The sequence below is a fragment of the Bos grunniens genome, chromosome 13 (assembly GCF_055505025.1).
Source record: "Bos grunniens cultivar Pamir isolate PY7600 chromosome 13, Bosgru_T2T1.0, whole genome shotgun sequence".
NCBI lineage: Eukaryota > Metazoa > Chordata > Mammalia > Artiodactyla > Bovidae > Bos > Bos grunniens.
In genome coordinates this window covers 52,495,007-52,633,300 of record NC_141177.1, presented here as the reverse complement: position 1 = coordinate 52,633,300, position 138,294 = coordinate 52,495,007, and the positions used below count along the sequence as shown (strand labels likewise).

At 40.3% G+C, this 138,294-nt stretch overlaps 2 protein-coding genes across 3 annotated transcripts; one reads left to right on the top strand and one right to left on the bottom strand.

Moving 5' to 3' along the window:
- The first annotated feature begins 17,025 nt into the window (after positions 1-17,025).
- PTER (phosphotriesterase related) lies at positions 17,026-93,727 on the top strand. 2 transcript variants are annotated; one of them, XM_086334182.1, is made up of 6 exons: positions 17,026-17,107; positions 24,764-24,990; positions 56,158-56,628; positions 59,309-59,574; positions 84,170-84,310; positions 92,893-93,727. In XM_086334182.1, exons 3-6 carry the CDS (start codon positions 56,197-56,199, stop codon positions 93,101-93,103), a joined length of 1,050 nt encoding a protein of 349 aa, XP_086190308.1. In that variant the 5' UTR covers positions 17,026-17,107; positions 24,764-24,990; positions 56,158-56,196; the 3' UTR covers positions 93,104-93,727. The 2 variants fall into 2 exon arrangements, with proteins under 2 accessions (XP_086190308.1, XP_086190307.1); XM_086334181.1 differs by lacking the exon at positions 24,764-24,990.
- Positions 93,728-93,841: 114 nt separating this feature from the next.
- On the bottom strand, positions 93,842-103,033 carry C1QL3 (complement C1q like 3). The gene is made up of 2 exons (XM_086334198.1): positions 102,315-103,033; positions 93,842-96,513 (listed from the first exon to the last, which is right to left on the bottom strand). Exons 1-2 carry the CDS (start codon positions 102,900-102,902, stop codon positions 96,334-96,336), a joined length of 768 nt encoding a protein of 255 aa, XP_086190324.1. The 5' UTR covers positions 102,903-103,033; the 3' UTR covers positions 93,842-96,333.
- Between the last annotated feature and the right edge of the window lie 35,261 nt (positions 103,034-138,294).

The window sequence follows — 138,294 nt, the reverse complement described above, 5'->3', positions numbered from 1 at the left end:
AAACTGCTCCAACCAAAAGTAAGCCATTTCATACCCACACAGACTTGGACAGTTTAACTTTGAAATGTAACTCGATTCCTTGAGAAGCTATCACCCCACCACTTACACAGATTCTCCAACAGACCCAATGCATTGCAAGGAAAATATATTACATACCTCAGTTTTCCATTTACAGCAATGATTGCTGGTTCTACAGAGTTTGATTGGGTGGGAGTTTTATGCTCAAAGCAAGGATTCTTGCTATCACAGATTCCTTTAACCAAACGAACAGAAACAGTCAGTGTTCAGCAGGGCGAGACTAGATGAAGCCTGTCTTTCTGGCTATACACTTGATCCATTCCATGTCTTGGATGAGCTGCTGCAGAGGGTTTTGAAGATCTGTGATGATATAAGGACATGTGAATGATTCATTTGAATAGACTTAAACCAGAATTGGCCAGTTATTAAACTCAACTGGATAAGAAAACCAACTACTACCTATGGGTGGAGAAGACAGAAATTCACAGTGTGACTTTAGAAATATTGAAAGACTCTAATTCCAAAACATTCATACAAGGTGCTGCCGTGGTATCTGAAATTTACACCATCAAATGAATCACTACTTTGGTTTAAGGAAGTGTATCTCTAAGTGGGCTTCCCTGGTGGCTCAGACGGCAAAGAATCTACCTGCAATGCAGGAGACCCAGGTTTGATCCCTGAGTCTAAGTGTGTTTTCCATGGAGCATTAAGAGGTGTTATAGTGAGGGAAAAAATGCACATAGACTTATATGTTCATTAATGTTCATAAGTGTAGGGAAAAAACCTCAGGTTTAAATACATAGCTCTTTACTATAGAACTTACCCATGCTGGGAGAAACTACAAACTTCTGAATCTCCAATGCTTCTAAGTCGCTTCAGTCGTGTCCAACTCTGTGCGACCCCATAGACAGCCTCCTACCAGGCTCCTCTGTCCCTGGGATTCTCCAGGCAAGAACACTGGAGTGGGTTACCATTTCCTTCTCCAATGCATGAAAGTGAAAAGTGAAAGGGAAGTCACTCAGTCGTGTCCAACTCTTAGTGACCTCATGGACTGCAGCCTACCAGGCTCCTCCGTCCATGGGATTTTCCAGGCAAGAATACTGGAGTGGGGTGCCATTGCCTTCTCCTGAATCTCCAATAATGGCACATAAATAATTAGTATTTTCCAACTCTACTGACCATGGGACACTTTTTTTTTTTTTTTTACAATATATCTTTATTAGATTGCTTTTTTCCCCCCTTAGACTAGAAAATGCATCTTCCCTAGCTGACTGCTAATAGCATGCGAATGCCCTAACTAGATGGACAACGTATGAACCCACACTATTCATGAATATCTGAGCCTGGATTTTTTTCCCATTAAATTAATTAGCTGATCTGCTAATCCAGGCTCAAATATTCATGAATGTTATGAGTTCATAAGTTGTCCATCTAGTTAGGACATTTGTTAATAGATATATGTAAAATCTAAAAAAATGGGACAGATGAATCTATTTGCAGGGCAGGAATAGAGATGCAGACATAGAGAATGGACTTGACACAGAGAGGCAGGGAAGAAGAGGGTGGGATGAATTCAGATATTGGGACTGACGTATATATACTACCATGTAAAAACAGCTACTGGGAACCTGTTGTATAGCACAGGGAGATCAGCTCGGGTCTCTGTGATGACCTAGAGAGGTGGGGGGAAGGCTCAAGAGGAAGGGGATGTATGTATACATATAGCTGATTCACACTGTTGTACAGCAGAAACTAACACAACATTGTAAAGCAACTATATCCCAATAAAATTAAAAAAAAATAAGAAGTGAGGATAATGTAAAACAATATTAATAATTGGATACAGAGAACAGTAACTTGCAGTAACAAGGAATTTACATTTTGAAGTGATTGAAAAAGCACAGGTAGCACCTAGAGGTGCTGGCGGCAGGGGAGGGGTCTTGCCGGGCAGGTAATCTCAGGTACAATAAGAATTATTCCAAATCCCAGAGTGAGCAACGAAAGCATAATGAGTCCAGAGAGCATAAGCAAGAATCACCAAACGGACTACAACAGAAGTGAACAGGGGAAACAGTGGGTGACATTAAAAGTGATTTTTGTTCAGGGAAATCTTTTGCCTAACTACCCTTGTTAGGAAACAAACATGTCACTATTTCTGATTTCTAGAGGCAGCCAGCTATGTGAGGTCCCCCTGCCTGTAAGCCCTTTGGATGTAATTCTTCCTGCCGTCATCGATCAATAATTATAATTACAGTGAGCAGAGGAGTGGAGACCTTCAGGAATACAAAGTTAATGCCTATCAGTCAATATGCTGAGACTCTCCAAGGCTCTGGAGTTTAACATCACCTACATCTGAACGCCCCACTTCTACGGAAAATGGGTTAACTTACTATTTTAAAATCATTCCTCAAAACCATATAATTTTAAATTCTGTATTTAGAATTTTCTCCTATCATGAGAGTTGAAGATTCACCTCATACCAGAAACATCTATCGTGGCTCCCAGTGAGATGTTAATTTCTACTGTAAAGTTCTGTTCAAGACTCTGAATTAACACATGAACACCATTCTAATTTTAAAATTAAATTTCTCAAATATTTGAAATGATGAAGACTTTGCTTGTGCCTAAAAACTCTTCTATGTCGCCCCTCCTTACAACTGAAAATAGTTCAAAAGTCAGTCGTGATGGAGGTTTTATTTGGGGAAATGAGTATATCATGTTAGCCCCACATTCAATGAAGACATGATATCTGTTGGGACTGTTACTTTGAACTGCAGACTTTTCCTACTGAAGGAAAACTGTGTCTTGCCATAGCAAGTATTTTTCTTCCACCCACCTAATGTCATGTTTTCCATCTTAATACATTCAATGAAATATTTTTATGTGAGGTTTCTACTGCCTGTCAAAAGGTACAATCTGCCTGTTACATGATGGGCTAAGATATTTGTGTCTTATCAACTGTTAATTAGTGTGACAGCCTGCAACTTTTTTTTTTAATTCAGTGCAGTTCTGGGGTGTCTAGGCTTAGGTTAAAAGAGCAGGCTGACATAACTGCTCTCCCTTTACACTTACTCTGTGTTCTCTGGAAACCGACAGAAATATTTTTTATACTGATAAGTCAGGCTGTCCTGTTATCTGAAAGAGGAAAGAAGGCAAGCAAAAAAGTTAGGGAAATGAACACTTCCATGATTTCACTCAGGCCAGAAGGAAAGTAATAATCTCATCTCTGAGAGGTCTAAGTGAAATCTCATTCCCATATGATTTATTTTATTTTATTTACTTTAAAATATTAAATTTGCCTGATGTTCTTTAAACAGTATGTTGTTTTGTTTTTTAATTTATTTTTAATTGGAGGATAATTGCTTTACATTGTTGTGTTGGTTTCTGCCACAGAACAACATGAGTCAGTCATAAGTATACATATATCACCTTCCTCATGAGCCTCCCTCCCTCCCCACCCCCCACCCCACCCCTCTAGGGCATCACAGAGCACCAAGCTGAGCTCCCTGTGTTTTCTATTACTACAATAAATGATGTGATGAAGAGCAGCTCGCCTGGGTTTCCCTGATGGTCTAGTGGTTAAGCATCTGCCTGCCAATGCAGGAGATACGGGTTCAATCCCTAACCCAGGAAGATCCTACATGCCGCAGGGTAACTAAGCCCGAGCGCCACAACTACTGAGCCTATGCTCTAGAGTCCAGGAGCCACACTACTGAAGCCCACGCACCCTAGAGCCCTTGCTCCACAACAAAAGAAGCCACCCCAGTGAGAAACCAGCACACTGCAAAGCAGAGTAGCCCCTGCTAACACAACTAGAGACAGCCCAGGCAGCAACAAAGACCTAACACAGCCAAAAAAAAAAAAAGAGAGAAAGAGAGAAGCTTGTCCTTTAAAGTAAGTCTCCGATTCCACCTTTTCCACTTTTTCCCTCTTTGCCTGTCTCTCTATCCCTCACTGATTAGAATAATCAAATAAGGCTGGTTTAGGATCATAAACCTCAGCAGAACCACAGGGCCGGTGCATCTGCAAGGTCACGTGTGATCAGTGAAGAGCCAGACTAGGTTCTCAAGCAATCTGCAGGCAAGAAACAACTGCAGAACACAGCAAAGGAGTTCTATGCAACCTGCTGACCAGGCAGAGGAACAGCACATTCTCAGTAGTGCTAGGCTACTTTTATGCAAAGCATGACTTCAACAACTATCTTAGAGCCAGTGCCTAGAAACCCCTGCATCTCCATTCTGAAAACTTCGCCAGTGTCATCACTGGAATATGATTTCCAGAGCACACGACTGAAATCACATAGAAATGTACAAATGTGTGCTACAAAATAAGATACAACCAACATTACCTTTTTAGGCTTCCCTGGTGGCTCAATAGTAAAGAACCCGCTTGCCAATGCAGGAGACACAGGTTTGATCCCTAGGTTGGGAAGATCCCCTGGAGAACGAAATGGCAGCCCACTCTAGTATTCTTGCCTGGCAAATCCTATGAACAGAGGAGCTTGGTGGGCTACAGTCCATGGGGTTGCAAAGAGTCAGACACAGTGCCTAAACAACAACAACATTACCTGTTAGAGCACTGATACCAAAATACTGCTCCAATCAAAATAATGAAACAAGCTCATCAACATTGTTGCCTTTTGTGTATGTGTGGTGACTTTATTTTAGAAAGTTCCTAGATACTGCCTTGTTTCCCAATCCTTTTTGTCCCTCTCATCACCTTTTTTTTGAACAAAATTCAAAGCCAGGAGCACTGTCTTACATGTCTTCTCACCTCTATTCCCACTCCATTCCTGACAAAGTCACAGCCTTCTCATCTCATATCATCATTGAGTCCAAATCTCTGGTTACAAACTCCTTTCTGTTGGATGACATAGTTTAGGACATTTAATCCGGACAGTCCAGGCAGCACGGAGATGGAGCACCTGCCATCTGTGTTATTCCTCGGGTACCACAGAATTAACTGGAGTCCAGCGTGACCTGTGGTGGATCTGAAGTCCTTCCTGGTTGCCCCTCCAGCCTCTCCAGAGCTGTCCCTGTCCTAATATCGGCAGAACTGCTCTTATCAACTTCTCATCCTCTCTGTCCAACTTCCCTGCCCCACACTGCACCTACAAAAAGGGAGTCTGTGAGAACAACCATGTACCCATCCGCCAGGAAAAGCTTGGGACCTCTGATTTAAAGAGCAGAAAAGTAAGCCAGTATGTCTTCACCCTCACCCAAAATCTGCCAAATACAAAACAGTCCTTCTTGCAAATACCTATTTTGTGACTCTGGTAAGCCTCTGTACACACTTGCTCTGAACATTAGAGAATTTTGAGTGTTAAGGAGAAGAGGGAAACAGAGGATGAGACAGTTGGATGGCATCTCTGACTCAATGGACGTGAGTTCAGGCTTCCCTGGTGGCTCAGACAGTAAAGAATCTGCCTGCAATGCAGGAGACCCAGGTTCGATCTCTGGGTCGGGAGATCCCCTGGTGAAGGAAATGGCAACCCACTCCAGTATTCTTGCCTGGGAAATCCCAAGGATAGAGGAGCCTGGCAGGCTACGGTCCATGGGGTCGCAAAGAGTCAGACATGACTTATTGACTGAACGACAACAACTGTGTTAAAACAGTCTTCTCAATATGTAACTATCTTGGACATTATTTCTTGGGGAATTCTAATCCCCCTAAGACTGAGACCAAGTCAAACTCATTAATGGGTAACAGAATTTGACTTGCAGACGGTGTGTTTAATTCTGCTGTTGGAGAGGATTTTTAAAGTCATTTCTGCCTGATTTTTTATGTCTGTGAGAAGCTAGTACCATTATTAACTAATTTTAGAAACAAGCTAAATTTGGGCAAAACTGTTAAGAAATGTGGCATTTGTTGTCACTTCACAACTCTGATTTTTAACAGTAATACTTTTCCTACTCTTTGGAATCCTATATCCAGGAAATGGTGATGGTGGAGGTGCCAGAAATGCTGGGCATCTCTGAGAATAGCAAGGGAGTAATTAACCTTAAATTCTGGAAAGTGGTTGTCCCTGGTTGGGGGTGGTGGGTAATAATACCAAAGAAGAGATTGCAAGGGACATCTATGGTATCAGTAATGCTGGATGGTAGGTCACAGATGTATATTTTATTATTATATTTTTTACTTTCTGTAATTTTTATTAAATATGTGAAGGGAAAGTTGCTTAGTCTCTTTGTGAACCCTTACAGTCCATGGGATTCTCCAGCCAGAATACTGGAGCAGGTAGCCCTTTCTTCTTCAGGGGTCTTCCCATAGCAGGGATCAAACCCAGGTCTCCTGCATTGCAGGCAGATACTTTACCAGCTGAGCTACCAGGGAAGTCCTTATTATATTCTGTGTCAATTAAAAATGCTGTGTGCCTAATATTCAAATAAGACTAGTACGTTAAAGCTTCCACGCAACAATGTTGTTGTTCAGTCGCCCAGTTATGTCCAACTTTTTGGGATCCCATGGACTGCAGCATGCCAAGCCTCCGTGTCCCTCACCATCTCCCGGAGTTTGCCCAAGTTCATGTTCATCACATTGGTGATGCCGTCCAGCCATCTCATCCTCTGACGTCCTCTTCTCCTTCTGCCCTCAATCTTTCCCAGTATCAGGGACTTTTCCAATGAGTCATCTGTTTGCATCAGATGACCAAAATATTGGAGCTTCAGCTTCAGCATCAGTCCTTCCAGTGAATATTCAGGGTTGATCTCCTGAATACTCTATGCAACTTTTGTTTAAAAATAGTTTTTTAATTTAAAATGACCACACCATCCTCATACCCTATTACCACCTACACATCAGAATAATGAAATGCTTGCCTGATGATTCAGCAGGTAAAGAACTCACCTGCAATACAGGAGACAAGAGGAAATGTGGGTTCAATCCTTGGGTTAGGAGGATGCCCTGCTGCTGCTGCTGCTAAGTCGCTTCAGTCATGTCCGACTCTGTGCGACCCCATGGACGGCGGCCCACCAGGCTCCCCTGTCCCTGGGATTCTCCAGGCAAGTACACTGGAGTGGGTTGCCATTTCCTTCTCCAATGCATGAAAGGGAAAAGTGAAAGTGAAGTCACTCAGTCGTGTCCGACTCTTCACAACCCCATGGTCTGCAGCCTACCAGGCTCCTCCGTCCATGGGATTTTCCAGGCAAGAATACTGGAGTGGGGTGCCATTGCCTTCTCCAGGATGCCCTAGAGAAGGAAATGGCAACCCACTCCAGTATCCTTGCCTGAAAAATCTCTTGGAGAGAGGAGACTGGAGGACTCTAGTCCAAAGGGTCACAAAGAGTTGGACACGACTGAGCAATTAAGCCCAGCACAGCAAGAATAAGGATGCTAGCACCAAAAATAGAAGTTTTCTGATGACATCTGTTACTATTAACCCATATTCTAACATTAATCTCACACATATGCTGTGATTACAGAGTGCTTTCTGAATTGCTCTGCTTCTCTCAAGTTAAAACCTTCCTCTGGGACTTCAGATTCTTGGAGTTAAAGGCTCTTTTGAGTTTGCTGAGTTTTCTCAGCAGTGGGTGATTAAAAAAAATCCCACTGAATGTCCCTTGCCTCCTTCCAAAAGAGAGGGGTAGATACTAGGCTTTAAAAATTTTTTTTAATTTATTTTTTGTTGAAGGATAATTGCTTTAGAGAATTTTGCTGTTTTCTGTCAAACCTCAACATGGATCAGCCATATGTATACATATATCCCCTCCCTTTTTTCTCTGGCTCTAAACATCTCTGATTCTGGGACAATCAAGGGAAGCATTAGCTTTTCATTTCCAGCTTCTCTGTTCTCGAAGAATCAGGTTCCTTTTCACATATGACTGAAGAAAAACAAGAGTGCTTGGAATTGGGAAGTACTTTGCTCCCTGACTTCTCACTTCGTTACCTTCTATGTGACTTATCTACGGAATACCCTATAGGTTGTCCCACCTCCCCAGTGCTCTCTCCTACACACACGTGTGCACACACACACACACACACACAGACACACACACACACACACACACACACATATGCAAACACACTGTATACAGGGCACCTAGGCTCACAGTCTCTCCAGCTCACATCTAATCCTGCTTCTACTGATCTGTGCCAAGTCTATACTCATTTCCTTGTCTGAATGATCACAACTAACATTTATTGATCCCTTTGCTAAGCCCTGTGCTAAGGATCTGACTTGGATGACCAGGTAGTTAATTCTTAGCCTTTGGATTTTGGAGCCAGCGAGTCCTAGATTTGAATCTCAGCATTGCCCTTCAATATTTATGAGACCTTGAGCAAAAAGACATCACATTAGTGAGCCTCAGTTTCCACATTTGTAAAATGGGGATTATGCAAATATAAAATCTTACAAATGGTTACCAAGGGCTACCAGAATAGAGACTGGCACACCAACTGTCAATAAAAGATGGCTATTTTTGTAACTATTATTAGCTTTATTCAGGGCCACTGTTTCTGTGTTCTTGCTCCTCAGCTTCTCACCCAAGGATCTGATGCTTGATTTTCCTGCCTTTAGCCTGAGTTCCAAATTTCCTCTCCTGACTCTGGTTCCTGAGCCTCTGTCTGATGCTCCTCACATGGTTGTTTCATAGAGGACTGTACCCTGAGGCCCCACCTACCCTCTTACCTGAAAACATACTATTAACTTCACTCTATTTACTGCTTTCCCCCCCCTGCTTTTTCCACTTTTATTGAGGTATAACTGAAATATAGCACGGAATACGTCTAAGATGTACAGCATAATGATTTGACTTACATATATCATGATGATCACAAGAAGTTTAGTGAACATCTATCATCTCATACAGATACAAAATTAAAGAAACAGGAAAACATATTTTTCCTTGTGAAGAGAACTCAAGATTTACTCTTTTAACAACATTCACATATAACGTGGAGAAGGAAATGGCAAGCCACTCCAGTATTCTTGCCTGGAGAATTCCATGGACAGAGGAGCCTGGCAGGCCACAGTCTATGGGGTCACAAAGAGTTGGACACAACTGAGCGACTATCATTCACTCATTCATATATAACATACAGCAATGTCCATTATGTTAATCATGTCATATATTCTACCCCTAGTACTTATCTATTTTATAACTGAAAGTTTGTACCTTTGACTGCCTTCATCTGATTCCTCCTCTCCCCAACTCCTTTCCTCTGGTAACTACAATTCTGACCTCTTTTTCTATGACTTTGTTTGTTCTTGAAGTATCATTGACCTACAACACTACTTCTCTATTCTTAAACCATAATTACCTCTCCTGTCTAGCAAACTTCCCAGTCTTGCTGTGAAGCCTCCAGAAAAGACAACTTCATATAGCGCAGCACTTAATTCACACAGCAACCTATGAAGACACAAGGTCTCTGCCATCCTCAACACAGAAATTCTATCTCTAGTCTCAAGACAGCTTCTTCAATTTCCATTTTTTCCCAGTGGGAGGGGTCACAAATCAAATCTGCTAAGTCACATGGCCAAGCTTAGTTGCAAAAGAGGCAGTTAACATCTTTAAAGATTTTAACTTTCATAAGTTACTTAAAAAGGTGTCCATGAATCCTGCTAAAATATTAGTGTGAAAGCAAAGGAGAAAGGATCTAGGGACAGCCACCAGGCTGCCAGGGGGAGGTGATCATGTTTCCATTTCATATGAGGACCGTGTGGCTCAGGGATATGAAGAGGTCCCAGGAACTGAAGTCAGGTTTATCAGACTCCAGAGCTGCTTCTGAAGATACTAGTTGGTTCTACCTGGTTTTCTGTGTTCACAGAGGATAGAGCTGCCTCCAGCACACTCTGTCTAGAGATTCGTTTTAAAAGAAGGCCTGACATCCCCCGCCCCTCTGATTTTATCTAGAAATGAAAGCAAACTCCTCTCTTCAGTTATTTTAGCTACAATATGACTTTTACATACCCCAGTATACCATTACTTCTCTTAACAATATTTACTAAGTCAGACACAATTTTGCCAACTACTCACAGGAAAGAGTTCTTTAGCGTAAGGTTGCACAGGCTGTGTTCCTTACATAGCACAAAATATTTAAAACCAGTACTTAAACAAGGTTTCAGAAAAGCAATTTAAATTAAATCCATGGTAAAACACACACACACACACATTTTCAAGCTCTTGAAATGAAAACAAAGAAATTATCCATATTACTTAAAAGGAAAAAATAGTCAAGTTATTTGAATTATACATTCAAGTCATCCTTTTAATGTTTGCTTCAAATCCACATTGTTTTGTTTTTCAACACTGAGAAAACTACCATTTGGCATTCTTAACAGACACACATGCTTGTACTTACAGTTAACAAATAATTTCCTTGCAGAGTTGTTTTTTTTTGGGGGGGGGGGGCGGTTCTTTAACATCATTCTGTTTCTCATTCTGTGTCTTTCAACACTGTATTTAATATTAGAGACCAATAATTATGTTATCATGTACTAACAGATGCCTCTAACACTTAAGTAATTTTCTCAAGAATTCAGAAGCCATCACAAAAGGCATTTAGTATTAGTTATTAACAACTGGCTAAAGAGGGTCATCTTCAATTTGCAAATGGAACCACCTCATTCTTCGACCAGGACAAATACTGTATTAATCAGGGTAGGCTCTCTGTGGTAACATATAATCCCATCTCAGTGGTTTAAGCTATTAAAAGTACATTTTCCACTCATTTTCTGGTAGTTAAGGTTGGTAGGAGGGCTTTCCTTCACATGGCCATTCAGACACAGCCTACTTCTCTCCTGTGGCTCCATGACCCACGTTTGAGGAATTGTCTCCCTCCTGTCAAAGAGTGGAGAAGAAGTGGAGGATGTTTGGGGGGTGGGGAGGCTTTTTGATAGGTCAGTTCACACAGGCACTTCTTCTACATCCTATTGGCTGGCACTCAGGGGCAGGACCATATTTAACTGCAAAGGAGCTTGGGAAATGCAGTGTCTTTATGTGCCCAGGAGGAGGAAGAGACGAACATAGGTTTAGTGAGCACCTAAGCTTCCCATGTGGCTAAGTGGTAAAGAATTCACTTGCCAATGCAAGAGACAAGAGACACGGGTTTGATGCTTAGGTCAGGTTGGGAAGATTCCATAGACAAGGAAATGGCAACCCACTTAGTACTCTTGCCTGGGAAATCCATGGACAGAGGAGCCTGGCAGACTACAGTCCATGGAATCATGAAAGTGTTGGACATGACTTAGTAATTAAATAAAAACAACAACAAACCACAAATATCATTGAGTCTCTGTTGCAAATACCAAAAGAAATTGCTAGGCCAGAAAAAAACAGAAACAAACAAACAAAACCCAACCACTCAAACAAAAAAAACAGACAATTCACTTTAAAAGTTGTTTCAAGTTAACGATGATGTAATTAAAAATTATGACCTTTTACTTATACTAGCAAATCTAGTGTAAATAATAGGTGTTCGAAATTCAAGTTAACTTTCATAAGTTATTTACAGTTACCTAAAGTCAAATAGGAGAAGGCAATGGCACGCCACTCCAGTATTTTGCCTAGAGAATCCCATGGACGGAGGAGCCTGGTAGGCTGCAGTCCATGGGGTTGCTAGAGTCGGACACGACTGAGCGACTTCACTTTCACTTTTCACTTTCATGCGTTGGAGAAGGAAATGGCAACCCACTCCAGTGTTCTTGCCTGGAGAATCCCAGGGATGGGAAGCCTGGTGGGCTGCCGTCTATGGGGTCGCACAGAGTCGGACACGACTAAAGTGACGCAGCAGCAGCAGCAGCAGCAAAGTCAAATAATTTTTATTGTGTTGAAATATTCAAAACATACAATTTATCATTTTAACTATTTTTAAGTGTCTAGTTCAGTGCATAAAGTATGCTCACTATCCACCTTTATAATTTTTTCATCTTCTCTAAGTTGAAAGCCAGCACTCATTAAACACTAACTCTCCATCCTCCTAACCCCAGTCTCTATTTTACTTCCTGTCTTTACGAATTAGACTATTCCCAGGCATCTTATGTAAGTGAAATTATACAATATTTGTCATTTTGTGTGTCTGGCTTATTTCACTTAGCATAATGCCTTCACGGTTCATCCAAGCTGTAGCATATCAGAATTTCATTCCTTTTTAATGCTAAATAATATTCCATTGTATATACAGACCATATTTTGTTTATCCATCCATCCATCAATGAACATGTGGGTTGTTTCCACCTTTTGGCTATTGTGAATAACACTGCTATCAACACAGGCTACAAATATCTGTTTGGTTCTTTGCTTTCACTTCTTGGATTTACACCCAGTAGTGGAATTGTTGGATCATTTGTTAACACTAGTTTTTGAGGAAATGCTCTACATCTCCAAAGTAGTTGTAAATCACAATAGTTTTTGAAAACAAATCTGTGACTGGCTTCTACAAATGGCTTAATTACTCCTTTGTAAAAGTATAGTCCCTATTAAAAAGTTTTCTGATGTAAGTTGGTGTAGCCCCTATGGAAAACAGTGTGGAGGTTCATCAGAAAACTAAAAATAGAATTACCACATGATCCAGCAATCCCAATACCACTCTTGGGCATATCTGAGATAATGTCACACCATGTTAAGTTGCTTTAGTTGTGTCTGACTCTGTGTGATCCCCGTGGACTGTAGCACACCAGGCTCCTCTGTCCAAGGGATTCTTCAGGCAAGAATACTGGAGAGGGTTGTCATTTCTCTAGGGGATCTTCCTGACTCAGGGATCAAATCTGCATCTCTTAAGTCTCCTGCATTGGCAGGTGGGTTCTTTACCAGTAGCACCACCTGGAAAGCTTCACTGAGATAATACTATGATTCAAATAGACATATGTACCCCTATGTTCAGAGTAGCACTATTCACAATAGCCAAGACATGGAAACAACCCAAATGTTCATCCATAGATGAATGGATAAAGAAGATGTGGTACATATACACAATGGAATACTACTCAGCCATAAAAAAGAACAAAACAATGTCATTGGCAGCAATATGGATTCAACTAGAGATTATCATACTACATGAAGTCAGAAAGACAAAGACCATACCGTACCACTTTTATATGTAATCTAAAATATGGCATAAATGAACCTAACTACAAAACAGAAACAGACTCACAGACATAGAGAACAGACTTGTGGTTGCCAAGGGTGAGGGAAGGACTGGAGCTTTGGGATTAGCAGATGTAAAGTATCATATATAGGATGGATAGACCCAAGGTCCTACTGTTTAGGACAGGGAACTATATTCAATGTCCTGTGGTAAACCATAATGGAAAAGAATATTTTTAAAAAAATGTAAAAATAATTCCCTGGATGGGGATGAGGGTGGGGTTATGTTACTCTAGTTCTTTAGGAACTAGAATAGTTCTACTTTCACTTTTTCTTTGCCTCTAAATAATAAAATACATTGAATAGTTAGTTGTATTCTCTGAGAGGTAAAAAGAAAGGGAGTTTGATGGAAAAATTGTGTGGAAAGCTCTGTCCTATCTCTCTTGTGACACTGGCATCTAACAGATTTCCTAGAAATGATGGGACTAGTTTATCACACCATGACCAAAAATTAAACTGAGAAAAATTTCTGTAGCAGTGTAAGTTTTAACTTCTAATTACCAGTTAAAACCTGACAGCAACACTCTTCAAGAATTGGTATCATTAACTGTGCTTTTTCCCTGCCACTCATGATAATTATCTGGATTACTTTTTATTTTGTCTTCTCCAGATTTTTTTCCTATAGTCTATTTCTGCATAAATGTTTAATATAGTTAACTAGGGTGATGAAAACCTGAGTGTCTTCTGGAAGTTGAACCCAAACAGCAAGGGGTACTGGATGTTTGGGTTGGATTTTATTCTCTTTGCCAATTTAGTGTTTCTGAGTATAGGTACTGTCAAAATTCAAAGATACTACGAAAATAAAAAGCAGGTACTGTGGAAATGAGACTGTATTTGAACTAAACCCTTAACAGAGAGATTGATTTGGGAAGCTTTGGTTCCTTAATAATATGATTTTTAACTCAACTATTTCATCACAGAGAGATGATAGTACAGTGATATTCTAGGTTTCAAAAAATATCTCCAAGTTAAGCTTTTCCAGGAAGAAAGGCTGGAAAAAATGACACTGGGTACAAGGCTTGATGGCAGATTACGATTTGTCACGGCAGGACATCAGAAAAGACCTATTTCATCCATTCTTGCCTACCAGTCATCAGGGCTGGTAGATCTGGGCTCCAGTTCTGGAGCACGTTTATTTTCATTAGTTTTAAATAGGACCACATTTGGTGTTTCACTAACAATAGTGCTTACATCACATGTGACATGAAATGGAATTAGAGTCTATAAACTCAAATGCTACACACTATGAAGGGTTTTCACTGCTGTACATTGAATTTGCATGATTTCGCTCCCCGTGTTCAAACACACGTGTTCACGATAGTTTGAGAAATTTCCTGAAATAAAACTCCTACCTATTAATTTGAAGTTTCTTTGAAGCTGCTTCTTTCAAAACAAAGAGAAATAAAATCTAGAGCAATTTCTCTTTAACACTATCTTTTTAAGGTGTTAAGTCCCAGAAGGAAGAGCCTGCATGTGAAATCCATCACAAATCTTCCACCATGGGTGTAATGTGGGCAGTGGAGAATTTAGTAACTTCCATAACTGGAGTCATTTTTTTAAACATGAATCTTGTGTATAATTTCATGTCTGGCAGTGTGGACTAGTGAAATACATAACATTATAAATAATGGACTTTTAGGCCTCTCCTTAACAACCACAGTCAGGTACACATTTATAGGGCGTCATGGCGATGATACAATCAGAGTGGTCGGCAGTACTGAAATCACTCCAGAGGCTTCCACTGATCCATCTATTCATCATATAATCTTCATATTATATGAGCCCCAGTCATTCCTGGTAATAGTCACCTCTTCAAGACTCATACCCCTGGAGTTCTTAACCTCAACATTTTTATTCTTTCTTCTGCCACCCCTGGGTGCTATTTTTACCCCCTTCTTGGTTCCTAGGATGTAAAAAGCCTGCTCTCCCAGTATTCTCTCTCTGCCTGGCCCTCACCAACCAACTTCTTATACTTTTTACCCTCTTGATAAAACAAAAACACCCCTCGCCAAAACCCTTATTTTTTTTCTCCTCTTTTTCTCATTATATATATTTTCAAAAAAATTTTTGGTTATTTATTTAGGATGCACCAGGTCTTACTTGAAGAAGGCAGGATCTTCATTGATCATGCAGGCAGCATGTGTCAGATCCAGTTCCCTGACCAGGGACTGAACTTGGGCCCCCTGCATTGGGAGCATGGAGTCTTAGCCACTGAACCACCAGAGAAGTTCTTTCTCACTTAAATATATTAATGTATTTCCTAATGGCAACCCACTCCAGTATTCTTGCCTGGAGAATCCCAGGGACAGGAGAGCCGGTGGGCTGCCGTCTATGGGGTTGCACAGAGTCAGACATGACTATAGCGACTTACCAGCAGCAGCAGCATATTGAAGTTCTCAGTCCTCTACTAAGAGGGCAGGTGCTAAGACATCACCAAACTGGGTTCTAGCCCTGACCTTGCACAAGGCACTTTTCTGTCTGCTTTCTTATCTGTAATCGGAGGAGAAATTGATCCTATCATGTAGACTGTTCTAAAAGTTAAGATAACAGACGGTCCTTAGGGTAGCAGAAGTGGCCTCAGGAAACATCTATTACTATGAATATTATTATCATTATTAATGTTTGCCTTCATTTCAAATGACACCTGGAGGTTCTTCCCATCTGAGTACTCATCCTTTTTTTTTTTCTCAGAATTCAGGATAAACATAAAGCAGTGCAAAGAGCAGTTACCACAGAGTAATACTGAAACTCTATCCAGTGGTAACTGCTCTCCGCACTGTTTCCTAGACTGACTCACAAGTATTCAGGAAGCCTGTTTGTCACATCAAGTGCCTGGCCAGAGCTCATGTGAGTCATTCAGTTGTGTCCCGTTCTTTGCCACTCCATGGACAGTAGCCTGCCAGGCAATAATACTGTTCTCCAGGCGAGAATACTGGAGTGGGTTCTCATTTCCTTTTCCAGGGAATCTTCCCCACCCAGGGATCGAAACTTGGTCTCCAGAACTGCAGGAAGATTCTTTTCCATCTGGGCCACGAGGGAAGCCTATCTGGTCACATCAAGTGCCTGGGCCAGTGCTCGCAGCATCACTCTCATTTTAAAGATGAGAAGCCTCAGGCCCAAGGACATGAAACAATGAAGGAATAAACTAATGTCAAACATCATGAATTTACTAAATGCCACCTAATTGTATGCTTTAAAGTAGTAAATGTTATGTATATTTTACCACAATTTAAAAAATCATTTGGGAGGGAAAAAGAAAAAAAGAAAGAAACTCAACGTTGTCCGTATTCAGGATGCTGATTCAAATTCTCTTCTTGCCATTAAACTGCCAGTGCACTCCCCCTAGCTTGCTGTCCTTGCAGGAAACTCAAAATAGCTTCTAGGGCCTCCACGTTCCAGACTTTGCCACGGAGAACTGGGATCTGGGGTAAATGCAACTGCTTCCTTTCTCCCTGAAGGCTCTAGTTCCTAATTCTTCAGACTCAGCCAAACTAGAAAGAGAAACCTCTCCTTCCAGAATATCTGGCAGGTACAACAGACTCACGCAGAGGAAGTGGGTTCTTAGCTCAGCAGTTGAGCTGATTCTCAGACTGTAAGGCTTCTGCCTGCTCAGGGGAAGGCCCAGCGTACAAAACTTGAGCTCAAATAGCCTGGAGGCGGGAGGGGCGGGGGCGGGGCCGAAGGCGGGAACCTTCGGGAGGAGGGGGCAGGAACCTGCTGGGCGTGGCCGAGTCAGGAGCGCGGCCCAACAGGAGCCCATTGCGAGTAGTCTAAGGTAGGGGGCGGGGCCGACGGACGCCCAGTGGGCGTGGCCGAGTGCAGGTGGGCGTGGTCATGGCCGGAGGGCGGGGAGAAGACTAGACCGGAGGGTGAAGTGGGCGGGGATTGGGGACTAGTCAAAGACCCGGAAAGTTGGCCCTGCAGAGGGTCCCCAGGGAGAAGGCGGCGCGCAGCGAGTGGAGGGAAGGCACCCAGGAACCGGAGCGGGCGCGGGAGCTGTGGGCCCGGTAGGAAGGGTGCGGTCGCTGCACAGCTGGGCGCGTGAACTCCTGCAGGGACCTTGGCGAAGGTCCCGCCTGGGGAAGGAGTTCCTAAGGCTTTGGCTTCTTTCTGCCTTTCTCCTATCGCTCTCGGGGAAGTTGCAAAGACAGGGATCTTGAGGCTGCGGGAGGCCTGGGAGACTGGTCTAGGCTTGCCGGTGGCTTGTTGCCCCGAAGTCTGGTGGTGGTGGTTTAGTCGCGAAGTCGTGTCCGACTCTTTGAATCCCATGGACTGTATATAGCCTGCCAGGCTTCTCTGTCCATCGGACTCTCCAGGCAAGAATACTGGAGTTTCCATTTCCTTCTTCAGTCCCGAAGTTTAAAGTCCTGCAGAGTCAAGCTTGAAACCCGAGATTCAGAGTCCTGCGCAGAACGAGGCCGAGGGCCCCTTGTGGCTCCAGCTCAGGGTTGGTGGGCAGAAGTGCTCTGGGGTCGTAGTTGGGCAGCTGTGCTGGCATCAGGGTCATCTATTCCACGCTTGTTCTCCTTATAAGCTTTGAAATCATACCTCTAAGCCTTGGGCCTCAGCTTGCTGATTTATTTTACTGTCGTGGTCCTTCCATTGTAAAGATACTCCAGATACAATATGATCATGGTATTTACAGCCGCGATGTGATATTTTGAAGACTCCTCAGGTGCAGGCACACCTGGGGTGGGGAGACGTATAGAGAACTTCCTCCATGTGTAGACACACGAGTCTATTCATCTTTAAATCACTTCTCCAGTGGAGAAAACTGACAAGCATTGACTCCTATCCTAAAGGATCTGTCACATTCACTGTCATATAGAATGAATATCAGTAAGAAAAAAGCCCTAAGAAGTAGGACTCCTCCTTGGCCAGTTACATTTTATTTTATATTGGCAGAAGGGGTGTACAGCTCTTATCCTGAAGGCCTGATGTAATTCCAGAAATAACCAAGCCCCTTCAAAAAGAAATCTCAGTGCAAGAGGCAAAGAAAAAGAGATCAGACAGCTGACTGACTGTTGATAGCAAGATAGCAACTTAATTTTTAAAAGGATAAGAGTTCTACTTTATGAAATGCTGTGTTCATTTGTGGAGGCTAGATGCTGCTTTATTATTATAAAAGTGACTAAACTATATGTAATGTAGATTTTTTAAAGTAAATATTCTGTTCTTGTTCAGTTGCTAAGTCGTGTCCAACTCTGCGACCCCATGGATTGCAGCATGCCAGGCTTCCCTGTCCTCCATTATCTCCTGGAGTTTGCTCAGATTCATGTCCATTGAGCTGGTGATGCTATCCAACCATCTCATCATCTGCTACCCTCTTCTTTTGCCTTCAGTCTTTCCCACCCCACCATCAGGGTCTTTTCCAGTGAGTTGGCTCTTTGCCTCAGATCGCCAAAGTATTAGAGCGTCCGCTTCAGTATCAGTCCTTCCAAGAATATTCAGGGTTGATTTCCTTTAGGATTGACTGGTTTGATCTCCTTATACACTTTGCAGTGCGCATAGTTAAATTTTGACCCAGACAGGAGCAAAGAACAACAGATCATTTACAGTCTTGAAAAGTCTATCCCTGTGTATTTAATGCCTTCTTAGTCTTGCGCTTGGCCCTAAGATCCCTGGTATTGTAGTAGGTAGTGGACCCCTATGTAAGGCTTGTGGAAGTTGTTCTCAGAAATAAGCCTGAAGACAAAATAATGAACTACAGAGAATGGGAGGAGCTTTCTGACCTTAGAAAATATCCATTCTTGTTACCATATGCTTTAAAGTGTTACTATATGAGGAATCTTTCTTCTACATATCTTAAATACCTGAGTGAACCAAACAGTAACACTGCTGAGAAGTCCTTAAGCTGTGTACTGCCTATGAACATCACTGTTAATAGGAAAACCTGAGATGGTTGTTGAATACGTTTTTCATATACTGAACACAGCATCGTTCTGTTTCTCAGTGGTTCGTGTTTTTCTAAAAATGTTTCATTTAAAAAAAGCCTTCTCATTCATAGACTTTCCTCCCTCACTTAAAAAAAAGGAAGACGAAAAATAAAATATCTGCTCCCACTTAGTCATCTGGCATAAACTGGCTCTGTGGTTCTGACGACCTGTTTCATGAAACCATTATCTCTCTGAGTACAACTGTCTCTGCCTGCTCAGCAGGGGAGTCCTAAGTGTTATCCATTTCTGTGTCCCCTTCCAATGAGGCATGGCCATGGAGTTGCTTTGGTTAATTAAATATAAGTGGAGTGATGTGTGTCACTCCCAGGTGGAAGCTTTAAAAGCCAGTGAGAGGCATACCCCACTCTCTTTCCCTCTGCCAGAGTGACCACCAGTTTTCTAGACAATGGCTGTTCTGTCAGCCTGGAACATAGAATGAAGACAACCAGCAGAATCCCCATCTCTCTGTGTTAGACACAGTGTGAGCCAGAAATGAGCTTCTGGTGGGTTTAGGCCCCAGGGTTTGGGGATTTGTTTGTTAAATCAACATAACCTAGCCTATCCTGACTAATACACTCAGGTAAGGTCTGAGCCACATGCCTCCAGGGATTACTGGTTTCCAGCTTATCAGATATCTTGGGAGCCTAAAAGAGGGAAGGTTCTGTAAGAAGTGTGCTACTGTGACCAGTGTTTCTTTAACTATCAGATGAGATAGCAGGTAGACTTATTTCCAGAACACTCAAGTCAACTTTGTGATTTTAATCAAAGGTGACGAAGATGGCATTTAGATGTTTAATCACATTCTCTAAGGGCAGCAGGTGTTAAAGTGTAAAGTACATAAAGGTTCAATGTCCGTGAGGGATAGGAATTAAGGCTGTCATTTTCATTTTGAAAAATGCGATTTATATATAAATATATAGGAAGCAACAGTTAGAACTGGACATGGAACAACAGACTGGTTCCAAATAGGAAAAGGAGTTCGTCAAGGCTGTATATTGTCACCCTGTTTATTTAACTTATATGCAGAGTACATCATGAGAAACACTGGGCTGGAAGAAACACAAACTGGAATCAAGATTGCCGGGAGAAATATCAATAACCTCAGATATGCAGATGATACCACCCTTAAGGCAGAAAGTGAAGAGGAACTCAAAAGCCTCTTGATGAAAGTGAAAGTGGAGAGTGAAAAAGTTGGCTTAAAGCTCAACATTCAGAAAACGAAGATCATGGCATCTGGTCCCATCACTTCATGGGAAATAGATGGGAAAACAGTGGAAACAGTGTCAGACTTTATTTTTCTGGGCTCCAAAATCACTGCAGATGGTGACTGCAGCCATAAAATTAAAAGACGCTTACTCCTTGGAAGGAAAGTTATGACCAACCTAGATAGCATGTTAAAAAGCAGAGACATTACTTTGCCAACAAAGGTCCATCTAGTCAAGGCTATGGTTTTTCCTGTGGTCATGTATGGATGTGAGAGTTGGACTGTGAAGAAGGCTGAGCACTGAAGAATTGATGCTTTTGAACTGTGGTGTTGGAGAAGACTGTTGAGGGTCCCTTGGACTGCAAGGAGATCCAACCAGTCCATTCTGAAGGAGATCAGCCCTGGGATTTCTTTGGAAGGAATGATGCTAAAGCTGAAACTCCAGTACTTTGGCCACCTCATGCAAAGAGTTGACTCATTGGAAAAGACTCTGATGCTGGGAGGGATTGGGGGCAGGAGGAGAAGGGGACGTCAGAGGATGAGATGGCTGGATGGCATCACTGACTCTATGGACGTGAATCTGAGTGAACTCCAGGAGTTGGTGATGGACAGGGAGGCCTGGCGTGCTGCGATTCATGGGGTCGCAAAGAGTCGGACACGACTGAGCAATTGATCTGATCTGATCTGATATCTATAGATACAGATATATTTATAAATACATAAAATATAAATATATTTTATATACTTAAAATATGTAATATAAAATGTATATTTATAATATATAAATATATCTTACATACTTATAAAATATAAATGTATTTTTCTATATAAATACATTATTTAAAATTTCAGCATTCTTCCCAAGTTTTCCGATACAGAGGAAGGTTCACAGATTCATTGTTAAGAGACAGTTCTTTCCAAATGTATTTGTATCAATAGATGCATTGCAGAAACTATTTTGTCACCAAGGGACACTTGAAATGAATCATCCTTACTTACCATTGACTACTTTCTAATTTTTTTTAAAGCAGCCTCAAACAAATACTTTAACTATCATTTCCTTGCTTCCTTATTTCAGATCCAAGAGGATCAGACCTAGACTTTGCTCTCCCCATGCAGGAAGCAATGTGTTCCCTCTTTTCCTCTGACTTAAACAGAAGCGAAGTAGGGAGCATTTTGCTTGGGGCAGAGCCATGCTGCCTTCTTAGGGATGTTGGCTATAAATCCAGTCTCCCTAGAGGTTAACAATCAAAGTTCTCCCCCTCTCTTACTCAGACAAATGATATGATGATGATAAATTGCTTGGACATGACTGCCCTGAGCACTGGTATGATGAATTATGTTGTTCAGGGCATGACCAAAGATCCTCCACTGTCAGTCAGCCATACTGAATATTGGCAGTTTTCATAAGTAGCTTTCTGCCAATTTTGGTCTCTGTTTTGCATATTAAATTCTCTGTTCTCACTGGTCATGGTTTTAAGTTCTTAATCGTCTCTGTCTTCCTCTGAATTCACTTAGCTAATCAACCTTTTGCTTTTTCTGTTCCCTGTTCACTAAAAGGCTGGTCTGTGTCTCACAGTTGTGTTCAGTAAACACTGAGTCTTTCTTCACAGAAACTGTTAAAATAAAAATTATTAGTCCTTTCCACTAAATCCAGAGTAATGACAGCTTATCTCGCAATGGCTTAATTGGATAATTATTTAGTGTTTGAAAAACACTTTGAAGACTCTATTGGTAAATATTATTATGAATTTAATGTTCTGTGTGCAATTGAAAGTCCATTGCAACCACAAAATCCTTCGTATTTTTGTGTACCAAAAAAGGGGTCTTTCTTAATATTGCTTACTATTTTCAAACTTGTATATTATTGATTTTTGAAATATTTAAAATATTTTATTTCATACAATCTCAAAGTTATCACGTTTATCCTGTCACATTTCTAGGTCTCATCTACTACATTCCTTATGTCTCTGAAAAGTTAGATGTCATATTGTTGGTCTGTGAAAGTTTGTAGGAAATATGAAGTGGATTCCCTGGTTCAGGGGTATTTCACATTATACAGCTGCCACAGCTGTTGTGTGTGGTATCTGCTTAACTTTTCAGCAAGCTTTTCTATTAAGCCCTGACAAATAACTGCAATAATGATTTATTTCCTCTCAGTCTATACACTGAGCTGTCACCTCATTGGCATCAACATTTGTCAAAAAGGATTAGATTATATTGCATATGCCTGGCCAGACTCTTGACAAATTTTCTACTCACTTGATAGACCCAGAGCCCCCTGGTGTAATTAAAGGCCACTTCCATGGCTTGGACTGCATGACCTCTATTACTGACTGTATTGGTTTGCTAGGGCTGCATAACAAAATATCACAGGCTGGGTGACTTAAACAAAAGAAATTGATTTTTTCATTTTTCTGGAGGCTAGAAGTCTGAGATCAAGGTTGTAGGTAGATTTGGTTTCTTTTGAAGTTTCTCTTTTTGGCTTGTTCATTACCCTGTCCTCCCTGTATCGTCACATGGTCTTCACTCTGTGTCTTACTCTTTTCTTCCAACTACAGGAAATAGTCTGTTAGATTAGGACCTACTGTAACAAACTCTTTTTAATATAGTTACCTTTTTTAAAGACCCTGTGTCCAAATACTGTCACATCCTGAGATAGTGGGGGTTAGGACTTGAACCTAAGAATGTTTAGAGGGGGTACAATTCAGCCCATCAGACTAGCCTACAGTAATAATGGTCTGTGTGTGTGCATGTGTGATTAATCGCTCAGTTGTGTCCAACTCTTTGTGACCCCATGGACTGTAGCCTGTGAGGCTCCTCTCTCTATGGAATTTTCCAGGTAAGAATACTGGAGTGGGTAGCCATTCCCTTCTCCAGGGGGTCTTCTTGACCCAGGGATCAAACTTGGGTCTCCTGCATTGCAGGTGGATTCTTTACTGTCTGAGCCTCCAGGGAAACCCAGTGGTCTCCAGAAACTACCATTTTTGGAGGGCTTAAAAAAAATTATCAAATTTGAACAATCAAGTGATAACTACAAATTTTTGGAGAGTCTACTCAGTTTAGGAACCTCTTAACATTACTTTGAGGAGAGCTTTATGTTTGTGACTTAAAAGATTGAACTGATGAAAATCAAAGCAACATGATTAGATAAATTCTACATAGTGTATTAAGCTGTTAACCATAAAATGCATGTAAGCAAGTATATCTTGCTGTCTGAACTATCACCATCCAGATATTTGTGATGAAAACTAGCACATATTTTTAACCTAAAATATCCTCTCTGAATCAAAAACATGCCTTGACTAGTCTGGCATCAAAAAGGGTAACAGGATATAAAATACACTTTGGTCCTATCGCACATCTTTTCCCTAGAGGGTGACATCTTGTGCTCCTGCTGTAAGATGTGTTCTGAATCTCTGCCTCCTTATTATCAGCTGAAAATGTCCATGAAAGCAGAAGAGTCTCTGAAGAAAGATGATGAACCAAGAGGAAGTTAGATAAGCTCTTATATTTGAAGAAATATTGGGAACATGAAAACCTCAAAGACGTCGACGTGCCCTGTCTGCATCAACCATGCATACTAGAGTTGATACTGGAGAACTTCACCATGTTCAGCTTCAGAACAGAATTATAGTTTTTTTTTTTTTTTTTAAAGCTCTTTTTAAAAATGCCTTTTGCAGTAAACGGATAGCCAGAAATCCTTAGAGGATTGTTATGTGGGTTTATAAGAGTATGTTAGTAATATTTGGGATAATTGGTTGAACGGTTTTGCATGAGCTGTGAAACATTATTTTTCCCTTCAAAAACTGTAGTTGGAATTACTGTTGAAGCTGCTACTGATGATACATAGGGGTTCATTACACTGCTCTTTCTACATTTGTAAACTTTTAAAATGTCCATATTAATAAGTTCAAATAAGAGAATTATATAATTATGATTATATAATTATAATTATATAATTATAATTACATATAATTATGTAATCACATAATATAATCATATGAATATATAATTCATTTCTTCTTTATATATAATTATATATACATAGATATATATATCTCTCTCCTGTAATGCAAAATTTGATACCATCACATTTAGAGGGACAGATTAAATTTGAATGGTAAGGTATGCACGTTTACATAAGAGAATACACACATGGGTAGAATGTGGTTTTCACTACCCGTCGTTCCATAGAAAAGTATTGTTGAAACCTTTACCCAGGAAAGGCTACAAGGACGTCTTCGCTAGTTTTAGCCTAGATTATTTGACACATGTTCTTATTTATCACTCCCTGGTCTATGGCACGTCTATCATTTCATGAGTCAGTGCTTTTCTACAAGTTATAGAGTTTCCCAGGCTGCAGTTTCTCCAAGTTCAGTTTTTAACTTCCGCGCCTTCATTTGCCACTGCACAAATTCACATAACACAGGAATTTCAGAAGGGGCCGCTGGCCTCCAGTGCAGATCTAAGGCCTAAAACTGATTCCGTTTGGCTTCTGTGTTCTTTTGAACTTGCCCCAGTATCAACCAGGAAAGAAAAGTTTCCAAGTATTCTTCTTTCTCCTGTGGAACTAAATATCTGGGAGCAGCGGAGTGCATAAGTAGTGAAGATTCTGCTGTTTTAAGTACAGACAGGACAGAGACTCTGACCTTACAGCCGCATCTGCCCTGCTACGTGTCCAGGGAGATAGAAGATTCCAGCAGATCCAGTCGCGGTGTTTCTTTCTGATCTTCTTCATTCCTCCCAGGTATTGCCTTTTTAACTTTTTGTCTATCAGAGTATTTCAGTGGAAAAATTAAAATATGTCAAGCAAAGAGATTCAAGTTTAAACAGTCTCCATGCAGATTCTACATAGTTCTATATATTCTTGCCTACTGAATGTCATTGAATTGTTAGATTTAAAATATATACAAGAACATATACAGTTTCTAGCATTAGGGATATTTCATGGGCCTTTGCTAGTACGTATTCTTGCCACAGTGAGGTCAAAATGATTAGTTTCTAAATTATTTTGCTTTTAAAATCAGAATTGCAATTTTTTTTTAATGTGGAGTTTTCATAAAGCATTATGTAAGGATACTGTGTTATCTGATGAAGCTGTTTGCACTTACTTATTTTTATATTTTTTTTAGTAATACTTTGGCTAAAATAAGTTTTCGTTAAGAAAAGTAAAAGTGTTAGTCGCTCAGTCATGTCTGACTCTTTGCTACCCCATGGACTGTAGCTTGTCAGGCTCCTCTGTTCATGGGATTCTCTAGGCAAGAACAGTGGAGTGGATATCCACGCCCTTCTCCAAGGGATATTCCCAACCCAGGGATCGAACCCAGGTCTCCCACATTGCAGGCAGATTCTTTACTGTCTGAGCCACCAGGGAAGCCCAAGTTTTCATGAATTATTCCCACATAATGTGATGATTTTACAACACTGTCACTAAAGGAGAGTTTATTTATATCTTGTCTCTCTAAAAAGAGTGATGTATTAAAACTTTAGAGTTTTACTCTGTAAAAATTGGAAAACTTACTAAGTAGTTGTACTATGTCTGACCACAACGTCTCGATCTATAGTTTTTTACACCATATAATATCACATTTATATTTTTATATCCACAGCATTTAAAATAATGTCAATTATAGGATCAATGAAAAGGTCTGAGAATTAAAACTGGATAATAACTTTCTCTGACTAATTAGAAGTCAAGATTATATTTCTGATGTGTTGTGGGGAACTAACAGGAGTTAGTTCCTTAGTAGGCCAGAAAAATTAAATGTGTTACAAGACATTGCAGAGATGTTAAATGTCATTTTAAAAATTTATTCATTTTCAGTTGGAGGATAATTGCTTTACAGTATTGTGCTGGCCTCTACCATACATCAACAGGAATCAGCCATAGGTATACATATGTCCCCTCCCTTTAGAACCTCTCTTCCACCCCATCGCACATGTCTAGGTTATCACAGAGTACCTGATTTGAACTCTCTGTGTATAATGTTCATCAGAGTGAATGAGTAAATTCATCATTCACTGGTATTCATCAAATTTGATTCACTCTCATATCATCTTTAAGAGTATTTGCCCAACAAGGACCTAATGTACAGCACAGGGAACTCTGCTTAATGTTATGTGGCAGCCTGGATGGGAGGGGGTTTGGGGGAGATGGATCCATGTATCTGTATGGCTGAGACCCTTCACTGTTCACCTGAAACTATCACAACATTGTATAAAATAAAAGGTTTAATTTAAAAAAGTTAAAAAAATAAGAATGTTTGCTATGCCTATATACTAGCTTCACTACTAATGACAATATTTTTCTTTAAACCAACCCATTGTTTTTCTTTGGCCTCATCCTAAGCAAAAATGTCTGAAATCACAGGCTTGCAGTGTTTATTACTTTCTCCCCTAACATATGTTAAATAAGTAAATACTTTGTTTAAACATTTTAAAATGTCCATATATCACCTAAAATCAATTTGAACACCAGTGATGTATATATCACTTTCTGAAAACAGTGACAAAAAACAAGCAAATTGACTGTTTATACTTATCTCACTGCCCACTAAAAAGTAAAATAATTCTTAGTTGAGAAGTTGGCACACAGTCATTTTCAGAATAGTTTCTGCACCTGTACTGTGATGATTAGAAACTCCAAAAACAATAGAAAATGTAATTACCTATGTATGCATATGTATCTGTGTACACATATACTTAGATAATGGATCATTTTAACCGGTACTTGGGAAAAAGCCAAGTTTTCAGTTGCTTAGACAAGTAGTCCCCAACCTTTTTGGCACCAGGGACTGGTTTCATGGAAGACAATTTATCCATAGACCCAGGGTGGAGGTGGGGTGGGGTGAGTGGGGGATGGTTTCAGGATGATTCACATACAGTAGGGCGCATGCTCCTATGAGAGTCTAACACCCTCCCTGATCTAACAGGAGGCAGAGCTCAGGAGGTAATGTGAGTGATGGGAAATGGCTATAAATACAGATGAAGCTTTGCTTGCTCACCTGCCTCTCACCTCCTGCTCTGCAGCCCAGTTCTTACCTGGGGGTCCCAGTTTAGATAGTCAGCATCATTTATCTGAGGGCTAATCACCACCATTATTTTATACTAGTGCCTCTATTTACTCTTAGTCATAAGCAGTATAAAGGGTGACCGTAGAAAAGGAATCATCCAGGTAGCAAAATATTTTTCTTTGATTTGCTAGTAATAATCTGAAGTTAACAGTAAATACTGTAGTATAATTTGTTATAGGATGGTTTGCCTTGGTGGGAAATCAGAAAAAGAACTAGAAAGATCAATGTTTTTCTGTTCCTTGCATAGCAATGTTTTGCCTGATTTTCTACTAAATGTATGTCCCCATTTGTTTAACACCTAAACACAGTGAACTCTTGGAGGGGTGCCTACAAAACCAGTTTACAGGTCTTTGAATGTTACTTCACATAGAATCAGAGAAGTTGTATCTGAAAGGAATGTTAGAAATCACCTTGCTTATTCCTTTGTCTTATTAATGAGAAAACAGGCCCACAGACTAAGTGATTTACCCAAAGACACACTCTGAGCAGGTCAACTTTTTTTTTTTTTTTTTGGTAATATGGATGTAGTTGGTAAATTTCTAGCTTGTCTTTCTCTTTGGGAAATTGTGATATTTTCATAAAGTAGTATGCTGTCCCATCTGTGTGTATTTTTCCACTTTTGGAATACAGCACGTTAGCATTAACTTTTGATGGCACTTAATATATTATATAGCTTCTAACTTTTTAAAAAATCAATGTATAGTTGATTTACAATGTTGTGTTACTTTCTGCTGTACAGCCAAGTGAATCAGTCATACATGTATATAAATTCTTTCTCATATTCTCTCCTATTATGGTTTATCCTAGGACATTGAATATAGTTTTCTGTGCTATACAGTAGGATCTTATTATCTGCCCTTCTATATGTAATAGTTTGCATCTGTTAATCCAAAAGTCCTAGTCCATCCACCTGCCACACCCCCTCCCCCTTGGCTACCACAAGTCTGTGTGGTATGTTTCTATGACTCTATGTCTGTGAGTCTGTTTCTGCTTCACAGATATGTTCATATTTTAGATTCCACATATAAGTGATATCATGGAGGTTCTAACTTTTGTTTGTATCAAAAGATTAACCTATTGCATATTATCATGAATGATGTCTGTTGCCTTCAATACATTTGAACAAGAGAGGGAAACTGGTATTTTTTAAGCAGCATCAAGATTTCAATATATTTCCCATGATAAATAAAATTTCTGTTCTTATGGTTAGTGCTCTTGGATTCAAATCTCCCTGAGTTCCTGATTTTTTAATCTCAGTATGTCTGATAATGAAATAATAGAAAACTGAAAACCAAAGGTAATCAAAGTAATTTTCGATATGAATTCATAAGGAAAAGCATATGACATGAGTTACTCTGAGCAACAGCCTGAGAAGTGAGTTGAATGTCATGTGATGCCCATGCAAGAACTCAAGGAAGACTAGGTATCAAGGGCCATAGATTTACCTATGAAATTAAAAATCACTTCTAAAGGAAGGATAACTAATTTCGTTTATGTAATAATATTGCTCCACAGCCTGTCAGTAAAAGCAGCTTTGAGCACTTAGAAAGCACATCTGTATCTCATTGCGCTCCAATTTTAAAAGTGTCTTTAGTTTTTTTGGGAAACTGAGCCTTGGCGTAGTTCTGAGATTTCCCAGGCACATATAACTCGAGAAGGGCAAAATTTGCAACCATGAAACCTCTGAATGCTGATATTTGCCATCACTAAGAAAACAGGCAATCTTTAATAAAGTAGGAGACATGGCCAGTTGGTAATTCCTCTGCCATTAATGTGACCGGAGAGTCTGTATTCCACATCTGCCCCGTGCGTTTTCAGACCCACAGCAGCTCTGAAGCCTGCGTGTTCTCTCCAGCCACGATAATGAACTCCTCCATCCATCAGCATCTCTAGAACGCCTGCCACAGGCCTCTCACCATGCTCAATGCTGGCTGTGACCTGACTCTCACTGAACATTGAGCAGAGAGAAGGATTCCTTGAGAGGGAGGATAATCCGTTTGCAATTCCCCCACAGTGTCTCCAGAGAAGATCAGAGGCTCCTCCAGCGAACACAGTGCCCTGCCAGGCTCTGCATCACATGTCATTTGTCACTGACACACACAGGCAGTTCACTCTGTGGCTTCAAACCAAGGAGAGTGTCAGGGCCTGGGCGGTGCTTTTCTGAGCCTTGATGTGGTGCTTAGGGAGACCATCTCTGCTCATCCCTCTATTAGTGAGAAAGATCAAGGTCCAGCTTCCATGCTCTGCTCAGACCCCAGCAGAGGAGCGGTTTCATGCCCACAGCCTCTTTTTGCTTCATCCTTGGGTGGGGCTGTGGCTGTGAAACCCACTAGTGTCTCTGGTGGCCTTCCTTTTTCCCTTGGTTAACGGCTACAGAGATGCCAGCTGGACTGTAAGGAAGGCTGATAACCTGGACTCCATTCCTGCCATACAGTTTTTGTCTGACCCTTTATTAATTGGCAAACCTTTTCTTTCCAGGAGCACCTTGTGTGACTGTTCTTATAGGTATGTAACACCAGTTACTTCAGAATTTCGCGTACGGGGACTTCCCTGATGGTCCAGAAGTTAAGACTTCACCTTCCAATGTAGGGGGTGTGTGTTAAGATCCCACACGCCTCATGGCCAAAAAAACCCCAAACATAAAACAGAAGCAATATTGTAACATTGGGTTTCCCTGGTGGCTCAGCTGGTAAAGAATATTGTAACAAATTCAATAAAGACTTTAAAATGGGCCACATTAAAAAAAAATTCTTTTAAAAATTAGCATAAGAGTATTAATGCTGCATGTAATTGGTCATAAACCTGACTAAATTACAAAGTCCTTAAAGACAGGGACAACGTCTGCTTTTCCTTTCTGTACCACAGAGGGAACTGACCTCCTTTCTTACAGTTGTATGAATCCTGAACAAACACAGAGAAACAATGAAAACAAAAACCTCACCTCCTGTGAAAGGAAATTTCTTCAATTAAAGGTCTCAAGGCCAACCTTACTGTAAAATGCACTGACCTTTTGAGAAGTGAAATGCTTTACTGCTAAGCATCACTTTTTAAAAAAATATTTTTAAGCTTTCATATCACAATGACAGGGCTCCATCACAATTAATCTTATATGGCAATGTAGTGACAATGAGATGATTTCTCTGGAGAATCTATGCTAATACTATTAAAATGCTCTTACAATGTCAAAATGATTGCAGTGGAAGCGTGTGGGGACTGTGCTTATGTGACTATGATATTCTAGTGATGGGTGATTACCATAGGAAACTAGTAATTCAACTCTGCAGGGACTTGCATTATGAAGCCATTATAACATGAGATTATAATGACACAATAACTTGGATGCACATTCGTGTTGTGAAAACGAAAAGCTAATTTGAATGCAAGTAGTGTTTCCATTAAGTTGTAATTAAACACTGAAAGCAATGCTTGTTTAAATTTAAGACGGAGACATACAAGCCAGAAATGAAAATGGTGGGAAGGAATGCATGCCAAATAGAGGTTTAGGAATGGTTAGAACCATTTACAGTTCTGCCCTTTAGTCCTTACTCAGGGTGAAAGCTCACCTTGACTTGGCCTCCTGAGACTTTCTCCCCCTCTGCTGGCACCCTAAAATAACCGAGAACCACATCAGACCCAAGAACCCTGGAGGCACCTCCCATTTCTATCACTGCCATCATTTAACACGTGAAGCCTTCTGGTTTTGTTTTGAAGTGGGCATGAGAGTACCTTACCTCCCTCAACACAAGAAACTAAAGCAATGTTTTTTGCCATTAAAAATAATCTTTTTAAAAATAGGATACACTTAATCCACATTCAAAATCCAACAAAACAGATAAGCACAAAAGAGAAAAATAAAACAACAAAAAATTCTACCCTTATAGTCGCTATATGCCAATACAAATTAAAAAAAAAAAAAAAAACCTACTGTATAGCTCAGGGACCTCTACTCAATATTCTGTAATGACCTGTATGTGGATAGAATCTAAAAACGAGTGGATATATGTATGTGTGTAACTGACTTACCTGGCTGTACACCTGGAACTAATACAACAATAGTAAATCAACTATACTCCAATAGAGATTTAACTAAAAAAATTCTACCTGTAGAGATAACCTCTATTAGCACCTCTGGGTATTTTCTTTCTTTCAGACTATTTCCTATGCATAGTATATGCAGTTTATCCCTCAAAATATATTTGTTTCTTTTTTTTTCCCACAATACTGTAAAAAGCTACTTATTCATTCTTCCCATCCCTCGAAGTTGCAAGATTTATTTCTTATCCAAGAGAATCTAGTTGATAAGTTTTTATTTTCTAAAGGTCAGCTCAAACTGGACGATTTTACATGTCACCCAGGAAATTATATTTTGCTATTAGAGAATAGTATTTGGCAGGGTTTATGCTCTGCATGTATCAGTTACAGGATAGTTCTCTAGTAAATTTTTCAGATTCTTGGCAACACTACAAATGCTTCATTAACATTTATCTCTGTTTAGTAATGAGTAGTGCATTTGATAAGTCACAGAGTTCTAATTTGTTCTTAATTGATAATTTCTATATGGTTTAGGTCAACATAAAGACAGATTATGAAAAACTAGGAAAATTCAGGAGCTGCTGAACTTGTTAGATAAAGCCCTGCATTAGCTTATTCAGATGGCATAAGGACTTGCAATAGCTAATATATACTCCCTCCTAGTGATGACTCAAAGAGGTTATTACTCCTGGGTTTAAATATAGTTGAGATTTTTGTTATTAAGTATTTCGTTTGCACTTAGAGATGCTGGATGCTTTATCATCATTTTTTATTACCACTACTTGCAACAACCAATTTAGGTAGATACATGCAAATTACTCCAGTCCTTATTTTTATAACTTGCACTTAATGGCTTGCTTCATGCCATCTAGGCCACAGCTGAGTCGGGATTAGATTTTCTTCTTCCTGAGGCCAGTGAGTGATGTTCCCTCTGAATGGTATTTCCACATTAATGGACACCAGGATAACTTAATGTGGTGTTTACAGTAAATATCTACGTGGTTGAATAAAGGCTGCTGCTGCTGCTGTGCTGCTGCTAAGTTGCTTCAGTCGTGGCCGACTCTGTGCGACCCCATAGACGGCAGCCCACCAGGCTCCGCCATCCCTGGGGTTCTGAATAAAGGCAGCACCAGACTAATGAGTTAGGAGACTGGATTCTGGTCAAAGTTACCAGGAAAAAAAAAGATTCAGTTTTTACATCTGAAAATGAAGCCTTTGCTGGGACTTCCCTGGTGATCCAGGGGCTAAGACTCAGTGCTCCCAGTGCAGAGGGGCCTGGGTTCAATCCCTGCTCAGAGAACTAGATCCCACATGCCTCAACTAAGAGTTTACATATCACAACTAAAGAGCCTACATGCCACAATTTAGGCCCAGCACAGCCAAATAAATTAATAAATATTTAAAATACAATAAAATAAAAATGAAGTCTTTGAATTAAGTAATCTCCATAGTCCCTTAGAGCTCAAAAATTTTAAGATCAAATAGTATGTAACATTAATTGAAGCTTTCACATTTTAATTATAAATATTATACATTTTAATATTTAATCTTAATGTTTATTTTACCTGCTTCAAAGCCATTCATCTAAATGCAAAGCCCTACCTTGTTTAGATACAGCTAATAATTTGTCATGTTTTAGCAGACTTGTAATTTGAGTTCAAAAGTCTTTTCTATTTAGGAAATTGATGGAAATGATGAAAGTTGCAGATGCAAATCTAATGCAAAGAAGAGATTAAAATTATAGTGCTTTGGCATATACATACTTGTTAAAGTACAGTTAGAACTCAATGAAAGGAAATAGTGTGTTGAATAATACTTAAAATATATTATTTTCTGTGAATTCTTAGAAAGCAAGTAACAGCAATGATTTGAGGTATGAAATTAAATTATAATACTAGAGAAACTTTCTAAATCTTTTAGGGTATCTTACTTTTAGGAGGAAAATATATAATACATTTCCTTTATATTTAAATGCATATACATGACTAGGGATCCGTTAAGTTTGTTTTGGTTGTAGGTAGTTTTCCTAATTTTGTGAGACATTATCTAGAGAATTTGGAATTCCATTAGAGCACTTTTTCTGCCATCTCAAAGATTGAGAAAGAGTGATTGTTGCTCTAAGACACAGGTAGTTATTACAGACTTGCCCTGGCTCCCATTGTAGTAAATCAGTTTTCAGGAGTAGAAATAAGCTGTCTGTTACTTTATTTTTAGTACATCAAATACGAGTCTTTCCCCAAAAGAGGTTTCTGTGTCAGATGCCACCCTCTCTTAGGACCAAGCAAAATTCGTTATCTTTCCTTCTTTCCTACACCCATCAGTGAAGATTATCTCTAACACTATGTTTCTCAAACTTGAGGATCTACAGATTCTCAACAAAATTTTTTATGTTTTTCTTTCCATTTTTATGATAATCTAAATAACTGTAAGCATAGTCTGGATCATTATGGCATCTTACAACTGATCATTGCTGTAAGATTTCATTATTTGTATCTCCATTTGTTTTTTAGACTTCAGTGATAAATTATTACCTAAAACCACAGGCAGCATCTATCTTTTTTTCTGATTCCCTCTCCCACCCGCAAACTGTCTTTGTTTCCTTGGGAGCCATGACTGTGGTTTGTAGGATGTTCAGTTCAGTTCAGTTTAGTCTCTCAGTCATGTCCGACTCTTTGCAACCCCATGGACTGCAGCATGCCAGGCATCCCTGTCCATCACCAACTTCTGGAGTTCACCCAAACCCATGTCCATTGAGTTGGTGATGCCATCCAACCGTCTCACCCTCTGTCATCCCCTTCTCCTCCTGCCCTCAATCTTTCCCAGCATCAGGGTCTTTTCAAATCAATCAGTTCTTCACATCAGGTGGCCAAAATATTGGAGTTTCAGCTTCAATATCAGTCCTTCCAATGAACACCCAGGACTGATCTCCTTTAGGATGGACTGGTTGGATCTCCTTGCAGTCCAAGGGACTTTCAAAAAGTCTTCTCCAACACCACAGTTCAAAAGCATCAATTCTTCGGTGCTCAGCTTTCTTTATAATCCAACTCTCACATCCATACATGACTACTGGAAAAACCAGTAGTTTGTTAGGAGGTGGTAAGATCGAAACAGTGTTGATATAGTCTGGTGAAGTGGTTTTGGCCCTTTAATTTCCTTCATAAGAAGTGGATTTAGTTTATAAACTAGATAATATATGATAACTGCATGTCTATTTTTTAGAGTCTGACTTTAGAATCCATACCACTATCCTAAGAGTAGAACCAAGAGTCAAGACTTACTCAGTTTTCTAGTCTTCATTTTTCCTAGTTTTTGCTATTTGTAACTGTGTCTTTAACATAACCAACCTCCTTAAGACTGGTACCCAATCTCTGTGTTGCTAAGGGAAGGATGAGGATATGGGGAAGGCAGCCAAGCTTCTGACAAGCCCGCCAATCAGAGCTAAGAGATTGGATATCATGATACATTTGGATTCTTGTCCTGAGTTCTTTTGCAAGAAAAGGACGATGTCTATTTTTTTGGTGCCCATTTTAAGTGTTCGTTAATAAGTGCAGGTTAATTATGTGGGAATCAAATCTAAGAGTAGCTGTATGTATATTGATAACTGACTCTGCTGTACAGCAGAAACTAATACAACATTGTAAATAAACTATACTACAATTTAAAAATAAATAAAGAAAAAAAGAAAAAAAAGTAGCAGTTGAATTGCGAAGAAGAAACCTGAGAGATTTCTCTTATACTATTTTTAAAGGCCTCCTAGGGCATGCTTCCAGGGACTAGAGCAGTACATTCTGCCTTCAGTGAAAATGGAAGATAGCCCATCATTCTTATCTGAATAAACCCCATTTCCTCCTTGGTGAAATGGGAATAATAATAATAAAAGTGGATTTCAGCTAAAAGTATGTCCAGTGGTCCAGTCTTCTTGTCTTCTCGGTGGCTCACCTTCTGGTGATCCCTTGTTAATGTCACAAGGACATTTGGAGATTTAATTAAAGTGCAGAGAGAGTCCTGGGCTTTTCAGAGAAATGCATGACATTATCATTGTAGATCATACTTTTGATATTTCATAATCTCTTGAAGGTAATGAAACCAGCAATATGGAAAGTTGGGACTGACGACAGTCACAGTTTTAGGGAAACACATTCATACCACGTGATATTCGTAGTGGTCATTGTTGTTTGAGAGTTCAGAGTTCAGTTACTGGGAATGTTCTAATTGCTCCAAGTATTTTGATTTCATTTTTTCTATCAGTAAGTTTGAGAGGTCAGTGAGTATTCAAGTCATGCTGTGTTCAGTCAGTGTTTAAGACTTTCCAATCTGTTTTCAAACTATGATTGGGAAAGGTATTTTACGCAGCTAGCATTGTAATACTTTTGCAAGTTAGTGGAGAAAAAAGGCCCATGTTCATCCAGAATTCCTTTCCTCTGAAATGTACTCCTGCTCTTAAAGTCTCTGAGGAAGGATGAAAATTCACTTTTGTTTCCTAACTCATCCTAGCCTTCAGTCTCCAGCATTCAGCCTATCCTTGTGTTGCCCATTTAATTACCATCCTAATACAAGTCTCATCCTCTGGGGCTAGCCCATGCTGTAGTGTCTTCTGCTACAGACCTGCTGTTCAATCCTTGTTTGAGCCTCTAAAGATTGCTTACAAACCCCTAAACATGCCTTTCATTGCTCATGCTACCCGAATGCCTTTTTGCTAAAATCTTAATGTTCTGCAGGCTTGCCTAAATGCCACCTCCTCCAGGAAGCCCTCCCAGTCCCTCTAGCACTGGTGAACGTTGTCCAGACAGTACTCTCCAGGGCACTTGCTCTGTACCTCTCTTCTAACATTTACTGCACTCTGCTTTATACCATAGCTGTGCCACTAATACACAGAAAATAGCAATCTTGCACTGGAAGCTCGCCCTGTATCACACACTTATGTTGGAATGCTTCAGCTTCCTAAGGCACAAGTGTTCCTTTTCATCTTTGTGTGTCATAGTATCCTCCTCCTTTGGACATGGTAGATCCTCAGCAAACACCTTCAGCAGACGTCGAACTGAAATGTACGCAGGTGAAACTTGTGGATGCCCGGAAAGCAGGCTCTTTTATGCCACCTTTCAATGCTCTGAGAACTGAAGGCTCAAATTATCCCCTCAAACCTACACATCAAAGTTGCTTCTCTTACTATTTCAAGACAAATAACAATAGCTGATCACAAGCTGATAAAGAGGCCACAGTGCTGATGAGAGCATCAGATTATTTTTGGCTGAAATTATGGTCCATCAGTGTGGAACTGAAGGGTGGGTAGAGCTCAAACTGTTCACTGGTTGAACAGTTTTTATATATATATTATATATATATATATATTTGGCCACACTATGGGGCATATGGAATCTTAGTTTCCTGATCAGGGATCAAACCCATGCCCTCTGCATTGGAAGCATGGATTCCTAACCACTGGGCTGCCAGAGAAGTCCCTGTATAGACACTTTTTGGGCATCTGCTTCTTGCCTATAACTAATACTGCTCAGAGGTGGTACCTACTTCTCCATGTGTGGGAATGGAATTAAAGTGGTTATCAAAGCCAATGTAGTTATGTGTACAACACATCTCAGTATTCTTGCCTGGAAAATTCCATGGACAGAGGAACCTGGTGGGCTACAGTCCATGGGGTTGCAAAGAGTCAGCCATGACTGAGCACATCAGCACCTCTTCCTCAAACATGGGTGACATGTCTCATACAGGTATCCAGGTAGACAACAGATAGTGTTTTGGAAGTTTCTAGAATAAGACAAGGGCTAGATTCAGGTGAAGAGTCCTCTGGCTCTCCTTGACCTTTTTCTGCAAGACTACTTTTTTTATACTGAACAGGCTAAGCCTGATGATCTAAAAGCACATACCTCGTACTGAGTCTTTAAGTCTGAACTAGCTAAGCAGGATAGTGAAACTCAAGACTCTTCTGTGTCTAAGACACAGAAACTAAGACAGTCTACTGTGTGGTCTTCAAAGTACATGGCCTGAGATGATTTTGTGGGCCATACCTTTTAGATAGACAGGTATTTGTGCAACAGAAAGACTTTCTGGGATTCCAGGAAAATTATTTTGAAGTTCAGCTGTCCTAAAGAGAAATTAGTGTGGATGGCCTATGTATTAAAAAAAAAATTAGTTGTAAGAGATGTTATCCAGTTTTACTCATTATAAAGGAGTGGTTACTACTATGAATCACTTGTAGCAATTTCACTAAGTATTTTTAGTTGCCTGATTTATATTTGGTATCTACAAATCCAGGCAGGAACATCCTTGAAGAAAAGCCACTTCATTTTTTTTTTTTTGTATGTTCAAGAGTCTTGCTTTTATTTCATAAGGGAAAGTTTTTTTTAAAGTATATGTATTCCTATGTAGTATTGCATGGGGTGCAGAAGGATTAAGCTACAATGGCATATTTGCTATGTTCTGAGAACTTGGAAGGCACATATATAGGAAAGTTAGAAAAACAAACAAGACATCAAAATTCATAGCTCCCAAACTTTGGGGAAAACATTTCCCATACTTTTAAATAAATTTCAGTGGTTCTAATGTAGGAAAATAATGTGATATGTCATAAAAGGGGCATGCTATGATCTCAGAATTACCTATATCACATATATATTTATAAATATTCCAGGAAGAAAATTTTTAGCCATTTTCTAACAACCACATACCTGTTTTTCTCTTCTGGTCCTAATTCTACTTCTGCTTATTATTTCCTTGCCTTGGCTTTAGTATTTGTTTTATGTTATATGTCTTTTGTGTAAGTTACCTCAAATCCTTAATGGAAAAAGGCTGGATTAAAACCAGCAAGCATATAGTTATTAATTAAGTACCTCTGTGTGCCAGATACTGCCAGGGGCTGAAAACTGAGAGATAAGACATGGACTGTGTCCTCAAGAAGCTCAAAGTCTGATGGAGAGACATTGAGACAAGAAGTGAGTTTCAAGGGTAACCTCAGACATGAGAGCACCTGAAGTGGGCATCTTACCCAGATTGCTTGAGCAACAAGGAGGAACATCAGGAAAAGCTTCCAGTTAGAAATGATGCGAAAACTGCCTCCTGAAGGCCTTGTACAAGTTAGTCAGGAGAGGACACGGATTGAGGAAGTGGAGGTGGAGTAGGCTGGGTTTGTTATCTCAGAAAAAAAGAGGCGGACACACAATCAAAGGCTGAGATAGGTGCAAGCATGTTGAGTATTTCTCATAGGCTCTACCTGCCAAGCACCAGGTCTTACAGTTAAGGGATACACAATAAATATTAAAGGAATCTGATAACTGGCTTTTTTAAAGAATGGAGAAACTGGGTGTGAAAGGGTTAATTTCTGGAGGTTTCTGGAGAGAGGTGGACCATGGGAGAAGGTACCTGAAGTGCACTGTGGCAAGGAAGGGGTGAGGGGAATACACTTAGGGCCATTCTCAGGTGCCCTCAGGACTGCACAAACTTGAAAATAGAGAAGGCATCTAAGAAAATGACACTGGGTTGAGAATTATGTCACAAAATCAGGGAGGGAGAAAAACAACACAAATCTTAGAGTCTGTAGGAAGATCTTGAGTTGAAGAGTTTGGCCTTTTTGAGTAACTGAAAGGCCACGGAGGAGAATCGTTACAGTGAATGGGTGGAGTAGAGTGAAATGGTTGGAGAGGTAGACAGGAACTTGACCATACCATGTTTTACAGGTCATGCCAGGTATTTTGGATTTTATCCTAAGGGCAATGGGAAACTTTTAGGGGGGTTTTAAAGGAGGAAGAGACATGATCAAATCTGTTTTCCATTTGCAACGCCATGGATGGACCTAGAGATTGTCATACTGAGTGAAATAATTAGGAGAAGGACAAATACCATATGATATTGCTTATATGTGAAATCTAAAAAAAAGAAGGGCGTAAGATGAACTTAACAAAACAGATAAGCTTTTTATTTTCATAGCTTGAAAAAAACATTAACTTGCAACAAAGAAAAAATTTATCTTCACTATCTACTGCCCAAAGATACACAATACATTTTAGTATTTCTAGTTAAACTCTACATATATGTGGCTATATACACTTGCCATAAATTTACAGTTTTGCATTTTTTTCACATGTTAAAAGAGCATTTTATTCTATCATTAAATATTGCTAGATTATAGGGAAACATTCCTGTATTACTAGATATTTTGGCCACTCTTTAAAATAATGCCATAAAGAAACCTTTGGGCATAAGTATTTTTTACAGGTATCTAAATATTTCCTGAAGACAGATCTCTAGGAACACTGTAACATTTAAAAACGCTAGCTGCATATTGCTCAACTGCTTTTCAGAAAGCTTGGGCAAATTTGCACTCTGACAGGGTTACAGAAAGGAGGGCCAGGTGTCACCATGTTGACTATATTACTCATTTTTCACAAACCATTTGGTTTGTTTCAACCATCTTTTTTTAAGCATCTTTGTTCTAACCATCTCCCAACTGCTGCTTTCTGCTGGGTCCCCCAAAATGTGGCCACTTCTGCTAACTTTTAGGACTCAGTTGTCATTTATAGTGGAAAGGTTTTTCTTTTTTAATGTGATGCTAGATTTCTACGAAAATTTTCAAATGGTTATCTGTGTCTCCTGTGTTGCAGATGGAAGTTATGTTCCTTAAATGTGGTATATATTTTAAATACTTTTTAAAAACTATTTTTATTTAGTTATTTGTTGCATCGGGTCTTAGTTGTATCATGTGAGATCTTTCATTGCAGTGTGAGGACTCTCTAGTTGGGGCATGCGGGCTTGGTTGACCTGTGGCATGTGAGATCTTAGGTCACTGACTAGGGATCAAACCTGCGACGCATGCATTTGCAAGGTGGGACTAACCACTGACCCACTGAACCACCAGAAAAGTCCCTAACTACTTTTATTATTAAGCACTGTTTGCAAAAAATTGAAATCAAGCTCCCCTCTCTGCCACCACATTTTGGGGATTATCTGGCAGCAGTAATTTCAAATAAATATCCTAGCTATTTGATATTTGGACAGCTATTTGAAATTTGGACAGTTTTCTATTATGCTATATTTGCTGGAAACTATTTTTTTTTAATATATCATGCTTGAGGTTTAGTTTGCAGGCTTGAGAATTTTATGTATGTAGCCACTGCTCTCTTCATTTCTCACTAAGAAGGCATAATTGAAACTAGACTGTCACATTTGTTTGTATATAAAAGAAAAGTAATTACTTGCGGGATAATCCATCGGGATTTGGGGTATAGTTCTACATATTATGTGCCCTTTCCTCTTGCAAACTAAAATGAAAAAAGTGGAGGAGGGGGGAATCTTATTGGAATCATAGAGTTAGACTAAATTTTCCTTTATTCATGAAACTTTTTCCTCTTTCACTCATTCTTTAATGCACAAACAAATGACTTTCTCTCTATTCAGTTCAGTCCACTTTCACAGGTGCAAATTACATCCTAGATACTATATAAGCCTAGGGGATAAAAGAGAGATTCCCTGTGCTATACAGCAGCTGCCCACTAACCATCTATTTTACACATGCTAGTGTGTACGTATGTCAACTGTACACTCTCAGTTCGTCTAACCCTCTCCTTCCCCCTGTGTCCACAAGTCTGATCTCTATGCCTGTGTCTCTATTCCTGCCCTGCAAATAGGTTCGTGTGTACCATTTATCTAGATTCCATATGTGTGTGTGTGTGTGTGTGTATGTTAATATGCGGTATTTGTTTTTCTGACTCATTTGTGTAGCAAGGGAGCTCAGCTCCATGCTCTGTGATAACCTAGAGGGGTGGGAGAGAGGCTAACAGGGAGGGGATATATGTATACATACATCTGATTCAGTTTGTTGTACAACAGAAACTAACACCACACTAGCACAAATAGTCAAAAATATCAATTATACTTAAATAGTCAAAAATAGCAATTATACTCCAAAAAAAGGAAAACAGAAACAGATTTTTAGGGAAGTTTACACTATGATGAAGCACAGGCTGGAATCAAGATTGCTGGGAGAAATATCAATAATCTCAGATATGCAGATGACACCACCCTTATGGCAGAAAGTGAAGCAGAACTAAAGAGCCTCTTGATGAAAGTGAAAAAGGAGAGTGAAAAAGTTGGCTTAAAGCTCAACATTCAGAAAACTAAGATCATGGCACCCGGTCCCTTCACTTCATGGTAAATAGATGGGGAAACAGTGGAAACAGTGTCAGACTTTATTTTGGGGGGCTCCAAAATCACTGCAGATGGTAACTGCAGCCATGAAATTAAAAGACGCTTACTCCTTGGAAGGAAAGTTATGACCAACCTAGATAGCATATTAAAAAGCAGAGACATTACTTTGCCAACAAAGGTCCATCTAGTCAAGGCTATGGTTTTTCCAGTAGTCATGTATGGATGTGAGATTTGGACTGTGAAGAAAGCTGAGCACTGAAGAATTGATGCTTTTGAACTGTGGTTTTAGAGAAGACTCTTGAGAGTCCCTTGGACTGCAAGGAGATCCAACGAGTCCATCCTAAAGGAGATCAGTCCTGGGTGTTCATTGGAAGGACTGATGTTAAAGCTGAAATTCCAATACTTTGGGCACCTGATGTGAAGAGCTGACTCACTGGAAAAGACCCTGAAGGTGGGAAGAGAAGGGGATGACAGAGGATGAGACAGTTGGATGGCATCACCTACTCAATGGACATGAATTTGAGTGAACTCCGGGAGTTGGTGATGGACAGGAAGGCCTGGCGTGCTGCAGTCCATGGGGTTGCAAAGAGTCAGACACCACTGAGCAACTGAACTGAACTGACACTATTAAGGAAAAGAGATTTCCTCCTTTCCCCTACTACTACTGCAGCTGCTACTACTATTACTACACACACACACACACACACACACACACACACACAGAGCACATAGTCAAATAGAGACACATATCTTCATAGGTCAATCCAGTGCAATGTGACATTTGCTGGGATCTACTTTTGAATTTCATCCTGTGATCTATTCACTATGAGTACCCCTCCCCCTCCAACATTATCAGGTTTAGATAAACCAAATCTATACACTAATGAACTGACCATTCAAAACCTAGTTCCCATTTAAGCATGCCTACTTCCATCATCCCAATTTCTGTTCCTGCCTTGAATCTGATTATCTTTTTCTTCATCTCTGTGGATTGGCACAAATAGTCAAAAATATCAAGGAATAAGATGCAAATAGATTGCAAACTGAAATTGAAAGTTAAAAAAAGAGAGATGCCGTTGTATCATGAAGTTGAGGAAAGTGATACTGGAGAAATCCTACGATATATACCCACACAAATCCTATGATATATACCAACCCACACAAATGAGGATGTGACAGAATTAGACCTTTAACAGTATCAGGATCACTGCTTCAAAAGAGAATATGAAGCATAAAACTGGTTAATGGAGGATTGTGGTAAAAAAAAGAAAATGAAAACATCTTCAGAAATAGTTTTTCAAAAATAACCTTTTTCATCACTGGGGTGCAAAAGTAAAGAATATCATCATATCCCCTTACGATTATACAGTGGAAGTGACAAATAGATTCAAGGGATTAGATCTGATAGAGTGCCTAAAGGACTATGGACAGAGGTTCATGACATTGTACAGGAGGCAGTGATCAGGACCATCCCCAAGAAAAAGAAATGCAAAAAGGCAAAATGCTTGTCTGAGGAGGCCTTACAAATAACTGTGAAAAGAAGAGAAGCAAAAGGCAAAGGAGAATAGGAAAGATATACCCATTTGAATGCAAAATTCCAAACAATAGCAAGGAAAGAAAAGAAAGCCTCCCGAAACAACAGAATGGGAAAGTCTAGAGATCTCTTCAAGAAAATTAGAGATATACCAAGGGAACATTTAATGCAAAGATGGGCAAAATAAAGGACAGAAATGGTATGGAGAATGGCATAACAGAATGGTATAACAGAAGTAGAAGATATTAAGAAGAGGTGGCAAGAATAAACAGAAGTATATGAAAAAGATCTTCATGACTCAGGAAACCACTCACCTAGAGCTAGACATCTGGAACGCAAAGTCAAGTGGGCCTTAGGAAGCATCACTATGAACAAAACTAGTGGAAGTGATGGAATGCCAGTTGAGCTATTTCACATCCTAAAAGATGATACTGTGAAAGTGCTGCACTCAATAATGCCAGCAAATTTGGAAAACTCAGCAGTGGCCACAGGACTGGAAAAGGTCAGCTTTAATTCCAATCCCAAAGAAACGCGATGCCAAAGAATGTTCAAACTCCCACACAATTGCACTCATCTCACAAGCTAGGAAAGTAATGCTAAAAATTCTCCAAGCCAGGCTTCAACTGTACATGAACCATGAACTTCCAGATGTTCAAGCTGGATTTAGAAGGCAGAGGAACCAGAGATCAAATTGCCAACACCCTTTGGATCACTGAAAAAGCAAGAGAGTTCCAGAAAAATATCTACTTCTGCTTTGTTGACTATGTCTAAGCCTTTGACTGTGTGGACCACAACAAACTGTGGAAAATTCTTAAAGAGATGAGAATACCAGACTACCTGTCCTGCCTCTTGAGAAATCTGTATGAAGGTCAAGAAGCAACAGTCAGAACTGGACATGGAACAACAGACTGGTTCCAAATCGGGAAAGTAGTACGTCAAGCCTGTATATCGTCACCCTGCTTATTTAACTTACATGCAGAGTACATCATGAGAAATGCTGGGCTGGATGAAACACAGGCTGGAATCAAGATTGCCAGGAGAAATCTCAGTAACCTCAGATATGCAGATAATACCACACTTATGGCAGAAAGCAGAGAAGAACTAAAGAGTCTCTTGATGAAAGTGAAAAAGGAGAGTGAAAAAATTGAGTTAAAGCTCAACATTCAGAAAACTAAGATTACAGCACCTGGTCCCATCACTTCATGGCAAATGGGTGGGGAAACAAGGGAAACCCTCACAGACTTTATTTTTGGGGGCCCCAAAATCACTGCAGATGGTGTCTTCAGCCATGAAATTAAGACGCTTGCTCCTTGGAAGAAAAGGTATGACCAACCTAGACAGCATATTAAAAAGCAGAGACATTACTTTGCCAACAAAGGTCCATCTAGTCAAGGCTATGGTTTTTCCAGTAGTCATGTATGGATGTGAGATTTGGACTATAAAGAAAGCTGAGCACCAAAGAACTGATGCTTTTGAACTGTGGTGTTGGAGAAGACTCTTGAGAGTCCCTTGGACCGCAAGGAGGTCCAAACAGTCCATCCTAAAGGAAATCAGTCCTGAATATTCATTGGAAATACTGATGCTGAAGCTGAAACTGCAATACTTTGGCCACCTGATGCGAAGAACTGATTGATTTGAAAAGACCCTGATGCTGGGAAAGATTGAATGCAAGAGGAGAAGGGGACTACAGAGGATGAGATGGTTGGATGGCATCACTGACTCAAGGAACATGAGTTTGAGTTTCTCCAGGGGTTGATGGACAAGAAGCCTGGCGTGCTGCAGTCCATGGGGTTGCAGAGAGTCGGACACGACTGAGCGACTGAACTGAACTGAATTTCATCAAAAAAATTACATGCCTTCTTTCCCCAAATCCAACATTTGATTAATTTTTTCATCCTAAGAATTAGGACCTATCTATATTGACTTCTTTTTATAATATTTTGTGTTTCTAATTTGAAATTTTAATCAAGTCCTTTAAATATGACCTATTATTCAATGTTGGTCTCTGTGTATTTTGATTACCCACTGCTGTGTAACAAACCATCCCCCCAAAACACAGGTTTTAAATAACAGCCTTTTGATTATCTCCCATAATCATAACTGTGTGGGTTAGCCAGACTGTGCTGGGTTGGCTGTAGCTGGGCCAGCAGTCAGGTGGGATCTTAGCTGGGTTAGAAGTTCAAGACAACTCATTCATGTGGTACCTTCCAGAGACAGCCACAAGGCTGAGCTCAGTGGGATGATGGTGTGGGGATAAGCTTATTTCACTATACATGAAGTCTTAGGGTCTCTCCTTCTCCACATGAGAGGGTAGCCAGACTTCTTACATTGTAGCTTAAGATTTCCCAAATCACAAAAACAAGCTATTTCCGAAAATGTGAGTCCCTAACTGACACAGCATCATTACCACCGCGTTCTGTTGGTTAAAGCCAGCTCAGGTTGAGCCTAGAAACAGGCTGCGCAAGTGTATGAATATGGGAAAACATAGTTCACTGAAAGCCAGCTATGGAGACCAGCTAACACACAGTGTGAAGTGCCTTCATTTAAAGAGGCATTTCTAGGACCAGTTATCCGTGGATAATGAGGACCTCCTGTAGCTGTAATCACTTCAGTCAGTCATTTCCAAAAGCCCAGTGAGTTGTGATGTCAATTCCAACAGTCAATCTGCTTTTAACAATCATGGGCCTCAAGTGAAGGAATTCCTTTCTAAGCAAATTAGTCTCAGTTTGATTCATCAACTCCAATCTCTTATTGTTAGGGTTTTTTTTTTTTTTAGAGAGCAAGTTTAGCTTCATTTGCCTAAGGATACTCAGCAACTATTTGGAAAAGATACAGTTGGGCAAATAATAATAATAATTCAGGACATTTGTCTGGTGCTTTATAATTTACATAATGCTTTTGGGTACCATCTTATTTGCTTTTCGTTTCAAATATTAAGCAGTAGAACAGGCAAATCCACCACAGTTTTCAAGTGAGGAGACCAACATATTAGCTCATTGTAAGCTTTAAAATTTTTCACAATTACACTGGTGGGAAACACTGGAGCCAAAACTTCAAGTTTGGGGTCCTTTCAAATCATCCATCCCTCCTAGCCTCCTGGAGAGTCCTCTTTTAAGCTGAACAGTAGCTGAAACTGAAATTAATTAATTAATTCTCTGTCTCTGACTCTCTCGTGTATGTAAGTATTCACATGTATATAAAATGTACATTTTTTGGTTTTGGCAACAAGGTTTGTGGGATCTTACTTCCCCAACCAGGGACTGAACCCAGGCCCATGTCAGTGACAAGTCCTAACCTCTGGACTTCAGGGAACTCCCTAAAATGTACATATTAAAAATCGTTCTTAAAGTACAGCCTTTATTCATAGTGAATGAATAGCACTGATATTTAATGAAGTTCATTCTTTCACTTTCTTATTATATGTATGCATGTATGCATATCTATCCATTCCAGTATTCTTCTCTGGAGAGTCCCATGGACAGGGGAGCCTGGCGGGCTACCGTCCATGCGGTAGTAAAGAGCTGGACATGGCTGAGTGGCTTAGCACATGCATATATACATATATAAAACATACATTTTTTTAAATGTTACAGAATGTTTAAAAAAGTACTATCTTCATGGATAATGATCTCTAGAAAGTCAGTAATATCCATTTCAAGTTCAAGGATATCACCAAAACATGGATGTCATCTAGAAGTCATCTGGTCAACCCCTTCATTTTACAGACGGGGAAACAGACTCAAGAGTGTGAGGTTATCTAACCAAAGTCACACAGCTGTTTAGTGGCAGAGCCAAGAGCTTTGACACTAACCAAACTGTTCCTCCAATTAAACCAAGCCACCTCAAAAACAGCCTCCCAGATGAAATTGTGTGAGGAATAGAGATGTTTTGTGGTTAAGATATTAATTTAATTTGCCAGGAATTAAAAGTAACACAAATTTTAAGACTCTTAATGACTAAATACAGTTAAGGGCCAGCTGTGCAATTTGCTCAAAATATTGCTGTTTCCAAGAGACAACCTAGTGCTGGGAATCCACAGAAGAAAAAAAAAAATCCTCTATAATAAGCTGAGCACTAACTTCACCTCGGAGAGTTCGTTACAAAGAAAAAGAAGTTCTAACTATTGCATCCAGTAGCTTGTCCTGCGTTTCATTTCCAAGGGTGTATGTTAGCAAAATCAAAAAGTTTACATCAAACATTCTAGCACTGAATGTGGAAACTTCTTCTGAGAATGAGAAGGGCTAAGATGAGTTAAGATCTTAGTTTTTCAAATGAAGAAAAACACAAAGATCTGTTCAGTTCTGCAGACAGCATTTTGCCAACACTGCACAACTATTACTCATATTACAACAATAAGCAGTAAGCAATATTGTATTTTGGCCTCAGTTGAAAAAATTTTTTCCTCTCTTCCACCCTCTTCCATACACCCCTCCTCTCACCCTTTCTTTTATTATTATTGTTGTTCAGTTGCTAAGTCGTGTCCGACTCTTTGCGACCCCATGGACTGCAGGACACCAGGCTTCCTTGTCCTTCACTATCTCCTGGAGTTTGCTCAAACTCATGTGCCTTGAGTTGGTGATAGCATCCAACTGTCTCATCCTCTGTTTCCCCCTTCTCCTGCTGCCTTCAATCCTTCCCAGCATCAGGGTCTTTTCCAGTTGAGGGGAATATATTTTCTGTTTGTTGCCTAAACAGGTAATAGATTCAAGAAGCCAATGGTATGATTTATCATAGCTATAGTGTGTGTGACTTGAAGAGTTGACCAGTTAGCACATGTATGACTAAATTAGAATCAATGAAGCTACAAGCTCTATCTATCCCTTTACTCGAGAGCCCTGTGTAATTTCTGAGTTTAATAATCACATGAATGATTTATCAGTTCAGAGGAACTGTTCGCATTAAGGAGCACAGGATCGGGAAGGGCGGAGCTGACCTAGAGGAGGGTCCCTTTGCCAAGCACACCTGTCTGTGACCAAATTTTTCTAGGAATGTCACCCTGGGTACATCTCTGCTGCCATCTTAATATTTGGTGTTTGAGATTTAGAAATGTCCCCAGTTTGTCTTTTTTACTTTCTTGCTGCTACTGCTGCTAAGTCACTTCAGTCGTGTCCGATTCCGTGTGACCCCACAGACGGCAGCCCACCAGGCTCCCCCGTCCCTGGGATTCTCCAGGCAAGACTTTCTTAATCAAATAGAAGAAAGAAATTGGGGGATCAGTTCAGTTCAGTCGCTCAGTCGTGTCCAACTCTTTGCGACCCCATGAATCGCAGCACGCCAGGCCTCCCTGTCCATCACCAACTCCCGGAGTTCACTCAGACTCACGTCCATCGAGTCAGTGATACCATCCAGCCATCTCATCCTCTGTCGTCCCCTTCTCCTCCTGCCCCCAATCCCTCCAAGCATCAGAGTCTTTTCCAATGAGTCAACTCTTGGCATGAGGTGGCCAAAGTACTGGAGTTTCAGCTTTAGCATCATTCCTTCCAAAGAAATCCCAGGGCTGATCTCCTTCAGAATGGACTGGTTGGATCTCCTTGCAGTCCAAGGGACTCTCAAGAGTCTTCTCCAACACCACAGTTCAAAAGCATCAATTCTTCAGCGCTCAGCCTTCTTCACAGTCCAACTCTCACATCCATACATGACCACAGGAAAAACCATAGTCAATTTCAGATATAAGTTCTCATTTGTATCCCTGAGTGTTGTTGTTGTTTTTTTTTTTTTTTTCTATTTTTTGGCCTCACTGCATAGCATGTGGCATTGAACCTGTGCCCCCTGCAGTGAAAGCCCAGAGTCCCAACCTCTGGACCACCAAAGGAAGCCCATGGCTTTGTTCTATGTATGTCACAGTTTGAAGAGCTTGCTGGGTCCCGTTACAGCTCTGCGTACTGAGGTTGTCAGATTTCTTTTTCTTTATTCAGGCATGGCTATTGATCTTTGGACAGCGCTTAATAGGAAAACTTATAAATCTGCACACAGTAGAGCCACGTAACCATAAATATTTGGGTAAGTGCACATGCGGTGACGTGTGTGAAGAGAGATTCCTTGTGTCACTACTGTTCAGCCACCCGACCGACGCTGTCTGAGAGGAGGCGTGTCAAAGGCTTGAACCTGCGCATGATGGAAGTATTCCAACAAGCTTGAAAAAGTATTAGGTGGTGTTTAAAATATTTTAGTCACAAATCAAATGTCAGCTGTAAGTGCAGGTTTTATGGAGCACTGCTGCTCTGTATGATGTCACCCATAAAAAATAGAAGTGCCCACACATTTCCATCAGACACCACTTTTCTCTAAGGAGCCCATTTATTTGGGGGATTCTTTTATAGCATCAGCAAGGCCAGTGAGAAACTTCCATCTGCTGTACTTCTCTCTGCTTCTGCTGGCTCACCATCTCCACTGGCGTCCAGCTCAGACAAAGCCACCACCTCATTTTGTCCAGATTCTACCCACACCCCGCTGGTCTCCGCAGGCACACTGGCTGCCCTTCTGTCCATTCTGCACACAGTTGCCAGGTTATTCAGATCATATCTTCTCCTTCAAAAACTCTGAAATGCTTTCCCATTTTTTTTTTAATGTGTTACGGTTTGATTAGGGAAAGGAAACAACTCGAAGTGAGATGGACCAAGAGATTTATTCAGTCAGTTTAGTTCAGTTGCCCAGTCATGTCTGACTCTTTGTGACCCCATAGACTGCAGCATGACAGCCTTCCCTGTCCATCACCAATTCCTGGAGCTTGCTCAAACTCATGTCCATTGAGTCAGTGATGCCATCCAACCATTTCAACCTTTGTCGTCCCCTTTCCTCCTGCCTTCAATCTTCCCCAGCATCAGAGTCTTTTCTAATGAGTCAGTTCTTCGCATCAGGTGGCCAAATATTGGAGTTTCAGCTTCAGCATCAGTCCTTCCAATGAATATTCAGGATTGATTTCTTTAGGATGGACTGATTGGACCTCCTTGCAGTCCAAGGGACTCTCAAGAATCTTCTCTAACACCACAGTTCAAAAGCATCAGTTCTTCCATGCTCAGCTTTCTTTATAGTCCAACTCTCACATCCATACATGACTACTGGAAAAACCATAGCTTTGACTAGACAGACCTTTGTTGGCAAAGTAATGTCTTTGCTTTTTAATATGCTGTCTAAGTTGGTCATAGCTTTTCTTTCAAGGAGCATGCATCTTTTAATTTCATGGCTGAAGACACCATCTGCAGTGATTTTGGAGCCCCAAAATATAAAGTCTACCACTGTTTCCATTGTTTCCCCATCTATTTGCCATGAAGTGATGGGACCAGATGCCATGATCTTTGGTTTCTGAATGTTGAGTTTTAAGCCAACTCTTTCACTCTCCTCTTTCACTTTCATCAAGAGGCTCTTTAGTTCTTCTTCACTTTCTGCCATAAGGGTGGTGTCATCTGCATATCTGAGGTTGATATTTCTCCTGGCAATCTTGATTCCAGCTTGTGCTTCTTCCAGCCCAGCGTTGCTCATGATGTACTCTGCATAGAAGTTAAATAAGCAGGGTGACAATATACAGCCTTGACATACTCCTTTCCTGATTTGGAACAAGTCTATTGTTCCATGTCCAGTTCTAACTGTTGCTTCTTGACCTGCATACAGATTTCTCAGGAGGCAGGTCAGGTAGTCTGGTATTCTCATCTCTTTAAGAAATTTCCACAGTTTGTTGTGGTCCACACAGTCAAAGGCTTTGACATAGTCAATAAAGCAGAAGTAGATATTTTTCTGGAACTCTCTTGCTTTTTCAGTGATCCAAAGGGTGTTGGCAATTTGATCTCTGGTTCCTCTGCCTTTTCTAAATCCAGCTTGAACATCTGGAAGTTCATGGTTCATGTACAGCTGAAGCCTGGCTTGGAGAATTTTGAGCATTACGTTGCTAGCGTGTGAGATGAGTGCAATTGTGCGGTAGTTTGAACATTCTTTGGCATCACATTTCTTTGGGATTGGAATGAAAACTGACTTTTTCCAGTCCTGTGGCCACTGCTGAGTTTTCCAAATTTGCTGGCATATTGAGTGCAGCACTTTCACAGTATCATCTTTTGGGATTTGAATTAGCTCAACTGGCATTCCATCACTTCTTCTAGCTTTGTTCATAGTGATGCTTCCTAAGGCCCACTTGACTTCGCATTCCAGGATGTCTGGCTCTAGGTGAGTGATCACACCATAGTGATTTTCTGGGTCATGAAGATCTTTTTCCATAGTTCTGTGTATTCTTGCCACCTCTTAATATCTTCTGCTTCTGTTAGGTCCATACCATTTCTGTCTTTATTGAGCCCATCTTTGCATGAAATGTTCCCTTGGTATCTCTAATTTTCTTGAAGAGATCTCTAGTCTTTCCCATTCTGTTGTTTTCCTTTATTTCTTTGCATTGAACACTGAGGAAGGCAGAGCTTAGAACTTAAAAAGTTGTTGAAGAAGTGAACTGAAAATCAATTCACCAAACATCAACTTGCCAATTTCACCATTGCTTCTAGAATTATAATTGTGTATCTCCAATCTAGTCTAGTACCTGGCACAGAAGACATAAGGGCAGAAAGAGGGCTTATGTCTGTGGAATAGGACAGTGCATTGCCGTTAAAGAAATTCCATTCAGGCATATGTAAAATATTCAGAGTTCTAGAAGTCCTACTCTGAAATATGAAACATAACTGAAATGAATCTCACTCTAGGTAGACAGAAAAATCTTAAGCATAATGATGAGGGGGAAAGCATGTGGCACAATTTCAATGAAACAAAACTAAATTGCTCCCAAACGACCCACTTACCTCCAAACTCTAATAATTAGGCCAATTTACTCTATATTTTATTAAAGTTCATTGACACATATATTTTCAAAAAATACTGAGCCTACATATTGTCTCTAGTTTCCAGCTCAATGGTATAGTGCCGTTCTCTGAGTCTGTTCTTTTTTTTTTTTTTCCTTTAATGTTCTATGTTCTTTTTATCTCTCTCTCTCGACTCCATACCCATCAGAATTGGTAGTGCTGTTTTCTCTGACTGGGCTGTAATAGTAATTGCAGACTTTCCTCCCTCAGTCTCTCTGACTGTTCAGATTTCATATGTGAAGTACAAAAATCTTGTGGCAATTGTGTTTATAGCTCTGGCTAACCCTTTCCCCTCCCGGAGAAGGAAATGGCAACCCACTTAAGTATTCTTGCCTGGAGAATTCCATGGACAGAGGAGCTTGGCAGGCTACAGTCCATGGGGTCGCAAGAGTCGGACACGACTTATCGACTAAACCACCACCACCACCAACAACACTTTCCCCAGTACCTTCTGGGCAGGTGTATGCAGCGCTGAAGTTTGCAAGTCTTCTGTAAAATGCCAGAAGCCTCCTTTTTGTGTTGGGGCTGGGGTTGGGGCCGGAGGGGTGTGGGGGGGTTGGGGCGGGGAGGTCACTCCTATTTGCACAGTTGTGCACTGCAGCTTTTATTGTGCACTTATCGTCCTCTGTGTTCTGTGCTCTCTCTCTATGGCAGAAGGCCATTAATAGCCCCATGCCTGCCAATTAAGAAGAGAACAAGTTCCAGGCTGAAAATAGACCCCAAAGGGCTGCCTCATAGAAACCCCGTAGTTTCTGCAGAGAAACTATGAAATCTACCTGCATACTTTAATCTCACTAAAACGGGGGTCCTCAACCCCGCATTACCAGTTGAGCTCCACCTCCTGTCAGATCAGCCTGTCAGCATTAGACTCTGGTAGGAGATCAAACCCTGCTGTGAACTGTGCATGCGAAGCATCTAGGCTGAGGGCTCCTTATGAGAATCTAAGGCCTGATGATCTGATTCTGTGTTATGGTGAGTTGTATAATTATTTCATTATGTATCACAATGTAATAGTAACAGAAATAAAGCACCCAATAAATGTAATGTGATTAAATCATCCCCAGACCATCCCTTCCATCACACCACCCCACCCCTTCATCCATGGAAAAACTGTCTTCCAAAAAACCAGTTCCTGGTGCCAACAAGGATGGAGATCACTGCGCTGAAAGACACATTCTAGCTTAGAGTGGTGTTGGGTCTAATTTGTTCTTTAATCTTTTCTTATCTTTTAAGTATGGGCTACATTGTATGTGATCATAGGAAGCATCAACTAGTTCTGCCTGAGAACGTTAGAGGAATTTCCTGGAGGAGACGACATTTCTTAAGTGATATTTTTTCATGAAGACTCACAGCTTGTGAGCTTGAAACTTACCAACATTGCTCTTTCAAATCTATATCAATTAAATATGTGGTTTGGCACTTTTCTAGTAAAAGCAATAGTGTTTTGTCAATTTATCAAAGTTTCTGGCCCCTGGAGATACTCCAGGAACACATCTGTAAGATCACCAGCAGGAAGGAGGGAAAGAGCCAATGAACCCATATGGAACGTTGAGTCTCTTATTAAATGATACTTTGATTCCATAAACTGAAGGAACTAGCTACAGTCTCAAGGAATAAAGCATTGAACAGTGAGTTCTTGGACATCATCAATGGAAAATATTGCCCTCTGTAGTGACTGGCAGCTACAGAGTGATTCTATAAATAGACAAACATCTTCTGTTATGACCACCATGTGAAATATTTAGCTGTTGGAAGCCTGACTTGCAGAAGAGCACTCTCAAGCAAAAATTAATGGCCATGCTAGCCACAAGTCCTAAAGTTCTCTGTCAAACAGTCTAATCAATCCTTTATGCATTGCACACCAATATATGTCAAACACTTGGATTCCAGATGATTGCAGTGGCTTGATATAAAGTGGCCCCATAACTCAGTATTCCTCTTTCTCTCTTTATTTTCACCTTGTCTTACATATGCGCTGTACCCGTTACAAATTTGTCCTATACCCACTGTGCCCCTAAATGATGACTTTTTTAATCAATCACTTCCTCTAAAAAGGAATAATGCAGGACATATATAAGAGTTTCCAAAGTCAGCGTAACAAAGGTGTGTGCTGGGTGCCAGACACTTGGACAGGTCGTTTTACCTGTGCTATATAATTTAATTTCATTCTTATGACAGCCTATGAATGTGCACTGTTGCTCTGATTTACAGATGGGAAAACTGATGCTCAGAAAGTCACAAAGGACCATCCTCAAAGGGATGTGGTTCTCTGGCAAAGGGGGGAAATGGTTTCAGAATTTCATTTAAAGGAACAAAGTGAAAGAACAAATATTTAATGAAATATTTAAAAGAGTTAAACTCACTGGGACACAAAGTCAGTTAGTAGTTATCAGAGTCTTGAGAAAGAGAAAATGGGGAATTATTGCTTAATGTTTACAGAGGTTTTGTCTGGAGTGATGAAAAAGTTTTGGAAACAGATGCTAATGGTGGTTGTAAAACATGGTGAATGTAATTAATGCCACTGAACTGTACATTTAAAAATTATGGTCTAGTGGTTAAGAATCCACCTTCCAATGCTGGAGACGTGGGTTCAATCCCTGTTTGGGGAGCTAAGATTGCAACTGAAGAGCTGCAACTAGAGAAGCTTGAGTGCACTGCAACAAGAGAAAAAGCCTACATGCCGTAACGAAGACTCCACACAGACAAATTTTTAAAAACCCACAAAACTGATAAAATGGCAAATTGTATGCTATATATATTATGTGCTTCCCAGGTGACTCAAATGGTAAAGAATCTGCCTGCAGTGCAGGAGACCTGGGTTCGATCCCTGGGTTGGGAAGATCCCCTGAAGGAGGGCTTGGCAACCCACTCCAATATTCTTGCCTGGAGAATACCTATGGACAGAGGAACCAGGCGAGCTACAGTCCATGGGGTCGTAAAGAGTCTGACATGACTGAACGACTAAGCACAGTAAAGGTGGCTCAGTGGTGAAGAATCTCCTGCCAATGTAGGAGACTGGAATTCAATCCCTGGGTTGGGAATATCCCCTGGGGAAGGAAATGGCAACCCACTCCAATAGTCTTGCCTAGGAAATCCTAGGGACGGAGGAGCCTGGTGGGCTGTAGTCCATGTGATCGCAAAAGAGTCAGACATGACTTAGCAACTAAACAACAACATATATATTTTACTATAATAAAAAAAGATGGGAGAGGAGGGGAAAAAAAGCAACAATGTGAGAGCTTCAAAGGACACTCCGTTTTACTCAGTTCCCAGTAGATTTTTTCTGCCATCCCTTGGATGTGTCTGGTTGGTGCTCCAGCGGGACACTGTCTCTGGCCGTGGTTTTGTCCTTGACCGTGTATCTTCATCACTTTCAGGATATCCTTTCTTTTTTCCAAGTGAAACCCCTTAATTTGTGAAATGAAAAGCTGTGGAATTGGGATCTTTGCTGATAGAAACTTGGTGCAGACTTATTTGTGTTACAAAAGAAAGTAAACAGAGGATAAACAGTGGCATTTGTTCTTTTCAGAGACAATAGATTTCCGTGTTAGAATGCACAGTAGCTTCCATTAAGCCTAAGAATTTTGCTTTTAAAAATTTTGAAGTGTATTTCTGACTGTGTGCTCTAGACAAAATAAAACACCTAGAATGGAGAGGTTTGTTTGTTTTTGTTTTTTCATTATTAGGCCTAGACATGCTCCTCCTAGCTGTTTTGGGGGGAATAATCTGTGAAATTGTCATAGTCAGTTTTATTGTATACCTTTTTATATCTCCAGTTTTGACACAGTGGACCTGGCTAGTAAATGAGTCATGGAATGATCAGTCATCACAGTATATTTAATTTAGCTGAAAAATGGCAAATGAAACAGTTCTGATATATGGCTACTTCGGATACAAGTTATTGATTATGAAGTTTTTTTAATGGAAATTATTGTTGAATTATCCAAGGAAGCATAGCTCTGACTAATGAGATAAAATTAAGCAAAAGAAAAATGTGAACTGAATATCAAGAAATACTTCCAGTAGATGAGCTTGGGATTAAATCGGACGGAGAAGTCCCAGTGGAAGTGGCTGGGGGACATTTAACACCATACATGTTACTTTGAGCTGCAGTGAACTTAAACAATTTACAAGCGACAGACTCTGACTTTGGCAGGATGATGAGTGAGATCATATCTCTAGTTTCATTGATTCTCTTACCCTGGTATACATTCACAGCCTCACATCCCCTATGGACAGAATTTATGTGTGTGTTAAATTTTCTGATTATCGTTTTTTTTTTTTTCCAGGACACACTCTTTTTAGAGCATCGCCTGGTCCCATCAGAAATGTCTTCCTTAAGTGGGAAAGTTCAGACAGTCCTGGGCCTTGTGGAGCCTGGCACACTGGGCCTCACCCTGACCCACGAACATTTGACAATGACCTTCGACTGCTGTTACTACCCACCTCCTCCAAGCCACGAAGCTATCTCCAAGGAGCCTATTATAATGAAAAATTTATTTTGGATCCAGAAAAACCCTTATTCCCATAAAGAGAATCTGCAGCTGAATCAGGAGACTGAAGCCATCAAGGAAGAACTGTTGGATTTTAAAGCCAAAGGTGGAGGAGCTTTGGTGGAAAACACCACCACTGGGCTGAGCCGAGACGTGCGGACCTTGAAGTGGCTTGCGGAAGAGACTGGCGTCCACATCATAGCGGGAGCTGGCTTTTATGTGGATGCGACTCACTCTTCAGAGACCAGAGCCAAGTCAGTGGAGCAGGTATCAATAAAAGCCTTCATTTCTTGGACAATTGTTGTTGTTGTTCTTTAGTCTCTAAGTCATGTCCAACTCTTGCAACCCCATGGACTATAGCCCACCAGGCTCCTCTGTCCATGGGATTTCCCAGGCAAGGATACTGGAGTGGGTTGCCGTTTCCTCCTCCAGGGCATCTTCCCGATCCAGGGATTGAACCCTTGTCTCCTGGTTGGCAGGTGGATTTTTTACCACTGAGCCACCAGGGAAGCCCTTCTTGGACATTTGTGTGTAAATTCAGAACAGTCAGCCCTTCAGACCTTGGATTATCCCTACACGTCATCTACATTTGGAAATGTCATTGGCTCAGAGGCATGCTATGGAAATTTGCCAGCTAGCAAAGACATCTGTCACTGGGACCTAAATTAGGAACATTTCATTTTACAAAGAAACAGTGTCCTGGAAGAAGATCTTAATGCATGGGTCACCAAAAAACCTGATATGTTCATACTTTGATTCACGTATATGATATCGGCTCAGTAGTGGTGGCACAGATTTGTGTAAATCTCAACTTTCCATTGTAAGCTTCAGTTATGCAACCTCAGTTTTCTTTCTGGATTTTATAATGTAACCAGCAATAAAAATTCACTCTAGGGTGAAACTTGGCAGGCAGAGACTTGGCACTTTTGCAAATATGTTTCCTTCTCCTTTTACAAAACAAGACGGGTAGAAGAAAATCCACTTTCCTGTTTTTGTTTAAATAGGATCTTAAGCAAGAATGGGCAGAAGGAAAAGTAAATCTTTCAGGGATTAAAGAGAAAGAATAAGCCACAAAGCTTTTTTTGCATGTGTATGTGTGCTCCTTCTATATATACACATAATACAAATGTATATGTATTTACATGTATATGTATATATTCATGTGTATCTTCCATTATCTGTTTCATAGGCATAGAATGTCAGCTGCAGCCTTTGTAAAGAATCAGTCTTTAAAATACTTTATATTTCAGATTTTTATCTGCATTTTTCCAATAAGGCCATTCTCTTTTTAATTGGTGTCTTATTTATTGATTGATTTTTGGCCACACCATGCAGCATGCAGGATCCTAGTTCCTTGACCAGGGATTGAATCCAGGCCCCCTGCATTAGGACACATGGACTCCCAGTCTGTGGGTGTGCTCAGTCATGTCCAACTCTTTGCCAACCCATGAACTATAGCCTGCCAGGCTCCTCCGTCCATGGGATTCTCCAGGCAAGGATACTGGAGTGGGTTGCCATTTTCTATTCCAGGGGATTTTCCCAGGAATCAAACCCGAGTCTCTGTGTCTCTTGCATTGGCAGATGGATTCTTTACCACTGAACCACCAGGGAAGCCCAGGGATATATTCAAATATATATATATATATATATATATATATTTAATTGGTCTCTTTATATACATTGATATTATTTGAAGACTATCCTGATATCAGGGATTACACATTCTTCTAACCACACATAGCAGTAAATATAAATAGGAACTCCCCCAAAATGTCATCTTAGAATTGTATGCTGTGAATTTGCTTTGCTGCATAGTGTAGCTTCCCTGATGGCTCAGATGGTAAAGAATCTGCCTGACCCAGGTTCGGTCACTGGGTCGGGAAGATTTCCTGAAGAAGGGAATGGCAATCCACTTCAGTATTCTTGCCTGGAGAACTCCATGAACAGAGGAACCTGGAGGACTATAGTCCATGGGGTTGCAAAGAGTTGGACATGACTGAGTGACTATACTTTCTTTTTCATAGTGTAAAGGGAACTTCCCAGGAGGCTGAGTGGTAAAGAATCCACTTGCCAATGCAGGAGACATGAGTTCAATCCCTGGGTCAGGAAGATCTCCTGGAGAAGGAAAAGGCAATCCACTCCAGTATTTTCACCTGGGAAATCCCATGGATAGAGAAGCCTGACAGGCTACAGTCCACGGAATCACAATGAGTCAGATACAACTTAGCAACTAAACAACAAAAACAGTAGGGTAAAGGACAGAATAAATAATAGAGAATTAAAGAATTACTTGTTACGGTTGACACAGACTCAAAGACAGTCTTTTTACATTCTACATGCCCCTGAGATTAAATTATGGATTTTTATCTCAATGAATGAATGAATGTACAAGGTATGTACTCTTCTTAAGTCACTTTTCCCCATGTAGCTTCCTAAATCCATGAATTTCTTGTAAATAATCACAGTAAGATACTATTAAATCTTTGATTTAGAGTAACTTGTATTTTTTATGTTTTTTTTTAATTAAAATTTTCTTTGGAGTATATTTGATTACCAATGTTGTGTTAGTTTCAGATGTCCAGCAAAGTGATTCAGTTATACATATACATGTAACTTTTCAAATTCTTTTTTTTTTTTTTTTTGGCCACATTTGCAGCATGTATCATCTTAATTCCCCAACGAAGGATTGAACCCGGGCCCCCTGCATTGGAAGCATAGAGTCTTAACCACTGGACTACTCTAAAATTCTTTTAGAATAACTTGTTGAATTTGAGATTTTGCCAGTAAAATGCCTTTCTCATTTGCCAATATTAACTGAACGAATGTTGAATATATTTATACATTTTTAAAAGAATGAGTGACTCAATGAATAAATTCATTCACATACTGTATTGACTCTCTGTTGATAAAATCCAGTTTATAAATTTTCATTCTCACTCTTCCTTAGCTTACTGATGTCCTTGTTAATGAAATTCTCTGTGGAGCCGATGGAACCAGTATCAAGTGTGGTGTTATTGGGGAAATTGGTTGCTCCTGGCCTCTGACTGACAGTGAAAGAAAGGTTCTGCAGGCAACAGCTCACGCCCAGACTCAGCTTGGCTGTCCTGTTATTATTCATCCCGGAAGGAATCAAAGTGCACCGTTTCAGATTATCCGAGTGTTGCAAGAAGCTGGAGGAGACATCTCCAAAACCGTTATGTCACACATCGATAGGTAAGCAGAACATCTACCAATTAATGTCAACCATCTCATGATTCATGGATGATCAAATAAATAGAATCATCAGACCAATGAAACACTAGAGAAAACTACTAACTACACGTTAGATAGTATTTAGAAAGTTTTACCATAAACATTAATAAAAGTCACTGATGCCATTTTTGTGTCCCTACTCTGTGTTAGTACCCTAGGTATTTTGCGTAAGTCATTTCTTTTAATTTAGTTAATCCTTCATAACCCTTCATGGTATTCATGCTGCTGCTGCTGCTAAGTCGCTTCAGTCGTGTCCGACCCTGTGCCACCCCACAGACGGCAGCCTACCAGGCTCCCCGTCCCTGGGATTCTCCAGGCAAGAACACTGGAGTGGGTTGCAATTTCCTTCTCCAATGCATGAAAGTGAAAAATGAAAGTGAAGTCGCTCAGTCGTGTCCGACTCTTTGCGACCCCATGGACTACACCCTACCAGGCTCCTCCGCCCATGGGATTTTCCAGCAAGAGTACTGGAGTGGGGTGCCATTGCCTTCTCCGATGGTATTCATAATCCTTCATAATACCTTCAAAGGTATCACTGCTTTGCCTCAAGGTATGATGTCACAGTTGGTGTCAATTCCAACTGCTTAGTATTTACCAGTAGATAGAGTGATAAATTTATCTGCAAATATAAAGGGAAGGCAAATTGGTTTCATTCTGAGAATAAAAACACGCATATAAATGTTGAGGTTTGCTGTTGTGACTGATGGTTTGAATCATCTGAATTTTGGAAAATGCAATGCTAAAAAAGTAATAGTAATACATATATTATTTGTTTGGTGATATTATATCTTAGTTTCCTATCATTCTGTAACAAATTATAAGAAACTGGGAGGCTTCAAGCAGTAGAAATGTATTCTCTGACAGCTCTGGAGGCCAGCAGTCTGAAATTAAGGTGTTGGCAAGGCTGTGCTTCCTCCAAGGACATACAAGGAGGAGCCTTCTTTGCTGTTTTCACCGTCTGGTGGTTCCAGGCTTTCTTTGGCTTGTAGCCGCCTAAATTCAATTTATGCTCTGTCTTCAGATGGCCTCCTCAAGCCCATCTGTGTCTCCTCTTTTGTTTCTTATGAGGACTCCCGTCATTAGATTTAATGCCCACCCAGATCATCCAGAATGACCTCATCTCAAAATTGTCAACTTAATTACATCTGAAAAGACCCTCTTTCCAAAGAGGGTCACTTTCAAAGATTCAGAGAGTTGAAACATGGACATGTCTTTTTGAGGTCCACCACTCAGCCTCCTCATATTATATTAGATGTGTAGGGTCAGTAAAATAACTGACTATATAAACAGACAGTAGCTACAGTCATCAGAATGAAAACGTCCAACAATGTTGCAAAGGCTAGACACTGGTCCTTGCACTGAATTGATGAAGGAATTAACATAGTACCAATGAGAATAATAATACATTACAATTGCTTCTATCTTGCAAAGTGGAATAAAGTCATGTTAGCAGACTGATAAATCCTGATCATGAGACCTGACAGTCTGCTATTTAATAAATTAATGTTCCTATGGAATGTATTGGCAAAATGCTTCATCTTGATAAAAACACTGTAAAATCTTGTGCAGAAAAAATATTAAACATGTTACAGTTGTGGCAGAACAGAGAAGCGAGTGTTAATGGGAAAACTGAGGGACATGGAGGTAAAGGCAGTTGTTCTGGCAGCTGGTATCCAGATCAATACTTGGCAATCTTCAGGAATCTTCTGGTTGTACTGATAAAATACAAGGATGCTTCTCGATAATGGTCACTGAGGTAGTACATCACAGTGTGAAGAATAGAATCTTTGGACCCAGAGACAACTTCTTTTAAATTTTGCCTCTACATTTGCTCTGAGGTCTTGGGTAGCTTCATTTGAATTTAAAATAATGTATTTTTTATCATATTTTGTATGATATGGAATATATGTAGCACCTTTAGTCAATAAGATGATTTTTAATTCTTTTTAAACAGTGTGAAATATATCAGACATGCAAAAGTGTATAAATAATATATTTTTTTTTAATTTAAAAATATTTATTAGGTTTTTGAAAACATTGTGTTTTGCTGTTACCATATAAACGCTCTCTATATATCCATTAGACTACAGTTGTTAATGGTGGTGTTCAAATATTCTATATTTCTACTGACTTTTTGATTTCTCAATCTATTGGTTACCATGAGAAGTATGTTAAAATCCATCATGGTGGATTTTTAGTTTCTGATTGTACGTATTTCAATTTTTGCATCATATATTGTGAAGCTATGTTATCACATGCATACAAATTATTATTTTTCCTGGTGAAATGAAATATATCAACATATATTGAGCTGCTCTACATTGTAATGTGAATACTGGGGAGGGGGTTTTAAAAGCTGTTTTACCTGATGTTGATGTGCCTATACCAATCTTTACATGTTTGTCTTTATAGTTTATGTGTGTCTTATATAAAAAGCATATGGCTGGGTTTGGAGTTTTACCCAGCCATATTCTTTTTATATGGTAAACCCAATTTTTTACATTCACTATGTCCACTGATTTTTTTGTCATAGTTACTGTTAAAATTTCTTGATTTATTTTTATTGTTTCATTTTCATCTCCATATTCTATTTTTCCCCTTCTTTGGAAGGTATGTATACTATTTATATTCTATTAGTGGTTACAGTAGAAAACTCAACCTGTATATTTAATGCATATAATTTTAAAAGTTTCGAATACAGTAAATATTTTTACCTTCCTTCCTTCCTTCCTAGTAATACAAGGACTTTAAAATCCTTCAGCCTCAGACATAATCTAAGTTATATGCTAAATTTTTCAGGACGTGGGGTCTACTTGATTTTTTAAAACCCAGTGATTAGATATTATTTTGTTATTAAAAACATGGTCAGTGTATATTTAGATTAATGTTTTTGCTTTTTTCCTTTGCTTACCATTTTTTCCTCACATGTCAGATCTTTATCCTTAAAATATTACTTATTTCCTGAGGTACATCATTTGATCTTCCTTTACTGAGGGTCTGTTTTGGTAATAAATACTTAGGTTTCATGTGTCTGAAAATGACTTTATTCCTTCGTTCATAAGGAATAATTTAATATAATAGATAATTTATAATAATGGATTAGAATGGATAATTCTATTTAAAAGTTATTCTCCCTAAGTCCTTTAAAGGTATTCCATTTTCAACTGACATGTATTATTGCTGTTATATCAGCTTTAAGTAATTGTGTTTCCTTTTAAGTTATCTGTCCGTTTTTCAGATTACTTGTACCATCTTTGTCACCTGTTCTGTATTTTACCCTATGAGCTATCTCGGTGTGAATTTCTTTTTTATTTTGTTGCTTGGAATTCCTGGGTAGGAAGGTATTTTCCATTGTTTCTGAAAAACTTCAGCCATTGTCTCTTCAAATATTGCTTCCTATTTCCTTATTATATATAAGTTGATACATGTAGGATCTTAATACCTGTACTTCGTTATTCATTTGTGTCTTTGAGCTGTAATTTCTTCAGTCTCATCTTCCTATTTACTACTTCTCTCTCCAGTGGAATCAATCTGCAGCTTAGTCCATCCGTTTGGTTTATAATATTAAGAACTATAGATTTTTTCTTCGATAAGTTTCATTTGGTTACTTTTAAGTTCTCCTTGGTTAATTTTGATCATTTATTTTTCCTTCATCATATTTTCAGCTTCATCTTTTAAAAATTATCAAAAATACAATCTTAACTTTGTAGTTAATAAACCTAATTTCCACTGTCTTTTTACTCTGACTTTATAGTTCGTTGGTTCTTCTGGCCCTCATTCATTATTTCCTTGTAAAATATTACTGTGATCTTAGATTGTTTGGAAATTATTATGAGTTCTAGGTTAGAGGGTATTTTCCTATTTTTTTTGTTTTGTCTTGTTTGTTTCTTATAGGGAGTTAGGGGGCATTACTAACTTGAGACTACTTTAAACTAAATTTTTAAAAATTATAAACCAGTTTTTACTGTGGTAAAATACATACTGCTGAAGAATTGATGCTTTTGAAGTGTGGTGTTGGAGAAGACTCTTGAGAGTTCCTTGGACTGCAAAGGAGATCCAACCAGTCTGTCCTAAAGGAGACCAGTCCTGAATATTCATTGGAAGGACTGATGCTGAAGCTGAAACTCCAGTACTTTGGCCACCTGATGTGAAAAACTGACTCATTAGAAAAGACCCTGATGCTGGGAAAGATTGAAGGCAGGAGGAGAAGGGGACGGCAGAGGATGAGATGGTTGGATGGCATCACCAACTCAATGGACATGAGTTTGAGTAAACTCTGGAAGTTGGCAATGGACAGGGAGGCCTGGCATGCTGCAGTCCATGGGGTTGCAAACAGTCAGACAGGACTGAGTAACTGAACTGAACTGAAAATACATATAACATAAAATTTACCACCTCAACCATTTTGAAGTGTCAAGTTTGGTTGTTTTTGGTACATTCATATTGTTTGGCAACTAATATCTAGAACTCTCTTCATCTTGCACAACCGAAACTCTATGCCCATGAAACAACAATATCCCCTCTCCCCTCGATGCTCCCTACCCCCAGTCCATGGCAACCACCATTCTACTGTCTCTATGAATGTGACTACTGCAGGTATCTCATATATGTAGAATTGAACTGTGTTTGTCTTTTTGTGACAGCTTAGATGTTTGAGGGTTTTAGAACCACACAGATGCTATGAATTTTGGCCCCTAAATTCAGTAAGTACAGGTTTGTGGTTATTGATTCTCATGGAAGACTCTTTTCCTGACTACCTCCATTCCACCAGAAGACAAGACTGAGGAAGAAATAAAATCTCTAAAAACTCCTTCTGTGGGCCAGGTTTTTACTGAGTCCACCCACATGGGTGTTTTTGGGGGGAGTGAAAGGAGTACTCCCTTTATGTACTGGTGGAAGCTATATCTCTGATTGATCTCTGTTCATCCCCAGCACTTTCTCACTTCACCCTTTAAAACCCTCCAGGTAACAGAAAACAGCAATCTGATTAAAAAATGGGCAGAAGATCTGAATATATATTTCTCCAAAGAAGACATAGAAATGATGAACAGACACATGAAAAGATGCTCAATATCATTAGTCATCAGGCAAATTAAACCACAGTGAGATATCATCTCACACCTGTCAGAATGGCCATCATCAAAAAGAACACAAATAACAAATGTTGGCAAGGATGTGGAGATAAGGAAACCTTTGTATAGTGTTGGTGGGAGTGTAAGTTGGTACAGTCCCATGGAAAACAGTATGGAGGTTTCTCAGAAAACTAAAGATAGAAGGAGTATGTGACCCAGAACCTTCACTCCTGGATATAAAGCCCCAAAGCCAAAAACAATGATTCGAAAAGATATGTGCCCCCCCAATGCTCACAGTAGCATCATCTGCAATTGCCAAGATATGGAAGTAACCTCAGTGCCCGTCAACTGATGACTGGATAAAGAAGTGATATACAGTACTCCATTATATATAATGGAATACTGCTGCTGCTAAGTCGCTTCAGTCATGTCCGACTCTGTGCGACCCCAGAGACGGAAGCCCACCAGGCTCCCCCGCCCCTGGGATTCTCCAGGCAAGAACACTGGAGTGGGTTGCCATTTCCTTCTCCAATGCATGAAAGTGAAAAGTGAAAGGGAAGTCACTCAGTCGTGTCTGACTCTTAGCGACCCCATGGACTGCAGCCTACCAGGCTCCGCCATCCATGGGATTTTCCAGGCAAGAGTACTGGAGCGGGCTGCCATCGCCTTCTCCGAATGGAATACTACTCAGCCATAAAAAGGAATGAAATTTTGCCATTTGCAACTACATGGATAGATAGTGTACTACTAGAGAAAGACAAACACTATATGATATCACTTATGTGTGGAATCTAAAAAAATACAACAAACCAATGAATATAACAAAAAAGAAATAAGCTCACAGATAAAGAAAACAAACTAGTGGTTACCAGTGGGGAGAGGATAAGGGGAGGGACCAGGTAGCAGAAGGGGATTAAAAGGTATAAACTACTATGTATAAAATAAATAAGCCACAATGATATTCTATACAACACAGGGAATATAGTCAATATTTTATAACTAATAAATGGAATACAAGCTTTAAAAGTTGTGAATCACTATGTTGTACACTAGAAAGTTACATAATATTAAACATCAGTTACACTGCAATAAAAAAAAGCACGTGGGAAAAAGGCAGCTCTGGGTCACCCCTACACCTCATTTCTCTGCTCTCTCTTTTGTTTCTGCACCACCACCACCCACCCCAGCCACCCCGAGCAAGTCCTTTGCTTTCCTACCAGCTTAGACAGGCATTTTAAAATATGATCTTTTGTCCCTTTTCATTTTATTCATTATTTTATATATACTCTGCTTGGAAGTTTTCCTGTGAATGTTCAGCCTGCCCTACTGCTTAAACTGGCTCCAGCTTTCTTAAAGAATCTATCTGTTTATAGCTAGACATGTAAGCAAGTTAGAAAATGATGCCTGCTCAGTTGCTCAGTCATGCCCGACTCTTTGCAATGCCATGGAGGCTATAGCCCACCAGGTTCTTCTGTCCATGGGACTGCCCAGGTAAGAAGAGTGGGTTGCCCTTTCCTTCTCCAAGCCAGAAATTCAACTCACATCTCCTGCATTGGCATACGGATTCTTTACCACTGAGCCATCAGGGAAGCCCTAGAAAATTATGCTTGGCATTAATAGAACGTAACCTTTCACTGGAAATTGTGAGATAAACCTTAACTTCTAAAACAGTAGGACTTCTCTGTTCAGATAGTCAAACTATACCCCTGATCAGGGAACTAAGACCCTACATGCCATGCAGCCAAAAGGTTTAAAATAAAATAAAATGGAGTCTTTAAAAATATTTTAATAAAAAATATAAATATATATATGCATACATATATATGTCTGTATATATATCTGTTTATTTTTTGCTCATAAAATCAACATGTATAGGTACACATATATGTGTACACACACTTGTATATGTATTTTCTTTTGAGCGATAAAGCTACACTATCTCAGTTTCATTGACTGCCATTTCATTGCCTCTTTTAAAAATGGCCTGAGATGGAAGGTAGAGCTTGACCTGACATCAGCCAAACTCAGAGCACCCTAGAAAATCCTGAGACCAATCCTAGAACAGCCACCCATTCTGTACCCATACAGGGATGATTCAGGGTTCCAGTGTCTAAAAAAACAGTACTGTGCCTATAAGTATGAATATTTCAGAGCACAGGCAAATTAGGGGAAATGGCCTCACAAAAAGGAGTGCACTGGGAAAAACAAACCAAATAAAGTAACAGAAGAAAAAAGTCAGGGGGGCAGAGGCGGGCAACGTTAGCTTTTTGATGTGAGTGTTCACAGCAAGACAGTTGCCAGGCTAACGTTGGACTAGGTCATCTTTTCACAGACTCTCTGAGGTCCACTGCTGCACACACCGTCTGATCTGTATTGAAAGGGCAAGGACTTCAGCTTCTATAATGGGGACACATCACAAAAGAACATGTATCTCGTGTAACAAAACGCACAGACAACACACACAAAAAGAAGAGAATCCTGAAAACAAGCCTTCCAGGAAAACAACAACAGAAATTTGGGGGCATAAAGGAGAAGGTTCTGAACCCACGGGCTGTTGTGATTGCTGGTAGCAAGTTAAGGTGCTGGCTCTGTCCTGTGACCCTTTTTTAGGACACTGGGCTTTCTAGCTTTTAACAGGCTTTCAATCCCTGTAAAACTTCATTCTTCTCTTTAAAGGTAGGATTTCTATCATTTGAGAATACAAAATGCAATTACTTCAGAGTCAGAGTACTTAATGATAGGGAAATATAAGTAAATACATGATATATGATAAAAAATAAAATACTTCAGGGTGTCCATAATCCTGGACACCTTTAATTTATTAAAGCAATAAATATTTTCGAAGATATGTAACTCTTCACTCACTTTCAGACATAAGGCATTTTATCTTAAAATACGTGCATGTACACATACAACAACAACAAAACTGTGATAGGCCTAGCCCAGGGAAGCAGTTGGGACCCTGAGAGGGAAGGGTTAATGAATGGCCATCGCCTTAGGACACTCTAAACCACACTGTTGTCACGTGAACATTTGTGACCTGCTTCAGGTCATTTGCCTGGAGACAACAGCCTGACAAGATAAATCTGCTTCTGTGTCTAGTCCCCTCCCCTAACCATCTGTTCTCTTTAGGAAATGCAGGCCGGTGGAAGTGCCCAGGAATGCAGCGGGTGTAACCCTAGGGAATATCACAGGGGGGTGCCCTTGACAGTTACAGCCACCCAAAGTCAACATTTGTCAGAAAATAACACCAGCACTTCCGTGATGCTGTCTGGGTTTTTAATCCACAAAGGCTTTGTGCCTTTTAATCACTTACTAAAACTTGACTATCTGTTAAAACTCCAGCCACATTTTCAGGTGGCACGTCATCAGAGCCCTGCCTCTGGGCCTGGTCTGATACAGGATATATGTGATGGAAGAAGACAACCCAGGGAGAGTCTTGTTGCCACCTGCCTCCAAGGAAGTTTTCTCTGCCGTGGACTATAGAGTAGCTGTAGGTATTTTTATGACAACAAAATTCTTTCATTACCAAGGAGGGTGGGGTAGAGAGACATGGTTGGAAGGTATTTGGGCATTAGCTATTTACTGATCAAACTCCAAGCCCTTGGGAGGGCAACAGACAGGTGCTGTGCCTCAGTCTTTTTCTGCTTAATTATGTATTTAACAAAACAGAGGGCTTTGATGGAAACCCAGGGCCTAGAGTATGATTAGGGGCACAGTGATAATTAAGTGCAGGAACACAGCACATCTCTCTGAAAATTTCTCCCCATGGAAGGCAGAGGAATTTTACCTGAGGGTTTCTAAAAGAGAAGGCAGAGCACAGGGGATGGACTATCAACACATATTATTCTCTTTAGCCCTGATTATTCATGCCAAATTTGCCCACCTCTTTAAAGGATGCAATTTTGATACATTTTTTATGCTCTTAATTAGATGAAGTAATGGAGTGAAGAATAATTTCATTTATTCTTTCATTCACCAAATATTTGTTAAGTGTCTAAATACCATATATCAGACACTAGGATGTAGCAAGGAGAAAGACCCACTTTCTGGCTTCAACATGAGTATTCTATTCTAATTATGGTGGCTTAACCTTAAGGGTCGGACCCGACTGAGCGACTTCACTTTCACTTTTCACTTTCATGCATTGGAGAAGGAAATGGCAACCCACTCCAGTGTTCTTGCCTGGAGAATCCCAGTGACAGGGGAACCTAATGGGCTGCCGTCTACGGGGTCGCATAGAGTCGGCCAGGACTGAAGCGATTAGCAGCAGCAGCAGCAGCAGCAACCTTAAGGGTGTTTTTGTAAAGCCATCCCAAAATAATCATTTGGGATCCTTGGAACTGCATCCTTTTAATTCCTATGAATACTAGTGAATTAAAGTGAAATCATTCAAAAACAATTCCAGGCAGAAATTTAGCAAACTTAAACTTGACCAAAATATTTTAATATATGTAAATAGAATGGAAATACTTTAAAAAAATCGGAATGTTTTGCACGTGAAATGGTTTATAACATTTAGAATTCTCTGCATACAGTACTATATTTCTTAATAGTTTATTGTTAGGACTATGCTTATGCATGCATTATGTATGAAATGTATGTGGGGACAGAAATGAGTATGCATTGTAGAGTGTATACTTTATACACATTATATATAGTAAAGACAACTTATTTAGTCAAATTGGCTCAGATCTAACTACTGAGTGAGAAATGCAGGCACTTTCCTGGTACTCCAGTGGTTAAGAATCCACCTTGCAATGCAGGGGACATAGGTTCAATCTCTCTTCAGGGAACTGAGATCCCATATGCTGCAGGGCAACTAAGCCCGTGCACCACAACTAGAGAATCCGTGCACCACAATGAAAGATCCCAAAGATGCAACAAAGATCCCATGTGCCAAAACTAAGACCCGATGCAGTCAAATAAATAAATATTTTTTAAAAACCAAAAACAAGCAAAAAAAGAAATTAATCAGGAACAAAGTAAGGGCCTGATAAGCACATGAGAATTTTTAAAAGCAAATAATTACTAATGACACTGCTTCTTTCCCATTTCCTAATGTCCTCTGACATTTCTTCTGTTACCACTATTGCAGATGATAGGAAAATATAAGAAAAAGTAGGTGCTTTTAAACATGTCATCATAGCTACTGTATAAACTTAGTTTTTTCTGCAGTTAAATTTTACATAAGAATCTACATTGCAACCCGCAGAATGGGAGAAAATATTTGCAAATGAATCAAACAACAAGGGATTAATTTCCAAAATATACAAACAGCTAATGCAGATCAATTAAAAAAAAAGAAACAATCAAAAATGGACAGAAGATCTAAATAGATACTTCTCCAAAAAGACTCATGGATGGCTAAGAGGCACATGAAAAGATGTTCAGCGTCACTACTTATTAGAGAAACTCAAATCAAAACTACAATGAGGTATCACCTCACACCAATCAGAAAGGCTATCATCAAGTGGGGTAGGACAACTAAGAAAGTAGAGGGTAGGACAAATTGAGAAAGTAGCATTACATATATACACTGTGCTGTGCTTATTCGCTCAGTCATGTTGGACTCTTTTCAACCCATGGACTGCAGCCCACCAGGCTCCTCTGTCCATAGGAATTCTCCAGGCAAGAATACTGGAGTGGGTTGCCATGCCCCTCTCCAGGGGATCTTCCCAACCCAGGGACTGAACCCAGGTCTCCCGCATTGCAGGCAGATTCTTTACCAGCTGAGCTACCTGGGAAGCCCCGTATATACACTATCATGTGTAAAATAGCTAGCTAGTAGGAACCTGCTATATAACACAGGGAGCTCAGCGTGGTGCTCTGTAATAACCTAGACGGGTGGGGTGGTGGTGGAGGCAAGGCTCAAGAGGGAGTGCATGTGTGTGTGTGTATATATATATATATATATATACATATATGTATACATATATACATATGTATATATATATATATATATATATATATATGGCTGATTTGCATTGTTGTACAGCAGAAACCAACACAACATTGTAAAGCAATTATCCTCCAATTAAAAAAGAAAAGGAAAAAAAATCTCTTCAAACAACAAATGCTGGAAAGGGTGTGGAGAAAAGGGAAACCTCCTACACTGTTGATGGGAATATAAATGGATACAACCATTATGGAGAAAAACATGGAGGTTCCTTAAAAGCTAAAAATAAAGCTACCATATGATCCAGAAATTCCAATTCTGGGCATATATATGAAAAAAAAAATAATTCAAAAAGATACATGTATCCCAGTGTTCATTACAACACTATTTACAATAGCCAGGATATGAAAGCAACCTAGATACCCACTGACAGAGGATGGATAAAGAAGATGTGGTATATATCTACAATGGAATATTACTAAGCCATAAAAACAAACAAAATAATGCCATTTGCAGCCACGTGGATGGACCTAGAGACCACCTCTGTCTCAGAGAAAGACAAATATCATATGATGGCACTTATATGTGGAATCTTAAAGAAATGGTAAAAATGAACTTATTACAAAAATGGAAGTGGAGTCACACATATAAAGCAAATTTATGGTTATCAGGGGTGAAAGGAGGGAGGGATAAATTGGGAGGTTGGGATTGACATATACACACTACTATATAACTATATATAAAATAGATAACTAAAAAGAACCTAGTGTATAGTACAGGGAACACTACTGAATACTGTATAATGACCTATATGGGAAAAGAATCTAAAAAAGAGTGGATATTTTATATGTATAACTGATTCGCTTTGCTGTACAGTAGAAACTAACACAATATTGTCAAATCAACTATACCCCATAACATTTTTTAAGAAATCTACATTGATTTGTAGAGAGTACTCAGTGAGACAGAAACACACACAAAACATGAGCACATTTCAGTGTGATGTTGTGTAGTGACACTGGCCACAGCTATCCCTTCACGAATGCAGTGCATGTTCTATGCATCTGGGACAATGGAGAAAGAGAGGGTGCTAGGAACAGTGTCTGATCCTACCTCTGACAACAGCACCTGCTTTCTGAGTGACCTTGAGCAAGTCACTGACGCCTCCAAGTCTTTTACTCATCTGTCAAAGGGGTTAAGAAAAATTATTTTTTAACCCTTAAAGTGTTAGACAAATTTCCCCAAGTATTGCTTGTCATAGTTTTCCTTTTACTGTTTAAGAGAAGTAAAATAAAAGTAAAGAAAAAGACCTATTTAACAAGAAATAGAAAATCCAGACAAATATTGGACAAACTGAAATGGAGCAAAACTACATAGTATACCTAAAAGTGCTGAATAAAATGCAATTAATTAACTTATGTTGGTAATTGGCATGTGTTAATTATCCCAAATTGCACTCTTTAACGCAGACACTTGGGCGAATCAGCCCAATGTCAACAGCAAATGAAGACACTGGTCCTGTCTTCTCTCCAACACATTATAGCCACCAAAACCTCCCACAAGTAATTTTTTCTTCTAAAGCCATTTTTCATGCCTCTGACACCATTCCCAAGAAATGTGACATTTTAACAAATAGGATTGCCATGTCTATGAGATTTATCTTCACTCTCCTCAATACCATCATTCCATGAACTATGTATCGCTTTACATGAAAAACGCAACCTCTTTTGTGCTCTGTGGCAGCTGCAAAGTTCATATGGTAAAAAGCTCTTCCTAGGGTGGATAAACTGTGAAATGCATTTTAAAATGAAGTTTTAATTACATTTTGCAATTCAGAGCCAACTTCTGGTTTTAGTGTAATTTAAACAAGGGTTTTTCTGTCTTGCAGCCATCTGTTCCTTTTCCTTAAGCTTAGACTTATGTCATAATATTGAAAATGTGACGTCATTCTCTCCTATGACGTCATTAAACATCTCTGTAGGATAATGTGCCCAAGCAGACAACTGAATCATGTTTGTTCAAATATATAGATAATGGGGAATATGCAAAATAAACACATGGCAATCTAAATTATTTCTCTATTGCTTTTTATTCCCAGTTACTCTCTACAGTTGAGAAGCATAAAAGTAATCCTTTATCACAAAAAGAATCCTCTAAAGAAAGACAAAAGAATCTTTAAAATACCTACATGTATGTGAATAAACTAGTATATTAATGTGAATGTACCATGTGAATTGATGGTTTTGAGTTTGTGTGAAACCAAAGTTCCCGGTAAATATTTACTTGACGTAATAAATTATACTTTCTGGCTATAGACAATGTTTAGGCATTGTTGAGGGAATAGTCTTACATTTAAAACTTACACCATTCTATTCAGTTTCTGTTTTTGACATTAAAAATAAATTAATTGAAATTCATCAATTAAGAATTTTTCAGATTTTGTAATTCAGCTGTAACTGCCACTAGTAATATAGGAATATATGTGACTAATGTTTTAGAATTATAGTAACATTGAATTTATCAGATTATAGTAATTTATATATTAATTTCTTTTAGACATAATATAAATATTTTAAAAATTATTTTAGTTATTAAATCAATAGTTCTAGGTGAGTTTAATAATTCTTTTAAGTAGCTGTTGAAGAACTCTCATTAAATTGTAAAGAATCCCACATGGTATGATCTACACAAATATTCATTGGTTTTAAATTAAGAAATTCAGTGATGAGGGAGACAGAATTTTGGGGGGCGTTTCTTTTGTGGTAAACAATTTTTATAATAACCAGTCATTGAAATTCTACATTGTTTTAAATAAATCAGTTGTCTATAAGCATCCCCTTATTACTGTATTTTTAAATTAAAGAAAAATTTAATTACTTGGTCAAGTTCATAAGTTTCAGCACTGAATATATTCTGTGTTTCTGGATGTGTCAGGCTCTGAATTCAAGTCTCAAAATAGACCAACACATGATGCTTACCGTCCAGGCCCAGGAAGTCACAGGTTGGATGTCTGATGAATTCCAAAAAAGTCACTGCACAATATAATGGAAAGTGCACTAGCCTAGGAGCTAGAATTCCTGGATTCCTGATCAGTTAAGAGACCCAAGCTTTGGTTTCTTCATTTCTGCATTTGTGTTAATACCCAGCATCTGTATTTCACCAGTTCATTATGAGTTTCAGAACCTGCCCTTTCCATGCTCTTGGTAGCATTTAATGATGCCAACATCTAATGAACTGCCCACAGCAGGCCCAGGTTTCTCTTTCTCCACTTCTGTCATGATGGGGACCAAGTCCCATCACTTGACTCTTCCTTCTTGCCCTGTTCTGGTCTATGACAGCATGATTCGCCCAGATGCTAACCTAAATTCCCCTGCCCTTTGCACCCCCACAAAATAATAACTGTCTACCCCACTAAGATCTCCAAATACAGCCCCTCCTATCCATTCTTCTGTTGTTAACTTAACTCAGATCCTCATTTGTCCCCTAAACCACTGTAATTATCTCCAAACAGGAAATCACTCTGTTAGTTTTGCTCCCTAATCTAGCCTCCATGTTGCTACTATTTGGATCTTTCCAAACACAAATCTGCTTTACGTATCTCCATCCTGATTTACAACTCTTCAGAGGTTCCATGTCACCTGCAGCACAAAATCCAAACATCCTGGTTATTTGGTCCCTACCAATGTTTCCAACTCATCTCCTGTCCTTTCTAGATGCACAGGCAGAAGCTGGGCTAAAGCCACACTGACCACGATTTTGAGTAACCTGTGCTGAGTGTTCCTACATGCTTCTCACATGACCTCATCCCTCTGATGTGAATACAGTATTCTCTGATCTACTAGGCAGAGCCTTTCTTCAATATACATCTCATCAGAGATGTTTTTCTCTATCAAGCCTTTCTTGAATGAGCCAAGCAGTGTTTGGTATCTCCTCTGTGTCATCCCAGATCCTAGGAGTACTTTCTTAGACTCGGCAAGGTCTGAAAAGCAATGATCTGTTTCCATGTCTATTTTTCCTATTGGACAGTGATCTTCCTGAAGGACGGGATTCCATATTATTTGTCTTTGTTTTCCCAGCTCGTACATCATAGTAAATAAATGATCAACAATTTCTTATCAGATGGATGAATGGATGGATAGATGGATGCATCTCCCCTCATGCATGTTACTGCTGATAAATTCAGCCTTATCTTCCAGAAACAACAAGCTCTTTTACCTCTCAATAGGTGTTCTTCTGGATTATCCATTCTTCATCTGACACTTGAACCCCACCAACCTACATCTGAATAGTTTTCTTCAAGACTCAACTCAAATGAGTTGCCTCTTTCATTATCCTTTCACAATATTCTGTATGTATTATGGTTTTTCCTGTGGTCATGTATGGATGTGAGAGTTGGACTGTGAAGAAGGCTGAGCGCCGAAGAATTGATGCTTTTGAACTGTGATGTTGGAGAAGACTCGAGAGTTCCATGGACTGCAAGGAGATCCAACCAGTCCATTCTGAAGGAGATCAGCCCTGGGATTTCTTTGGAAGGAATGATGCTAAAGCTGAAACTCCAGCACTTTGGCCACCTCATGTGAAGAGTTGACTCATTGGAAAAGACTCTGATGCTGGGAGGGATTGGGGGCAGGAGGAGAAGGGGACGACAGAGGATGAGATGGCTGGATGGCATCACTGACTTGATGGACATGAGCCTGAGTGAACTCCGGGAGTTGGTGATGGACAGGGAGGCCTGGCATGCTGCGATTCATGGGGTCGCAAAGAGTCGGACACGACTGAGCGACTGATCTGATCCGATCTGATTGTACTATAAAAAGCTTTCAATGACAACAACTGTAATTATTAATTTAAATATGTGTTTGCTTCCATGACTTTCAGTTCTTTGAGACTGCTGCTTAAATTTCTTATTCATAGGAGTATTCCCAACACAAAAGCTAGCACAGGGTAGGTAGCAGTACAAGACAGTAAATGTTTGCTGAATTAATTCATGAAGGTGTGCTTGAGTGTACGAGATGAAATCATATATTTGCAAGTTCTTTGAAACCGGAAAAGCCCAAGACAAATGTTAGGTAATGTTATCATCTGGATCACACCCACGTATCATATCCTTTCCTCTGCTTCTTAGTTCTTTCTTCCCAGAGAGCTCACAGGCCCTTGTCTAAATTATCACTTCACACAGATTTCCTTGCTCCCACTCAGAGTGCATTTTGACATTAAACTAAACCCCTCAGCTCTTGGATAAAGATCTAGAATATAAAGAGGTTTGAAAAAGAGAATCAATCGTCTTGCGTTTCAGTACTGGCCTTAAAAACGTACGTACGTGATAACCATATTCTGAAAATAAAGACAGCCAGATGGTGTCATAGAACTGTTTTCTTAGCTAATAGCGATATATTTGTCATCAATGAATGCCTGTTCCTTATAAAGAGAATCTGTTTACTGGTTGAGGAGCAAACAGAAGAAATGATATAAATAACAAGAATAAATACTTGATACGAATATTTCATCTTCCTCTTGGGAAATTCCAGGATATGTTACAGATAACATTTGTGGTCAACATGATTGACCTTGAAGAAGGGACTTTCTCCAGTGTGAAACGCAGCAGCTCTTCTGCATCTCAAAATCACCACACTATTTAGGGCAAGAGGTGAAAGATATTTACCTCAAAGGCTGGGGAAGACTGCAATAAGAAAGAATGTATTTATTCATGGAAATAGACAATACGGCAACCCACTCCAGTATTCTTGCCTGGAGAATCCCATGGACAGAGGAGCCTGGCGGGCTACAGTCCACGGGGTCGCAAAGAGTCGGACATGACTGAGTGACTAACGCACATAGAATATGGAATGAGGAAAACTGGCTTGAGGTTGACACCTTCGCTCTTGTAAGAAGTGCTCTGAGATCACTGATGACCGGGAGGGGCAGGACCTCTGTTTAAGCCTCATCTGAAAGACGTCAAGCAGAGTATATTTTTCCCTGGTACCATTTTGACATCTGGGGTCAATCCTTTCTCCAAGCAGAAAAAAAAAAGTCACATGCATAAATGCAACTTCAGTAGCATCTTGACAGTCCCTGGAAGTCATCCAGCTGATTGTCAGTTGAGTGTAGTTAAGTCACCTTGTTAGACTTTCTGTATGCTGGGTGAGATGCTGTTGTGATGGGGTGTATTTCTCCATAGGGAAGTGCTGTCGTAGGGAATGTGGTGGTGGAAGTGGGTGGATGCTCTCATCACAAAAGGAGCAGTGGGGTGTAAGACCGGGACATCTGAAGACAAATACAAACTGCTCTTATTCACCAGCTGTTCATTCCAGAAGTTAAGGACTCCCAAACTTCTCTGAGACTTAGTTTCTTCATCTATAAAATGAGGACAATCACTGAGGGTGGGGCCCTCATGATGGGATTAATGCTCTTCTAAGAAGAGACACCAGAAAACTTGTGAGAATGTGGCTGCCTGCAAGCCAGAAAGATAGCTCTCACCAGACCTGACCATGCTGATACCCTGATCTTGGATTTCTAGCCTCCAAACTATAAAAAACAATATATGTCTATTGTGTAAGCCAAAAAAGAATAAAAATAAAATGGGACGCTCATACTTTTCTTGTGTAGTTTTTGTAAGAATTAAATGATATGGGGCCATCTGAAATGCCTGAGGATTATTGTTTTATTTTCTTGCTTCACCTGCTTCTCCATCCTACCACCTCATTAATATCTAATCCCAAACTCTTTTTTTTTTTTTTTTGCAGGGCTCTCTTATGAAAAGTATGTATGACCACTGACACTATTTTTTCCCATAGATTTTATACTGTGTTCCCTTCTTTAATAGGGAGAATTTAAGTCAACTCATTTCTTAGTTGCCTTCACACTAATGTTCAGTTATCTAGGCTGTTTCACATCACCAAATGTCACTAATAATAATATTGGGTTGGCCAAAAACTTTGTTTGATTTTTTCCATAACATTTTATGGAACGAACTTTTTGGCCAACTCAATATATGCATGTATATGTGTGTCCAAGGCTTCTCTGGTGGCTCAGTGGCAAAAAAGACTCAGGTTAGATCCCTAGGTCGGGAAGATCCCCTGGAGGAGGAAATGGCAACCCACTCCAGTATTCTTGCCCGGGAAATCCCATAGACAGAAGAATCTGGTGGGCTACAGTCCAGGGTTTGCAAAAGAGTCGGACGCAACTTAGCGACTAGACTAAACTAGAGACATATGTGTGTGTGTGTGTGTATATATATCTCCTGGCTTTTTAATGACAGCAAATTTGTCTGTCTCCTTTTTTAACTTCATTTACCCAATGTCTAAAACACGAGCCTAATTGATTCTTTTCTGAAGTCTTCTCCCCTATACATTACTGTGAAATTTTTAACAGTGTTTTACAGAAGGACCATTTCCCTCAAGTCGTACTCCTTTCTAATTCCCAGGGATTACATTTGACACTTACACGTGTAGATGAATCTTACTGAACATGTTCATCTTCCTCTAGAAACTTACCACGCCATATTTCAGATGACGTTTACAATCCAGGCAGGATTTATATGTAACTGATGCTGGAGGTCTGGATGCCTGCATTCCCCATCCCTCCCTGAGATAAAGCTTTTGGAAGACCATATACAGGAGGATCACACAGGGTTTCATGGGCCACTGTAAGGCCTTGGCTCTTTCTTGAGGAAAATGAGGAGCTGTTGGTGGGTTGTGAGCAGGAGAGACCTGATTTGACTTAGTTGTGAAGACAGACTTTGGTGGTTGTAATTGAATAGACAGTAACAGAGCAAAGGAAGAGAAACAAGGAGAGTGTTTGAGCATCTATTACAAGGATCCTGCAAAAGGTGATGGACTTTTGGACCAGGCGGGCAGCAGGGAAGGTTGTGACGTATCTGGATTCTGGTCATATTTTGAAAGTCAAGCCATAAGTCTATTTGATGGGCTAGATGTAGAGGGTTTTACAGGAAGAAAGAGGAGAAAACCCCAAGGTTGTTGGTCTGAGCAGTGGATGGATGCAGTTGCTATCAACTTAGACAGGGGAGGGTGCTGCAGCAACTGGTTTGGGGTGGGACATGAGGGGTTTAGTTCAAGGCATGTTAAACTTTAGTTGTCTATTAGACATCCAAGTAGAGATGGCAAACAGGCAATTAGACATTCAAGTCTGAACTTTGGAAGAAAGGACCTCAGCGCAGAAGACCCTTAATATGTGACCCTTAATATTTGTGAGAGGCTTAGAGAAACCTCAGGTTCTAAGCAACAGTCACGATTAATAGAGCTTTTTCTCCTTCTCTGACCATATCACCGGAAATATCCAGAATGACATAATGGTCAAATCCTGTCTGTTACATGCAGTGATTGAAGACCTCCACAAAATAATCCTTTCTTATTTGGGGAGTAAATTTCTCATTTTTCAAGTGCAGTTTGAAGGTACAGTGGGGAGGGAATTACATTTTAAAATAAAAATTAAAAAACATGATGCACATACAAAGGCAATGCAATTCTGGGAAAATGTCCTTTGAGGATAAACTATTTAGCCATAGGAGATGTCACACAGTAGGATGATTAAGGAAGTAGATTCTAGCCTCGAAATGAATTTACATTCCAGCACATCACCTTGCATATCTAATCTCTATGCCCCAGTTTCCTCATCTAAAGACCTGAGACCAGATGGGATTATAGAGAATATTAAGTGAGATAATAAATAAAAAGCACATAGCACAATGCCAGAAGCATAGTAAGTTCTTACACTTGTTGGCTATGATGATGATAAGCAAATTTATTTTTCAGTTGGAACTAAGACTGAAAGATTTTCTTATAGTTTTTCATTTACCATGGATATAGACTCACTATATCACTTAAATACTTATAAAACTGAGTCTCAAGGAATTTAGGCCTAAAGAAGCAAAAAGACATTGCAACCGGAAATAAGAGTCTGATCCAACCTGTTATGGGCAACTCCATTGCTTTTCTTGACTCCCCACCCTCACCCACCCTGGTATTTTGCCCATATTGGTAATTAACAATTGGTAGTTAACAAACCAAATGAACTGCCTCAAAAGGAAAAAAAATACTAAACTTATCTCTTCCCCCTTATGTTAATTGTGTATATTTCATTTTTAAGCACGATTCTTTGGGGAAAACAGAATATGTTTACTATAGAAAAACACATATTCTTTTAGCCGAGTAATTTTGGAAGCAAAAATGGTCTCCATGGTAAGAAGAAAGAAAAGGAGTAGTATTAATAGAAGGTGGCACCGAGCTAATGTGCATTTTATAGTATAAAGGAAAGAGTTTTTTTAGCCTCCCTGCCTAAAACAACATCACGAACTAGAAGTTATGCTAAATTGGTGGAGAGAATAAAAAGGAACCAGCTACAGTATGATTGCTCAGAATCAGAGTCAAGAGCCAGCTACCAGGAAGTAGCCCGGGACAGCAGAATCCTCTCACTCATGGACACAGAGGCTTAACTGGTCCTCCTAGGGTTTGGAAGAGAGGCTCTGAAAATACTTCTGACCTCTTAGAAGCAGATTTATAGACATATAATAGTGCTTTAATCCTGGCATCCTGATGTTGCCAAAATAATAGAATATCATAATGGAAAAAAGTCTAATAAGACAATGATTATCTGATGTTCCACGTCTCCAGGCCAGCTTTGGATCCTGAACAATCTCTTCTTTTCTCTTAACTCCCTTCACGCAATGTTTAACGAGGCTTATTTTCCCTTCTTATTTTTTTCCATATGGTCTCCTGGTAGGATCCTTCCTTTCTTCATCCTTCTTCCCTCCCTCCCTTCTTTCCTTCCTTCTTTTCTCTCCTCCTTTTTCTCTTTTCTTTCTTTCTGTTTTTGAATCTCTACAGTGATACTTTAGGGATTAACTTTCAGCTCAGTTCAGTCACTCACTTGTGTCCAACTCTTTACAACCCTATGGACTGCAGCACCCCAGGCTTCCCTGTCCATCACCAATTCCCGGAGCTTACTCAAACCCATGTCCATTGAGTCAGTGATGCCATCCAACCATTTCAACCTTTGTCGTCCCCTTCTCCTCCCACCTTCAATCTTTCCCAGCATCAGGGTCTTTTCCAATGAGTCAGTTCTTTGCATCAGGTGGCCAAAGTACTGCAGTTTCAGCTTCAGCATCAGTCCTTCCAATGAATATTCAGGACTGATTTCCTTTAGGATGGACTGTTTGGATCTCCTTACTGTCCAAGGGATTCTCAAGAGTCTTCTCCAACACCACAATTCAAAAGCATCAATTCTTCAGTGCTCAGCTTTTTTTACGGTCCAACTCTCACATCCATACATGACCACAGGAAAAACCATAGCTTTCATTAGATGGACCTTTGTCAGAAAAGTAATGTCTCTGCTTTTTAATATGCTGTTGAGTCTGGTCATAGCTTTTCTTCCAAGGAGCAAGCATCTTTTAATTTCATGGGTGCAGTCACCATCTGCAGTGATTTTGGAGCCCAAAAAGATAAAGTCTGTCACTGTTTCCATCGTTTCCCCATCAATTTGCCATGAAGTGATGGGACCAGATGCCATGATCTTAGTTTTCTGAATGTTGAATTTTAAGCCAACTTTTTCACTCTCTTCTTGTACTTTCATCAAGAGGCTCTTTAGTTCTTCTTTGCTTTCTGCCATAAGCGTGGTGACATCTGCATATCTGAGGTTGATATTTCTCCTGGCAATCTTGACTCCAGCTTGTGCTTCATCCAGCCTGGCTTTTTGCATGATGTACTCTGCATAGAAGTTAAATAAGCAGAGTGATAATATGCAGCCTTGACGTACTCCTTTCCCAATTTGAAACCAGTCTGTTGTTCCACGTCCAGTTCTAACTGTTGCTTCTTGACCTTCATACAGATTTCTCAGGAGGCAGGTCAGGTGGTCTGGTATCCCCATCTCTTGAAGAATTTTCCACAGTCTGTTGTGATCCACAGAGTCAAAGGTTTTGACATAGTCAGTAAAGCAGAGTCTGTAACTCTCTTGCTTTTTTGATGATCAAAAGGATGTTGGCAATTTGATCTCTGGTTCCTCTGCCTTTTCTAAATCCATCTTGAACATATGAAAGTTCATGGTTCACATACTGTTGAAGCCTAGCTTGGAGAATTTTGAGCATTACTTTGCTAGCATGTAAGATGAGTGCAATTGTGCAGTAGTTTGAACACTCTTTGGCATTGCCTTTCTTTGGGACTGGAATGAAAACTGACCTTTTCCAGTCCTGTGGCCACCGCTGAGTTTTCCAAATTTGCTGGCATATTGAGTGCAGCACTTTCACAGCATCATCTAGGATTTGAGAGAGCTCAACTGGCATTCTGTCACCTCTACTAGCTTTGTTCGTAGTGATGCTTCCTAAGGCCCACCTGACTCTGCATTCCAGGATATCTGGCTCTAGGTGAGTGATCACACCTTCATGGCTATCCGGGTCATAAAGATTTTTTTTGTACAGTTCTTCTGTGTATTCTTGCCACCTCTTCTTAATATCTTCTGCTTCTGTTAGGTCCATACCATTTCTGTCCTTTGTTGTGCCCATCTTTGCATGAAATGTTCCCTTGGCATCTCTAATTTTCTTGAAGAGATCTCTAGTTTTTCCCATCCTATTGTCTTCCTCTATTTCTTTGCACTGATCACTGAGGAAGGCACTCTTTTCTCTCCTTGCTATTCTTTGGAATTCTGCGTTCAGATGGCTATATCTTTCCTTTTCTCCTTTGCCTTTAGCTTCTCTTCTTTTCTCAGCTATTTGTAAGGCCTCCTCAGACAACCACTTTACCTTTTTGCATTTCTTTTTCTTGGGGATCATCTTGATCACTGCCTCCTATGCAATGTCATGAAGTTTTCTGTCCACAGTTCTTCAGGCACTCTATCAGATCTAATCTCTTGGATCTGTTTGTCACTTCCACTGTATAATCATAAGGGATTTGATTTAGGTCATACCTGAATGGTCTAGTGGTTTTCCCTACTTTCTTCAATTTAAGTCTGAATTTGGCAATAAGTAGTTCATGATCTGAACCACAGTCAGCTCCCGGTCTTGTTCTTGCTGACTGTATAGAGCTTCTCCATCTTTGACTGCAAAGAATATAATCAATCTTATTTCAGTGTTGACCATCTGGTGATGTCCATGTGTAGAGTCTTCATTTGTATTGTTGGAAGAGGGTGTTTGCTATGACCAGTGCATTCTCTTGACAAAACTCTATTAGCCTTTGCCCTGCTTAATTTTGTACTCCAAGGCCAAATTTGCCTATTACTCCAGGTATCCCTTGACTTCCTACTGTCGCATTCCAGGGGTTAACTTTATGTATCCTTTTTATCTGTTAGAGTTTAAATTTCTTGAGATAATCTACTCTTGTTCCAGACTTGACTTTTCTGTCTGAAGCCTGCACTTATCCTATATTTTTCTCCTTTTCCATTCATTTACATAGTCTTACAAAGAGTGATATTTTTGCTATGATCTCTACTGAAGTGAGAAGATACCCATAAAATTAGCATAAAATAATAAATTCTATTTAAAAAATAAACACACCAGAACATAAATATCTATAGGAGCATTTCCCCTTTTAAAAAATTGCACTGATATTCACGTAGGCTTTGGGATTAATTTTAGAACGACTTTATGATTGTCACAAGAAAATCACCCTGTTGCCTTACCTTGGCTTCATGTTTTATCCAGATCAGTATTATTCACCTAATTCTCCAGTCCTGGGCTAATTTCCTTCTTGATAGTTTCCATAGTTCATATCGGGAGAAGGCAATGGCACCCCACTCCAGTACTCCTGCCTCGAAAATCCCATGGACGGAGGAGCCTGGTGGGCTGCAGTCCATGGGGTCGATAAGAGTCGGACACGACTGAGTGACTTGACTTTCACTTTCTACGTTCATGCACTGGAGAAGGAAATGGCAACCCACTCCAGTGTTCTTGCCTGGAGAATCCCATGGATGGAGAAGCCTGGTAGGCTGCAGTCCATGGGGTTGCACAGAGTCGGACACGACTGAAGCAACTTAGTAGTAGTAGTAGTAGTATAGTTCATATCAGTCCCACTAAGGATTTTCAAAAGAATATAGAGCCTACCCTGAAGACAATTTTGGAAAAGAATTACAACATTGTTTTTGAGATGGCAGCATAATTAAAATGTCTATAGTTTTGAAGTCCTTGAGATGAGAAAACTCCCTTTTGGATGAGAATGTTCCCTAATTTCTGGGCTTTCCTGGTGGCTCAGACAGTGGGGGAAAAAAAAAAACAAAACTGCCTGCAATGCAGGAGACCCATATTCAATCCCTGGGTTAGGAAGATCCCCTGGAGAAGGGAATGGCAACCCACTCCAGTATTCTTGCCTGGAGAATTTCATCGACAGAGGAGCCTGGTGGTCACATTCCATTGGGTCGCAAAGGGTTGAACACAACTGAGCAACTAGCACTTTTCCTTCACTTTTCCTAATTTCTAGTAACAATTGAACTTAATATTTTATAGTTACATCCTAAAAGCCAACTCCAAAGTTCTTTTACTTGATTTCGACTATATTCCAGTACATAGTGTGCTTAACACTTTTAATCTGTATGTGTGGAAAACATGGTCTTGATAGTAACAATATGTCTGTCTTCTTGTCTCTAGGACTATCCTGGATAAGAAGGAACTACTGGAGTTTGCTCAGTTTGGCTGTTACTTGGAATATGATCTCTTTGGTACTGAACTTTTTCATTATCAGTTCAACCCAGATATTGACATGCCCAATGATAATAAAAGAATTAAAAGGTAAATATGATGAAATCTCTCACAGCATTTCCTTTTACCATTTCTTCTGGACTTTCATATCTGGGTAGGAATTAGTAAAGATTCAGGAAACAATAAGCAGGCGGAACCAGAGACTTGCAAGGGAAAATATATCAATGCTGTTTCAGGAAGGCAAATCTCTATATATTATTTCAAGGAGAAAATGAGTCAAGCTAAGTAGGTAAAAGCTTAGCAGAGCCTTAGAAGTTCAGTGCAGATGGGCAGCTGATAAGAAACACAGATAATACTCAATCTCTGCTCTGACAGTAAAAGAACAAAAGACATTTCCCTGTTTTTATTCCTAATGAAGTAAGCTGTTTCTTTCTCAGGTTGATTACACTAAAGTCCTAACCTCCTGCAATGAATTTTTGAAATGTTTATTAAAAATATTCACCATATGGCAAAACCAACACAATAATGTAAAGTAATTAGCCTCCAATTAAAATAAATAAATTTAAATTTAAAAATAAATAAATAAATAAATAATAAAATTCCTACAGAGCCAGGATACTCGATTAAGAGTTGATGGAATTTGTTTGTGACAATGAGCCAAGTCTGTTCAGGTATTTATTAGAGATGAAACATGCTTTTCATTAAATGTGGGGACCTAATTGGTTATGGAAAAAACCTGCTTTCAGACTACATAAAACCTTCTACAAATCCAAAAAAAAAATTCACTAAAGAGGTAATTGCAACTGAAAGGCTGTAAGGTCAAACATTATACAAAGTCCAACCTCTCAAAATTGTTCAATATTTGTGAGGGAAAACAAATAATTATACAAGTCATTCTCTGCACTCAAGTGGAAATTTTTGAGAGTCAAGACTAGATGGTTACCTGGTTTGCCTTGGTTACCTGGTGATATGAAGAATGAATGCACCAAGTTAGGGAACCTGGGAGGTGAAATAGATTTGGGATCGGCAGGATGACTTTAGTTTGGGAATATAGGGTTGCTACTCCATGAGGCCATGGGAAAAGGGTGTGAAGCTCAGGACAGAGACTTGGACATGCAGCTAGACACTGTTGGTTTGCATGTGACAGTCAGTAGCGTGGGAATGAATGAGATCATTCCAAGAAGCAAATGAGGATAGAACCCTGGTGACCACCCACATTTAAGGGATGAACTCAGAAACAGTCCCTCAAGGACAGGTTGAGAAATATTCAAAGCATTAAGAATATCAGGGAAATATCAGGGAAGTCAGCATTGTTATGGAAGTTGGTGGAGAAGGATACTTAAAGCAGAAGGACTTGAACCCTTGTACTAAGTGGCAGATACCAAGAGAGATAAAGAGGGAAAAGTATCCATTGGATTTCACCATCAGGAAATTCCATTTCACAGTCAGTAAGTGCAGCCTTGGCAGAAAAGGCTTGAGGAAAGACTAGAAGGTGAGCAAGAGGACAGAGAATATGGAGGCTACTCTTTCAAGAAACTTGGTAGTAAGGTGAAGCAGGGTTGTAGAGCTAGAGCTAGAAGACCAGACAGGGGATTCCCTAGTGGTCCAGTGTCTAAGACTGCATGCTGTCAATGCAAGGGGCCCAGTTCAATTCCTGGTCGGAGAACTAGATCCACATGTTGCAACTAAGAATTTGCATGCGACAACTAAGACCCAGCACAGTCAAATAGATAAGTAGATAAATATGGAAAAAAAAAAAAAAAAAGACCAGATAGGGCAAAGAAAGGGTTTGTTAGGAGACCGAGAGAATGAATCCAGAGACTTGGTGCTTATTCTATCGGGTTGTTATAGAATTTATATGAAACAAAGCATGCAGTTTTTAGCTGAGGGTCTGGCTCAGACGGTAAAGCATCTGCCTACAATGTGGGAGACCTGGGTTCGATCCCTGGGTCGGGAAGATCCTCTGGAGAAGGAAATGGCAACCCACTCCAGTACTTTTGCCTGGAAAATCCCATGGATGGAAGAGCCTGGTAGGCTACAGTCGGTAGGGTTGCAAAGAGTCGGAGACAACTGAGCGACTTCACCTTCACCTGGGGTATACTATGGAAGTGATCAGTCAGTGTTGACTTAAAAAAATCTGGACAGATAAGAGATATAGAGCAAGACTCCTGAGGAGACAAAGAGATGGAATTTGGGCAGCAAATAGAAGGTTGGTTAAATCAGCCACAGGCTGATTCATGTTGATGTATGGCAGAAACCAACACAACATTGTAAAGCAATTATCCTTCAATTAAAAATAAACCAGTATTTTTAGAAAAGGAGGTATGCTATTTCCGTAGAAATGAGAGGAGGTGAGGCAGGTAATGGAGTGAGTGCAGATCAATGTCTTGGTGAAAGGGACAGAACACTGAGGACAGATGGTCCCATTTGATCTCAAAAGCGCCTGTGAAAGAGTCATGGTCGTCTCCTGTGAAGGAAGGAATAGATTCAGGGCAGGACCCTGTATAGGAGGATGAAGGCTGGGAGTGGATGGGGAGTGACTGAGAGAGATACTGGCTCAGGACATGTTGTATGGAAGACCCAGTGGAGGCCAGAGATCATTACTGCATGACTGTCTATGAGCACCAAGCTGCATAATTTGGTGGTTATTTTCCTAAAAAAATGTTTTGTGAGTAGAAGTAATAGATGTAAACAGAGAGAAGGCTGGGATTCTGTCTGAAGCATGTGCTTGATATCCAAAGGGGACAAGGGCAGGGTTGAGATGAGGGTCATGAGGTCCAAGCTGGAGGGAAGAAAGTATACAAGAGAGAGATGGAGAGATATCTAGCAGTAACATAGCAGGGGTAAATCCCTGGATGCTTTAATGAAGTGAGTGAATACAGAACATGGAAGAGGGTGAGCAAAAAAGTAGAAAGATGCAACTCGTGCTCAGGGTGGAAAACAGAAGGTTGAGCAGAGAAGTAGTTCTCCATGATGACAAAAGCAGAAAAAAGTTTTGAGTGAAGAAAACTCGTTGGAATGGGAGTAAGCCAAATTGGAGTAAAGAAGTGATGTCACTCATTATCAGAGAAATGCAAATCAAAACCACTATGAGGTACCATTTCACACCAGTCAGAATGGCTGCGATCCAAAAGTCTACAAATAATAAATGCTGGAGAGGGTGTGGAGAAAAGGGAACCCTCTTACATTGTTGGTGGGAATGCAAACTAGTACAGCCACTATGGAGAACAGTGTGGAGATTCCTTAAAAAACTGGGAATAGAACTGCCTTATGATCCAGCAATCCCACTGCTGGGCATACACACTGAGGAAACCAGAAGGGAAAGAGACACGTGTACCCCAATGTTCATCACAGCACTGTTTATAATAGCCAGGACATGGAAGCAACCTAGATGTCCATCAGCAGATGAATGGATAAGAAAGCTGTGGTACATATACACAATGGAGTATTACTCAGCCATTAAAAAGAATACATTTGAATCAGTTCTAATGAGGTGGATGAAACTGGAGCCTATTATACAGAGTGAAGTAAGCCAGAAGGAAAAACATAAATACAGTATACTAACGCATATATATGGAATTTAGAAAGATGGTAACAATAACCCAGTGTACGAGACAGCAAAAGAGACACTGATGTATAGAACAGGCTTATGGACTCTGTGGGAGAGGGAGAGGGTGGGAAGATTTGGGAGAATGGCAATGAAACATGTAAAATATCATGTAGGAAACGAGTTGCCAGTCCAGGTTCGATGCATGATGCTGGATGCTTGGGGCTGGTGCACTGGGACGGCCCAGAGGGATGGTATGGGGAGGGAGGAGGGAGGAGGGTTCAGGATGGGGAACACATGTATACCTGTGGTGGATTCATTTTGATATTTGGCAAAACTAATACAATTATGTAAAGTTTAAAAATAAAATAAAATTAGAGAAAAAAAAAAAAAAAAGAAGTGATGTCAGAAAATGTGAGGCTTGAGCAGCACATGAACTACTATGACCATATGTACACATACACTGGGGTACGGGGGAGGTCCAGCAGCTTTAGGGTCTTTCCCCTGGGCAGTCGATCTTTACATGTGTGTCTTCTGCTGTGCTGTGAACTGACATACCTCCTTGATGAGCTCATTAATTAAAATACCTTCCAGTTTAATATTATTAGAGAAAGATAGTTGAGCAATGTCACAGTAGTTACAAAAACATGAGACACTCACTCTACATCTTTAAACTGCCTTGAATGCCCTGACTAGTATTACTAGGTCTTTTTTTTTTTCAACTACTCAAACCAATTCTTTGATTAACAGATTTATTGTTTGTTTGTTTTATAATTTAAATTTACTTGCCCAGAAGTACTATTCAGTATTGGCAAACCGTACTAGCTTGAACCATACTCAGAGGTGAATATTCTCTGGAATTTAAGATAAGCCTGTGCGGTAGATCTTTCTCATCTTTCATGATCACAAAATCATGACTTCCTCATGAATGCCCTAAACACATATATTACAATTCATCTTGGAAATAGGAAGCTTGCTCCCAGGGTTCGCTTCCTTTCTCTAAGCCCCCTTGTGGCAGTGAGGTGTATCTTTTCTATCCCTATGCTTTGCATAAGGCTCCTAGACTTTCAGTAAAAGAGGGGATCCATAGAGGGAGACCGATGGAGATATGAGCTTTCATTGTGCCAAATGTAAACATTCTAGATGTATGGAACGACATAAAAATTTTATGTATATATACACATCTGTGTTTGTGTATATCTATGTGTCTGTATATGTACATATCTTTAATCTTTTGTAAATTTTAAGTCAGACAGAGTGAAGTAAGTCAGAAAAACAAACATCATGTATTAATGCATACATGTGAAATCCAGAAAAATGGTATAGATAATCTCATTTGTAAAGCAGAAATAGACACACAGATGTAGAGAACAAATGTATGAATTCCAAGAGAGGAAGGGAGGATGGCATGAAGTGGGAGATTGGGATTGATGGACATACACTACTATGCATAAAATAGATAAATAATGGGACCCTACTGTGTAGCACATGGAACTCTACCCAATGCTCTGTGGTGACCTAAATGGGAAGGAAGTCCAAAAAAGAGGGGATAAATGTACAGGTATGGCTGATGTGCTTTGCTGTACAGTAGAAATTAATACATTGTAAAGCAATTCTACTTCACCAGAAATTAATTTTTTAAAAAGTCATGCATTGAGTCACTGGACTCCAGTACGGCTCATGGTGATTGTTAAATGACCTTTGGGGTTGTGTACGCCCTGGTTTATTCCCTGTCCCCAGGTCTCGGGTGCTTGGTTTTCATCACTCATCAACAGTCCTTCTCCGAGCTTCAGGAATCGTAAAGCTTTGCAGTGAACAGAGAAGCATGCTCCTGCCTACCTCTGGTTTTTAGCACCAGAAATTCTGTGTCTAACACCTGTTTTCAATCTTCTGCTCCATTTCTCAAATCTTATTATATCACTGCCTTTTCACACTTTGTAGTCTCTCTCTAATATTTGTTTGCAAAACACTAACTCATTTGTATTTCTATAATTACTGTGATTTTTTGTCTTCTCATCTGTAGTGGTTCCTTCCTTCTGGCAGCCTCTAACTACTGTTCGACACAATGGCACAGCATGTGAGATGATCCCTTATTTTAGGAGCAACCAGGCAGCTTTCTTGATAGTCAAGATAAAATTATGTTTCTAGAACCAGAACATTCTCTTTCTCATGAGATAACTAGTCTTCAGTTTCTTGACTTACTGAGTTCTAACGGTTCCCATTTTCAAATGAGTATCTTTCCTTGCTACTGCGAAATTTAGTAACTTTGTGTTCCAGGATATGACTCAGGCCTCTTACAGGTATCTGTTTATCTATATGATATGCCTCTGTAGTAATAAGATATCATTTTTCACAGACAAAGAAAAGAGACAAAAATGTTGAGAAACACTCAGAAAATACAGGGGGGAAAGTATACCTTAAAATTTCCTGTAATGGGAAATTCCTTTTTAATTGTGGATCAGGGCTTGTCACCCTAAGTTTCAGCATTATGCATGCATCTGTGAAATATTTCTCTTCCTTCATAAATGATGATATAGCTGTCTTAGACAATTCCCTTAAAGAGAGGTTGTTCCAAAAGCAACTTTAGATCAGAACTTTTGGACATTATACAAATTTTAAAGACCCCCCCCTATATAGGGGGAGGTAAGGGTACACAGAATACAGAGGTGGGGGATTAAGAGGTACAAATATTAACTATAAAATAAGCTACAAGGATATATTGTACAATGTAGGGAATATAGTCAATATTTTATAGTAACTATACACAGAGTATAACCTTTAAAACTTGTGAATCACTGTACTGTATGCCTGTAACTTACATAGCATTGTACATCAACTATCCTTCAATAAAAAAATAAAGAAGTAAATAATGATGGTGGCACAGATAATCCTCCAAGTATTTTTAGGACACACTTGGGGTAGATGTGGTAGGACTGAAGATTTCTAGACGAAACAGCCAGGTTGGCTCTTTTCTGGCATCCCTTTAAGTGTAATTTGTTTTAAAATGTATGTTCTCTTATAGAATAGGTAACTAATGAGAACCTACAGTATAGCTCAGGGAACCACACTGAAAGCTCTGTGGTGACCTCAATGGGAAGGAAATCCAGAAAAGAGGGGATATATGTATACATGTGGCTGATTCACTTTGCTGAACAGCAGAAACTAACACAGCATTGTAAAGCTACTATACTCCAATAAAAATTCATAAGAATAAAATAAAATGCACATTCTCAGAAGGCAAAGCTTTGTGTTCAAGTGTGTTGAACACATTTTGCTTACTATTGTTATTGTTTAGTTGTTAAGTCATGTCTGACTCTTGAGACCCAATGGACTCTAGCCTGCCAGGCTTCTGGCATGGAGCCATGGGATTTTCCAAGCAAGAATACTAAAGTGGGTTGCCATCTCCTTCTCCAGGGGATCTTCTGAGACCAGGGATCAAACCCCCATCTCCTGTACTAGCAGGCAGATTCTTTACCACTGAGCCACCAGGGAAGCCCTTTGCTTACTGTAGTATTTATTACATATGACTCATGCACTAGAATGCCAAGAAGCACTATTGAAGCAAAAAGGATACCTTTCAAATAATTAGCCTTTGGAGGAAAGTGCTGCCCATCTATCTAGATCCATTGGGGGATTTAGGGGCCAACAAGATAATATAGAAAAGGTCAGAGAACAGCCAGGGTCTCCAAGCTGCATGTCCTGCCCTCAGAGACCCATGGAAGTCACAGCAGACACTGCCCAGCATCCAGACATCCACAGATGGTGGCTGTCACGAGGGGACTGATTCACACTACGGATTACAGCACTTAACAAAGCAAAAAGGATTAGATGTTTAGACAATAGGCAGAAAGCTGTTCTATAGTTCACTGACTATAAATTTAAAGGAACAGTTCATTATTTATAGCAATCTCACCGACATAGAAGGAAGACAGAGTAAATTTTTATTGGTCAATTTAATCCAACGCTCCCACACTACTACTAAGTCAAAAGACCCATCAGCTTCAAAAGGACTAACGCAGAGGGACTGAAACTGACCTTTTAAAAATGACGATTGATCTAAAATATGACACGAATGAACTATAGTTACAAAACAGAAACAGACTCCAGACATAGAGAACAGACTTAAGGTTGCCAAGGGCGGGGAGTGGGGGCCGGGGGGGACCGGGAGTTTGGGATTAGCAGATATGCAAACTTCTAGAAACAGGATGGATAAACAAGGTCTGCTGTGTAACACAGGGAACAACACTCAATATCCTGTGATAAACCATCATAGAAAAGGATGCAAAAAAGAACATATATTTATAATGGAGTCATTTTGCTGTACAGCAGAAATGAACACAAACTGTAACACAAATTGTAAATCAACTCTACTTCAATAAAATTAATTTAGAAAAATGACAACCAAAGGATTTCCCTGGTCCAGTGGCTAAGGCTCTGTGCTCCCAACGCAGGAGGCCCAGGTTTGATCCCTGGTCAGGAAACTAGATATCCCCCGTGCCACAACTAAAGATCCTACATGCTACAATTAAGACCCAGTGCAGCCAAATAAATAATAAAATAAATAAATATTTTTAAAGACGTCTACTGCATCACATGCCCTTCATTTTAAAACCAAACAATTTTAGTTTCAGAACATTTTACTTGTATGAAGATTCCTATCGTTTTGCTATTTTGATCCCAAATAGTCATTGATTTTACTTGCTAGAAAACAAAAATAGGAGAGACAGAGAGACTGAGATCTGAAGAATGGGTTCACTAAGTGAGGTATTTTAGAATGGAGAGCTGGATACAAATTCAGGATACAGTTATTTAATGAAATGCTAAAGTGGCCATTTATTCAAACTGGCACATCTGATTAGAAGCTATCTTTAATGCAGGCTTGCCAAGCATCATCGTAAATATCACAGGCTAGGAATTTCTGTGTGCATGGAATAAAAATCCTCTTCCTAGTACGACAGGATAATATCTTTAGCATCACCGCAATATTTATTAAGGGTGTCTTCGCAATGGAAGATGGTATCTTTACGACCACACAATAGGTTTATGAGTAGGAAAAAGTTTAAAGCATTCTGAATGTCGTAAACGTGAAACCAGTGCCATATAATGAATTGCCATTTTTGCACAGGGTGCGACTTCTGGTGGATGAGGGTTACGAGGATCGAATCCTGATGGCACATGACATACACACGAAGAATCGGCTGACGAAGTATGGAGGTCACGGCTATTCCCATATCCTCACCAACATTGTTCCCAAAATGCTGCTGAGGGGCATAACTGAGGGTGCCCTTGATAAGATACTGATCGAGAACCCCAAGCAATGGCTAACTTTCAAATAGGATGGTTGCTACGAATTCACACCTTGAGTGTAAAGCTTGCCAGGGAACAGAGAGTGATTTCAAACCCACTGTGAGATATTAATCAGATCCACAGAGGACTAATGACAGGATATTTCCTTTTTATGAGAAGCAGGAGACTTTTGCCTTCTCAGAAACTGGCTATTCCATCTGTACCTTCAGGGAGTTGCCGAGCCTAATTAAGCCCTATTGTTTTTCCTTCACAAAATAAATACAAAAGTAGCCATTTCCAAATGATGATTTACAGTTTAGATCCCCTGAGTAGAGTTTTGCTTCCTTTTGTTTTGTTTTCTTAATCCATCAGCAGCACTCCTTGAGAAAATTTAAACTGTTTTTAGTTAAATTACCCCCGTCTGGAGCAATCTAATGTTTCTTGTAATATTGATGATTCTACTAATTATCCTGCTGTTCTTTAATTAATGCTTAATGAATAATATCCCACTTTAAAATAGCTTCTGCAGCAAAGGAAGCTAAATTTTGAGACATTTATTTTAAGGATACTGTAATACAATAACCAATTCACAACAGTAAAAATATTGTGGAAGGTTAATTATATCTGTTCACCTATCTTCATATACTTAAAATAAATCAGTTTTGTTGCCTGTGCCTTTCTGGTATCCAGTTTTCCTATATTTTCTTGTGATTTGAAAAATTTATATAAGGGGATATGAACACACAGCATAGTATTCTATTATAAAAATTCAATCATAAAAGTCAAAATATATTACATAATATAGTTTAATGAATCATTACATTTATAACAAAGGCCACAATTTAATTAATTAATAATATAGAATGCAAAAAAAGAGAAATGTTTGCCTTATATATATAATTCCCTTTATTTTCTTTACCTTTCATTTGTCTTTCCTTGGGCCTGAACAGAAAATAATGCTTATTTATCTGAAGAAAAGGTCAGATCTATTAGAAATGACAGTCTGATTCTAGAGCCAAATTTTTAAAAGGTACCCAGACCTGATGTTTAGTGTAAATAAAACATTTTTTGAAACTCTTAGTTGATGTATACCGCTGTTTATAAACTAATCTTTTGGTTGAATCCTTCATTATACTATTTGCTACCTAAAAAAGAAAAGTCTCCAAACCCTTACTGCTAATTCCTCTTCGATAAGTACATATTGTTAAATGGAAATAAAATCCACTGCAACTCCTTTCTAATTTATCTTACATATTAGAAAGGCCAAATAGAATTAGTCATTAGTGTTGATAAAGGGGCTAAGTGTTGCTAATCATGTAAATCATGAGAGTTACTCAGACCAAGGCATTTAAACCAAGCAAACAGCACCTTCAGATAGGAACACCAGGTGTAACTCATTCAGAAAGTTGAGGTTTGTGAAATAAAAGATATTTCTGTGGATCAAGGATGATCAAGCTTTCTGTGTATTAGAACAGAAAGCACCCAAGAGGAAGGAGCCAGGAGAACAAACTAATTCCTTTAAATGAAAAAATGCAAATGCCCTTCACCAGTAAAAGAGACAGATTTTTCAGTCTCTGTTTTTGAAATCTAGTTGTCAAAGAGTCTTCAAAGGCAACTGAGAGTGGAACAGATTTTTCACTGTAATAGTGGAAGTAGTCTGATAGTTAGGGTGTATCAACATGCATTTCATATCTTTTTCTTAGAATAAAGAGATGGCTTTTGGCAGTGTATTTTAAACAGAGAGGAAGGATTTGCACTACTCTCAAAATCTACCTTACTGTCAGCTTCAGGCCACCTGAGAAAAAAGAAAAAAATTGATCATTCAAATGCGTATGATTCATAAACATTGCAAAGGACAGCTACTTTATCTCTGCAGTCCTCACAGTAACAGTCACAGAATGTAGTCAAAGTATTGATTGGCATATGGTAATAAAGAAGCCATAGGCTTAATTTACAGACATGTGATTTCTGGGGCATTTTAACCTGATAAAATTTAATTTTCTGGATCACTCTTAGAAGTCATCTGAATGATTTTGCTACTTCATATATTTTTGTCTTCTAAAATATATTTCAATCCAAAATAAGTCAAGTAATTTATGCACGTTTGTGTTTGTGCCTACATGTACATATTTTTAAATTAAATTTTTGGGTCTATACAGCCACTGTACCTATGGTCTGAAGCCATATATATATATTATATTTCATCTAACATATATATATACATACACATATATATATGTAGCAGGTACTTGTATAAAATATATACACTTTGTTGTCATATTGGTTATATGTGAAATGGTTTGTTTTGAAATAACCTCAGGCCATGACCTGTTGTAACTACCTGAAGGCCTTATTTAGTGTCTCCTCGATGACGCATGCAGCAGTGCAAATTAAACCTATGTGCATTGGGTTATGAATAATCTTTTGTTTCAAAGAAGGCAAAAGCCTCTGTCTGATTTAACACCAAAGAATAAATTACTCTGACTTGTCCAAGTAAACCTAAACACATTCTATTGACAAACCGGACACGGGATTTTTCTAAATACCATACATAATTACACGTTTACACACTCAGAGGGTAATCCTATGATACAAGTTCAATCTCTATTTTTAAGGACTATCACCCAAAAAGAAAAGAAGATTCCTAAGTCAAAGGAAATGTGGAAAATGACCCTAGGCTTGGGAATTCCCTCAAATCCAGAAAATTCCAGGTTAAGGCTTGAAGTTGAATCATTCCCAGGTCTAAGCTAAAGTTAACAAGAATACAAGGCAAACGATTTCTTTGGGGACAAAGCAGCATTGTGTCAATGAGACCCTCTCCTGCAGGGTAAAAGTCATTCTTCCCTACACTGTAAATGGACCCCGAGTTTCATAATTAGCAGATAAACTCACAGGAACCAAAGCTGACATATGGATAAAAGCAGCGAGATCACAGTACACCAAAGTATCATATATATCGAAGAAATAATTCAGTGTCTTAGATTTTTCTATAAAAATTTGTGATCTATATATAGGACTTCATTCACATGGACACTAACAATAAGGAGTATTTGCTTTGGCAGTAGTGGATCACACATCTGCTTATCTTGATTTTAATATATTTTTTTTTACATCATGTTCTGAGTACACAGATGTGAGTCAGGTAGCATTTGAATCCCCCACATCATATACACAGCTGAGGTGCCCCGCATCCGGCATCCCCCGGGGTCCTCGGTTCACTGACGTTAGCCACATGAATCCAAGGTCTGAACTCAGAGCAAGAAGCTTAGTTTTTGCACAATCAGTCAGCATAGATAATAAATCCAGAAAATGTGCTGTATTTGTTGTTGTTGCCTCCGTGGGCTTTCCCGCCATCTAACTTGATGTAGACTTCATCTCCTGGCTCCAGATGAAGAACCACACTGTTACTCGCATAGTCGTAATTCTGATCCGCATCTTGGGCAATTGCGCTGGCGCGCACCTGTGTGAAACAGACAAGAATTAGAATCTGCAAAAGAGATTTTCTTTTCTTTTCTTTTCTTTTTTTTGCCATTCACACAGCACCATAAATAGACTGGCCGTCAGGGCCCTGAATTTAGCACAGCCAAGTCCACCTTGGCCTTGGGGCTTTATGAGGATATCTTTGCAACGGTTTCAACTACGTTGTTGGAAAACAGAAAATAGCACTTTTCTGACGGTCATTGTAGCAGTCTTTTTTTTTTTTCAACTATATGTGGTAAACAATGCATGCCAATCTCTTCTCTTTCTAAATCAGGACTTTTCTAATTCCTTGTATCTCTATGCCCAATCACTTCCTGAAATGGCCATTGTTTTCTGCATTTTAATTTAAACCAAGCAGCAGTATTCTATCCAGTTGCCTATGAGTACAGAAGTTCAAACCAAACTTCAGTTGGTCCCTCTGATGATTAGAAAATTGAGATCCATGGTATGTACAGACTGAGAGAAATCTGACTCTTCTAACTCTACTATACAGAAAGAAAAAAAGAAGAAATCTTTTTGATTTGGGGCTTTCAAAATCTAATTCAAGGAAAAGCCCCTGTACCTGAATCAAACATTATTGGTTTAAAAGTTTTCATAGCTCTTACTTCTATTTGTGCCTTTTTATCACTTACTTGTGTACACTTAAACTATTTAATTTCAGTACATCTAAAACTTATAGAAGGAACAACACTCCCATGATTTGATGTCTCTAAAATTTCTAGAATTTCTGAATGATCTCATGGAATACCCTTTTATATTTAGGTGATTCTAAATGTGTCGTTTGCTCTGAGGATGGAGCTTTGCTTATAATCCACTCATATTGAGCCTGTGATCTCATTAGAGAGCTGACAGACACTTGCAAACAGTCCAATTCCCCATCATATCAAGTAATATGGACATTCTGTCACATTCTCAACTCCAATTAGGCTTCACATTCATTTAGTTGTATTCTGAGTCTACCTTGGAAAAAAATTTTTCAATAGGCAGACTTGTACTTGATTTATTTCAGTAAAACATCTACTTTGTGGCTTGTTTCTATTCCACTGTAATGATATTTCCCCAAATAACACAGCGAGTGATTTAGTGGTTTTGTAAACCTGTACTATGTAATAATGCATGACTTGGGGTGCAATATGTGGGATTTTATCACTTGGCAAAATGAGAGAAATGAGACATAAGTCAAGCATTTCCATTCCTTTCTTTCAAAATTTAAATGATAGGTTTTCAAATTAAATTTTCATGTGGTATGTTCTCACAGTAATGCTGAAATGTTAAAAAAGGAGAAGGCTCTTTGACACTGCTGAACTTGTAATTCAAGTAGTATTTTCAGCATTTCTTTCTGGATATCATATGGCAAAAGGAGAAAAGGGCTTAAAGATTTAGAATCATTTAACACTGTGCTAATTGACACTACTATAGTGAAAGCAATATATTATTATGCTGAGAAGCACTGATTCAAATGTATACACCACTTTAGTGATCTGTTTTGACCATTAATAAAAATACAACTTAATGTCATAATATTTCTTAGGAATTAATCCATTAGATTATAGGAGTTGGATGCTTTGATTCACTAATTTCATCTAGTCATTACATTCCCAGGAGAAAATAATCTACAAGGAGGACAGCATTCTTAGGACTTGATTTTTTTTTTTAATGTGTAGATTTTTAATGAGTGAGAAAAATTAAAATACAAAATAATAGCTAGCCATATTAGTAATATATGAATTATCAACCTATAATAGGTTTCTCACCTAATAATCAGCCACACATTTTTATTTAGCGCTTTAGGTATTTAGTATGAAATTCTATAGGTATTATGCTTTAACACTGTTTTCTTCAGGAAGGCATTTGAGAACTGGGATTATCAAAATCAGTTGATTTAGAGATAACAGTCTTAAACACATACATAATGCAATTTTTATTCTATTGCATTATGGGGTCTAACCACAAACCCATGTAAATGTTACCATTTTTATTCAGTAGGTGTTACCATGAAAATCTGCAAATGCATTAGGGTGATCCCACAGACTGGAAGGTTACCCTTAGAGTTTTCACTTCCTTTGTTGGATAAAGCCAGTGTGATTGCTTTTTAATGAAAGTGATTCTCTAAGATTTTAACCTGTACTGTACCATAATACTCTCCCAATTAAATACGTGCCATATTCTAGTGTACTTTGCCTGATTTTTGTGTGCCTGCTCACCTGATCATACTATAAAGGTATAATGGAACTTGAAATTTCAAGCTCTAGTATCCAGCCCAGTAACTTCCAACAATTCTTCCTTTAAGCCATCAAACTATTGAGGAAAGCAATGTATCCACCCTGGAGACTATTTTCAGGTTCCAAAATGTATACTGATTTCAGCATTTTCTCTGAGAGGTTGATGCATTCTTTTCTTTGCCCCATATACCCATTTCTACCTAAATGTACTCTAATATCTTTTCATCTTATAAGTTAACTATTTAGATTCTGCTGATCTTTAGTGCATGTTTCACAGCCCCTAAAAAGATAATTAATTTGACATTTCATGAATCTTGCTAATAAATTAATACCAGCCCACAAACTGTCCATTATTTCCAATATATCTCATATTTACTGGTGCCATGACTAATAAATTCTTAGAGTAAAAATGGATCTTTAATTATTTTATAGTTCTAATGTTAAGCCAGTTTTATTTTTTATTACAGTAGCTTATTATTTTTTTTTCTTTACAGAAAATTAGAGGAGCTTATTATAGTGGTATTATAGTGACTGGATTCAAATAGCTATATTTTTTATTCAGGTTTCCTGCTAAAAGTATACAAACTTAAAAAAAAAAAATTCCTGTCTCTGTTAAAGCTATTTGAGTCCAACTTTTGCCTTTAATATGCACTGTCATGGGCTTTTAACACATGGTAAGATTAAATTTAGGTTGATGGTTTCATGGGGAATATGAGAATGATAGTCCTTTTAGTTCTGTGTTTGTGAGGATATAATAGGTTATGTTGCTTTAGCATTATCTTATTAGTGAGGGTTTATCATTAGAGACAATATTTATGGTAACATTTGCTAATTTAATTAATCGCTACTGATGCTCTCATAATTTCATTTTCATTGTACTTCTGTGGAATCATAAACAAAAGGTTAAGTGGTGTATCAGGTTAATTTACTGGCCTTTGATGTTTCCATCTGTGATTCTGCATTCAAACACAAAGCATAAATAAAATGGTTCTCATATGGTTACGGTCCAGAGGCATTCCTCTATCCTAGAGTGAACTGCTTTTTTAGTTTAATTTTTTGTGCTTCTCAAATCTATTTAATCCATAGAACATTACACTGACATGGATCTCTTGAGTTTCTGTTTTATGAAAACAAATTAGGTCAGCTCAGAAGAGGGAACTGCTGTCTAAGAAGTGATCAGACAAGAGTAAATTTGAAAATCAAGGATCAACTCTTTCTTTAATATTAATTAAAAAAAGATTTTGTAAGATTTGTCATTTGTAATGCCTGCAGACCAGACTTTACAAAATAGTTCTATTCTGGAGATAGAATTTCTTAACACTAATATTGTAATAACCATTTTGCAAAACAGTCCTTGCTGAACTCGAAAATATATTGTTTGCTACGGTATTTGTTTTTCTGAATAACTTGTTGCTCACCTTTTATAGAAGCAGCAGCTTAACAATGCCAATGAAAAGCATTATACATTATCAGGTCAGCTGTTTTGCCTTTTTTTTTCCCCTGATCCTCACATAATGCATATCCTAGGATGATACAAAGAAGCCTTCTACACTCCAAACAATGAAATTATTAAAAAATACAAACTGCACACGGAACACATATATGGCATGGTTTTCCTGGAATCTAAATCTGGCCTCAGCGTCAGCATTTAAACTAATTTAAATGTACTGCTCCCCAGCTTTTCATGCAATTGCAATTCCCAGAGACTTAAAGATGTGTGTTTTTATACTCTGGCTGAAACAACTTGAATCATTTTTTTTAATTTGAATTAATACCTCTAAAAACAATCTCTTCAGCCTGACAGTATTTGCTAGACTTAATCTTTGAGTCAGAAGGCAGCCAAATTGTAAATAAATGGGTGCCTCATCACTGCCTCCTGAGGGGCTGTTCACAAATCATTTTGTTAGGGTGACATAATAGCTCTATTTTGGTACAATGAGTCATGCCCTTTTTAGCCATTTACCTATAATGAAGCCACTGCTCTGTGAATAATTTTTATTTATCTTAATATTATTTTCATGCATAATAACTATAATAAACAACCCTGTCAGTGCCTCCTGGTGGCCATTTTTCCTCTTTTTTGTTCTATCCGACCTTAGGGTCCCTTAAGCCATTTACTTCTGAATTCTTTTAGAAGTGAGGGGTAATAGGAAAGAGAACGGACAGGATATTTCGCCCTTTCTCTTATTTATTTAGAGCATTTGTGTTTCACTTTGGAAGAATTCTGACACTGTGAATTGTGTGTTTGGAATAAATTCTGCTTTAATGTGGCTTAATAGAAACCAGGGTTATAGCTAGAAAGGTCTCAATTCAAGGGACAAGCGACCTGAAGCCTGAGAATCCTTGTTATATCACAGTTGGCCCTCGCAGGGTCATGGGGAGCAGGGTAGAGGGGGTACTCTGTGCCACTTGAGAAGCAAAGTTAAACCCAAGAACTCAGCCCAGACTGCAGGCTGCAAGGCCTCCCTCAGCGGCTGATTTACCGTGTGCAGAGGGTCTGATTATACTTTGAGGTAGATACAAATATGATTTTCCTCCCCTGACGAAGAGATCAGACACACTACGGTTTTGCAATGACCGCGAATTTCTCAAGGCAACGAGAAAGTGGCCCCAGCCTAACACCGCAGACCGGTGGCCCTTGGAGCAGCGCGCAACGGCTTGGCTCAGGGGAGCAAGTCGTCTGGCCGAGGGCTAACCTGAGGCTATTTCACAGTCCAAGCCAAGGCCACCGCTGCTTGTGAGGGAAAGGTTGGGTTGGAGAGATCCTCACGAAGGCGCCCTGGGGCTCGCTGGCAGGGAGGCTCATCGCCCCGGGTTTGGGTGGGCCCACCAGCTTCCTGACCACCCGCCTGTGCGTCCTCCGGCTCCAGCCAGTGGAGTTTGGGCTCTGTGTTTGGGAGCGTGTTTTATGGCACAAATCCAGGATTCTCAACTTTTCCTTTTGTTAGCAGCACTCGTTGCCTCTCCCCCTTCTTCAGCTGATATCTAAACCAGAGTTTTGCATCTCGAATTTGACTACTTGTGAGTTTATCCGGGCCTGGCGATGTGGTCCTGCCTTGGCCCCGGGTGCGACCTCCGCTCGGACTCACTCCTCCGCACCCCTTCTATTTTTTCCTTGGGCCCAGGTCTTTCTCCCTCGGGTTTGTCACGCTGGCACGCCCACTTCTGGCTCCCCCAGCCCTCCCAATTCCTGGCAAAACCTGACAGTGACCCCCACCCTGGTGAGCATCCCACAGCCGAGGGGTCGCTTTCTCCTCCGGGACTGCCCGAGGTGCACGGATTGTCCCGGGACCGAATCCTGCTTCCCGCTTCTTAGGGTCGCGCGCAAGGAACGCAGGTGCCCGGGCTTCGGGAGCCACCCTCGCCAGGCCTCCGGGCGCTCTTTGGCGTACGACCCCCGCCTCCCCAGGGTGGGGACAGCATTCCCCCTCGCTCGCAGCTCCCTGGAGCGGGAGCTGCCGAGCCCATCCTCCGCGGGCTCCCACCCCCCATTTCCGGGGTCTCCTCCCTCTCGCCTGTACCTTCCCGCGCGCCCTCCCCGCCCTCCGCCTGCTCTCACCTGGTTGTTTTTGCAGAGATCAGCCCACATGCTGGTGCCATCCCCTCCTCGCATCAGAACGTGGTAGGTGAAGAAGTAGATACCCGGGATGGAGCAGGTGAACTTGCCCGTGGTGGGATCGTAGTGGTTCCCGAGATTGGTGACCACGTCGTCGAACTTGAGCACCTCGTAGCCTTCGTGCTGCCGCTTGAGGCCGGCGTAGAAGGCAATCTTGGGCACCGTGCTGTAGGTGGCGGCGCTGATGGCCCCGGCCGCGTTCAGGCCCGGCGCCCCCGGCGGGCCCGGCAGGCCTTGGCGGCCGGGCTCGCCCTTCTCGCCCGGGGGGCCCACGGGGCCCGGCGGCCCGGGCTCACCCGGGGGCCCCCGCGGGCCCGCCTTCCCCGGCCTGCCGGCCTCGCCTTTGGGGCCCTGGATGAAGGTGGGCAGGGACTGCATGAGGCCGCGGTCGGGCGTGGCGGCCGTGCTGGGCGCCTTGGTGCCCCCATAGGGGTCGCAGACCATGCGGCAGGTGCCCAGCATCTCGTAGTGCGCCGACGTGCCGGCCGAGCTCACCAGCACCGGGATGAGGATCACCAGCAGCAGCACCATCACCACCCCCAGCGCCCCGGCTGCAATCAGGCGCCTCCTGCTGCCCACCAGCCGGCTCAGCGCGGGGCGATCCTCTTGTCTGCTTTTGGACAAAATTTTGAAGGTTGGGCGGGGACCTCCTCAGAGCCGAAAACAACCCCCTGCGAACCCCAAGTCCCCTGGGCAGGCGCGCGCCGGCCGCTCCTCGCGGGCTCTGGCTCTCCCCCCAGCTGAGGCTGCGGCTGGGGAGGGAGCTCGGACGCCAAGTGACTTGAGCTGAAGTCCCGAGCTGGGGGGTGCGGGTGGGGGTGGGGGCAGGGGGAGGGGTGCGCAGGGCGCCCTCTCTCCTCCCGCGAGCCCCTCGCACCTGTGGCTGCCGGGGCGCCGGCGCGGCCGCCCTGAGTGCAGAGCAGCCGCCGCCTCTCGCGCTCTCCCGGGCCGCTCACACTTTTATGCCTCCGCCTGCGATCGACTTTTCCGTTTTTGCCGACTGCGCCAGTTCGCACCAACTTTCCGTCTGAAGTTGCCTTTTTCTGCCTCCTCCTCTTCTTTCGCTCGCTGGGATCGCCCTTCTCCTGCCTTTTCTCTTTCTTTTTCCCCCTCCTCGGCAACCACCAGAACTCTAATAGATGCGCATCCCCAAAACCCCGGCACCGGCTAGGGCCCGGCGCCCCCCGGGTGAGTGGAGCGGCGGCGCTGGGCACCAGTGGCGGCTCGGAGAGGCTCCGGGCTGGATCGGAGGAGCTGGCGAGCAGTGACGAGCGCCTCACGGCCGGGAGCGGAGCGAGAGAGAGACTGAACGCAGAATTCTGCCTGGGTACCACCTGCCAGGAGAAGAGGAGGCTGACAAACGCGCGCCGGAGCAATTTATAGGCACCCAAGGCGCAGAGGAAGGGGAGCCGCTTTGGCATCTCATTGCGGCATCTGCTCTGCTCATCCCACTCAAAGAGAGTTTGGCATTACTCTGACAATGTGGGATTTTTTCCCCCCTCGGCCTCTCTCTCTCTCTTTTTTTTTCCTTCTCTGCACATGGATGAACAGTGAGATCCTGAATACTCCCTTGCTGAACTCAGGCGATGGCAGCGCTCTCCCTGGACATATGGGGTGGGGTGGGGTGGGGGGTGGGGGGGGGGAGGTGAGACAGATGTACAGGAGGAGCCTTCAGAACTCAAGGGTCACACCTAAGTCCTCTATTTCCCCGCTGCCTGCAGCCCCAGTTGGAGGGTGCAGTTGAAGGTTGAATGGAGGGTGGCTGGGTTGACAGTATTTCTCTAATGGCTCACCCACAATCGGCGCTTCAGGTGTTTTTTTTTTTTTTTTTTTCTGTCTCAAAATGCCACTTTTAACATAAGGAGGGCCCTTTAGAATTTTCCAGATGGTAGATGTGATTTTTTTTTAACCTTATGATTTTCCTCACCAGCCTTCCAAAGTGAAATAAGATGTTACCCAAAAAACCGTAAGGTGTGTTGAAAAGCCAAAGGACCTTTCTCAAGGATTTTAAATGAACATGCCCACCACATAAAAGGAGGGAGGGGGGGACTCTTTTGACAAATGCTGCAAATGGTGAGAGCACAGATAGGTACTCTGATTATAGGCTTACAATTCTAGCAACCTTTCAGGAGATTCAGCCATGGACCTAAGTTGCATTTACTTAAAGAGTAAATGCATGAGAAATAATCACTCGTCAGTATACCTTCAGAAGTCTTGAAAGAAAGCAGGCAGCGTTCACAAAAGTACTGGACAAGATCTTTTCTTAAGACACAGAAAGAGCCCTGCAAGTCAAGCACTTTTCCTGCATGTGTCTTGGGGGAGGGGGAAAATGGGCAAAATATGAGAAAGAAGAGCTCCCATTTGTGATGGCGAGCAGGAGAAGGAACAACCTGAATTTATAATATTAATGGAAAGCCCCTCCGCAGTAGATATTAGGCAAGTTATCCCACCGACAAATACATAAGACACACAAGAACGACTTTAAATAAACAAGTAGAATTGATTCGTAAATCATACTTCTGCATTCAGGAGCAGCGGATGTCAATCAAACCCGGGTGACATTTGCTTGTCAATACGGGGATGATGGCTGGGAAGACGGTGACTTATTACATCGGGGCGAGAATTGAAATTAGAAGCAGAAACAAGTGAGATTGCACAACCAACAAACAATAGCATCCCGGGTGCCCATCAGGGGCCTGTGATCTGGTCTGTGGGTACCACAGCATGGATGGACATCCTCTCCTCTCTGCTTTCTGCCTACCCCCATCCCACCCCACCAGTTCAGTTCTTTCTCTCCTCCTCCTCTATTTCAGAACAAAATAAGGTCAAATGGGAGGAGGCAGAAGGAAACAAAGATTCATTGATTCTTCTAAGAGAAATGTCAGCGGCTCGTTCTGGGAGAATCAACATTAAGGCATTGGGCAGTGGGGGGCATCCTAGCCCAGGTCTCCCTACTCCCCAGGATCACGCCTTCTGGCTGCTGACATGGCCCCTCCTCCTGCTAGTGGGACTCAGTCCTTCTCACTTCTCAAACCTTTCACTTTTATTTGAAGGGGTTGGTTTTATAAACATCTGTCTTTACATTGGACATAGTTACATATACATTTCACACTGTTTTTGTTCACATGAGCTGCCTTATTTTTTCATATGTTTAAGCAACAAACACAAAGTTCTCTCCAGGCAACAGTATCTATTTTCCTAACATCTCTTCTGGGTTGCTTCTCAGAGTTACCTTTCTTTGTGGGGGTCGGGGGGAGCAAGGGACAAAATGTGTCAGCAGTAGCAGGTAATGTATTAATGAAATACATTCTCCCCTGATACACCAAACTATCAGATGTCATCCGAGTTCTTCATTGTGAAGAAGAGTAGGGGAATAAAAGCAAAGTTTTTTTTTGTTTTTTTTTTAAAGGGAGAATTGTATAAATAAATTCTCATCAAAAACCTGAAGATTTTGGGTTTGGTCAAAAAGTTTGTGTGGGTTTTTCTGTAACACCTTATGGACTGGAACGAACTTTTTGGCCAACCCAATACATGGATGAGTATTCATCCCATAGAGGAACTTATTAAGGATGAAACAGAAGAGTTGAAAGGGACCCTAGAAAGCTATTTCTACTTGCTCACTTGGCAGATGGTGAGACTGACCCACAGACATCCACCCTGTGTTTGCTGGTACACTTTCCTCTGCATGGAATACATTCTGTATGGATACATTCTGGCCCAGCCCAAGACCTGCGGTACTGTTCCTAGTAATTCAGGCTTTCCTCCTACTTTCTCTAATGCCAAGGCAGAGCTTGCTTTTTGCAAATGAGGGCTTTAATATCTCAAAATTCTGCTGAGATGTGGACTGGTGCTCAATTGTCATGTCATCCTTCATAAGAAGTACACCTTTTCTGAGTTCACACGGCTGACCCTAGTCTTTCCCTTGAATGCATATACCTGGGCAGTGCATGGACATTTGCTTTTTAATGAAGGAAGTTTAAATGCTCCTTCTCTTTCCTTTCCTTTATAAATCATATATCAATACTTCAATTCAGTTCAGTTCAGTTGCTCAGTTGTGTCCGACTCTTTGCGACCCCATGAATCACAGCACGCCAGGCCTCCCTGTCCATCACTAACTCCCGGAGTTCACCCAGACTCACATCCATCGAGTCAGTGATGCCTCAAGATTTTCAGGGACACCTGTGTGGTAGATGAACTCAGGGCTGATTTCTGCCACTTACCACTGCTTGAATTTTTCAGAAGGTTCTCTGGAAAGTTATTCATGCTTCAGCCCTTATTCTGACAGTTTGAATAAACCATCTGATATGGCATATTACTCATCATCTTTATATGTTTATAATAATAGAAAATGTGTCAATTGAAAAAAAATATTTGCTTCTTTTCAGTCCTCATCAGAGAATCAAGTTGTATCTCATAATCGATACTAGTTTTGGAAGCAGGCCCTAGAATCTCATTTTCACAGGACTTCCCAGTCATTTCTCAAGAACACACTAGGCTCCATCTTCCCATTCCTTCTGCACCTGAGCCTTTGGAGCCATTAAATAATAAAGTCAAATGCCTATGATCTGGACTGGTGATAATCCTGTGATTTTCACCTTTCCCACATCATTTCTGTCTTTTTCGCAGAACTGAGCAGATCCTCAACCCACGACTCCCACACGGATGTGTGTGGCCATCCATTAATCTTTATTGAGCACTCATTGCCAGCATAGCCCTGCACCAGGCTCATCTGAGGCAGATAAATATTTAGTCATGAGAATAATTTTCAAATCCAGCAGCACTTCAGCAGAAATAGCATTTCTGTAACAGTGGAAAAAAAATAATGAATTCACAAACCCAAGGGCTAGCTAAAGAAATAGATATTAAAAATGTAAAAATAATAATAATAATAATTGGGGCTGGATCAGCTATTGATCTCTAATTTCTGGGTCTTCATATTGTATTTCAGGACATACACTCCTCTGATTGAAGAATTGGAGGTTTCCAGCCAGATAGAGTCTGCTTCAAGTTATACAGGGAAGCTCTGGAAACAGAAGGGTTTTAACTTGACTCTTATGCTGTGCTCCGTCACTTCAGTCATGTCCCACTCTTTGCAACCCTGTGGACTGTAGCCCATCAGGCTCTTTTGTCCATGGAATTTTCCAGGTAAGAATACTGGAGCAGGCTGCCATTTCTTACTCCAGGGGATTTTCCCGACCCAGGGATCGAACCCATGTCTTCTGCACTGGCAGGCAGATTCTTTACCACTGAGCCACCTGGGAAGCCCAATTTGAATCTTAGCTTCCTCATTTAGTAGCTAGGGAAGTTACTTGTAATCTTCCTGAGGCTTAATTTCCTTTTCTATGAAATACCTAAATCAGGATTGTGGTGAAGATAGAGTTAATGTATCTAATTACAGTGATACTCAATGCCCAGTGAGAAGCCAGTAAATGTCAATTTTTATCTTAGTATTGGATTGGCCAGAAAGTTCATCTGGGTTTTTCTGTTTCATCTTAGGGAAAAACCCAATGAACATTTTGGCCAACCCAATATATTGTAGGTCTACTGAGGAGTGTGTGTATGTCTATGAATTGGATGTAGAATACAAGGCTCTCAAGGGAGTTAAAGCTAAAGAACCAGACTTCAGAAAAACTGTATCCAACGAGCAATGAGTAATATAGACTTAGATAAAATGAGAAGGAATACAGAAGTTGTCCATGAGAGCAGCCTTCTATAATATAAAACAAAGCAAGACAAAACTCAAAACAGGCATCACTTTACTCTTCAAAGGAAGAAAAAAACCTCATAGCAGTTTGAATTCACTGCAGTTTGCCAGGCCAAGTTTTTACATTTAAAACCTAGGACTTGCCAAGGTGGCTCTAGTGGTAAAGAACCTGCCTGCCAGTGCAGGAGACCTAAGGGATGCAGGTTCGATCTCTGGGTCAGGAAGATTCCCTGGAGGAGGGCATGGCAATACATTCCAGTATTCTTGCCTGGAGAATTCCATGGACAGAGGAGCATGGCGGGTTATGGTCTACAGAGTTGCAAAAGAGTCAGGCATGACTGAAGGGACTTAGCCCAGCACAACACAGCAAGGAAGCATCAGAATATGCTTTTTGTCCCCTGGAAAGTTCTCCAAATCTGAAGTAGCAAGTGTATTTAAAAATCACTGAGGTAGTTATTTAGGACCTGATCCTCTGGATGGTGACTCTCAACAATGCAGACAAACTAGAGAGAGCGGCTTTGAACAGACAGCCAAAAGAGCCATCCCTCTGCTGCAGACCTAAATCAGAACCACATGCAGGAGAGGATTTCTAACACTCACCCTCCATAGAAGAGAGTGAGCTGAACAGCTAGCTTGGCAGATCTACTGTCAGAAAATGATCGAATAGCCAGATGGAGATCGTAACTAACACATTATGTAAGACTCTGTTACAATACATGGTTTCAGGTTGGTCTTGAATTCTTGCTCTGTCCGTCCAGAGAAGGATGAAATCTCTATTATGGATATGATATTTTCTACTTGCTTGCCATGGGTCAAATTTTTGGTCCCTATGACTCTACTTAATGTAGAAATGAAGGGAAATATTACAAAGACGGAGATCTAAGAAATTGGCAAGTCCTCCTAAGCTGTGCTCACGATAACTCAGTCAACAAGGTAGATGGATGAATTCAAGAAACTAAAGGCACTTATTTACAAAACAGAAACAGACTTACAGATATTGAAAACAAACTTATGGTTACCAAAAGGGAAACAGGACAGGGGGCATAAATCAGGACCTTGGGATGAACATACACACACCACTATATATATAAGATAGATAACTAACCAGGACCTACTGTGTAGCACAGAGAAATCTACTCAATATTCTGGGATAACTTACATGAGGAAAGAATCTAGGAAAGAATGAATAGATATATATGTATAACTGAATCACTCTTCTATACACCTGAAACTAACAAAACACTCTAAATCAACTATATGCTAAAATATTTGAAATAAAGAAAGAAACTAAAAGCGGGAACCTTCTAGCAGAAGATGTATCCTAGGGACACAGTTGAGAAGCTGTGCAACAGACAGACGAACTGACAGACAGCAATAAGAACTGGGGTGGTCTTGATGTTTTGTTATAAAAAATCTAAAGCATTAGGCATTCTGAGAAGAGAGGTTACAGAGAGCTCCCAAGGGAACCAGACCCAGGCAAGAGCAGCCAATATTCTAGAAACTAGCTCAGAGTAATTAGGCTGCAGGAGGCATGAGCATCAAGTGAGGTGAACGTGGTCCCACTCCCCACTCCCACTCCTCCCAGAGTAACTGACCTTCAAAAGGGAACAATATGTACGTGCTAGGAAGAATCACTGTGTCCCTTGGGTATTTGTACATCAACAGACACATCAGCTTTTCCCTGATGCAGGCAATCTCCTGGGAATAGTCTTAAACAGTGTAAAAATAGATTTAATTTGAAACCATAATCCCCAAAATAAATTGTGAAGGTAGTTTAGATTTGTAATAAGCTCAAAGGAAGAAAACCCAAAATAAACCTATCAGGGGTAGTAGTATATTCAATACAAGTGGCAGTGTATGCCAATACTTCCCATTGAAAGAACTTGTCACGATTCATAATTCAGTGAATGACTTTATCTTTGTCTCTGCAAAGTGGAGGTCAGTCAAATTGATCCTATATAGACCAGGGTTTTGTGATTTTCTTTTTCCTAGATAGTTCAAGACAGAAGTCATCATCCTTCCACTTGTCAGTATCCACAAAGGTTCTCAGGTTTCACTTGGGGCCCTTCTGACACACACCAGCAGGCAGGAAGATTCTGAGTGTGATGTTAATCATTCTGGGTGTTTTAGCCTTTTATTGCTGCTGCCTGGCTGGGACCATTCCAGCAAGCCGGCAACTTCACAGAGGCGGGAACAGAGACAAGACTGTTCATTTTATTACCAATGGCTGCTGTTGTGAATTTGCAGTAAATTTTCATGACAGAAAAATTTTAAATTATTGGCTAACTTAGAAGAATTAACTGAACATGTCTATTATCTAGTACATGTCATCATGTATTTGTACTTGTATATATACATATAATCCCAATTATATATATTAAATATGGCACATATAGTATGTCATCATAACACATATATGTATATTATATATGATCACTATATTGATATGTGTATATCATATATATGATCGCTTTTACATCAGTTCAGTTCAGTCGTTCAGTCATGTCCAATTCTTCACAACCCCATGGACTGCAGCACACCAGGCCTCACTATCTATCACTAACTCCTGGAGTTTACTCAAACTCATGTCCATTGAGTCGGTGATGCCATCCAACCATTTCATCCTCTGTCATCCCCTTCTCCTCCTGCCTTTAATCTTTCCTACCATCAGGGTCTTTTCAAATTAGTGAGTTCTTCACATCAAGTAGCCAAAGTATTGCAGTTTCAGCTTCACCATCAGTCCTTCCAATGAATATTCAGGACTGACTTCCTTTAGGATGGACTGGTTGGACCTCCTTGCAGTCCAAGGGACTCTCAAGAGTCTTCTCCAACACTACAGTTTAAAAGCATCAATTCTTTGGTACTCAGTTTTCTTTATAGTCCAACTCTCATATCCATACATGACCACTGGAAAAACCATAGCCTTGACTAGATGGACCTTTGTTGGCAAAATAATGTCTCTGCTTTTTAATATGCTATCTAGGTTGGTCATAACTTTTCTTCTAAGGAGCAAGCATCTTTTAATTTCATGGGTGCAGTTACCATCTGGAGTGATTTTGGAGCCCCCAAAATAAAGTCTGTCACTGTTTCCACTGTTTCCCCATCTATTTGCCATGAAGTGATGGGACCGGATGCCATGATCTTAGTTTTCTGAATGTTGAGTTTTAAGCCAACTTTTTCAGTCTCCACTTTCACTTTCATCAAGAAGCTCTTTAGTTCTTCTTCGCTTTCTGCCATAAGGGTGGTTGTCATCTGCATATCTGAGGTTATTGATATTTCTCCTGACAATCTTGATTCCAGCTTGTGCTTCATCCAGCCCAGTTTCTCATGATGTACTCTGCATATAAGTTTAATAAGCAGGGTGACAATATACAGGCTTGATGTACTCCTTTCCCGATTTGGAACCAGTCTGTTGTTCCATGTCCAGTTCTAACTGTTGCTTCCTGACCTGCATACAGATTTTTCAAGAGCAGGTCAGGTGGTCTGGTATTCCCATCTCTTTAAGAATTTTCCACAATTTATTGTTCTTTTACATATATATATATACACATAGATTATATATATATATGATTATTTATATATAATTTCTTTTACATAAACTTGTAAGGATTGTTTTTGTGAGTGGGCAGAAAGTCTTAATGGTCAGATAATGAAAGCCAGCTATGGACCACCCATGGTGCTTTCTCTTTCTCAAGAGCCCCAGACCATGACCTTGACACCCCAGGACATGTGAGCATTTGTCCTTGCATTACACAGACCACTGCTTGGTGCTCTTTGCCCATTTCCCTCAGGCTTGAGGGAGGCCTCCACATGGTCCCTTTTCTATAAAGGCCTTGGACAGAAAAGAGAAGAAAAAAAAATAGGAGCTAATCAGAAGAAATTTTAAGAGAAGTGTGGTTTTCAGAGGAAAAAGCATGCATTAGGCCTAAACTACATAATTAACTTTTTCCTCAGAAATTCAGAACAAGCTCAGAAGGCCCTAATCTAATGTTTTATCTGGTGTTTGACGGCACTAGTTAGAATGAATTCTCTGGATAAGTCGCTTCTATTATCTTCTCATTAATGTGTTCAATTTAATTCAATTTAATTTAATTGAAAACAGGCAAGAAGAGAGCTGGACTTGGCTGTCTTTTCCTCTGCCTCCAGTCTCTCCCATCTGCAAACTGTCTCTCTCACACAGCATTTGCAGGCACCTTCCTTCGCCTGTGGAAGCCACCTCTGTCATCCTGTTTCTCAACAGCTCCCCTCCCCTACCTCCTACCTTACTGCCTTTTTCTTCTCTGGGCCTCCCAAGCTCTGGTGAGCTCCCTTTGTCTCACAGCACTGGCAACCCTGGTGGCTTAGATGGTAAAGAATTTGCCAGCAATGCAGAAGCCTCGGGTTTGATCCCTGGGTCGGGAAGATCCCCTGGAGAAGAGGATGAGTACCCACATCTAGTATTCTTGCCTGGAGAATTCCATGGACAGAGGAGCTTGGCAGATTACAGTCCATGGGGTCGCAAAGAGTCAGACACGGCTGAGCGAATAACACTTTCACTTTATAGCACTAACCTCATTCTGCTTTCCTAAAGGCTCATGTCCTTTCTCCTGTGACAGAGAAAAATCCCGTCTTTCTTCTGTAGCCCCCCACCTACTCCTTCCCCCCCCCCCCCACATGCGCTAGAGACACATTTACTAGGGACTAAATATGTGTTTGTGGATGTGAATCGCTGAACTGGGAATCAACAGCAGCATTTTCGAAAGAATCTTAAAAAAGGACTGAAGAAACCCAGACGTACTGAACAAAGCTGGACTGGAAATGAGACATTTCCAAGGATTGCGCATTCACTCAGTCATGTCCGACTCTTTGTGACCCCATAGACTGCAGCCCGCTAGACTTCTCTGTCCATGGAATTTTCCAGGCAAGAATACTGGAGTGGGTTGCCATTTCCTACTCCAGGGGATCTTCCCAACCCAGGGGTCAAACCCAAATCTTCTGTGTCTCCTACATTGGCAGGTGGATTCTTTACCACTCAGCCACCTGGGAAGCCCATTTCCAAGGACTGAAAACTCTTTAAACTGCCCAAGGACTTCCCTGGTGGTCCAGTGGTTAAGAATCTGCCTGCCAATACCAGGGACATGGGTTAAATTCCTGGTCCGGGAAGATCCCACATGTCGTGGAGCAACTAAGCCCGTGTGCCACAATTACTGAGCCTGTGCTCTAGAGCCCAAGAACCACAAATCCTGAGCCCTCATGCCCTAAAGCCCATGCTCCACAACAAGAGAAGCCACTGCAATGAGAAGACGGTGCAGCACAACTACAGAGTAGCCTCCACTCACCGCAACTAGAGAAAGCCCACACGCAGCAACTAAGATCCAGCACAGCCCAAAATAAATAATCAAATTATCTTAAAAAATCTTAAAAAATATCTTTAAAATAAAAATATGAGAACTCGAGCTATGTGATTGAAAGAAAGGCTGGACAAGGGAGAAAAAAATTGCATCAGAAGTATTATAGCAAACATGGTAGCTGCTCTATGGAAAATCAAATACTCCTGAGCTCCCCAGGAGCCGAGGCAAAAAGGGAAACATCATGAGTGAACTTTAGCTCATGACTCATTGAAAGAAATACATCCGTCTTTCAGGAGAAAGAGAATTTTTCCTCACACAGAATTGTAAGAAGAGTTTATCAAGTGAGGGGGTATGAATCAATATTATGGATAACAGTCAAAGATGGTTTGCAGGAAATACAAATATATTCCCCACAGAGGAATTGAAGTAGCCCAAGTCTAATTCAGCTTACTAACCCTAGAATGTCTTGAAATTCATTCAAAGAAAGCTGACATATTGAATAACAGGCAAATACAGCCCTCAGAAAATACATAATTAGCAAGAACAGAATGATGGGGGTAAAAATAAGAGTGGAGTTGAAAGCAAAAGAGGTGATGACTTATTTTCAAATAAAAATCAAAAGTGCAGTAAATGATATCCCTGGAGTGACAAAACTCAGTGAAAACAAATGCAAATAAATTCTGCGTTTCTGTTTCCTTTTTGTGTGTAATTTGAAAAGATCAGTCAAATGTGATTAGCTATAGGAAAAAAAAAAGTTAAACCATTTGACAGATTTGTTCCCAAGTCATGACTAACATATTTTGACCTGTGAATTATGACTGAGATAAAAATGTTACTTGTATTATAAAAACAACTTTGAGCTGATAGGAAGTTTACTGAATCCTACCTAAATCTCCAAGTTTGTAAACAGGAAACAAGGCATATACTATTTGACAAGGATATTCATAAACACCAGGAACTACTCATCTAAAAAATTAATAACTGTATGCGCCCCTGTGAATTACAAGCCCTGATCTACTTACTGCAAATTAAAAAAACAATCACTTTTCTCCCTTCACATTCAACTGGTCATTTTTAAGTAAGTATATTGATTTCAACCCCAACAACTCTTTACTTTAGCCTATAGTAACTCACTGGATATTTACTCGCAATCCCTAAAATATGGACAAGTGTATGCAAACTAAAAGCATCCCAGTACTCCTGAGACAGCCAATAAATTTTCTGAAGATTTTTGAGCATGCAGCATTGTGTGAATTTTAATGATTTTTCAGCTCCTCTTAGATCCACACACAAATATAGAAATATGTATTGGCTAATGCAAATGAAATTGAAATGGGTTCAGTGGATGGTAAAGCCATCTCTGTGCTGAGTGCTTTAATACCCGGGGTTCAGAAACCACTCAGAAGGTAACACTCTCTGCATCAGCAAAAGATAAAAGGCAAACTGCTCTTACAAACCGATAAACAGCGTATAACACAAAGCGGGGCGGGAATAAATACTCTTTCACAACACAAAAGGGAATGGAGCCAGGGAGATAAAAATGCAAGAATAAATACAGGTGGTTTAAACTAGTAAGGAGAATCTGAATGAGGGAGAAAAATGACTTGCTGGTTTTCCTTCTTGGAGGGCTTTACAAACCGAGCTTTCTTAGAATAACTCAAGTTTCAAATGTGGCTGCACATTAAGTTCTGCGTTTACCTCTTGTCATGGTCATGGAGAGCTTTGAAGCAGTGTGAGCATTTCTAAAGAAAGGAGCCCCTTGGAAATGCAATTACAGTATTTACCAGTGAAATTGGAAATAAGGAATAGGAAAGAATCAGAGGGAAAGTGAAGATTTGTCACACAAGTGCTGCCATTTCCCTTGACCAAGCCCAAATCTGTTGAAGTGCTTAGCCCTCTGGTCTCATGATAAACTGTGATCCCTCATATTCATCAGGGACTTGATAGCTGGGAGTGGGCAACTCCAAATTAAAATCTCCCCTGTTTTGTTGGCCCGGAGATTCATTTCTGCTGTCACCCACTCCACATACTCCTCCCTTTGTTTGCTGATTATTAATTTTGGACTCATTAGTGATTTAATTTTTCAACTCCAAATGCAATCATTTCTAATGATTCATTCATGGAACGTTTTTCAATTTAAAGTCAGAGAGAGTTCAATCTCTACTGAGTTCTCTGAAATGAAGTGGCCTCTTGATGGTAGAGAGCATATTTTGAAGGGGTTTGAAGTCTTTGTGTGGAATTTAGCTGCCGTGATAAAGCTCAGAGTTGCAGGATGATTGGGGGCTATATATACGCCGACTTAAATAAAATGTACAGGATTCGAGTCAGAAAACTCTTTTTGAGTGAACTATTCATGAAAATGGAAAATTACAGGATTTTTCTCACTCACATGAAATGTTGGGCTCTGGCAAGATGTCACTACAGCTGATCTTGGCAATAAGAGCTAGTGAAAGTAAACGAGGTGGCTGCTTTGGAAAGGAGGGCCTCTGGTTTGAAGGCTGTTTGTTTTGTGTAATGTTTCATACTGATGAAGCCACAAAAGCAGAAAAGTACTTCTTCAGGTTGTTGAAGTAAGGGTCCAAAGAAGCCAGAGAAACCAGCCTCTTTTCAGTTCTTAGATGATTCAGTTCTGTACAGAATGAGTTGCATGAAGGAACTAGATGTATTTTTAACACAATATATCCTATTCCCTTTTATATCTCCCAGAGCATCCATACCAGCACCTGGGCACCAAGTGAGTCTTCAATAATTGTTTGTCAAAATGGGTAAAGAGAACCATCTTTAAAAAAAAAAAAATCAGAGGATAATTGCTTTACAATGTTGTGTGGGTTTCTGCCAACAACAACATATGACAACGTGGATCAGCTATGTGTATACATATATTCCCTCTCCCTTCAACCTCCATCCCATCCACCCCGTATCCTACCCCTCTGTGTCACCAGAGAGTACCAAGCAGAGCTCCCTGTGCTGTACAGCAGGTTTCTACTACTATTTTACATACAGTACTATATATATATATATTTCAATGCTACTGTCTCAATTCATCCCACCCTCTCTTGCCCCAGCTGTGTCCAAAGTCCATAAAGAGAACCATTCTATTTGCTGCTTGTGACTTACAAAAAGAGCAAAACATATACAATGCTAACTATGCAATGGATGGTTCTAGATCAACCTCTAAAGAGATACCTTTATCCAGAGCACTGAACCCTAATTGAGGTGGTGGCTTCACTTACACTGACTCCTGGCTCCCTGAGATAAAGAGGAAGAAACGTGGATGAACATCACACAACCATTTTGTCCTTAAGGGGCCATCTCTTGACCACCCATGTTTGGCTGAGTAGACCTTCATCTCAGAATGGGCCATTCAGACTCTTCTCTTTCCTGATTTTTGAGATGTGGAATAGAAAGACATGGACATTGACAGTTCCATGGAAGAAAGGCTCACAAATGCCAATTGCAAAACTCGTTAGGGACTTCCCTGGTGATCCAGTGGCCAAGACTCCCCGCTCCTGATGCATGGGGCTTAAGTTCGATCTCTGGTCAGGGAACTAGATCCCACATGCCACAACTAAGAGCCCACATGCCATAACAAAGACCAGTGGCAGCCAAATAAATAAATACATAAATATTGAGAACAAGGACAAGTTGTTTGAGCTGTCCTTGGCTCTTTTATCTGTTCTTCTAATCCTGTGGGGTATTTTATATCTTCCAAAGAAGCTGACCATCCTTTTTGGGTGGCTTAAACAATAGACATTTATTGTCTCCCAGTTCTGGAGCCTGGAAGTCGAAGACTGAGGTGTCAGCAGGGTTGGTTTCTTCTGAGGCCTCTCTCCTTGACTTGTAGACGGCTGTCTTCTCCCTGTGTCTCCGTGTGGTCTTCCCTCTGTGTGTGTCTGTGCCCTGATCTCCTCTATAGGACACCAATCCCATGGGACCAGGGCCTAACCACAGCCTTGTTTTATCTTTGTGACCCCTTTAAAGGCTTTATCTCCAAATACAGTCATATTCTGAGATATTGGAGGTTAGGACTTGGACATGTGGATTCTGCAGAGGGGACACAATTCAGTCCATAACTAATGTCCAGTGTGGATATGCCCGAGAGACAAAGCAACATTGAAAATTCCAATCATTAGCATGGCTGGGAAACTGTATCCCTTGAGATTGGAGACCTATTCAGCATTTCCAATCCAAGTGTGCCTGCATTTTCTGCATTTTAATCGTGGCAACAGATGAATTACAGCCATGGGCATCGCTTGACGCTAGGTTACCATTTCCTGGGAGTTTAATGAGTGTGACTTCTTTCATATAACTATGAGGTTTGAATGTCAATTGTGACTCAGTCAAATCTTCTTTTGAAATCATCTCTTAATTTTGAATTTTTCTTCCTCCAACTGCTATCAAAAGCAGATCTTTATGACCAACCCCAGGACCCTCCTAATAGCTTCCTGTACCACCCCTGGCCTCCAGTTTGCTCGGTTCTTGTTTACTGTACACACCAAGCTTAGATTTTTCTTCCCAAGAGACATTTTTCATTGTTCTTTCCATTTCTTGTAACCTTCAAAGGCGGCTCTCTCTGATTAATCCTACATTCCTAATGTCATGCTAAGTGCATGCTTAGGACTTTAATTTCTATTACTACCAAAAATACCCCAAAAGCCTCTCTTCTGAATCCCTCTAGATTAAGTTCCTCAACTTTCTTCTCACACATTTCATACACATTTCCAAGCCCAAGTCCTTGCTTATATCACTCCATCTGGAATATCTCAAAAGGTCTAAGCTCTTAGGAGACTTACCATTCTTTAAAAGAAAACTTGTCAGAGAAAGACAAATATCCTAAGATATTGTTTATATGCAAAATCTAAAAAATGGTACAAGTGAACTTTTTTTACAAAACAGAAACAGAGTCACAGATGTAGAAAATAAACTTACGGTTACCAGTGGGGAATGGGGGAAGGGATAAATTAGGAGATTGGGATTAACATATACACATCACTATATATAAAATAGATAACTAATATGAACCTACTGTGAAGAAGGCTGAGTGCTGAAGAATTGATGCTTTTGAACTGTGGTGTTGGAGAAGACTCTTGAGAGTCCCTTGGACTGCAAGGAGACCCAACCAGTCCATTCTGAAGGAGATCAGCCCTGGGATTTCTTTGGAAGGAATGATGCTAAAGCTGAAACTCCAGTACTTCAGCCACCTCGTGCGAAGAGTTGACTCATTGGAAAAGACTCTGATGCTGGGAGGGATTGGGGGCAGGAGGAGAAGGGGACGACAGAGGATGAGATGGCTGGATGGCATCACTGACTCGATGGACGTGAATCTGAGTGGACTCCGGGAGTTGGTGATGGACAGGGAGGCCTGGCGTGCTGTGATTCATGGGGTCGCAAAGAGTTGGACATGACTGAGCGACTGAACTGAACTGATGAACCTACTGTAGCACAGGCAACTCTATTCAATACTCTGTAATGAGCTATACGGGATAAGAATCCAAAAAACAGAGGATATATATATATATATATAACTGGAGAAAGGCATGACAACCCACTCCAGTATTCTTTCCTGGAGAATTCCATGGACAGAGGAGACTGGTGGGCTACAGTCCAAGGGGTCACAAAGAGTTGGACATGACTAAAGCGACTCAGCATGCACACACACATGCATGTGTACATATAACTGATTCACTTTGTTGTATGCCTGAAACACAACGTTGGAAATCAAGTATACTCCAATAAAAATTAAAAAAAAAAAAAAAGAACACTTGTATTCAAATTACACTTCCTCATGTTTCCCCTGACCATTTTGTCTACAATGATGCCCCACCCACTGACATCCTATCACCTTGTTTTATTTTTCTTTATGATGCTATTATTGGCTGAATTATGTTTCCCTCAAAAATTCCTGCACTGAAGTCTTAACCTCCAGTACCTCCGGATGTAGCTGTGTTTGGGGATATGGACATTAGAGGAGTGATAAAGTCAAAATGAGGTCACTAGGGTGGGCCCTAGTCCAACGTGACTGATGTCCTTGTAAGAGGAAATCAGGACACAGACACAGAGGGAAGAGCCAATGAAGATACACGTAGAAGATGGCCATTTATAAGCCAAGGGGAGAAGCCGGGAACAAATTCTTCCTTCGTGGCTCTCAGAAGAAATCACCCCTGCAGACACCTTCATCTCAGACTTCCAGCCTCCACAACTGCGAGAAAATGTGTTTCTGTTGTTGCAGTCATCCAGTCTGCAATACTTTAAAATGGTGGCACAGTACTATCTATCGTTCTCAATCTGTTTCCCTCTATTAGGGGCTTTCCAGGTGGTGCTAGTGATAAAGATAAAGAACCCACCTGCCAGTGCAGGAAACATTAAGAGATGCAGGTTTGATCTCTGGGTCAGGAAGATCCCTTTAAGGAGGGCAAGGCAACCCACTCCAGTATTCTTGCCTGGAGAATCCCATGGACAGAGGAGCCTGGCAGGCTATGGTTCACTGGTTTGCAAAGAGTTGGACACAACTGAAGTGACTTAGCATACCCTCTACTAGAAAGTCAAGTTCAAAAGTGCAGAAACTTAGTTTTGTTCACTGCTGTATCTTCATTTTCTAGACCTTAGTGCCTGGCGGATTGTAGGTGTTCAAAGAAATGAAGTTTGGAGCCCTTTCCATATGTCCAGCTCCAGCCATCTCTGCCTAATTCTGGGGAAGTCCATTGGCCATCAGATACCAACTACCCCTCCTCAAAACATAGCTTTTGTTGGTAATAAAGGTAGTACTTTGGTCTCTGTTTGCTTTATACTATTTCTTAATTGGTCTTAAAGCTGGGCAGGGAGGACAGGGTGCTAGGTTTCAGTACCCTTGCTCCCTAACATTCTGTAGCATCTTATAAACACAGGTACTTCGTGAACTTTTATCCCTATGTCCCCTTTACATGGTTCCAGACAACTTCCATGTGTATATTTTTATTTCTGGCTAAATTACCAGCTTCTAGAAGGCAGGGATTGTTCTCAGCATCTGCATGTGCCCTCTTATTACAGGAGCAGCTCAGTAAACCACTAATGACCAAATGACTAGTGCACACACGGTGTGGAACCCTGGGAGAGTTATTAGTCCAGTCCCAACGACTCTCCTTCTCAGAAGGTTTTCTCACTTCTCACCTCTCATCTCCCCTCCACAATCAATGTACACGGCGTAGAGATGGACAGAGGTGAGTGTGTACCATGAGTCTCTGTCGTGGCCACAGACACTGGACCAGAGATGGATGTTGTCCCACCAGGGTAACTTCTTGGATTGAGACAGAGAGACTCATGCTGGCCTCTCACAGCTGCCAGACTTATTTTTGCCCATTTAGGTGACAGAAAGAGGGCAACTGAGGCCCACCTTGTGACACAGAAGGAAAGGTAGTCCACAGAGAAACTGAAGGTGCAGGCAGTCAGGCAGAGAGGCAGGGAGACTGGGAGCCACCTGGAGCCAACTTCCACTTCTGTCCATCATTTCCAGGAGACACCCTTGTGTCTTTGTTACCAAGTTCTCCCTCTCTTGTCCCATCTTTACTTAAACTGGTTTGTTTCTGTTGTATGCAGAACAAAGCAAAACACACAAAGATAAAACAAAACCAACCAAAACCATTAACACATTCACTCCATGATAGTTTTTTGGGGTATAGGTATAATTCCCTTCAGAGAATGAGTAATAAAAATCTCTGAGCCCCTCCTGAACCTCTCAAATCATCCATTAAAGCCCATTTACTTCCAGGTAATTGAGAAGCCGCTGCCATGCATCAGTTATTGTACAGTGTTGGACAGTATTTCTTTGCAATTCTTTCCAAATAGAAGAAAGTACACCTGTGCTCCGAAGTCTACCAGGAACACTCAATGTTTTTAAATCTATCTTTTGCTAAATTGCCTCATAAATTCTGGCTAGTCTCAGGATCACCTTTCTCAACTCTGCCAGCTGAGCTCAACTCAGGTGGCTACCTGAAGAGTTCCAAGATGTTAAATTTGAAATGCTAAACAAAGATCTTTTATGGGAAGAAGGGTGTTCATTTTTCTCTTCGTGTTTACAGCTATTCTGTTCAAGTGAGGAAGGTGGTGGGGGGAATCCTTGTATGAAATTAAATCCAGATTGGACTGAAAGGACAAAATTGTTGGAATCACCTCCAAGGACTCCTACCCATCTTCATTTGCATCTTACTGATAACCAGTTAGGAGGTTGCTATAATAGAGCAGGTCAGAGGGAGGCGTGGACCAGGAGGTCTCACTTATCCCAGGAGACGGTGATAAGCGGTCAGTGAGGGCTCAGTGAGAACAAGAACCCGGGGGCAGAAAAGGAAGAGAGAGTTCACAGACACAAAAACATAATGAACCAAGCAAGGATAAATTTTGTAAAGAAAATAAAAGCAGGGTGATGGGACAGTGCCCTGTGGGCTACCTTAGTAGTAGTCACCTAGGACGCCTCTGAGGAATTAATAGGTAAACTGAGCCCTGGAATATATGGGAAGGAAAAAAATAACCCAGGTTAAGCAGCCCACTAGCAAAACGCCCTCTTGTGAACAAGACTGACCGACTTGAACCACAAGAAAGGTCAGTGTGGCTACAACAGAGTAAAACGAGGGGAAGAAGAGGTGGGGGAAGAGGACAGCACCTCAAGATCTCTGGTAATTTAAAAAGTCTTTTTTTGTGTGGGGTCTATATAGGATTTCTCTTTTTTAAAAAATTGGCATTTTAAAGAGAAGTTTTAGTTGGGCAGAAAAACAGAGCAGAAAGTACAGGGTTCCTATATTCCACATCTGCCCTCCTTGCATGGTTTTCCCTCTTATTAATATCTTTGCATTTGTGTGGTGCATTTGTTATAATTGGTGAACCAATACTGACACACTATTATTAATAGAAGTCTGAGGTTTATATTAGGATTCACTGTTTCATTAAAGGGGTCTTAGCCTAGGCATGGGGATGGGATCGGCATGGTCTGACTTACAATTTTGAAAGCATCTGGTTCACAAAATTGTTGATACTGGTTGTACTGTTTCTCCCCAAAATTCATATGTTGAAGCCGTAAGCCCCAGTCCATCGGAATGTGACTATACTTGGAAATTGGCTCTTCAGAGATAATAAAGGTAAAATGAGGTCACTGGAGTGGGTTTCAGTGCAATGTAACTTAGTGTTCTCGGGTTCTCCGGTGGCTCAGTGGTAAAGAACCTGCTTGCCATTGCAGGAGATGCACATTCGGTCCCTGTGTTGGGAAGATCCCTGGTGAAGGAAATGGCAACCTACTCCCATATTCTTGCCAGGAGAACCCCACGGACAGAGAAGCCTGTGGGGCTACAGTCGTGAAACTCTAAGTTGGACATGACTTAGTGACTAACCAACAACAATTAGGGTCCTTATAAGAAGACGAGATGATGACACTGATAAAAAGGGAAAACCACGTGAAGATGGGGGAGAAGTCGGCCATCTCCGAGCCAAGGAGAAAGACTGAAGAAGAAACAATCCTACTTAAACCTTGATCTTGGACTTCCAGCTTCCTGACCTGAGAGACCATAAATTTCTGACATTTAAGCTTCCCAGTCTGTGCAACTTTCCCTAAAAACCAATGCGGCTCTGAGGATCTGCCATAAGAAAACCGACTTGATTTCATTCAACCAAGTATTTTCCAACATTTAAAATCAGAGGACCCCCTTTCCATGAGAGACTATTGACACTCCACAGACTAGCAGTTTGTAGAGGATGCCCTGGGATGCCCTGAGCTAGAATATATGCTCCATGAGGGAGGGGACTTGGTTCTGGTCACTTCTGTGTCCCCAACCCCTGAAATAATGTTTGGAATTCATTAAATATTTGTTGAATAAGTGAACTACACACATGGCTTTATGCCGCTCCATGACACCAACTTCTTGTCCATCCTGTCCGTCTATTCCCAGTCCCTTTACAAATCTCAGTACCACTTTTCCTCAGGTAAAGGGAAGCATTACCTCATAGCCTTCCTTTATTTTCTAGGAACAATTCACAGGGAATGGGGGTCAACACCATCCAGAAGCAGTCCTATCTACACACCCATATCTTCCACAGTTTGGAAAAATGCCACACGCTCCCAGATGTTTCCTTCTCATTGAAATTTTATAATTTTCCTATTTGTATTTTCTCTGATGTTATTTTGAAAACACCTAAACAAAAGGAACAGCCATAAGAAAACATATTCACTTTTTTCCCTTCATCATTCTAACCAGGGAAGTCTCTAGGAACAGCTGGTTCACTAGGTGGTATGTACCAGGAACCTACATTCTCTGGAGAACTGTTTAATTGTCTACAGAGGGCTGGTATGCAGTGAGGTTCTCCAGTCACTGAGTCTACATGGGACTTCCTTCCCTGGTGGTCTACTGGTTAAGACTCTGTGCTCCCAACGCAGGGGGCCCCGGTTTGATCCCTGGTCAGAGAACTAGATCCCACATGTTGCAACTAAGAGTTCTCAGGAAGCAGTTAAAGACCTGGTACAGCCAAATAAATAAATAAAAAATAAATATTAAAGAAGGAAATCAAGACTACATAGTATCATGTGAAAGTGAAAAGTGGTCATCTTTGTTCTACATAGGTTTCAGTTCAGTTCAGTTCAGTCGCTCAGTCATGTCCGACTCTCTGCGACCCTATGAATCACAGCGCGCCAGGCCTCCCTGTCCATCACCAACTCCCGGAGTTCACTCAGACTCACGTCCATCGAGTCAGTGATGCCATCCAGCCATCTCACCCTCTGTCGTCCCCTTCTCCTTCTGCCCCCAATCCCTCCCAGCATCAGAGTCTTTTCCAATGAGTCAACTCTTCGCATGAGGTGGCCAAAGTACTGGAGTTTCAGCTTTAGCATCATTCCTTCCAAAGAACACCCAGGGCTGATCTCCTTCAGAATGGACTGGTTGGATCTCCTTGCAGTCCAAGGGACTCTCAAGAGTCTTCTCCAACACCACAGTTCAAAAGCATCAATTCTTCGGCACTCAGCTTTCTCCACAGTCCAACTCTCACATCCATACCTGATCACTGGAAAAACCATTGCCTTGACTAGATGGACCTTTGTTGGCAAAGTAATGTCTCTGCTTTTCAATATGCTATCTAGGTTGGTCATAACTTTTCTTCCAAGGATTAAGCATCTTTTAATTTCATGGCTGCAGTCACCATCTGCAGTGATTTTGGAGCCCAGAAAAATAAAGTCTGACACTGTTTCCACTGTTTCCCCATCTATTTCCCATGAAGTTTAAGAGTACCTTTATAAGATATTTGAGAATAACAGAAATATCTGTTCTGGGAATTAAACTAAACTATTACTATTGTAATAGTCTATGGTAGTAGACTCATTGACTCATTGGAAAAGACTCTGATGCTGGGAAAGATTGAAGGCAGGAGGAAAAGTGGATGGCAGAAGATGAGATGGTTGGATGGCATCACCGACTTGATGTACATGAGTTTGAGTAAGCTCCAGGAGTTGGTGATGGACAGGGAGGCCTGGTGTGCTACAGTCCATGGGGTTGCAAAGAGTCAGACATGACTGAGCAACTGAACAGATGGTAGTAGTAGGGCTTCCCTGGTAGCTCAGCTGGTAAAGAATCCTCCTGAAATGCAGGAGATCTCAGTTTGATCCCTGGGTTGGAAAGATCCCCTGGAGAAGAGACATGCTACCCATCCCAGTATTCTTGGGCCTCCCTGGTGGCTCAGATGAAAAAGAATCTGCCTACAAAGCAGGAGACCTGGGTTAGATCCCTGGGTTGGGAAGATTCCCCTGGAGGAGGGCATGGCAACACACTCCAGTATTCTTGTCTGGAGAATCCCCATGGAGAGAGGAGCCTGATGGGCTACAGTCCATGGGGTCACAAGGAGTCGGACACGACTAAGCGACTAAGCACACACGTGGTAGTACTGTCTATAGTAGTACCTCTGGTACTGGGATTATTCTGAAAGAAGGAACAGAGGTTCACTCCAGTGACTGAAGCAAAAGGGTGTGTATAAAAACATCCATGCACTAGAGCAAAACCCATCAGAAAATAAGATGTTGTTTATGACTGGCTTCAATTTTCTAGTGTCCACGTTCTCTCTTAAGTCTCGCTTCTTGTTTTCTTGATTCTGTGCACGTGGGCTCAGTTCCCCTCTAGGTCCTAACTGATCATTCTTTTGTGTATTCTCAGATTCTGGACAGACCCAGTCTTCTTTGCTTAGTTCATTACTATAGTAACTTTGGGCAGAGTCCTTTGTATGAAGAAATCACAGGTTATTGGACAGGCTGCCCAGGACCATTTCACAGGGCCCTGCAGGTCTCTGACTCTATAGCAACAGAGACTCTGGGGCTGCCTGTGGGCCACATCACTGGTCCAGTCAGAGCCCAGGCTTCCAGAAGGAGTAACTGGAGGGCCTGTGACCATGACATTCACTTGAATCTCAGTTGCCATCTAAGTTCTGCTTTAAGGCTCACAGTCTGAAATGGTATAGTAGAGCTTGGCCCTAAAAGCTTAATATAACAATGATGATCTCTTTATTGGTTATTTTTATATCTACTAATTGTATTTCATTTATTTGCAAATTATATTTTCTCTGCCCATGAGCTAGTACATGTAAAACCCAAGCTTGTTAAAAAAAAAAACTTCAGATGTACCTTGAGTGCAATTATCTTGACAGCAATTTCTCAATATTTATCTTAACTTGTAAACAGAAAGCCTGATAACAAATATAAAATATGACAGCAAATAGATGGTTAAAAATTGTCAAGTAAATGAGATTTTAAGATGCTGACATTGAAAACTGATGTCTCAGGGTGGGAAGGAGGCACAAGAGGGAGGGGATATATGGATACATAAAATGATTCACTTTGTTATACAGCAGAAACTAACACAACACTGTAAAGCAATGATACTCCAATTAAAAAAAAAAAAAAAACAGAAAGAATTTTGGTCTAGATGAAAATTTCCTATTTCCCTTGCTACGTGGGTGAGACCATGAAGTTGGGTCACGTGATCTGAGGAAAATGAAAAGTTTCCAGCAACAGTATGTGTAACTCTCTGCCCTCCCAGCCCTTTTGACTGAAGAAGGACACATTTATTACTACACCTCAGACAAACGTCCTCCTCACAGCTTCCTGGCTTCATCTGAAGGTAGACAAAGAGTAAAGAGTCTGTCTCCTCAAAAACAAATTCTGAAGGTTCTAATGGTCATCTCAAAAAACTTAATTTATTTTCTAGCAACTTCTTAAAAATCCAAGGGCTATGTGGACCTCAGTGGAAAAAAAAAAAAAAAAGATGTACAAGCCAAAGCATGGGGATAAAAAATGACAAGAACATTTAGCCATTTAAAAAACCCATACACGATAGTGCTTCTTAGATGTACAAACATCTTACATAAAATCTTCTTGCTTATTGGAAAAGAAAGAGGTGCCAAACCTGAGAAGTGGCAGCTTCCCCCAAAATGCGTGAACAGGGAGGAAAGTCGGTTTATTTCTCACTGTCTTTGGGAATCCTGTTTTCACTGGGAAAAGACTGCCCCGTTTTTCTTTTCACTACATACTTAGCAGCTCTGCAGCCAGATTTCTTTCTGAGGAAGGAGGAAGGCTGGTGAGAAGCACTGAACGAGTTTTCCAGCCACTTGGCTGGCACGATGCATTTTAAAATGGGTCATATCACTTTGCATTTCCTAAGAACCCCAAATCATTCCAAAAGGAAGATCAAGGTAGAGCTAACGTGTTTTTTTTTCCTCCCCAAAGGATAACAAGTAGTTGTTTTACATTTTAATCTTGTTCTTTGATAGCTGAACTTTGATCTTAGATGTCCACCTTAAAATTTTTTAAAAACACATGATATAAACTAGGAGTCACATTTTTGTCTCCTTTTCTGCTGGCAAGCATTTTTCTATTTCCCTTAGTTTGGGTGACAGCATATGCCAACTACTAGGCTTCCTTCCTATTTCCTGGTTTTCAGAAGCCTTGTTGATGGACTGCATCTTTAAGCTTCAGTATTGTCTTAAGGGATATAGGGTTGTTGACTGGCAAAAAAAAAAGAGAAGCGCCCTCTGCTGGCTGTGTGCTCTCTCTGCAGAAATAAACATCTCAATATCCATTTAGAGGCTGGATTGATTCTTTCATGTCCCAGCCCTGCCAGGAAAGTCTCTCTTACAATGGAGGTAAGGAGGGTCCATGAACCTGAGACCTCGGACAGCTCAACAGGCAAATCATTGACCTGATTTCTCTGAGGATGCTCCATGAAGTTTTACATGCAAAACCTGAGATTCTGGACAGAGTTAAATTTCAACATTTATAACTCTGGAAGGGACAGATGGCAGACCTACCCTGAAATAGCTTTTCTGGAAGAGTAACACATGGTAAATTGCATTAATTGTAATAATTGCTTTTTATGCCTTGATAAAAACTGGCAAAGACCTTCAAAGATCTTTTAATTGTGGCAAATTAATACAGCTCCCCTTAGCAGTGACAGGGCTACAGTGCTCTGGCTTTGGCTTTTGTTTAGAACCTACAGGATTAAAAAGAGCATAGGAACCACTGACTCCGGAAATAGCCACAGCTGAAGTCCTGGATATGCACAAGCTAGAGAAGTAGCTAGTCCCATTGGGAGCTAGACAGTAGGTATTTCTTACAGGTACATATTTGGTTAATTTCATAGTGACGGCACATAAGGATTTAGAAAAGCACCTCCCTCACCACATACTGTGGGTGAAGGTTATGTGTGTATCAGAGCTTCCTTCCTTTCAAACAGAACAGAATAGATGAGGGCAAGCTCTCCTACAACGTTTCTATATTTTTCTTCTATTAACGAACCATGTAACTCAAGAAGAGCTTCTATTACTTAACAAAAGCTTTGCATTTTTTCCTTTTCTCTTTCTTCTATGAAGATTTTATGTCTTTACTTCATTGTCCCTCCTTTAAGTACTCTAAGTCAAACTTTGGCTTTGTGTGTGGAATTTGTCTACAACTGTGGGTTTTTCCTCTTAGTTTAAGCCTCTAGGAATATTTATGTTTTTTTAATCTTCATTCACTCAATGAGTGCAAGAAATCTTTATGGAAAAAGGACCACATTTCAGGCATCTAACAATGTGGGGCATTTGAATGGCACGTGAGATACAAAGATGACTTATAGGTGAACGAGCCCTTTTACAATATCTCATTTAATCCTCATGGCAAGCCTGTGAGATTATATTAACAAGAACAATAATATAAACAGTATTCTTCCCATGAGAAACCAGGGAATCTAGACAAATGAAGTAATTTTCTCAAGGTCACACATTTCTTAAGTGGCAGAGCTAAAACCTGATACTAGGCAGTCCACCTCCAGAGCCCAAAGGACTAAGACAAAGATGATGTAGGTGAGCAAATTGGTTAAAAAAGCACACAATTTCAGTTCAAGATGGTAAGAGCCCTGCTATATACATGCAGATGTTTTAGGGCAGGGGTCAGCATACTTTTCCTGCCAAGTGCCAGAGAGTGAGTACTTAGGCTTTGCGGGCCATACAGTCCCTGTTGCAATGACTCAATTTTACCATCACAACAAGAAAGCGGCCACTGACAATATGCAAACAAAGGCTGTATTCTAAAAAAACTTTATTTATAAAAAACAGGTGACAGGCTGGATTTGACCCACAGGACTATAGTTTGCCATGTCTGTGCTCTGTATGAGGGGATTATGAAAAATCAGGCATCAACTCTGTCTACAAGAGGTAGACATCTCAAGTAAGTCTTGGCTATCGGGCAACAAAGAAAAATGGCATGTGAAGCAGACAAAAACATGTTTGACAATGAGGAAGATCTGATAGAAAATGAATACTTGGGAAAGATGTGAAATTGTGTCAAGACGTATAAGACGGTGGCAGAAAAGAAGCCTGGAAAGAAGGATTTGTATCTGTGTTAATGAAGAGTTTACTGTGAAATAACTGCTTTCTAAGTGTGGTTTATTTATTTCTTGGTGGGTTTTTGCTTTCCTGTGTGAAGAACTTGTTTCTCTCCCCCTGATACAACTTTGATATTTTCCATCTTAATTTGTAGCATGGAACATCTTCATTTGCAATTTTCTCAGCAAAACAGGAAAAAGAAAAATCATAGAGGGTCTACTGTCTACATGGAGATAAACATCGTCAAAGAAACATGGTGTTCTAGAGATGCTGGGCTTAGACATTCTAGGAGAATACTCAGAAGATGAGGACAAATTTTTGTCTTTTGTAAAACCCCGTGGGTGTAATTTTGCCATTAGTCAAGATGGATGTTTCAATGTTGAGACATGAGAAATCGTTGAAACACCAACGGCATAACAAGAAAGCTGCTGGGAAACGAAGTGGATTCCATTCCTTTTCTTGGGCTATAAGTCAACTAAAGTTGCTTATGACAGCTTGCTGATGAAACATGATTTATAATGTTCACAGACACTTGTCCAAGTTATTAAGTTTATTAGAATTACTGCATAGGTCTGAAAGCTGTTGAGGATGAAGTTGGATTCTCAGCTCTAAAAATCAAATGATCTTCCCAGAAGTGTATCTTGGATAGTTTCTCATGATAGTTGAGTCCCTTTCTGGGAGAGAAAAGGGGGGCTGGAAGATAGATCAGTTTCCCTTGAAGCATGGGTATGTCCTCTCTATGCAATCAGGGAATTCCCTTGATTTTAAGATTCCCCATCTGGGGGAAAAAAAGTTTCAAATGAATCACTGAGTTAATTAGATAATATTCCTAAGTCAGGTGCTTGGTCAAGATGCAAGTTTTCTCAAAAGAGGAAAAGAAAAAGAGTTACATTTACCTTAAGTTCCTACCCACATCTAAGGAATAAAAGGGGACAAAAGAGAGTGATTAGTGTGTTTTAAGCTCCACTTCACCACACTCACCTAAGAGTAGGGTGGCGAGACTGTGCCCTGCACTGAAGCCCAGAGGTGCTTCACCTGAAACCCCATGATTAGAATGACGTGGTGGGGCTCAGTGGACGTGTATCTGGTTCCTACCCCTGAAGGGTGGAAAACAGGATGGTTAGCTGAAGAAAGGATGGCTGAGCTGGGGATCACCCTGCCTAGGAGTATCTGCAAGAGCAAAGGATCCCACGAGGGTCTCCTGGAATTGGAGAAGGATCATGTGGGAGAAAGCCAACAAGTGATGGTCTTAGTCTAGTCTAAGATGGCTACGTGGCCAGTGAAGGGACGTCAGCACAGAGAGGCTGGAGGTGAATGCAGACTCACAGAGGTGGAGGAAGGTGCCATTAGGGACCAGTGGGAAGAGGGGTTCATCTTCCCTCATTAAAGAAACGTAGATAGGGTAGCTCCGAAGATGTCTCTGTAGAAGCAGCTACAAGAAGGAGAAAGTGTTCGACCCTTGCCAGACCCAGAAAGCCTGAAGCCAACACTGAGAGCCCCAGACATGGAAGGATATCCATGCCCACCTTCCACTTTCAATCTGTAGGCTTCTCTCCCCTCTGCTCCAATGGCGGCAGTGTCAGAACCTGCCTTTGGCAACGTGTGGAGGAGGAGATGGCAGAGTAAGGAAACACGTTTACATACGAAACTTTTTCAGTAAAACCATGAGCCAGTGGAGGTCCAATGGATGAGTACTGTTTCCAGAATGCTTTCACACTGCTTAATAAACTTTCAAAAAGAAATACATTTGCTGGCACTTAGTAAAATGACAGATTGAGAGCTTTCACAGACAGATCTTTATTATAATCGGGATTCCCCAGTCTAGCCTCGCTATCTAATCTGTTATGTCACACATCTTTGGGTGTCCTTACTCTAGGTAAGCCACCCGGGTGGCTCAGTGGTAAAAGAATCTGCCCCCCAATGCAGGAGATGCAGGTTTGATCCCTACATATGGAAGATCCCCTGGAGGAGGAAACGGCAACCCACTGCAGTATTCTTACCTGGGAAATCCCATGGACAGAGGAACCTGGTGGGCTACAGTCTGTGGGGTCACAAAGAGTTGGACATGGCTGAGTACACACAGCCATGTCTTCTGTACTAGAAGCTGAGTCGGTTAGGAGGACTCTGAAGAAAAATTCTACCTCCTCCCCTTCCCCTATCATCTTCTCATAGCTTCAATATAAGGTTACTTCACTGGCGTAAATCCACAAAGCCCAGAATTAGCAAGTGCTGGAATCAAGGTGTTGTCCCCACAGTGTCCTAGTCGTTCAACAGTATATTTCATCCATAATAAGACAAGACATTTCAGCAACCCACTCATTTTTGGTCATGCTCATTTTGGCAAATTCTGCTATAAAGTGAAGATACTCTGCCAAAGAGGTAACTTCCTAGACCGTCAAAAAATTTCAACCCTCTTACTCCTTTTATGGCACACTATTTATGGCTTAAATTCCCCCACACATAAAAATATTAAAAGGAAGAGACACTCATGTAGAAAACAAACATATGGTTATCAAGGGGCAAAGGAGGTGAGGGATATATTGGGAGACTGGAACTGATATATACATACTATTAATACTATATATAAAATGGATAAATAGTAAGGACCTGCTGTATAGCACATGGAGCTCCATTCGATCCTCTGTAATGACCAATATGGGAAAAGAATCTAAAAAAGAGTGGATACGTGTATGCGTATAACTGATTCATTTTGCTGTACCGCGGAAATGAACACAACATCATACATCAACTATACTCCAATAATTTTTTTTTTTAAAGAGAAAGAGACACTCAGGTGCAGGCTCAATAACCCAACTAAAGTGAAGCTGCTGTACCATCTCTTTATTTAACACCCACGTGTGTATTAAAGAGGCAGTCAGTGCCTGGACGGTGGATTAGGGCTCCATATGAGTTCTCGACCTTTCGTAGAGATAAAGCTATCATATAAATGCTGACTCAATCACTGGACTTAACCAGATGTATCATCCACCAGCGGCCAACGTTAGCATTAGGCAGAGAAGAGGAGAACAATTCAATGCGATCTAATGTCATCTAATTCATAATAGAGGATCAGGACACGCACCTCCTGATGTGCAAACTTTATTTTACCCCGGCTGGCTACGCAGTGCCGCTATGAAGACTCACCCCACCTTCCGCCATTATGGAGATGCCCACAGAGAAGGTGTGTGGTTACATGCCAACAGGCAAGGCAGAGCATTTACCTTTCTGGTTTGTGAAATTCACAATGATGCTGTGTATGGAAACAACAGCAGCAATGGGTTCCAAAGTGAGTCGAATGTACAGAATGCTTCTGTTGACTTCTGACGAATTCTGTGTCTGTAGACAAGCTAAGGCCACCAATGACAAATGAGCAGAGTTCTGAGGTGAACGCGGGTTGATATTTTCGTTTACGTTAATGAGCAGGAAAAAGGTGAGACAACAAAGAAGACATCTGTTGGGATTTCACTCATTTGTCAGTGACATGAATGACTTCCTTGCGGAGTCAGGTAATAATTTTTGAATATGAGAATACTGTCTCCACTTTTTGTGGTATTCTTGGTATAGTAGCTACAAATATAACCAACTTTTAAAGTCCATCTGCATGGTTAACATTTTCTCCTTCATTTAATCTTAAGTGTAGAAAACTAAGAGAACAATAAATCAAGCTCAGACTGGCTGTATTTGTCAGTTTCTGTGGTGCAAACCTTAGCATGTAATCCTCAAATGTTAATCACTAAACTGGGAACTTCCTTGGTGGCCCAGTGCCTAAGACTCTGTGCTCCCAATGAAGAGAGCCTGGGTTCAATCCCTGTTCAGGGAATTAGACCTCACAGGCCACAACTAGGAGTTCACATGCTACAGCTAAGACCCGGCATAGCCAAATAAATAAACATTCAAAAAAAATTCACTAAGCTGGAAGCTTGAGGGCAAATCTTATATGTTATGCTAAATGCTGTGCCCCCAAGACTTGTATGATTCATGATGCCTGGTAGATGCTCAGGAGATACTTAAAGAATGAGTAAGTCTCTCTACCTGATTGTGAAATAAATAGAAAATAAATCTGTTCACCTTTTGGGAGTTACCTCATAAAAATCCCTTGTTTCACAGAGTTTCTTGTTACTGTTTATTCCAAATTTATGACTGTATACATTACAATACAGTATATAATATATATATTTATGTATTATATATTGTAAAATACACGATGTATATTATATATAAATTATATATGAACAAATATTATATATAACATATATTATATATATTTATATCACATATGATTAGATACATAATCATTATATCAATATCATAATTATATCATATATTATAACATACAATTATACTATATATTATAATACTGTGATATAATTATTAAAGCTATGTGTATTTATACATATGTGTATATGATTTATATTTATAATTAATAATATATTCTATAATACATATTATACATATGTATTACATTATATATGATACATATATTATAACAAATAATTATATATTATAGCATGCCTATTATATACATGTATGTGGAAGTGAGAAATAGATTTAAGGGACTAGATCTGATAGAGTGCCTGATGAACTATGGACAGAGGGTCGTGACATTGTACAGGAGACAGGGATCAAAACCATCCCCATGGAAAAGAAATGCAAAAAAGCAAAATGGCTGTCTGAAGAGGCCTTACAAATAGCTGTGAAAACAAGAGAAGTGAAAAGCAAAGGAGAAAAGGAAAGATATAAGCATCTGAATGCAGAGTTCCAAAGGATAGCAAGGAGAGAAAAGAAAGCCTTCCTCAGTGATCAATGCAAAGAAATAGAGGAAAACAACAGAATGGGAAAGATTAGAGATGTCTTCAAGAAAATTAGAGATACCAAGGGAACATTTCATGCAAAGATGGGCTCGATGAAAGACAGAAATGGTATGGACCTAACAGAAGCAGAAGATATTAAGAAGAGGTGGCAAGAATACACAGAAGCACTGTACAAAAAAGATCTTCATGACCCAGATAATAACCATGGTGTGATTACTCACCTAGAGCCAGACATCCTGGAATGTGAAGTCAAGTGGGCCTTAGAAAGCATCACTATGAACAAAACTAGTGGAGGTGATGGAATTCCAGTTGAGCTATTTCAAATCCTGAAAGATGATGCTGTGAAGTGCTGCACTCAATATGCCAGCAAATTTGGAAAACTCAGTAGTGGCCAGAGGACTGGAAGAGGTCAGTTTCCATTCCAATCCCAAAGAAAGGCAATGCCAAAAAAGGCTCAAACTACCACACAATTGCACTCATCTCACATGCTAGTAAAGTAATGCTCAAAATTCTCCAAGCCAGGCTTCAGCAAAACATGAACAATGAACTTCCAGATGTTCAAGCTGGTTTTAGAAAAGGCAGAAGAACCAGAGATCAAATTGCCAACATCTTCTGGATCATCGAAAAAGCAAGAGAGTTCCAGAAAAACATCTATTTCTGCTTTATTGACTATGCCAAGGCCTTTGACTGTGTGGATCACAATAAACTGTGGAAAATTCTGAAAGAGATGGGAATACCAGACCACCTGACCTGCCTCTTGAGAAACCTGTATGCAGGTCAGGAAGCAACAGTTAGAACTAGACATGGAACAACAGACTGGTTCCAATTAGGAAAAGGGGTACGTCAAGCCTGTATATTGTCACCCTGCTTATTTAACTTACATGCAGAGTACATCATGAGAAACGCTGGGCTAGATGAAGCATAAGCTGGAATCAAGATTGCCGGGAGAAATATCAATAACCTCAGATATGCAGATAACACCACCCTTATGGCAGAAAGTGAAGAGGAACTAAAAAGCCTCTTGATGAAAGTGAAAGTGGAGAGTGAAAAAGTTGGCTTAAAGCTCAACATTCAGAAAATGAAGATCATGGCATCTGGTCCCATCACTTCATGGGAAATAGATGGGTAAACAGTGGAAACAGTGGCAGACTTTATTTTTGGGGGCTCCAAAATCACTGCAGATGGTGACTGCAGCCATGAAATTAAAAGACGCTTACTCCTTGGAAGAAAAGTTATGACCAACCTAGATAGCATATTGAAAAGCAGAGATACTACCTTCCCAACACAGGTCCGTCTAGTCAAGGCTATGGTTTTTCCTGTGGTCATGTATGGATGTGAGAGTTGGAATGTGAAGAAAGCTGAGCACTGAAGAATTTATGCTTTTGAACTGTGATGTTGGAAAAGACTCTTGAGAGTCCCTTGGACTGCAAGGAGATCCAACCAGTCCACCCTAAAGGAGATCAGTCCTGGGTGTTCATTGGAAGGACTGATGCTAAAGCTGAAACTCCAATACTTTGGCCACCTCATGCAAAGAGTTGACTCACTGGAAAAGACCCTGATGCTGGGAGGGATTGGGGGCAGGAGGAGAAGGGGACAACAGAGGATGAGATGGCTGGATGGCATCACCGATTCGATAGACATGAGTCTGAGTGAACGCCGGGAGCTGGTGATGGACAGGGAGGCCTGGCGTGCTGGGATTCATGGAATCGCAAAGAGTTGGACACGACCGAGTGATTGAACTGAACTGATATATATATATATGAATATATACAGACATATAAAATACATATTTGTCTATATGTGCGTATACATATAAACAAGGTTTTAAATAATGTTGAAAGTGAGGAAGTTATTTCTTAGTGGTGGGTTAATTTTTTAAAAATTAGATTTTGAACTTCTCTGTATTGCTTGAGTTTATTTCCATTTTATACACTTTTTTATAGAGAAACATAGTTGTTATGAAGATGAAGGAAGGTGAGGAGAAGAGTAGGAGGAGGGTCAATTGGAAGGGAGAAAGAAAGTCTGACCCAGGGTGGATTACTCCAGGGAATAGCCTGCAGTAAGAGGGTCTTAGCCCGAAAAGAAAGGAAGAAACAGAAAGGGGGGTGCATGAGGGAGTAGCTAGAGATGAGCTGAGGACCAGAGATCCTAGTTACACAGACCTTGCAGGCTGCTTCAGGGACTGAGCCCTTTATCCAACTTTGAAGCAGAGAAATACAATAGAATTTCTATAATAAAAAGATCACTCCTTGAAAAATAAAAATAAAGGACAGAGTAAAAAGAAAAAAAAAAAGATCACTTCTTTAAAAATTTACCCAGGTGACTGCTGTTAGTTACTGACGCTTAGTGATAGGAATATAATCACTGTGAGTAAACTTAATTTAAAACGCAACAAAAACAAAAAGACTACTCCATATAAAACAGATAACTAATTGGAACCTACTGTATAGCCAGGGAACTCAGCACTCTGTAATGAGCTCTACGGGAACAGAATCTAAAAAAGGGTAGATATATGCATATGTATAACTGATTCCCTTTACTGTACAGCAGAAAGTAACACAACATATATTCCAATTAAAATTATTACTCCAATAAAAATAACAGAAGATTAAAACAAAAACAAAAACAAACCCTGCCCCCCTCCTCCGCCAAGAAGAACACATCAGAGTTTTCACCTGAAACAAGGTGAATTTCTTCTCTCTTACTCAACTCATCTATATAGTCAGCATTTCCACCCCAGCTGGCATCTGGGGCCCCACAATGCATTCTGGGTTTTGCTTTTAGGTCTATCCCAATCAGGAGATTTTACAGACATAATCAATTGTACGTTTTCCTGCACAACATGAAAATCGGGCTTTGATTAGTTATAAAAGTTGAGTTCGTACTTTAAGACAGGCAGAGAGAGAGGCGGGGAGAGAAGGAGGGAGAGAGGAGTGGAAAGAAGACAGAATTGCAAAACAAAGCAGAGCTGAATGAAGCACATATGGAGCTGAAGGCAGGAAAAAAGAAAGAGGAAAAGAAAAAAAAAAAAGGAAAGAGGGACGGGCAGGAGGGTGGAGGAAGAAAAGAAACAAAATAAGATTTAAAGAATCAATACCAGCCGAGAAGGGTGGATCCCTTCAGGCCCTTGCCTGCTGTAATTACTTAGCTCAATGGGCTGGGGCACCAGGCCTAGACCCCTGAAGGGCTTGGATCAGACCCAGCACTGTGACCAATTAGCTTCACCCCATTCCCTGCTCTGCCTCAGACACTTTTCACCACCTCAGGTCTTGTACTTCAGTTTTTCAGCTTTTCACACCTCAGATTATTTCTCTATAAAACGGGAGCAGCAATATTTTTTTGATATATTTTTTTTTCTGGCTCACAGATTGCTTTAAAAAATCTGCATAACTTACTTGACGGAAGCCACAGTGTCAATACTGAAAACAGAATTCTCAATTCAGAGCTCACATTTTTGCTTAGGCCCAGTCTGTCACTAAACAAAGGTTCCCTAAGGGTCAACTTGTGTGTTCAAAACTCTATTCAAAGCGGTGAAGGAGAACAAGCAGGTATTAAAAAGAATCCCTTCTCATCAAAATTCACAACTTCTGGTCTTCGAATGACAGTGTTAAGAAAATGAAAAGGCAAGCCACAGACTGGAGAAAATATCTATATCTAAAAATATAAGGAATAAAAATATAAAATATAAAAAAAAACTTTTACAAGATGAACAACCCCATTTTAAAAAAGGAGCTAAAGATATCAACAGACACTTCACAAGCAGAGATATATGCATGGCCAGTAAGCATATGAAATGATGCTCAACATCATTAGTCATCATCCACAATGAGATTTCACTACACACCCATTAGAATGACCAAAATTAAACAGACTTGACAATACCAAGTGTTGGCAAATATACAGAACAACTGGTGGTGGGAGGATAAAATTGTCCAATCCCTCTTGAAAACAGTTTGACAGTTTCTTATAAAGTTAAATATACACCTAACTACTGCATATTTACCAAGAGAAATAAAAACATATGTTCACACAAAGACTTATTCATGAACGTATAAAGCAACTTCATTTATCATAGCCAAAAAGTGGAAACAAACTGTCCATCATCGAGTGTATGGAGAACGAATACACACATACGCTATCTTCATAGACTAGAATAATAACAAGGCAAAAAAAAAAAAAAAGAATGAATTACTGGTATACGCAACAATGTGGGTGAATTTCAAAAG

Bases quoted from the DNA above. Each gene is read 5' to 3' on its own strand.
- C1QL3 (XM_086334198.1), bottom strand. From the start codon at position 102,902: ATGGTGCTGCTGCTGGTGATCCTCATCCCGGTGCTGGTGAGCTCGGCC. The intron at 96,514-102,314 runs GTGAGAGCAGGC...TGTTTCACACAG, and splicing joins ATCTCTGCAAAAACAACCAG to GTGCGCGCCAGCGCAATTGC.
- PTER (XM_086334181.1), top strand. From the start codon at position 56,197: ATGTCTTCCTTAAGTGGGAAAGTTCAGACAGTCCTGGGCCTTGTGGAG. The intron at 56,629-59,308 runs GTATCAATAAAA...ACTCTTCCTTAG, and splicing joins GAGCCAAGTCAGTGGAGCAG to CTTACTGATGTCCTTGTTAA. The intron at 59,575-84,169 runs GTAAGCAGAACA...TCTTGTCTCTAG, and splicing joins GTTATGTCACACATCGATAG to GACTATCCTGGATAAGAAGG.